Below are 135,123 nucleotides of genomic sequence, written 5' to 3'. Positions count from 1 at the left end.
TGTTGGCTGGATTTTGTTGGTTGGTGGACTATTCTCAGTCCAGCAGTGACACTGAGGTGCACTACTGTGTCTGATCCACTTGTACCAGCACAACACACACTAACATGTCACCACCACATCACTGCAGTGCTGAGAATGATCCACCACTCAAATAATACCTGCTCTGTGGTGGTACTGTGAGGGTCCTGACCATAGAAGAACAGGCAGAAAGGGGGCTAACAAAGTATTGAGAGAAACAGAAGGTCTACAGTCTGTAATTGTAGAACTACAAAGTGCCCCTATATGGTAAGTGGAGCTGATAAAATGGACAATGAGTGTAAATACAAGTGGGTGTACTTAATGAAGTAACCGGTCAGTGTATATAGTATTATGCCAGTTATCATGAAAGGCTCATGTTGGTGTCATGTAGCCTTATGAACGCTTCAGTAAGTGTTATCAGATAATTTCACTTTCAAAGAAAGAAAGAAAGAAAGAAAGAAAGAAAGAAAGAAAGAAAGAGAGGGCATGAACCATAACATGAAAGAGATGGGATGAATATAAAGGGGGATGGTAGAGAAAGTGGGATTATGTGGTTGGTCCATTATAATTATTGTTTTATCCTCATTCGTCATATCTCTCCTTGTGTGTGATAACTCATACCTCCCTCTCTCTCTCCCTCTCTGTCCATTATTCCCTCATTAAAAAGCAATACAGACCACCACTACCTCTCCATCCCCCTCTCTCGGCCTCTATCCCCCCCCTCTCCCTCTCCCCATCCCCCTCTCCATGTCCTCCTCCTTATCTCAGACAGAGAGGTGCTGTTCTTCCCCACAGCATTAAATCTCACCGAGAAGGAGGGAGAGGGAGAGAGAGAGAGAGAGAGAGAGAGAGAGAGAGATAAAGAGTGAGAGAGATTTTAGACTCTAAAATGTGTTTATTTTATTTTATTTTAATATTCTCGAACTTTGTAACCCAAATGTTGGCCTTACAATTGAATCGAATTGAACTGATTTGAGTCCAGTTCATTTAAACTAGTGGGGGATGTGCATGTTTGGATAATTTATGCAGAGTAATTGCCATGTCCATAAATTGCTGGGTAAGAGAACGAGGGAAAAAGAGCGAGAGACCTAGAGAAAGACAGTGAGAAAGAGAGAGAGACGGAGAGAGAGACAAGGAGAGTGACAGGTTGAGTTATGATCTAAAACAGGGTTTCTCAATCACTAAGCCTCAGACCACAAGTGGGCCCTTTTGGTGGTTCATGGGCCAATACTGAGGGGGGTTAAGTGGAACGCAGTGGGCTGGTGATGGCATTTTGTCCTTAAAATCAGGCAAAGAATAATGAACTTAACAATAAAAAGAAATTTGAAATGTTTTAAAATGGCAATCAATCTTAATACAAACTCTGCAACACCGTTTGTTGCCGCTTGCCTCTAGAAACATAATATAACATTTGTCCAGAATTCTGGCTGGTATAAAACAAGCTTGCATTAGCCTAATCTGATATTTTATGTTCACTGATACATGTTGCATATTGCAAGGGTAGCCACCCAAACATAGCTGTGTTGAAATGAATTTTGGAAGCAAAATTTTTGCATTAAAATTTGCAGAAAGTTTCATATTAAAGTTTGTTCCCTGTTGAGGATGTGTTTGCTTATTTTCACTCTGGGAGTGTTTATGCTGCTTTATGCTGCGTTCAGGTGCTCATCGGAAGGTTGTGTATAACTAGTAAATACAACTAAGCTCTGTTTGGGTGCTTGTTCATACACTGCAATCTTGCATCTGTATCTTGTCAAGTAAAATTATCTTAAATCTAGTCGATATATCCAATATTTCTCCTGTTGAGATTGTCATAAGCTTATTTTAAGATTATTCAACTTATTTTCAAACATTTTTTACCAGTTTTCAGTAATTTTATCAAGTAAAATTATCTCACTGTACTGGCAGGTAATTTAGCTTATTTCAAGCACATTTCTTAAAACAAGCAAATATATCTGCCAATATAGTGAGAAAAATTTACTATAGGTTTGGAGAATACCACTTATTCTTTGCTTTGTTAAAAAGTGTTGTGTTATACATCACACCTCATGAACTCATGTATAATCTAGAATCCTGAGTTTGGTTATAAATAGCCTTTGAGCACAACTTATGGGAAAATTTGATATTTCCCTGTTTCCCAGTTTCCAGCACCACTTGAATGTCCCATTAGCAGACTACTGTATGCAGATAAACTGCCAGATCTATAAATTTGTGAGGGAGAGGGAGAGAGAGAGAGACAGAGAGAGAGACATTAGGGAGGAGTATCTGAGACAGCGCTGAGATATGGCATCCGGAGGGCAGTTACGGAACGCTGAGAAACACTCCCGAGGGAAGAGTTAGGAAAAATATTGAGGCCTCGGTGTTATGGCTCGGGACTGCAGACGTTTGGCCGGTTTGTGTGTAAATCAGCGGGGTGCAGAGCTTTTGCTGCTGTTGGCTTTTGGGTTATTCGTTTGCTGAATGTTGACATGACTCTTACTGACCCAGGTGGCAACGGCTGCTGATTTGACACTTGAGCAAGTTCAGCGCAAAAGGGAGTTCTGCGGAATGCTGTGTGTGTGCATACAGACACATGGATGTGGAAAAGTCAGAGACCCTTCATTTAAGAGATCCACTTTTCTGTAAATATTTCTGAGAGGATTAGATATAAGATAACCCACTTGCATAAAGAAGAGGAGGACAAAGGAAACACACACACACAAAGGAAACACACACCTATCCCAGCAGTAGACAAAGAAAAAAAAGTGAAAAAAAGTTTTCAAAACTGAAGTTGGAAGATGTTGAGAAAATGGGACTCATAACAACTGTGCTGGTGGTAGGATCTGAATTTTTTATTACAGGATAACGAGAAATTATAGGACATGCGGTGGAGGATGGAGGAGGAGGAGCTTCGGGCATGGTCCCTCTCCCAGTTATTTCATAACTTCATTTAAAGCTGTCAGCTTAAGAGGAAATCAATCTCCACATCTCGTCTGATTAGGCTTCATTTAGCAGAACACATGGCTAATCTGATACAGATTTCTTTAGTACAGGGGTCCACACACAGTTACAGATCAGATCACTGCAACGTGGCCTTATGGGAAGACAACTAACACGGCCTCTGTTTCTGTCCATCCTTCCACTGTGAGAAGACAACTCAGCGCTGTGAGTCTGAAAGGATGCATACCTGCCAAGAATGTCACTGAGAGAAGAAAATAGAGAAGAATGAAACCTGAAAGTCAAACAAAGAAGCTGCTGGTGTTCTTAAAACAATGATCTGACCACCCTAGAGTCCAGACTTCAACATCATTAAATGTGTTTGGAGTTACTTGGGTTGTGAGAAGCAGGAAATGCAACTTCTAAGACTGAACTTTGGAGGTGTGGAAAAACATCCCTGCAGATTTCTTTGAAAAACTGAAAGTGAGTCTCCTGAAAAGAATAGAAGCTGTGATAAAGGTAAAGAGTGAACAAGCTGTTTAATTGTCATGTGTGTAGTGAGCAAGGAGGCTGGATGTACTTGCGAGCAGACTTTAATGAACAAAACAGACTATTAGAAACATTTAACACAAAATAACAAACTACTAAGCTTAAGAAAGAAACACTTTGAGCAAACCAATCATGAGTCACACAACAACTGCAGCTAATGAAGTGCCAAGTAGGCCTGAACGCAGGGCTGAACACTGAACACACAAACGCTGACTGAAACTAAGAGCTTGATAAAGGCTAGAACGAATGGGGACACCTGGGAGAGGGAGGAGACAGAGACTACAGACAGGTGAGGACCCTAATGGGGAAGGTGAGAAAAGGGGCGGGGCAACGAACCAAAACACAAGCTCGTGGCAGAAAACACATGGCCACAAAACAGAACAAGAAACAGACACAGGAACAAAGGAGAAACCATGACAGTAATTTTCTTTTAATTATGTGTTTTCTGCTTTTTTCTTGACACTGAAAAAAGAACAACTTCTATTTAAAGGCTGTTTTAACTGTAAATTAAATGAATAAAGGGTTGTCTGACTTTTGCACATGCACATGCATGCACACCTACACATATTGCACATTCCACTGAGCTCCCACTGTGTCAAATGCATGTTCATGCATGCATATATGTGTAATTTGTTGCTTTAAAATGCATTGGTTTGGTATTAAGCTTAATTATTGTGCTCTCATGTTTTGTCTGACTGTATGTGTTATTTAATTATTTAGATATTTATTTTTCTGATATATCAAGTGGCTTAATTCTGTGTGATCTCTGCTGCTTTTGGCTAACCTTATAACAGGCTTTATTTTATGAAGTGTTGTCTCTTTATTTGATTTTTTTATTTCTGTGCCGTTTAAATGTGTCAGGGTCATCCATTTCAGAACTGAATCTGTACGCCTGACTGCATCAGGCCTGTGTCATGTCCAACTATGGAAGCTTCTTAAAGGCTGCACAATGCGTTATGAAAACTGTCAAGAGTCGGCCGGCGCCGGCTAACGCTTCAAGGCCGTGACAGTAGCCCTGTAGTGCACACTTTCCCCATTACACATAATAGACCGAGAGTTAGTGCTGCATTCACTTCTATTTTCCCACAGCGCTCACGATGTCTTGGCATTTTGGCATCCTGCTGTGGTCTGTTTTGGCTCTTATTAGTCACCTCCAGACAGCCATGGGGGACGTTTTACAGTCTAGGGAGGACAATAGAAAGACCTAGACCCAGGCACATTGAGAGACACTTCTCTTATGATGGCCTTTACTGCGGTCTCTGAGCGGTCAAAAGTCTCAGACATTTCTGAGAGGTTTTCACAGCTAAATCTCTCACATTGTGGCAGTGGTGTGGCTAAAATAGGGTTCTGCCTATGTGGTAAAAAGTTTCTTTCAGTTTCGGTTGTGACGTGAAAACATGGGACTGCATTTTTTTACGTTTTGAAGCTTCTTATTTAAAAATTGTCATAATAAAAACTACATTTAAAAATCTTTAAAAAAAAATACAGAAAATGTTGAAAGTTGAAATTCAGGGGTTAGAGTTTGGGACAACCACCTTCCATTAGAAAATAAACCCTATAAAGGATGATTTTGTATATTTTTAGTTTACTACTACCTCGAATAATGCATTGAATTAAAATCAGATCATAAGATCATGACATAATCCTTAACAATATCTAAGGCCGGGGTATCAAAGTAAACCACTAAAAGGGTCATATTAAGAAATCTGTGGGCCAGCTGTGTTTTTATTTCATTTTTACCTAACATTTTGCCGTGACCCCAACTGGCCATTGTTTATTCAAAATATGCCAAAACTGCAACAGCAAAACAGGCATTGAAAACTTATTCAAACATAATTCGTAATATAAATAAACTGTTTTTAGTACTGGGACTTTTGGCACTTTTTTGGCCTATTTGCTTGATCTAGACACCAGGCATCTTTTCTTTTTGTGTAACTGCTGGCCCATAGATGGTTGTTGGGGGAAGGGGGTCAGAATGTACACTATGTTGCAGTGCATGCTGGGGACTGTAGTGCATCTCAGGGTGAAGCGGGCTAGTAAGAATAGAAACTTAAAATGATTTTGCGGGCTGAATAGGAGTGTGTCACAGGCCTGACTTGGCCCACAGGCCTAGTGTTTGACACATGGGATCTAAGGTCAGAATACTTCATTGTTTTTTGGGAACTAGTTACAGATTTGATTTCTGGTCCCATCTGGCAGCGCTTGTAGGTTGCCCAATGCTAAATGGTGCAGTATAAGCTTCCATTACCTGTTAGCCTTGTAGCTTTAGTGCAAAACTAAAGAAGCAAAGTTCAGACACCAAACATGTCATGGCATATTACACAGCGAGCGAGTGTGTGCGTGCACTCGCACATTTAATCAACAGTTAAAGATGTATCTTGTCTGATTAGACCTCATTTAGCTGAACACATGGCTAATCTGATATAGATTTCTTCAGTTCAGGGGTTCACACACAGTTACAGATCAGATCACTGCAACGTGGCCTTATGGGCAGACAACCAACACAGCCTCTGACCCCACGACCCTTCCTCCGAGCTCAGGGGTCGAGAGCGCGACGGATGGGCGGCAGCGAGATGGATGAGAAGGAGGGGAAAAGAGGAGGAATGTAAAAGAGCAAGAGAAAGAGAGGAAACCTATGGGCAATTTGTGGCTTCAGTAACCGATTTAGCATAGCCTTTATTAGCTTTGTGTGTCTGCTGGTCCTTTTGTTGTGTGTGTATGGTGCTCTTAGTGACGGGCCGTAAATGCAAACACAGCCACACACACACACACACACACACTTGTTTTTATGCAATGTCAGGACAAAGGACCACACATATGTACCCATTCACTCTTAAAAATACACTAAAAATGATTGTTTTAAATGTGAATTTCACAGATTTTTCTAATTTTAACAGGATCATAAAAACAAGAGAGTGTGTGTGTGTATTTCAATCTGAAGAACCATTTTACCATGTAAAGAACCATTTAAGCATGAAATAGTTCTATATAGAACTCATGGTTCTAAATAGAACCGTTCATTTTACTAAAGAACCCTTGAGGAACCATCGTAGTAAAGACACACAGATTGGGACATAAACTGACCTCTTCCAATCTGCCAGTCACTGAGCAGTTTTCCACATTTTTTGATGTAGTTTGGTCAGAACTTTAACCGAATCTTCTCCACAATCTCCTATTTCTGTTGCAATGTTATTGATTCCTTTGCCTTTCCTGTTTGATCTCACAGCCTTTCTGACTTTGTCTTGTAGCTGTAAAGGTTCTGCAGCTGAAATCAGCTTGACTTCTGACATCCTTTTTGAGAGGCCTTCTTTGTTTTCTTTCCATCTTTGTTTTAATTTTTGCTTGATCTGTTTTGACTTGCCCGTTGACATCTCTTAGCATACCAGCTCGATCTCACGTATCTTCTAGAAAAAAGGTCTTGTTTTCCATTTTCTGTATTTTTACAGATGTTGCTCTGTGGTATCGATCCTTGTCCTTCCTGGCAGCTCAATGGAATTTGCAGATTAGTTGTACCTGTATGTAATTCAAATATTGGAAGCGTAACCTTAAGCTTAACCTCAGTAACTGAAAATATTTTTTTTTCCTTTCAGTTGTAAACTATGGAGCCCTGCTGGTGACATCCTGTATAAATAAAAATAATGTGTGGCCATGACTTAGTAAGGTGTGGGAACAAGATAATTAAGGTATGGCTACGATTTAGTAAGGCATGGGAATGAGATCCTAATGTGTGGCCACAACTTAGTAAGACGTGGGAATGAGATAAGCCTTGACCACAGCTTAATAAGGCATGATCTTGTTCCCACACCTTACTAAGTCATGGCTATGCATTAGGATCTCGTTGCCACGTGTTTTTTTTTTTATTTATATGGGATGTCACCAGCAGGGATCCATAGTAAACAAATATAGCTTATCGCTGCTGTCAGAAGAAAACCTTGTATCTCCATTTTTGAAGTTTTTCTGTTTTTGACGTAATTTGAAAGCACCTTTCACCCTTTACATTGTGTGTAAATTTCATGGCGATTGGAACAAAAGAAACGGCCCAAAATTACTTGGAAAAACATCTGGTTCTGTTGACTTACATGAAAAGTAGAGTTTGTTTTTTCCTTCTCCTGTAAAGTTACCATTTTGGAGATACAAGGTTTTGTTCCAACAACAGCAATATGTAAAAAAAAAACATGCAGCTTTTGTAAAACAAACTTGGGAGCAAGAGATGCACTAAATGTACTTGATTCAAACATGTACATCATTTCCAGATGAGTAAAATCTGATACATCAACACAATTACTGCCAAAGTAAGTAAAGACAAAACTGTGTTGATGTAATAGATTTAATTCATGTGGAAATGGAGTGGAAATGACAGTTGAATCAAATATCTTACATCTACACACTTTTGTAATTCATTTTATTCATGTGCAAATGATGTGGAAATGACATTTGAATCAAGTAAATTCAATGTGTCACATTTTCTCAGTGTAGGTTTTCATTCCATTCATTTCATTCATTCGCTGATGTTAGTTTTTTTCCCCACTTCTCCAAGCCTTCATCTCTGTCTTTGTAACATGAATGACTGCTTTTTCTTGGTAATGACCTGCTCTTTTTATGAGAAGAATCTGAATCTTGTATTCTTCCCACTGTGCCTCATGAAATTAGAAGCAAATTATGAAGCACTGCTCTCATAAGGAGGCCGCTATTAATTTAGGAACTTGTTACTGAAAGCATCAGGTGCTCTTTCATTCCCTCTCTCTCTCTCCCTCTCTCTATCTCTCTCTATTTCCCTCTCTTGCTCTCCCTCCCCTTAAGGGAGGCCTTAATTACATTATTCTGTGTTTTATCTCTTTTAAACACTCATAATTGTATTGCCTGTTATATATATAAAAAAAACAGAAGGGAGGATAATGAGAAGTTGCCCTGCTGAGAGTAGAACAAAGCCATTGAAAGTGATGAGCTGAATGTGCCACACTTTATGGAAATCCAGTGTCATATTAGATAATTCCACAAAGTCCGTTTCTGTTTTCTTTTTTTCCGACTGTCCAAACAGTTAATTAAGGTTAACTGATCAATTGACCTGCTCATGTTCCGCCCACGGATGCATTCTTTCATAGCTGCTGTGCTGAGGGTGGACAAGCTTTAGCGAATATTAGCAAAAACCCCATTCAAATTAATGAGAAGTTGTAGCACAGTGTCTCAGTCTTGGTCAAAATGTGTCAACTGTTCTTGTCAGACAGCTACAATGTTTAAGCAATAGAACACGAGAAGGAGTGTGTTATTGTGAAATAACATCATGGCTGTGATTTGGTCGCAGGCATGAGCCGAAGGCGACCTGGAGTGTTCTATTGCTTTTATACAACGGCTAAATAAATAAAGTAAGAAATTAATAAATTGGGCCGTGAACGTGTCGTTTAATATGTTTTAATTTTAGCAGTTCCTTCCACCAAATTATAGTTCCTTAACAAGCAGCTTGTTGTTACGTCAGAGTATCGAACTCCGCTCACTCGCTGCACTAATTCCTGTCTTACTTTGGCTTGAGCGTCTCCTACAGCTGACAAAGTCATTGCTTAGCAACGGCGTCTCAGTGGAGTGCAAAGTGTTTGTGAAAAAACTGTGCTGTTATGGCGAAATATCAGCACGGTTAGAACGCTTCTCAACCAATCAGCTTGCATGGCCGGAACTAACTGTTGTATAATGGTACACAACACTGGGACTCGTTCACCAATAACTTCCTAAGCTTTTTCTTAAATTTGTTCTTAAGAAAGTTCCTAAGAAAAAGTCTACGTCAGATTCACAAAGTGTTCGTAAACAGCAGAATTGTTCACACCTTAGTGCTCAACTGTGTGTAGATTCTGTTCTTACTTAAGAACAAATTTGAAATAAGAAAACATTGATGAATATCAGAATCTTCGTGAAAACTGCGTAAGTGAGTTTTAAGAAGAACTTTCATTTTAAGAATGGGCCTCATTCACCAACCAATGTTTTTCCTGTACTAAACGCTCTGCTGCTGAGCTGGACTGTGTTAGTTGATCGAAACTAGACAAATTGGAGTTTCACAGTATGATAATGTTAGCTTGTTTACATAATAAAAGAACTACACTCTTAAAAAAAGATGGTTCTTCAAGTGAATAGTTCTATTTAGGACTGTGAGTTCTGCACAGAACCATTTCATGCTTAAATGGTTCTTTGCACGGTGAAAAGGTTCTTCAGACTGATGAAGTATGGAGATGGTGTTGTATGTGGTTTTTAAAAAAAGGTTCTATATAGCACCAAAAACGTTCTGCTATTGTTGCAGTGTCAAACTCCACCCTTTTTGGTGCTAATCAGAAGCATTTTCAAAAAAGGTTCTATATAGAAACATAATACAATAGGACCATGCCCTTTACTAAAGAACACTTGAAGAACCATCTTTTTCATTTATATAGAACCATTTCATGCTTAAACTGTTCTTTGCATGGTCAAAATGTTCTTCTGATGTGCTGTATATGGTTCTATTCAGAAAGTTTTTGAAAACTGTTCTTTATAGAACCATATATAACACATCTGAAGAACCATGCAAAGAACCATTTAAGCAAGAAATAGTTCTATATAGAACTCAACTAGTTCTATATAGAACCTTTGCATGGTGAAAATGTCCTTCAGATGTGCTGTATATGATTCTGTATATGGTTCTATATAGAACCTTTTTGAAAATGGTTCTTTATAGAACCATATACAGCACATCTAAAAAACATTTTCACCATGCAAAGAACCATTTAAGCATGAAATGGTTCTATATAGAACTCATGGCATTCCATTTACTGAAGAACCCTTGAAGAACTGTATTTTTAAGATTGTCCAGACTAGGTGCTGCACGACTAATACGTTTAACTAGTCGACTGGTCATTTTAAAAAGTAGTTGACTAGTCGTCATTACTATATTTTAAAGTGAGAGGGGGGTGTCAAAATTAGTTTGTTAGCAGCTTGCTAAAAGGGGCTGGTTCTAGTGGTAGATGCTGCAGTTTGAGGTGTAAGATGTGCATTTTAAACAAGTTTTTCATCGTATTTCAGTCATTTTCAGCCTCAGGCACTCTGTACAGTAGAACACTGGCTGTCAGATGTAAACTGCACGTTAAAATCACCACAGCTCGCAGAAACTCACCTCTCATGAAGAGTTTAAACTGGTTCTGGCTATATGTGCTTTCATGTACTGGTATTATCAGTCTGATGGGAAGCAAATGATAGTAGCAAGCAGTTGTATCTCTGTAGATAAGCCTTTCAGAGTGAGATAGAGTCACTGAACAATGATATCCTGTTTTAAAAAGTTATTCCTGAGTTTTGAAACTGTAAGTAGTGAGTTTGCTGTGCGTTTGCTGACCATTACTCCACTTTATCCAGCTGCGGTTTGTCTTTTTTCGCATACATCACACTGAATAGTCTATGATTGGTGGTTTTTCAAGGCAGTCATACAACTCTTTCCTTTCAGAGACCTGGCCTGGCTTACAAGCTTGTAATTCAGCACTGTTTTACACAGCTTACTCATGCAGGATTCCACACTAATGAAGTACTTTGGGCTTTGTGTTTGGCAGAAAAACTGATTTGTGTTCTCTCCTCCTGCCTGTTCACTGCAGTTTTATCTTCACTTTATTTGAGGCTCTGTCCTCCACTAGTCGACTGCTGCCCACAGTGTCAACCAGTGGATTTTTTTTAGTCAGTTAGTGAAGTTGTACCATTTGTCTCTGCATTATAGCATTTACATCATCAGTATCATCTCTTAATGAGAATTTTCTCAGTGCACGTTCTGTTTGCTGTAGATTATCTAAACTATTCAGTCAAATGGGAAATGGTACAATAGCACAGTGTTTAAAGTGGTGTCACTGTGTGCGCCTGCATGCATGTGGTGGAGTTGCGGCTCACAGTGATGGTGCTATACTGTGTTTGCCTGTGCGTCTGCGTTCCAAACTGTTGTTTGGGCACGTGGGTAATGTGCTGGAATAAGAAGCTTTGACAAACTGCCATAAATCACCGGCCAATTAGACAAAGCGCCAAGGAATTTGGGCGCGTGAGAGATAAGACAAAAGAAAGGAAGAGAAAAGGGAAAAGGAAGAGAAAGGAACAGATGGCGGAGGCTGGCGGTTTTGTGGCCTTTTGAACTGGTCACTCGCTTCAGAGGTGCTTCTCTGGGTTGAAGACGAAAACGTGTGAAGAAGAGTAATCAAGAGTGTATGTGTGGGTGGGGTTGCGGTGGGGGGGGGGCTCCTGTGTAATTGGGGGTTGTGTGTGAGGAGGGCGGCCTTCACACCTTCAATCTGGTCGCAGTCTGAGCCGACTGATTGCCAGAGAGGTCTGGCGGCTTTACGGTCACACACACGCACACACACACACACACACACACACACACACACACACACACACACACATAAACACACGCAGATGTTTTTCCGCCCCTGGTTAAAACAGCAGAGGTGTAATTTGTTCTGACAGCAGGTATTTTTTATTGTTCTACTCTGCTAAATAAGGCTCTTCTTCTTCCATAAGCTCTCTCTCTCTCTCTCTCTCTCTCTCTCTCTCTCTCTTTTTTTTTGACCATCAGAAAATATTTTTTTCTTTTTTCTACTTTTCTTCTCTTTTGCTCTCCTCCACTCTCTCTCTCTTTCTCTCTCACCTATCTGTCTCTCTCTCACCTATCTGTTGTACTCTGCTAAATAAGGCAGAAGTCCCTTCTTCCACAAGCTCTCTCTCTCTCTCTATCTCTTTCTCTTTCCCAACATCAGAATCTACATTTCTCTAACATTCTCTCTCTCTTTCTCTGCCACCCCTCTCATTCATCACTCCCTCGTTTTCTGTCTTTCTCTCTCTCCATCTCTCTCTCTCCTTTGCTTTCTCTCATCTGTTTCTCTTTCTCCCTGTCTCTCTCTGACTCTCTTTCTCTCATCTGTTTCTCTTTCTCCCTGTCTCTCTCTGACTCTCTTTCTCTCATCTGTTTCTCTTTCTGGCTGTCTCTCTCTGACTCTCTTTCTCTCATCTGTTTCTCTTTCTCCCTGTCTCTCTCTGCCTCTCTTTCTCTCATCTGTTTCTCTTTCTGGCTGTCTCTCTCTGACTCTCTTTCTCTCATCTGTTTCTCTTTCTCTCTGTCTCTCTCTCCCTCTCTTTCTCTCATCTGTTTCTCTTTCTCCCTGTCTCTCTCTGCCTCTCTTTCTCTCATCTGTTTCTCTTTCTGGCTGTCTCTCTCTGACTCTCTTTCTCTCATCTGTTTCTCTTTCTGGCTGTCTCTCTCTGACTCTCTTTCTCTCATCTGTTTCTCTTTCTGGCTGTCTCTCTCTGACTCTCTTTCTCTCATCTGTTTCTCTTTCTCTCTGTCTCTCTCTTTCTCTCTTTCAAGCAGCATCAGAACATACATTGTTCTCTTCCCTTTTCTTATTCTTTATCCCTTTTCTTATCTTTGTCCCCTCTCTCTTTTCTTCTGCTTCTCTCACTTCTCTTTATTTGTTCTTCTCTTGTTCTATTCTCTTTCTCTCTCTTTTTTCTCTCTCTTTTACTCTGACCCTCTCTTCCCTTCCTCTGTTTCTTTCTCTTACTGTTTCTCTAATCTCTTTTTATTTTCCTCACTTTTTCTCTTCTCTCTTTGTCTCTTCCTTTCCCTGTCTTTATTACTTATATCTCTCACGTTCTCTCTCTCTCTCTCTCTCTCTCTCTCTCTCTCTCTCTCTCTCTCCTTTATTACATTTCCGTTCTTAATGTAATAAGCAGTAATGAAAGATGTGTCTGAATCAAATTCCACAAAGAATATCTGTAGTGTGTTTGTATGTGTGTGTGTGCCTGTGCACTTCTGTGTATCTTATTTTAGTGTGTGTATGTCTCTGTGTGTGTGAACCTCTGTATGTCTTATATATGTGTGTGTGTGCGCACTTCTATGTATCTTATGTATGTGTGTGTGTGCACTTCTGCGTGTCTTGTATGTGTGTGTGTGTCTGTGCACTTCTGTGTACCTTTTGTGTGTTTGTGTGTGTGCACTTCTGTGTATCTGATGTGTGTGTGTGTGTGCCCTTTTGTGTATCTGGTGTGTGTGTGTATGTGTGTGTGTGTGTGTGAGAGGTGTTTGCATCTCACTAATATCTCCCTCCTCCTGTCCTGAACAGCCCAGGCGACCGCTGCCATGGCGACCGGCGCCCCCTTCCTCCCGTTGCTCCTAGCCATTCTCCGATTGGCCACCTGCTCGTTTCCAGAGGAACCAGGCCCTTTAATCTCCGCCCCTGCCGAGGGTAAGCCCCTCCCCCTTCCCCTTCCATCCGCCAATTACCTCACACTACAGGGTGGCATTTGGACACAGAAGTCCCTCAGGAGCACAAGTGAAAATCTATCACCTCCCACGGGACCCTCAGAACAAGCTCAGGACATGAATGACTTTTACATTTGGCAGCCAGGAACAAAATTAGTTAACACATGACAGGTTTGGAATTTCAGAACCTAATTAATGGAACAGTGATTAATATTGTAGTACAGCGCTGTGTCCTTGTTATGATGTCCGATGCCGATGGATTTGTTTATTAATTCACTTCATCAGTTCAGCCATTATAACTAGTGTAAAAAGCATACAAATATGGTTTAAATTAGGTCTTGCAGCAAAATTGCTATAAGGATTTTAAGGAATTTTACTATTTTAAGGAATTTTACTATTCACAATGTAAACTGTCAGTACATTTTAAGGGTACATTCCTGCCTTAAACTAGAGTTTATTTGTTATTTGTTGAGATATGCAGTATTCTGTAGTCCTCAGACTCATTGGTTCAGAATTTTATATAATTTTTATGTTTTCATTAAGCCCTTAAATGTGCCCTGCGATGGACTGGTGACCATGGTCCAGGGTGTATCCTGCCTTCCACCCAGTGACTGCTGGGATAGGCTCCAACTCCCTCCATGACCCAGAAGGATAAGCGGCTTAGAAGATGTGTGTGTGTGTGTGTGTGTGTGTGTGTGTGTAAGCCCTTAAAGGGCCAGAATCCACCGGCAGGCCCAAAGTTTTATTACACACTTCTATAATCTAAGAATAGCTTGGCTAGTTTACATGTAAGTCCCTGTAGTTACTGAATAATAAGCCATAGTATGTAACAAGCCTGAGATTTTAAGGGGTTAATAATGTTCTTTCACTACAATATCAAGTGTGCGTCACAGAGATACATTAAACATTCCCTTTGGGAATCCCTGTGGTGTCAACCAATCCTGACTGCTAGCCTAGCCACTCATCTACAGGCTAATACATACAACTAGAGATGCATCTATGATGATTTTTTATTCTAATTCTGCTTTACAGCCAAATTGGCCCAAATTTGGCCAATTTTTAATAGCCTTTTTCAATCCAAAGCTTACATGGCAACGTAGATTGGCCAACATATGTGGTCCCACTTTACTATAAGACTAGATACTGTATATGAATGCTTTCAAATTTGTTTATTAATTATGGTTATTAATTAGGCTATAAAAGCTTTAAAATAATTAATAAGCAGTTTAGCACAAAAATAGTGCAACAGTAACATTTTTTGCTTAAACTTCAGATTTGCTTAATTCATCTTTTCCTATCAGTATTATATCTGTCAGCTTCATCAGATATTCATACTCGCAGATATAACAGGTCACTGTTGCCCTCTTAATTTATGTGTTATAAGTGCTTATTATGCTATTTGATATGCCATTCATAAACCCTTTATGAAGGTGGTTGTGTTCAAAGTTGTCCCAAATGAAATAATAAATTGGCCGATCACTGATTGCATGTTTGGAGAAAAAATCTGCCAATTCCAGTTTTGTCTGAGTCTGATCATACATCCCTAACACAGTTTATTCATAACAAAATCATAAACAATTATTCAGCACAAAATGGAAATGTTTTTCATCTTTTCAGTCAGAGAAAAGAAACCAAACTGAGACAAGATATCTAATATTAGGTAGTCAAGTATCGTTATCCTCCTCATCTGACAAGTAACTTCTAATTTGAGTAATCCATGATCTCCACAGACATGGCAAAGTTATTACAGTTATATAGCTACAATAAGATATTTGGAATCCTAGCAGTAACATTAGTTTTTATGCTTTCCTTCTGAAGTCATCATATAATGAAAAAAAAAAAAACATTTCAAAACATCATCGGAGGGGAGTTTTCCTAGTCTTTAAACCAGAAAATCTCACTCTAGGGAATACTGCAGCACCACTGTAGGATGTGAATAAGCATGTTACAAGCAATGGGTATATATGGAACCATGACAAATCAAAGGGCCATCTGAATGCTTAAACTCTTCTTTGCATAGTTAAATAGTTCTTCTCCAAGATGGAGAATCTGATAAAAAAAAATGTTTTTAAATAACCTTAAAACAAATTGGTGTGTCCTTTTTTGGCAGTACACAGATGCTTTTTTTCATAGAACTTTAGTGCACCCCTGCCCAAACCACATGTTTTTGGAGTGAAAAGAAGCAAACACAACCTCTGCAGCAAACTATTTAAATTTTTTTACTTTTTGCAAATGTTGATGTTAAAACAGTTTTTATATTTGATTAACATGCAAAAAAGATTTTCAAGATAGGAAAAAAATGGCATGTTTCGGGCAGTACTTAGTAACACTCCCTACACAGATTTCACAGCCTGTAAATACATTTTATACCCAGCTAGGAGTCTTTCTATTATTGTTTTAGGGAATTTTCAACCACTCTTCCTTCCAGAACGCTTCTAGTTCTGCAGTATTCTTGGGCATACACAGCATGGTTAAGATCTACCCACAGATTCTCAATGACGTTCAAGTGAGGGCCATTCCAAAATCTTCAGCTTGCATTTCTTGAAGTCTTCGGTTTCTTGACTTGCTGAGTCACATTTACTTCCAGAATTTGCTGACATTTAGTGTAATACATTCTTTTATCTACCCATGCGGTATATGCTGAGCCACTAGCTGCCAAACAACCCCAAAGCATGGAGATCCACCCCCATGCTTAAGAGATGGCAATGTGTTCTTTTCATCATATGCTGCTCCTTTTTTCTCCAAACATACCTTTGGTGACTGTAGCTAAAGTGTTCAGTTTTTACTTCATCGGCTCACAGCACTTGCTTCTAAAATGCCTCTGGCTTGTCAAGATGTTGTTCTGCATATTTTAGATGTTGACTTTTGTGATGAGCTCACAGGTACGATTTCCTTATGATGACTCTTACATGCAGATCATGTTTGTGCAAGCAACAGTACAAAGTAGAATGGTGCACCACCACTCCTGTATCAGCTGAATCTTCCTGCAAGTCCTTTGTTGTCCTATGGTGGTTTTGTTTTGCCTTTCTGGCCAGCATAGGAGCAGTTCTATCTTCCAGATCTTGCCTTGACTTCCATAGTTCCTCTTATCTGCCATTTCTTAATGACAATTCATACAGTAGAAAATTGTGAGCTGGGATTGTTTGATATCTCTTTATAGCCTTCTCCCACTTTATAGGCATCTATTAGCTTCATTTTAGATGCTTAGACAATCCCATTGTTATTGGATGTTGCTAAGTTTTGATTTGAGTCAGAGAATTTATTGCACTCTGGAAGTGTCATCAGCTGACAATTCCTAATGTCTGCCTAGCCTGTCCTAATGACTTAATTACAGCTTAGTTAAGCTAAGTAGGCTCTGAGACTTTACAAGTCCAAACTTTTCCAGATGACACAATTGTATATTGATGTATTATTCTTATTTTTAAAATCAATCAAATTTAAAATAACTGTACAGTAACATTTACAGCACATTATTGTTTTTTTTTTAATACTTTGCTGCAAAGAGTTTTCAAAAATCAACAGAATATCTAATTTGGCTATGGGGCACCCAAACTTTTGCACACAACTGTATACTTCTTGAAACGAAATAACAGTGAACATCTTTAAATGTAGCTACTTGCATTCTTTCAGGCGCAGTCATTTAACATTTTAATAACTGTGTTTAGACTTTATCTGGTGGGACATGTTGGGGAACAAATTCAAATGTGGTTGTCATATATACAGTCATATTTATGAGCTTCATAACTACTGAGGACAGTTTAAAAAATGCCTTCAAATGAAAGTTCTCTGCTGAAATGGCATTAGTGAAGAGAAAATGACAGTTTTATTGAAGGCACAATAACATTTTTATTTCCTATAAATAAATAACAGGATGAATGGATCTTTTCTGCATTCTCACCTGTAGTTTCCCATAAAAAATATACTTTCAAACTTTATGAAAAAAAAATTACACCATAGCTAGCAAAATGTCTATTATAATTTAAGCTTCTGGATGACAAAAGTTATTGTTTTAGTCCTCAGGCTCTCTTGAATGTCAACTTTACCAAGCCAATACTTTATCAATGTTGAATTTACGCTGCTTTAGCACGTCGGCAGATGTGAACACATCCTCCCTCTTCAGTTGGCTGAATGTGGATGTTATGAATGAGTTCCCCACCAAAATCCAACCAAAATATATATTTATGTAAATAATGCTTTTAACAGTTTTGGATAATTAGAAAGTCAATGTAGTTTGCATCATTAAACTTGTGTTTTCTATTCGGTCTTCTATATCTCACACAAACTTTTGATAAGCAAGCAAATGTTTCATGCACTGACCAGCACACACAAATCACGCAAACAACACCTGCCTCCTGATTGGTTAGCTACATTGCATTGGCCAGATTAATTTGCATAATGTTCAGCCCTGCTTGTAGATTGTGCTGTTTGATGTGAGTAAGTGCGTTTCCTCTCCTTTTGTAAATATAAAATCATTATCTAAATGCAAAGTTATTGTTGGTGGTAATCGACCATATTGTAGCGTCAGTGAATAAGACGACGCTGGGAAACACTGCGCTTTAAAGGTGAATGCTCTTTTATTGAACAGACAGTAAGAGATAACCACCACTCAGTGCTAGCTGACATGGCTGGGAAGCAGGCAGGTCACCTCCAGCCATACAGTCTCGATTCAGAGCTGACACTTAACCCCATAAAATCCTAGGTTTATTACATATTAAGGCCTATTATTCAATAAATACATTGACTACAATGCAAACTAGCTGAGTTATTTCTGTGTTAAAGAAGTGTGTAGTAAAACTTTGGACCTGCCACTTGGCCCTGACCTTTTATGGGGTTAACCCACCTGACCAAACCCACAGCCCAGCACAGAATAACGCAAATACCACTGCTGCACTAGTAACGTCCACAACAGCAGTATCAGAGCATTAAAAGTCTCTTCTTACCAGGAGCACGGCACCTCTCAAGAGCCTCTTTGCACAGCCACTCTGCAAGGCCACGCCTCCCGCCAATCCTACGGCAGTGTGGCCAGTGGTAGAACTCCACAATATGTTGTACTAAGTTGTACACTCTTCAATACAGAGGTGCCCCAAATTGTTCTTTGGACCGACACTATAGAAAAAACACTTTTGATTCCCTAAACAACCTGATTTTTTTTAAAGAACCATCCATTGGCAACCAAAAGTGGTTCTTCAATGGCATTTCTCCAAAGAACACTTTGGATACTTTTATTTAAAAGGTGCAGATGCATCAGATAAAGATTAGTTTGGAAAATAGTGGCGTGTTCCTTTAAACTGCAGGCTTATCGTTGGGTTATTACTCACAGGATTTAATATTCAGTTACCGCTGTAAATTATGATATGAGAAGTTGAAGTGTGGGTCCACATGCAAGTCCCTTAGAGTTCATGGGTTCACCTATAATCATATGTTAAGTACAGTTTTGTGGAGATGTATGTTGTAGTTAATCTGTTAGCTGACCGTTCCTCCTGAGGATGTAGTGTTCTGTCCAACCCCCACTCCTACAAGCACTCCGCTAGAGTTGCGTGTCTGTGTGCATACTCGCCGTGGGCAGGAATTAGTGTTATTGCCTGCCGGCTCTAACGTCAATCTCATGATTATGCAGTAGAGCGCAGAGATCAAAGGTCAGACAGAACCGTGTGATTTACATGCTCAGGAAAACAGCACATGGAATGTGTGTGTGTGAGTGTGAAAAACTGTGAGAAAGACAGGTACAGGGAGGGGGGAACGGGTTGAAGATTATTTTCTTGAATACAAAGCTTTTAAGCTCTAACAGCTACTTTACGTCACATCTGAGAAAGGCTGAAATAAGCCTGTTAGCTCGTACCTGCTCTGATCACCATTATATCCTTTAGCTGTATCATTTCATTCCTTTCCGTTCCACTGAAGTGCCCGTATTATAGAATAGCAATTATAGCATCTAAAGCGGGTTTATTCTCATAGTACTATGATACAGATGTAATAGAGCGCGGCAGTAATGATGAGAGATGTTCATCCCCTGTAGGCCAACAGCTGTTTTTTAGCTGAAAAACATGAAAGCGCGCTGTGGGCCAGGAGCAAAACATGTCAGCACAGTTTGTAGACTTAGGCTCTGGTCGAGCTAGATTACTTTTGCCTGGGGAGCTGCTGTGATTTAAAGCGATGGATCATCGAAAAATGAAATTTACATAATTTTACACGAGTGTGGTTGATGAGCCGAGACATGTTAGACATGTGAAGTTGGATTCTTGTGTTTTGCACTGGAGCTACAAGGCTATGGTAGCTAACAAGTAAAGCTAAAATACATCAGTTAGCATTATGCAAACTAAGTGCCTAGCACTCTTAGCTAAAAACAGAAGTAGCAGCCATCCTGAAACCTGTTTTTGGTTCATTTTTATGTCATACAGTGACATAAACCACATAAGTAAGTCTGTTTGAGATTACATAACAATTCTACGCACTTTGAGGCAAGCGTGTAATGATGGCAAGCAGTTTGCACAATGCTAATTGATTTTAATAAGTTTCTATTACTTGTTAGCTACATTAGCTTTTAGCAGTTTTAGCAGCAAACGTTTTAGCTGATTGACTACATTTAGGGTGAGGGGAATGCTGTGCAAATTTCACTTTAACAATACTATGCAAAAGTTTGGGTGCTGTTGGTCAAATCATATGTTCTGTTGAGTTTCCAGGTGAAATGAACCCCTTAAAATCCCAGGCTTATTACATACTAAGGCCTATGATTCAGGAACTACAGGGACTACAGCAAACTGGCTGAGCTATTCTTAGGTTATAGAGGTGTGTAATAAAACTTAGTCAATACTTCTATACATTTTGAATTTAACATATTGAGGAAAAAATAAAGCATAAAATGTGGCCTGTGCAAAACATATGGCATGATTTGTATTTCATATTTTATTTTTTCCAATATGTTAAACTCAAATTAATAAAAATTGTGCACTCAGAAATTTGCATCTTTGTTTTCTGAGACCTGTCCAGGGTGTTTCCTGCCTTCCACCCAATGACCGCTGGGATAGGCTCCAGCTCCCCCCCGCAACCCAGAAGGATAAGTGGCTTAGAAAATGTGTGTGTATGTGTGTGCGTGTGTGTGTGTGTGTGTGTGTTTTCTGTGAAGAATGGTAACTTGTTTTCACTTAGAAAATCAACAAAACATCATTTGATCAGGGATGTTCAAACTTTTGCATGTAAAAGTAACAACAAATCTGTGATTTTAATCGACTGTGAATCTGCATTGTTCATAGTTTTAGCCAGAGAAGTCTGACAAGTTATAATTACAGAATGGATTGCATTTTGTAATCCGTGGAACCCGCAGCTCCCTCAGTAGGAGTATTTCTGTTGAAATCAACCTCACGGTTATGGAATAACAATATCTGGTAATACACTCAACCATGTGCCGCTGTGTTGTTATTGAGCATAATCCCAAAGTACCCCTGCTATAAAAAATAGCATAGACCGTTATAGCTGGTCAACAACAAAAAACATATGTTGTGTTTTTTACACTGGTTTGCTGGTCAGCAGCAATGAAAGCTTCTATGGTGGTTACCAGCAAAACCAACATATAGAATGGTGGTAGGGTGGTCAACCAGCATGGCTATTTTGGGCGGCCAGCCAAACCAGCACCAGGCCAGCATAAACCAGCATAAACCAGTTTAGACAAGCATGAATTCCATGTTTTTTTTTTTTTTTCCCCAGCAGGTACATCCAAGCTATGAAGTTTCAGTCCAGGCTACATATGGAAATTAGGAAAAAATACACAGCTAATTTGTCCCATATGAATCAACCAATCAAGTCCTTTACAAATCACAGTACCAAACCTCCTCTAGTAAAACTAATTCAGCTCAAAAGAAGCTTTACTTTGGAGGATATCTGTGGAATATTCAGACTGCACCTACGTTATTAATAACTGACACTGTGAGGTCAGAGCATGATAAGATCAGACCAAGAGGCTATCTGAGATAACTGCAGTTAGAAAACAAATGAGTTCAAAATAGAGTTCTATTATTATACAATAGTGATAGAACACCGTAACACTGGTGACGACTCTGCGAAATATTAGAACGATAAGATCTCAAAACTTAAAATGAGGTTGTAGTTAACAAACAGAGGAAGAGCTTGAATAGCCTTCTGTGACACTCATAACAGAGTATAACACTGGATCTAACACTGCGAGACCTTAGAATGATAAGATTCTATCTGACAAAAGATAGATGGCAGGGATGATATAATACTGAGATAGAACCAGGAAGAGGAATAGAACGCCTACAGCGACAAGAAAAAAAACCATGAGGTACCACAGGATTCATGCTAACAGTGCTAAACAGAAAGCTAGTTAGCTCACTTAGCCTGCTGCAGATGTGTGGTATTCTCTCTGTTTGTGACAGAAGACAGAAATTGATTTTCATGCTTTATCATAGGAGCTAGGATTTGGAAAAGACTGGTCATTCAGAATACTGTGCCAAAGCAACCTTGCAAAGCATATAAAGCTAATTATTTGGGTGGTGGATCATTCTCAGCACTGCAGTAACACTGACGAGTTTTTAAACAGTGTCCACTCACTGTCCACTCTATTAGACACTCCTACCTTCTCAGTCCACCTTGTAGATGTAAAGTCAGAGACGGTAGCTCATCTGCTGCTGCACAGTTTGTGTTGGTCATCCTCTAGTCCTTCAGCAGTGGTCACAGGATGCTGTTGGAGGGATATTTTTGGTTGGTGGACTATTCTCAGTCCAGCAGTGACACTGAGGTGTTTAAAAACTCCAGCAGCACTGCTGTGTCTGATCCACTCAGACCAGCGCAACACACACTAACACACCACAACCATGTCAGTGTTACTGCAGTGCTGAGAATGATCCACCACCCAAATAGTACCTGCTCTGTGGGGGTCCATGGGGATCCTGACCACTGAAGAACAGGGAAAAAGGGGGCTAACAAAGTATGCAGAGAAACAGATGGACTACAGTCTGTAATTGTAGAACTGTGCACCTATATAGTAAATGGAGCTGATAAAATGGACAATGAGTGTACAACAAAACAAGGAGGTGGTCATAATGTTATGCCTGATCAGTGCATATATATATATATATATATATATATATATATATATATATATATATATATATATATATATATATATATATCTCCTATGTCTTCTCCTTTTCTCTGTCCTTCTTGTTCCATTTCCTAAATGCTTCTTTTTATGTTAGCTCATCTCTCCTCTCCTCTGCATCTCACTGTCTCTTCTCTCTCTGTCACGCTCTCTCTCTCTTTGTTTTTCAGTTCAATAGGCTTTACTGGCATGACTGCTTAACATGCAATATTGCCAAAGCAATTACAAGACGATGGCAGTGCAACAGGCCTAATAATAAAACATCTCTGACAACAATAGCTTAATATAAATAGCAGCTATATTTTTATAAACTGCGCTAAGAATATTTGTGGATCCATACACAACAACAAATAAACAGAGAGAAAAACAATCAAATTGGGATGGAATCAAATCAGAACACATACTGTCCTTCAGCTTCAGGAAGGGAACTGATCATTTGTTGTATGTTTCTCTCTCTCTCCCAGTTGCTAGGCGCTATCCTGTGTTTCTAGGCCGAGCTCATCGTTCCTATATGCGGCAGGAGCCACTGTACATTCAGAGCGTCCTCAAAGTCAACCGCACGCTCTACATCGGAGCAAGGTAACTGCACCTGCACTGACCACTCGCCGGCATTGAACTGTTGCCTGCACTTTCCACTTTTTAACATTTGTGTGGTTTTATGTAACATCATTCTTTTACATGAGCACCAACCTCTCTTTATCCCTTATAATTAAACAGGCTGTTTTTGTTGCTTTTTTAAATATGTAAATGGATTCTGTTCTAATTGGCTGCCCTGAAAAACATTTTCTTGCAGTCAGGAAAAGCACAACAATTAATAACATTTTTCTCTGTCTTCAGCTCCAGCAACTCTACTATAGCCAGGATAATGTACTACTTATCAACTCTTCTAGTTCTATTTCATGTTCCACCTCTTTGATGCAGCTGTAGCCGTCATAATAACCTTGACTAAGAATTCAATTGTCTTTTTGGACATTTTCTAAATCATTTTCTCTAAAACGTCTAATTTGGCTAATTAGCTACCTCACTTGCTAGTTAATTAGCTTGCTAGCTAGTTAAAATTACTGGCTGATATGAAACAATATACTTCACAATTACACATAATTATTTGGATTTTGTTTTCTGACAAGTGTAAAAATATGAGCAAAAACACTCTCACACTGTGGGCGCTAGCATAAATGCTAATCAAGTTAGTGTTAGCTTCCTAACTAGCTAATGTCCTCTTAGCGAACTGTTTACAAAGTAATAGAAAGATAGCAGTCGACACATCAATGTACCAATCTCGTTTACATTCTGGTTCACTTACTGGTGATGTAATATTGCTTGCTAACTTTATCTTCAACTGGATAAATTTGCTAAATTGTCGTAGGCTTTAGCTGTGTTAGCAAAGACAGAGGAGAGCACACTTGAGCACCATTAGACCAGTCCTGAGAAACTGAAACTGAAATCTTTGGTACTGGACAGTTGGCCAGTGGAAAAAAGCACAGTTCCAGCTTTCTGGTACTCTGTGAAATGGAGTCTGTGAAGTGTTTTTCATGGTTGTGACATCACAACCATGATGAATTCAAAATAGGCATTTTTGAAGCTTCATTTTCATATGTGGACTGTATGGTCTGGAGAGTGAACACTATGTTTTGAAACTTGTAACTGCTGGAGCCAATTACACAAACTTTTTTATTTAAAAACAGCAAGCAAAATTTCCTTTCTATGATATGAGCCCTTTAACCCAGAAATTACCTATCACTCACCTAACTTTTATGTGGAAATGACATCTCACATTGACTTCAGCTGCGCACCTCACCTGCACTTCTGAGCATTACTCAGGATGACCAGTAAAGGACTGACACTTTGCCTGACCACAAAGCACTCTATGACTATACCCCAGCTGCTTTAGGAATATCCATTTTAGAACCATTACGGCAAAAGCAATTGGCGAGTATTTTATTTTAGATGAGGATTTTCATTTTAAGTGAATGGCAGGTGTTTCGCTCCCCCCGAAAAACGGAAATGAGAAATTACACAGTGGAACGATTTCATTACGATTTCAAATCTCTGAAAAATGAAAACTTGGGTCATAAGCGCCTGAATCCGAGGAGGTAAGGAGGTATTATCCACTCAAAGTCTTTTTCCCATCTGCTTTTTATTCTTCCCACTGTGTGTGTGTGTGCGAGTGTGTGTGAGTGTGACTCCGTTTCACGGGTGTTATCTTAAGGAGTGTTAAAAAAAAATCCACCACACAGATCATACTTTCTTCAAAGGCAGTGTGAACTGGAATTTTTAAAATCTCTGGAGAGTTCACATGTGCTCCCGCTTAGGCTGAAGCCTGAAGGGAAAAGCTCTTAGAAAGAAAGGGGGTGGCCTTGCCCTTTGCCCTCGCCCCCTGTTCTCCCAGAGACCACTCAAACACTCTTCTCTGTCTTCCCACTGTCAGGGCAGATACACTGTGGCTTGGGTTGCGAGATTAGAAGTGTCAGGGAAACCGGTAGGAACCAGTTCACGCCTTCCAAAAAGTGTTACATCTTTGTGACAGAGATTTGCACGGCAAGAGGCGCACGAGTTTAGAGTCGAACTGTTGTACTGAATCACATATTGCATCTACATTATTTATGAATGACACTGCGAGGCCATAGAGCGATAAGATCCGAGCAAAGGGTTGCTCTGGGATAAAAGCAGTTAGCAAACAGATGAGTTCAGAGCACCTCTGTAATATGATAATCCTGACTTAACACCATATAACCCTGGGAGACATTAGAAGGATAAGATCCAGGGATGAAAATGTTGCTCTAAGCTAACAGTGGTTAGCTCTAAGATAACTGGGATTATCTTACTAATTAGATGGCAGGTTCTGACTTTAGAAAGGATTTTTAATTCGTTAGCCCTAGTTAGCCCTCACGTCATTAGTTTGCAAGGCACAAGGCACGAAAAGCTGCACAAATGTGGGCAAGAAGCTAACTTGTCCAACCAAAATGCATCTTTACACAGCTAATGCTGCAACCCATCACCACAACACCACAGTGGTTGCTGAATGCTGGTAATGGAAATGGATGTTTTTAATGAATATAATCAAATAAAGTAGTTTTCTCTGGAACAATGTTGGCTCTCAGTGTATGAGATGTTGTGATTCTGTGTTAAGCTGCTAGTGAGCAATGAGGAATGAAAGGGGAGGAGTGAGTACTGTGTTATGGCTTCTGGTATAAAACCAGCTCTGCTGATATTTCTGCTGCTGATATTTGACATTCTGTGATACACAGCATGTAGTAGACTAGCCAGAGTTTAGGTAATTCTCATGTAGAGCCTGAGGTGGCAACTAAAGTGGCCAGGGAGGCCAGTGCTACCAATCGAGTATATATTTATTAATCAGCTTTTTGGGTTGTACTTAACAAAGGAAACTATACTATTTCCATCCTCACTCAACTCTAACAACAGATCTAAGAAAATAATAATGTTTAATCAAATGTTACATTGAATAACAGCTCATGCACAAATAGGCCTGTCAATTTCTAGCAACAGTGGGCTAGTTTTGAGGACCCCAGTAATACAGTTTTGGTCAGTGGTGGGCAAAGTACACAAATCTACTGTTCTTGAATGAAAGTAAAGATATCCGCTGTTGAAAATGATTTGAGTAAATGAAGTCCTCCATTTATGTATCTACTTGAGTTAAAGTACAGAAGTATTTTTATTTTGATGGATATTTATTTTGATGAACAATTTCTATTAAGACTTGCATGGCTGGCATTTTTTTAAAACAGGCACACTTTACTTTTTTAAATAAAATAGTCATTAATCATAAACAAGTTACATTTTCAATATTTCAAAATAACTTCTGCTTCTGTTACTCTTGTGGACAAATGTTCAAATTGACCACACAGTAATTTTCTCAGAAACACAAGTCATAACTCACTTAAAAACACAATGGAAAACACAGAGTGTGGGTATAAAGGCTTGCACAGCTTTTTTTAGGCTTCAGAATCTCACTGATATTTTCTGAAAGAGTACTCTAATACCCATTCTCAAAATCATGCTTAAAAACAATATCATTTTAACATTTTTAATTGTCTGTCTGCTACTTTCATTAAAGACAAGAAGGTTTTTTTTTCTTATGTGAAGTTATGTTTTCAATGTACAATGTAAGTTTTGTTCCGACAGCAACTCTATGGTCATTCAGGAGATTGTGATGTGGCAAGTTCTTTTCATGATTTCCAGTGAAATAAAAGTTTCTTGGAGGTGTGCAAAGCAAAAAGGAGAGATGTAGTATCTTGAATTGTGGAGCTATTCAATTCTTACAAATCAAGGGGATGATGGAATGTTATTGTCCAGGAACTGTGACATCTTTGAGGTGATCTCTTCCCAGCAGTGATGGACTGGTGGGTCAGACTGCATGAGTGTAATTGGTAGTATTTTTGAGAGTACAAGGCGTACATTAGTCTGAGTTTGAAAACACCCATGATCATGCATCACGTTAAAGTCTTGCCTGTTTGGTGCTTTTCACAACGTAACGTAGTCTACCTTAGCAGGAAGAGGCTGTTTGAGTGACACGTAAAACAACTAATCACAGCCCACTGTTTTGACATGACATATAGGGCGATTGTGAAACTCCCATGAATATATCATGCTTAGATAAACTCATTTATCATCATGGTGTCCAGAGCAGGCAGCTGTTCGCTATTGCTGACTAGAATTAAGTTTTAAAACTCTGTCCAAATAACAAAAAATGCTTCATGGAAGTGCATAAACTTGGATGTATGGATAGCCATGTGGAATGCATCTGACAAAATCCCAACAGTTAAGACCAGCCTTGTGTGTAAAAGATTTCAAATGCTCCATCTCCGTGTGGACGAGATTATGTGCTCATATCTTTGTCCAGGAGAATGTGCATGTTTGTGACTTTGGTCACGTTAAATGTGGATTTATAACTTTCCTTACATTTTTATGTTTTAATATTATGATCTCTTTCCTATTGGTTAATCAGGCATGATAAGTGGTGTCATCATTGGAGGACAGAATTTTATGTGAACAATGAACAACTATGAAGAAAATATAAGGAAATTGTTTGAAGTATGTTTATGTTATATATATTTGGTGAACATTAAGACCTCTGTGGCTGCAGACATGAAAAAGATTTTTAGAATCATGTGTACTTTACTTAATAAAAACAAATTAATCAGAAACAAGTTACATTTTTAATGTTTACAAATAACTATAATAACCACTACTAAAGTCCTGCATCTGTTGCTCTTGCATACTGGTGAGGACCAATGGTCAACACTGCAAAAAAAATGGTATCTTGGCAAGTGAAATCATCTGAAATATAGCTGAAATCATCTAATATTTGTCATTTTGAGATTGTTGTAGAACTATTATAAGATTATTTAATCTTTTTCTTGACATTTTTACTTGTTTTAAGTGAAATTATCTCACTATATTGGCAGATAATTTTGCTTGTTTAAATAAATATGCTTGAAACAAGCAACATTATGTGTTAATATAGTTGGTCATTTTACTTAATAAAATTACTTAGGTACAAAATCTAGAAAGAAGGTAAATAATCTTATACAACAATCTTAAAATGAGAAATATTATATATACTTTTTAAGATTTAAGACACTTTCACTTGCCAAGATACCTTTTTTGCAGTGAAGCCCACCACACAGTTACTTTTTAGAAACACAAGTCATAACACAATTAAAAACACTCTAAAAAGAGCTCTGGTATACAGGGCCCAAGCAGCATATTACAGGCTTTAAATATGCATTGATATTTCTGAGGGACTACTGTAATATTCGATCTCAAAATCACCCAAACAATAATATTTGAAATGTTTGTAGTCATATGTCTGATGGGGTAGATACGCTTCCATTTTAAACAGTTGTTTTAGGCATTGTCGTTGTTGGAAGATAGACTTTCATTTAGAAAAGGAGATGAAGGAGATTTTGGGAATCTCCATTTTTCTTTTGAATATACAGCAGATATTGGCCATGCTCAGTAGCACATTTCTAGACCACATCATTCTCGGAGAGGTGATGTAAGTATACTATGCCTTTTTCTTCCTATTTTATTCTTTTCTTTGGAGATTTTGAATCTAGAATCAAATCTGGGTTGCTGCGAATGGATGTATGGGCGCTTGGTGCCAGTGTGAACTTCATAATCATTGTCGCAATTGCTGTGTTATTTTTCAATTGAAAGATTAAGAAAAGGCAGGTCTTCAACTCTTCAGTTGATATTTCCTGAGATTCAGTTTGTCCATCCATCTTTTCTGCATCTTCAGTCCCCACCTGCGCTGACCTCTGTGGTTAGCCCTGGGAAGAAAACTGTGGCTTGTTAAAGGCATCTCAGGCTAGTGTAATGTAGTTTTGATAAATGAATGTAGAAATATTTCCCTCTACCTTTAACTATATTACTTCCCTTTATATAATTTTAATGGCAGCAGCTATTTTCACCTGGTCTTCAGGAGTTGGAGTGGTCAGACTGGACTCTTGTATGCTCAGGCATCTTCCCTGCAGTAGAAGGTGTGTCCAACATTGTGGAATCTCTTGGTACTTGTTTAAACTGTAGACAGGATGCAGTCATAAATGGTCATTTCATTTGCTGTGTGTTTCATACAGAGACAGTATTTTGCTTTGGTTATACAACCCTGTTTTCCAAAAAGTTGGGATGCTGTGCAAAATGTAAATAAAAACAGAATATACTTCCAGTGTATATTTCCACTTCAAATTTACACACATAATGGCTTTTGACTGTGTACTTATAAATATGAACAAAAAAGTATATATTCTTAAACAAAAGTAAAGATGTGTTTAAAAACTATAAATAGATAGGGAGAAAAGTATTCAGACACTATATTAAAATATACATATGTTGCAATCTCCATTCCTACACTTTATGTAAAACTAAAAAAGAAGCAGTTAAACAATCCAATGTAATCTGTTCAAACGAAACAAAAATAGAACTTTGGCAATAATTAAGCTCATAATATTTTGGAGAAAGAATGGTTGCATGTATCATCCCAAGAACACCACATTCACAGTGAAGTACGAAGGTGGGAGTATCATGAATATGGAGCTGCTTCTCTGTGAACGGTACTGGCACATTACACATCATCGATGGATGAATGGAGCAATGCACTAGAAGATATTAGAGAATTTAATCTTATTGTCCAAGAAAGAGGAGATCCCACACATACAGCCAAAATGACTAGCATGCTAGCATGACCTAGCCAATATCCTGAACTGAATCCCTTTAAGAATTCATAGAGGATTTGAAAAATATAATAATAAGTCCCTTATTAGCGAAACCCTTATCAAAAGACACTCTGTGTGTAAATTTGAAGTGGATATATACACTGGAAGTATATTACATAACAAAAAGTGTGTAAATACATCTTTCCCCTCACTGTATGTTCCCTTACATGGATTTAAATATTGGCTCCAATGAACCACATAGACCTTAGATCAAAGTACTGTGAAGAGTATTTACTGACATAAATGTCTAAATGTCTACAGAAAGAATAGTTCCTACCTCAACTTGTGTCAAATGCTGTGTCTTCTCCCAGTGAAAGGAAGCTAGACAGTTTCGAAAGGAAAACAGAAATTCAATTGTACATTTGTCAGTTTAATTTGGAAAAATATTTCCAAAGCTATTTTGTCTAAATGGTATATAACCATCTCTTACACATAGTTGCTTTTAGTTACTAAGTTACTACTATGAGGATACATAGCGTATATTCAAGTGTTTCTCTTAGTCTTACATAGCAGTAACGTTATTTGTTTTGTGTAATTTTTAAAAACTGCCCCAACTTTTTGTCTGTATTTGTTTTTGGGGGTTAAAGTCAAACCCAAAACTCCTGTGATTCACATTATGTTTGCAACCCACTCCTCTTAGTACTGGAAAACCAAGCAAGTCTGCTTTGATTAATGATCCTCTAAGAAATAAACATAAAAGTACTATACCTGTAGTGGTGCTAAGCCACATGACACTTGTAAGCACTGCCTCGTTGCCTGAAACAAAATTCATGTGGTTGTACAATTCTTTTTTTTTCAGTGAGAAGACATTTGACATCTTTAACACTATAGTCCAGCTAGCTTCTCTTACAGGTCAGTGAATACTATAGTGGATAAACAGGCTGCTTAGGAGCCAAAATTGAAAAAAAAAACAATCTGGCAGAATTGAGATGTGGAACAGGGAGTCAAAATGTGTTGCTTTCTCATATGTTAGCTCCTACAAAGGCAAGTTGGCATCTAACATAATTAAAGATCAGAACATTGTCTAAAAGGTTAATGATTGAAAACCTATTTCATTCACAATTAGCATGCATTAGAAATAAGAGTCAGCAATACCTGTTGAACTCTTGAGTCGACATGCACCATGTAAGGCAATAACCATGAAAATTAGAAGTGATGCGAACACAGAGCATAGCCAATTTGAGATTGAGTCACCATGCTGGTCCTTGTTTCCTAAGGAGGAAAAAAGATTAGTAAAAATAAACTAATGGCGTAACAATTTCAATAGTAATATTAATACAAAGTTTTCAAATAGAACTGAAAATTTGAAAAATTAATATTTTTAATTTACAATTGTATTTCCGATATGCCCCTCAGTGTCTTTTGAGGGTCTCTCATTCACCATCTTTTGTGGAAACCACTATGACAAACTAGGCATCTGGATGCACCCTATCTATTTTTATGTTATCACAATGTTTGTTTTGAAATACAATTTCATCCAATACAATTTCATTTGAAATACGATGATTTTTCTAAGCAAAATCAGTCTGGGTAGTATAGAATTAGAGCTCTGTAGAATCAAGACAATACATAATACATAAAACATTGAAAATAAATATGGGTGTAATATGTGTTATTGAACCCCTATTAGTATCCTGACAACAGGAGTACAAAAGGAATGTGTTTGTGTTTGTGCATGTGTGCACACCATCATAAGAACAGCCTTCTTCATATACTTTTATCTTCAAAACATCCTCCTTCCAGCTGACTGGGTTGCTATGGTTACAGATGATGGTGCTATCACTGACAGACAGCGAAAGGGTAACACCTCCAGGTGATGTCACTTCCTTCTCTTCACAAGTTTTCTTGTAACAGCTGGAGTTGATAGAGAGGTCATGACCTCTACAGGTGAGAGTGATGTTGCAGGTATTGTTGCTTAGCTGGTGGGTCAGGACTGGAGCCTCCACTGGATCTGGAGCACACACATATATATCATTAGCTAAGCTTCCTTTGGCTTTCTTCACAAACATCAAGTGATAAAATGGAAATGCATTAAAAAACAAACTGATTTTTTCTGCACAACAGCGTCTTTCCATCCAACTAACTTGTGTACATTTGACTTCCCTGACTTCCTCATAACCTACTGATAAGGAATTATCATTATCATTTATTATGTTGTTGTAATATCATTGTTATAATTTCTCTGTCAGAACCATCACACAAGAGAACACATATAGAGCTGTTTGAGCCTTCTATGGATGCCTCACTCTGTAACAATGGCAGCAACTCTCTTCTTTCCTCCTCAGTTCCTCTCTACTTCTTTTTGTGTTTGTTGTAAGAGGCATAAGAAGGATCCATCACATCACTAAATTTAAGCGTTATTTTTCCCATAAAAACATTTCCAACATCAGTTTTCAGAGCATTTCAGGTCTTAACAAACATTTTTCTGCTAAAGCTAAATGGAAAAATGTTTTGCTAGCATACCATAATAAAATATCACCATAAAATATTATTTTCTGTAAGAAATCCATTGTATTGGGACCCAGCCAGTGTAATGCTACTCAACACTCCAAAAGCCAGACAACAATAAACCACTCATAGTTAAAGAGATCATAGTTAACTAACAACTTCTGCATCTAGTCATCACCCAGGACCTGATAAAGTCCTGTAAACTTCTCACTCTGGCTTTTTTTCCACTGTAGAGCTAAATGGTGCCCACAACTTCTCCAACGCAGACTCATGAGACCAGTTACAGTTTCTTTTTCCATCTGCTGTGCTGCTAAATCAGGGCCAGGAAATACCAAAGAAAAACTATGCATGACAGTGGCTCAGTGACAGTTAACAAGTTAACAGCTACACATTGTACAGAACATGTTTTATTCCAGATGTCTCCAACATAGGTCACTTGACTTTGTGCTCTCATATAAGACTTTATCATGTACTGTTTTATTAAATTTAGCAACTTTCTAAGCAAACTGAATTATTTATAAGGTGAAAAATGGTACAAAAGCAATCCTTACATAGAACTAATCAGCTGCATCACCTAAAGCTGCTTTTCCACTGCATGGTGCATCAACTCGACTCAACTCTACTCGCCTTTTTGGTTTTCCATTAGGCAAACATTTGGCATTTGGTACCTTGTACTATTTTTGGTATTACCTCCATCGAGGTTCCAAGTGACCTGAGCCAAAGGTGGCATAGAAAAACTGAAGACTACTGATTGGTTGGAGAGAATCGTCACTATCACCCTAAACATATACGTTTACATTAGCTACCAATGCCCACGTTGGCAATAATCAACAAGGATGGGAAGACATTCTTGGCCATTTTGGTGTGGGTGAAATGAACAACAATGGACTGTTTGTACTTTCATTCGCGACCCTCAATGATCTGGTCGTCGGCAAAAACAGTCGAGGAGTCGTCTACGGTGAATGGTTTGAGCAATGTGTGACTGATTGTATGTTTGTGGACGATAGCGCCTTCCTAACGGACAACGACAATGAACCCTCCAAAATCCTTCAGGAGGACGAAGCTGATAGATTCCGATTGAAGATCAATGGAAAGAAGACTGTGGTCGTGACTTCCGGTGGCTCCCCAGCTACTGTCCAATTGGATGGATCGACTCTAGAACAAGTACATCAGTTCAAGTACCTCGGATCAATCATTGAAGAGAAGGTACTTGCAGCAATGGCTGACATCACCCACAGGATTGGCCTAGCAGCTACCGCCTTTGGATCGCTGAACTGGTGTGTCTGGAAGAAACGCATGATCTCACTCACCACCAAGATGCGAATATACTGATCAATTGTCATACCGATCCTGCTTTGCGGTGCAGAATCTTGGATCATTCATGCGACCTGCGGTCAAAGCGGCACTATGGGACGAAAATGAATGATAAAATGAATTACATTAGCTACCAGGTTAGCATACCCTCTCACCTTTGAGCAACCAGAACTCTGAACTCTGATGTGGTATTTCCCAAACTCTCCTTTCTTTTGTTTTGCTGTCATCAGCCTCTTCTGAACAAAATTTGTCTCCTACCAGGCAGTTTCATGTGGTGTCGCTATGACAACCAGCTACATTGAAGGGGTCCTATATCTGCAGTGGAAAATGAAGTAGCTGGTACCAAAAGTGAGTAGAGTCGAGTTGAGCTGTACCATGCAGTGGAAACGTGCCATAATAGCCACATCATTAAGCCATCCCACCAAAATGCTTCTGCGACGCTGAGCACAGTTAGCTAACCGTGCTAAGGAAGCCATGCTGTGCCAGTGGAAAATAAACCTCTGTTCAGGTAGGGTTGACCTTAAACTGACTGCATAATTACAATCCATAAAATTTCACTGATAATAATTGAATGTCACAACCACTAGTCAATGCTGTCATTTTAACACTTTCTGATATTATGACTCGGTATGACTCTGTCGCTTTCAGAGAGCGAGACCTTTTTATGTATGTATAATTTGGAAACACCACCTACCTTTTACATTGTGTGAAAATTAACATCTGTTCAAGCCTTTTTAAGGTATCATTTTGGTTTTGTTCCCACAGCAATGATATGACATCCTAACAGCAGTGCTGTGTCAGGGCTGAATTTTCCTCCCACTGACTGTCATCCTAAAAGACTTACCTAACACAGAAAGAGTATAATTAGCAACAGGTTTGTCCTCCTCATCAGACGCTTTTGCTTCATACAGTCCACTGTCAGTCTTCTGCAAGTTCTTCAATATCAGACTGTAGGTTGCATTATTGAACTCCACTCTGCCTTCATAAAGGGGATGTTTGTTAACTTTTTCAAAGTCAGCGTAGTATTTGACGATGTTTGTGGTTCTATTATATTTCCAGGAGAAATCAATAATCTTTGTTCCGTGATCCTGTATGTCCAGTTGAACAAAACTGCCAACCAGCCTAAACACATCACTGGACACTAGAAAAAGAACAAAATCATTTGGTTATGTTTGTACCACTTGTTGTTGTCTTTTTTCGTTAACATTTTTTTAAAATACTGAACAGAAAACAAGATGCACAAAGATAACATGGATATCGCTGCTGCTGGAACAAAACTTTGTATCTCTGAAATGGTAACTTTACAGGAGAAGGAAAAAAGAGACATTACTTTTAATGTAAGTCAATGGAACCTGAATTTTTTCCAAGTAATTTTGGCCCATTAACGGAAAACAAAGTTCATTTTTGACAAAAACGACTAGAACCATTTGCTCGGGACATCTATGCTGTACGAGGTAGAACTCTGGTTACTCTGGTTAATTAGCATTCACCCACCATGCTGTGCTGTCAGCTGTTATAGTTAACTAGGCAGTTAAATGCAAGGTCAGCAGTTTTGTGTCGTGAATTTCATTTTCTCTCTCTGAGATTGTGAGAGCTACAGTGAAGTATGCTAATTGGTGGTTGTCAGCCTCACTTTGGTTTAGCTCGGAGACATAATGCTTCCTAGCTGCCCCTATTTGGAAATTCTGGCTACACCAGTGGCACAGCCTTGGCAATTATAGGCAATTGTCTCTAATATATAATTTTGTCTTATAGAACAGTGTTGTTTTCCTGTTTGCATTATTTAAAGACATCTTGTTGAAATAATCACTTGTTGAAGACAAATAATCCAAAAGCAACAAAAAGTAATCAGATTATTTTACTTTAACCCCTTAAATGGCCAAGTTTTATTACACACTTTTATAACCGAAGAATAGCTCAACCAGTTTGCATTGGAGTCCCTGTAGTTACTAAATAATAAGACTTAGTATATAATAAAACTGGGATTTTAAGGGGTTAATATAGTAATCCTTTGGATTAGGTTATATATTTAATTTTTAACATGTAATCAGTAACCTGTACCAGAATGCATTTTTAAAGTAACCTTCCCAACTCTGGCTACTCAAGTGGTGGTTATCTTCCAGTACAGACTGCTCTCTAGGCAAACTGGTGTAAACCTGACATGCAGCCTCAGTGCTGCAGTAAAATGAGACTTTAACACATTCTAACAAGCTTTTTCTAAACTGTCGCCACAATGCACTTTGGTCTTAGGTCTGCATATTGCTGCCATTTCCTATTATTAGAGTAGCAAGAACCCAACAGACAAAGGAAGATGGTCTGTAATTCAAGAATTGCATTTTAGGAGGTTCTGTTCAGCTCTGAAACACAATCTTTACTTTAAACCGCTGAAAATATGTGATCATTGGAGTCAACAGGTTCACAGCCAACACTATAACTAACTGAACTGTTTCTAGGCATGTTGTACATTCATTAGATTGTGTTTAGGTTGTGATTAGACGCCCTTACCTAGAAAAACAGTCAAGTGTTTTCCATAATTATCTAAGATCAATTGAAAATGATCATTTTTACTCGAAAATCTCAAATTACTTCATTCACTTTAGGGCTATCAGATTCCTCTATAGATTACTGTATACAATACTATTGAACATGCGTAACATAATAATACAGGAGTACTGACGTTTAGAAGACTGTTTACCTGGGATTGAGGCCGAAACAGAGAGAACAAAGATCAGCTGCTGCACCATCGCCATCATTCTGCGTATGAGCAACTTCCTCTTTACATACAGGCAAAGTAACTCGGTGTTGCAGGAAACATAGAAAGTGAAATGAACAAGACCCTAATTGTCGTAGAAAAAGATGTAATGTGAGTACAAAGGACAGTCCGTTCAGTGCAGTGCCTATTACAAAGACTAATATAAACTGGTATGTGTACTCTAATCTTACAGTAGGGAATAGATATATCTGCAGTTCAATAAAAATGTGTGGAACTATCCATTTCTGAAATATTATTACTGGTTCTAGATAATACCAAAAAGTGCATTTTAACAATTGCAGAACCTTTTTTGGTGCTATATAGAGCCATTTCTTCAAAATACCATTGTCTTCAACAGGTTTTCCATCAGAACCATTTAACCATGCAGAGATCCTTCTATGTATATCCATTGCCTTTACTAAAGAACCTCTGAAAAAAGGCCTTTTATTTCATTGAGATTTAAGAACTTTTTAAATCATAATAAGTAGTGCATTTGAAATCAGAATACAACATCTGGGAGGATCTTTTTTTCCCAACAGTATACTCAAAGTTACAAAACTATCACTGGGGCAGTACCCCTCTTGTCACTGGGGTTGTACCCTCATCTCAGTACCTTCAGTTAGGGAACATAATTGTACCATAAACATGTACCACACACCCCATCTCATTTCCAGACTTTTATTTTATTGTTCTGTTTAAAAACATTAGATTATGACAAGGTACAAATTAATCTCATTCAAAAATGATTTTTTAATTAAAGCTAAATTCTTGCAAATAAAATGTTCATAAAATAATCATAAAATAATTATAAAATCAAGGCAGGAGTCAAAAATGAAGAAACTCACAACATTACTGCTTTATTGGGGTTACAAACCCATAAAATTCAACAAAAGACAAAAGCGAAAGCAATGCCAAGAAGAAAAATAGTGAGAGTCACATTGCTGGTGTTGTTGCTTTGCTGATTTGGGATCTCCCCTGGATCTGAGGCACACACATAAATAAATATATAAATTATTGCTTTGTTGGTCAACACACATCAAAATCCAGTCAGCAATAAAATATTTACAGTTACAGAGGTCATTACTAAATAGTGATTTTTTTACATTTTCCTTCTCTTGTAAATGCACCATTTTGGAAATAGGTTTTGATTTGATAGTGACAATATGATATCTTAACACCAGTGTTGCGTCAGGACTGAATTTTCCATACATTTATTGCTATTCTATAAGACTTACCTAACACAGAGAGTCTGTACTTAGCAACAATTACGTCCTCTGTGCCGGACACTTTTGCTTCATACAGTCCACTGTCGGTCTTGCGCAAGTTCTTCAGTGTCAGACTGTAGTTTACAGCATTGAACTCTACTCTGCCTTCGTAAAGAGTGAACTGTTTAACATTTTTAAATTCAAGGTAATATTTGACGATGTTTGTGGTTCCATCACGTTTCCAGGATAAGTCATCAAAATTTGGTAGACGATCCTGTATGTCCAGTTGAACAGAGCTGCCGACACGGCCAATCACATCACTGGACACTGTAGAGAAAGAACAAAACCATATGGTTATGTTCACTTTGTGTCATGACAGCATGATAGCAAGAAAACATGCTTTCACGTGTGAATCCATGATTCAGGCCAACTCGTTCTTCTGTATAATATTATCACTATATAATCACTGTATAACCTACAAAGAGGTGATTGTTCACTTTCACAGGCAGACCTATGAAAAAATAATAAAATATCTGAAACCATAATCTGACTGTAGCTAAAGAGGAAACCACAAACAAACAGTAGGAAGGTTTTAGTCATTGTTCCCGGTAGTGAGATACACAGTAACAGGCCAGAAGTCAAAGCAGATGTTATATGCTGTCATGAGTTGTTGTGAAAGGTAATGTTCAGTAGCATAACAGTGTCATATTACCATCACTGTTAATTGGCATGACCAGTGTCATAATGTTTGATGCTATAAGAGCCATCTAGAGTAGTAATAAATTAGCATGTGGCATAAGCTGTCATGACATCAAATATGATTGTATCTATCGTTGACAAAGGTAATGATAACCTGGCGCTGTTATATTACTGAACGTAATGAGTCATGACAGCTCATGACAGTATATGACATCTGCAATGACATGCTAATGGCATGGTTATGTTGATGTTATGTAGCAGAGTTCAAGTAAGTTGTTACCAGATATTATTTAAAGTCAATGTGAACAGGAAATCATAATGCATTTTCCTTCTGTATCATGACGTATTACCAAGTGATCAGTATCAGAGAGGGTCTCTGAGCTGGTTGAGCATTTCCCTCGATGGTAGGTGGTAGTGAGAGGTGAAGCATGATATTATTATTAATATATTAATATTGCTTTTTCCTCCTGCTGGTGCAGAGTGATGTAATCAAAACCCAGAAGGCTTTTTAGAAGCGATTAAAGGGTATTGCATGTTAATAGAAGTAGGGATGCATCAATATGATATCAGGTATCATACTAATACAAATTCACTGATACCAACATTGATACCAGCTGATATCGTGTGACGTAAGCCGAGTGTACCCTGCTGCGCTAAGGAACAAACAACTCTGTTCACTCATATTTTGGAAGTCAGACGCAAAGCTGTCGGTCACTTTAAACATTCTGCCTTGGTATACCCCCACCAGGAGTACATTGTACAATTTTAGCCTGTTTTTCAAAACTTTAGCCTGTTTTTTATCACTTCAGTTTGTGAGAAAATTGTCAGAAGTGGCATATTCAAGTCAATATTAGGCTAAAAAAAATCATGATGTGCAGGCCCAGTGGCAAAAACCACTTAAATAATATTTTCTATTCAAATTAAGTCACCACACTGGATTTGTGTCTAGCTGTAGGCCTTGCTGCTGAAACTTAAACAAAATGTTGTGCTCCACACAAGCCTTTCCCACCCCCAACACTTTAGAAATAAAACTAAATTCGTTTTTTTGTGATTTTCTTATTATCTTCAAGTCCAGACTGCTACTGTCTCTAAAAAAGGTGTAAACCTGATATGCTCTCATTATAGCTGCAGTAAAACAAGACTTTAACACATTCTAACAGCCTTTTTTCTAAACTACACCACAATGCAGATAAGTGGGAGAACTGTTGGGATCTTAGCTCTGTGTGTTGTTGCCATTTCCCACTCCTGGAATAGCACAATACAATCAGATTTATCTATTTTGCATTCATTTACAAATTTGCTTTTGAAGTGCTACAGAAGTACAGTCAGCAGAATCCTCAGTGCAAACTTGAAAGAATAAATTCACACTCATTAACCAGAAAGCTGGGCAGGAAATTCATCACTAGTATAACTAACTGAATTTACTGTTTCTAGGTGTGTCTTACACTTATTTGATTTTGTTTAGGTTGTGTTAAAGTTCAGCAGACATTGTTACCTAGACAAAAAAACAATCAAATGGAAATGCTTTCTGTGATTATGTATGATTTATAAATGAAATTGCATCGAAAATGCTTATTAATTCTTTTTAAGACTGGGTAAAGCTAATTGGATGACTCTATAGATTACTCAATATAACACAGCTGAACATGTAGAATTTTGTTGAAGTTTAAAAGGGTCTTTACCTGTGAATGTGGCCGAAACAGAGAGAACAAAGATCAGCTGCTGCACCATCGCCATCGTGCTGGATTTGAGCAACTTCCTCTTTTCATACAAATAAGGCTGTAAAGCATCAGTAAATCAAACACGGCACCACCTGTTAGATTAAGAAGGTCTAGTTAGAAAAGCTTGTCTGTGGGCAAAACGGGTACCCAGAAAACTTGTATCTATACCAGACAAATGAAATGTGAACTGTTCAATGCAGTACTCACAATTGATTTGAATGGTATGTCCAATGTGGAGATGAATACTGCACTGTGTATTAAATAGAATACAATGGAATACAATAGAATATTCTGTTGTAATCCCATGTCTCGACAGGCTATGCTGTCTGGATGACCAATAATAGTGGATCGATCATCACTTTACAATAAATAGCAATGATTTTACACACATTAATCGCCATGTGAACACTTTATTAACGCAGAATAAAATTCAAATCATATTCTACAGCCTGCTTCATAGTGTAGCTCCACCTCTGTAACTCCACCTCACCTTCCCTCTGAATCTCTTCCCTTTCCACTAAGGCCTAGCCCATATTATAGGATAATCTGGCCAGTCTTGAGGCCATCTCCCTCCTCCTGACCATCGCAAAAGGTGTTCTGATTTCAGGATAGTCTTCAACGCTTATCTTTCCAGATTATCCTATGGTTCAGCCTATGTATAATCCAGTCTTTACCCCTACACCTATCTATTCACCATCCAACTGTGGCTGCCTGATTTAGAATAGTACACTGTTAGAAACAAAGGTTCTGTGTACCGGTACATTTTTTGTTCATCAAGATACAAACAATGTAAATTTCTCTCAAGGGTACAACAGTGGTTTTAGGTCCAATTGTTAATCTTAAATATGTTTTTCCGGGTGAAAAGTATGTATTAGTACCTCTTCATAACCTAATGTTTTAAAACAGAACAATAAATTAAAAAGCCTGAGACGGGGTGTGTGGAGTCAATACAACTTAAAAAATATATAATTTCAATTAATATCAATTAATATAAAAATATTATTCAATTAATTATGGTACAATTAAGTTCCCAGACTAAAGGTACTGAGATGTACCCTTGAATGTACCACTCCAGTGACTAAAAGGAAACTGCCCCAGTGACAGTTTACTACCTTTATTTCTGACAGTGTAAATGTTACACATATTCAGTTTTTATAAGTCAAAACCACATAGTGTAGGCGGAGCACTGATTCAGTTATATAAAATGCAGTGTTGAGGTCACATGTGAAAGACTGTTAACCAATGAGAGCCAAGCTGAACTGAGAGCCCAGATGAATAAAAGGGTATCCTGATGTACAATGTAAAAAAAACAAATATATATTTTCTCTACTTTTATGCTGCTAACTTCGCACATAACTAGCAATCTCTGCATTGCTATCATCTGTCATGTTTGTTTGATCCAAAGTCATGTTTGCCCAAGAGAAATTCTGCAAGATCTCAGGTTCTGAGAGATGAGTCCATTGATTGGGCCGCTGATTCGTGAACACAATCTGAAAGTGAGTGGTGTTTTGTTCTGAGTAAATCTTGTAGTGTGTGCAGGCTTTGATGACTGAACAACAACCAAAGGCAAAAAATCTGTGGACTCTGTGGAATGTTATTATGTGTGGGGTCTCATATTTTCCTCATCTTGTAGTGTTGGCCAGGCAAAAGTGTGTATCCTAGTTTATGATATTAATGTGGTCAGTGTCTCTTAAGTGATATTCATTCTACCAGCTAAGAATGATTGCTATGTTGCTGTAAAGAAACATCCTTCGAACGTGCACCGTCTATATCAGAACTTTCTAAGAGTGTCCATGACATTTTAAAACTCTAGCTTAGGTGTTTAAATGGAAACCTTGCTGCTGACTAAAAACATATCCTTCCTGTATTAGTGTATAGACTCTATAGAGCTCAGAAAATCACATTTTCCCAAGACTAAGAGATGACATCACCTTCCTTCATCACTATCGTCTCACATCACCTCTTCTGCACTGGTGTTATTTTGAAGACAGAAAAAGGAGAAAATGCGATTAACACAATCATTGATACAACTACCAGAAGTAATAAAGGCTGCTCTCTGTGTTGTGGTGTGAATCTCACTGTGAGGTACAAATTTTGAGGCTCTTACATTGCAATACAGCATATAACATTGGGAGACATTAGAATAATAAGATCCAAAGACAACAGTGTGAAACTGTGGTAGGCTATTTGAAAGTAGCCCACAGAGGAAAAGCTTGGACAGAAGTGCTTTAATGAGTATAACGCTGGAGCTAGCGCGGCTCATGATAAGACTCTGTCTGACATGATGTATTACTGAGATACGTGGAAGAGGGTAAGTGCAACAGAATCTTCTATTAACTTGTCCAGGGTCTGTTAGACTGCAGGAAAGAGGAGTGGAAACTTAGTCACCAGGCCAATGTTAACCACACTGCAGAGCTAAACAGGCAGCTAGCTAACTCAGTTAGCTTGCTTGTGTCACACTGAGCAGACCTGCCAATCATTCTCAATCAGCTAGCTCACTTACAGATGTGTGGCATGCAGTCCATCGATATAAATCTGTACTTGACAGAGGTCAAAAATGAGATTTTCACTGGAGTTATGTGCTAGACAAGACTTCACTAACATTGGCCAAAAGTTTAATAGAGCCAATTTAGTGACTCGCCTAGCCCTCCCCATTCATTTCTCAACCAGGCCAAGAGGGAGTGTGGCACATCTAGTCTATTCTGGAGGCTTTATTAGCTCTCAAGGAAATGTATGACAGTGGGACCTGTGGTCCTAAACGCTCTGTGGTAATGGCCTCCCCGAGATAATTGGTCTCACAGTTCCCAAGCTTCACACAGTAGAGACGCTAACCATTCTCCTTTTGATGTTTCTGTGGTCTGTAAATTTAAAATCAGCCATTTACAATAAGATATCACACATGTGGTTGTCTTAAGAGTAGCTGTCCTAAGGCTGTGCGTATGTCAGTGGGGTAAATAGGAGCATATGGACCCCAGTGTACAAAAAATGAACAAGCCCATCATATTGTAGCGTCAGTAAGGACGAGGCAGGACCAGAAAGCATTGAAAAAATGAAAAAAGCTTTTAGTTGGCAACTTATAATTAAAACATAGAGCTAATCTCAGGAAGTGGGAAGTGAAATCTAACCTAGCCGACAGGAAGTAACTAAACCCCACCGGCTCGCAGTATACAGTGAAGTAAACAAACATGCAAAGCCTGCTGGTTACACACAGTAACACATACAACTGTGCAGGGCATGAAGTAATCATTAACAGAGATAAAATATGGTTAGATGGAGCATGTAAACACCATAACTACAGTTCCCAGGAGGCTCATGGAGTAAATGTAAATGAGCTGGAGAACCACACAGGGCTCAAAGTCACCCCTCAGGAAATAAACAGAAATGAGTGTAATTTGCTTCGCAAAAGTCAGAGACCGCCCTTTTTCACTTTCCAATGAAAAACTTTAATTACAAGTTTTTCATTTTTCAGCTGATATATCTGAGGAGATTTTATACGTTTTTATGTCTTAAACCAGGGGCCGGCAACCCAAATGTTTAGAAGAGCCATTTTGTCCCTTTAACAAAAATCAAACCACCTTGAGAGCCACAACATTTTGTGTCCATTTTACCATCTTGGCTGTAACTATGTCTCAATATGTGCCACCAGCATAGGCTAAAAAATATAATATAAACCAAAACACAGACTTACTTTGCTCTGCTTTAAACTTTAGCTTCAGCTATAGCCACTTTTCTCCAGCAGGAAACTTTTCCTCAAAAGTGGAATAGTTTCTTGTAAAATATCTCTCAACATTTGCCTCTTTACGAGACTGAAGTCAGCTTGTCATTCGTCAGCTTCAATTTCCCGTTTCACCTGAAATGGTGCCTAAGGAATGTAACTGCTGCACTGTTGGAAGGTACTGGAAACTTCTAACAAGAAACTAGAGAATGAGAGGATGATTTCAGCCTCACTTTAGTGTTTGACAGTTTCTCGTTGTAGATGAAACATATCAGGAAACCAGCTGGAGTGATTGTAAATGCAAATAAGCCGATTTGTCTCCAAATTATCAATGTTCATCTTAAATCTTTCTCTTTGCTTTTTTGTTAGCTATTAGCTAGGCCAGACTGTTGTCTGCATTGCTATGGTGACCAGCAGTCTGGCTCCATTAACTCCATCGTTTAAGACCATTTATTGTTAATATTGTGTTAGAATGATCAGCAGAACTGTATTTTACTGCAAAGAAGAATTGTTTTATTTTGACCTAAAAATCAGCCAAAAAAGAAGAACATTTGCAAATCAAATCTGGTGCTCTCAGAACAATGGACTGACCAAGCCAGAGTCCAGACCTCAACATCACTGAATGTGTTTGGGATTACTTGTCCCTTCAGATTTCTTTAAAAAACTGAAAGCAAGTCTCTAATAAAGGCAAAGAGTGGACACACTAAATACAGAAAAAATGGGATAGCATATGTAATTGTTGAGTCTTCTTCTGTGTAATTTTCTGTAAAATATACGTTTTCTGTTTTTTTCCAGATGTTGAAAAAATAGATAAGTTGTACTCAATGGCCGTTTTGCCCCGCAAGCGTTACTGGTAGTTACACCAACGCTGTGACCTCATATCAACTGATCTCAACTGTCTCGGCTGATAAATGAAAATGTGAATGTAGGTTAAAGCGTAAAGAGTTCCCTGAATTTTTCTCAATAAATCCTGCTTCATATGTGAGAACGTGTGAGGGTGTGTATGTGCTCCCTTTTCATTCATACTCTAGCTAGATTTCCACTGCTCTCAGATAATTCACACATTTACAGCTCTCTCTGTCTCTCTGTTTCTCTCTCTTGCTCGCTCTCTCCCTTACACTTTGTCTGAGCCTGAACTGGGAATTTGAAAAAGTTTTGATCCATTTCTTCAATTTTTTTCCTTTCAGTTATGAGCTGCTTTTCACCTTAGTTCTGTGAAATGGCAAGGGCTGTAGGTGCACTTTGTTCTGTTTCGCAGCTGATGAATGTTGCATGTGTGTGTTTCAGAGATGACCTTTATCGCGTGGAGCTGGACCATGTATCAGGAGATGAGATGTTCTACAGCAAAGTGAGTCTTGTTTCTTCAAACACACACTTTGTGACTCAATAAGATGTGTGTGTGAATGTATGCAGTCTGAATGCAAAAGTTTGAGCACTCCTGTTCATATTACATGTGTGGTTGAATTTCTAATTTTTTTTTTATCTGCACATTTTAGTGCACAATTTTGAATTTTTGTTGAGTTTAACATATTGGGAAAAAATGAGACATAGAATATTAAACGTGCCATAACTTAAACAGTAATTGTGCATTAAAATGTGCAGACGTGTGCTCTGTGTAGAGGATGTGTTCACTTATTTTCACTTAGAAAATCAACAAAATGTGTAATTTGACCAGGGTGCCCAGACTTTTGCACACAACTGTAAATGTGAACTAGCTACGGCAGAAAACACTTTGGGTCATTACCGATAATGCTGACAATAAAAATTTGTTAACAGATATTTCTATTGATTATCTTTTGTTTACATTTGTTTCACCTACAGTATTGTGTCTATATGAGCAGATAGTGAAAGAAAAAGAACAATTGTGGCTGAAAGTTAAAAAAGAAGTGAAGTCTGGGAGTATTTTCCTAAAATGAAGGATAAAGTAAACACATACAACATATCACTGCTGTCAGAACAAAACCTCGTATCTCCAAAATGATAACTTGGCAGGAGAAGGAAAAAACATACTTTACTTTCAATGTAAGTCAATGGAACCACACTTTTTTTTCCAAGTCATTTGGAGCCATTTCTTGTGGTCCACGATGTAAAGGACTACAGACATTTTTAAATTATGCCAAAAACTTATAAATGACAAAAATCGAGATGCGAGGTTGTGCTCCGACAGCAGCGATATGCAAGTCTGGCTTTGCATGGAAGCACAACGTTACCTGCAAACACCAAAATCAAACATTCTGCTGATGATTCTGAAGCAGCAGAACAGTCAGTAAATGGTAGCTTTCCTTCCATGCTGGTGTCCTGACAAACTGAACTGCTCCTTGAGGACACACAGTCAGTGATTTGTCAGAATGAGCTAACGTTACTCTTACAAACATCACTAAAGCTCCTTCTATTACATTACTTAGGTTATTCACTAAAATATTCTAAGATGCATCAGTTTTCATTAATAAGAACATCAGAAAATGTCATCAGCTTGTCCTGGAAAGCTGTTACAGACAGCTCATCTAGTGAACTAGCACAAACATTTTTAATCTATTTTTAAGCTATTACTTACTGTAATGTAGCTTAGAATTATTTGCAGGCTTATACAAAGCACCATGTTTTTTCCGTGGTAGTAGTTTAGCTCTTGGTGAACAGTACCTCAGCTTGCCAAATTTTATTGTTACAGCTCTTCACATTTACAGATCACATTCAAACCAGTTAAACAATTATTAGTCGATTAATTCACACAAATAATTGAATGTCTAACTATTCATCTTTGCAGCACTCGAACTAACTCTGCTCTCATTCTCTCACTGCAGAAGAGAACGTGGGAATCCAATAAGAATGACATCCGAATCTGCCGGATGAAGGGCAAACATGAGGTGAGTGTTCAGTATTGTTAAACGTTTCAGGACGTGGCTGTTCAACAGTGCTAAATGCGTCAGAATGGTTCTCAGTGGATATTTCACACGGCTGAATGCCTCAGAACGGTTCTCAGTGCATGTTCAACACTGCTTAATAGCACACGGTGCTGCTAAATTCATCAGATTTGACACAGAGGGCCCACTGTACTAAGCCTTTTGCACCAGTTTTAGGCGCAAATCAGACGCGTGCTGCCTGCATGTTGTATATGAAACTGCTGCGCAAGCAGTTAATGGGCCGTGTGCATGGAAAAATGCAAATTCTGGCTTCTCTCCCTCATGCTTATGCTTTTGAGCAGGGTTCTTTCAAAACATGGGAGGAAAATGGGTTGAGATATTGGGAGTGCAACTGATTACATATTCCACTTGATTTAGTAAAGTTTGAGAAACTTGAGGCTGCTTACTCCATCTTTTCAAGCAAGGCATAAATTTGCAGTAGTGCCTCAGAAAGAAGGCTTTTTTCTTATATATATCTTTTTTTCCTTGAGGTCCACTTTTGACAGCCTTATAATAAAACAGGCTGTTTTATTACTGTGCTTTTAAGACATATATGTAAATGACATTTGTTCTGATAGGCTGTTCTGTATTGTGCCTCATTCAAAAAGCAGTGTGGGCTGAAACACTCCTTATAACTTCAGTGTGAATGAGTGAGACTAAACTGCTGTAGGCTGAATTCACAATATTCGATTACATCATTAAGAAGACCACATACCCATTTTGGTAGGCAAGCTATGACTCTGACTGTGCTCTGATAGAGCTTGTCTCATCATTGTTACTACAGATAAGGCCCTGCAGGTGGATTAAAACCAAGCAAAATAGACCAGAGTGACCACTAAAAAGATTTTAGGACATGTGGATGCTTTAGATGCATCTCCAGAAAATGCCACGAGAAGAATTAGCTCAGACCATTCCCGTGTGTGATATTTTATAAAAACAAATAAAAGTGGCTACCAAAGCTGCCAAAGCTCTTAAATAATAAACTCCTACGCATATATAAAGCTGAAGTCAGCTTTTTATTTGCCAGCTTCTCATTTAAATTTACCGTTCCACCTTAAATGGTGCTACAGTTACAATAAGGTGCCTTAAACATAGAACTAATTTCAAAAATTGGCAAATACAAAGCTAATGTCGGCTTACCTCAATAAATGCATCAATTTACTTCAATAAATGGAGATGTTACTGGTCAGCTAATGTGCACCACAGTGAAGCTAATCAGCCATCGGAGCTGCGGAACTCGTCTTACTGGCTGATCTACGCTGTGTCCCAAGCCACACACTTCTGTACTACTTTTCTACTACACTAATGAGTGCACTTTTAATAGTATATTTGTGCTTTTTTGCATGTTATCTAGTGAGCTGGTATGCAGTTTGGAACACAGAAATAGTAACACAGAAAACACGGAAATCTCAGCCGTTTAGATTAGCTTTTGTTTGTAATCACTACAACCACAAATCAAATGAAATCAAGTCAGAACCCTCAAATTCACTGGTTAATGTGCTTTAAAAAACATTTTAAAGGTTTAAAAATGTGTTTTACTGCCTTTGCTGGATTGGTTATGGCTTTGTGATCTCATTACAAACAGCCACAGCACTGCTGAATGAACTTGAAGGTGCCATCCAAAATGGTGGCAATGAGGTTGTGACAACATTGGAATACTATCAATAGGCAGATTGTTGGTTTTCATATCACAAAATAGTGAATTCAAAATAGATTGTTTTTGCAGCTTAATTTCCATATATGGACTGTATAGACTGAGGACTGAATGATAGATTTTGAAACTTTAACAATTTTACATACTGTATCCAACTCTTAATTTAAAAAAGCAAGGATAATTTGGGTTTCTCATGATATGGGCTTTTTAACAATGGCAGTAGATATGGCGGCTAAATGGACTCAAGCAAGCCTAGAACAAGTGCTTAGAATAAAATCCTGTTCCATTAACATAAATTCAAGTTAATAACCTTTTCTTCCTTGTCCTATAAAGTTACCATTTTAGATATATCGTTTTGATATGAGAGCATGTATTAATTAATATATTCTGATGTGGAAAATAGTAAAACAAGATGTCTGTAAGGGCGTGTCCAAACTTGTGACTGGTACTGTACCTCAGAAATAGAGGTTTTTGCCTTTAAACCTTGTGTAGAGATTATCCTCATTTTCTGATGGTAACCCCCCCGACTGTAAAAGGTCGTGTCTCAGCGGCTGCGTCTGATTACAGCAGGATGTCGGCGTATGGCCGCCAGGCACACACGCGCTGGCCTGTTTCGCTTTGATCTTCGCCTGACAAATCGGTGCTTCTTGTGAAGTTCAGGGGCTAATTACAGTAGACTGGCCGCTTCCCCACTTCCACACAGCCGTGCTTCAAGGGGATTGGTGTCAAACCCGGGCGTGTATTATTGTTCAACAAGAGCTAGCTTACAAATGAGACTTGTCTGTTGCCCACACCGATACTTCCCCAGTTCCTCACACACACACATTAAAGACCTACACACACACACACACACTGTGATTTATCCGTGCAGTTTATTCAGTGCCAATTTATTTTATTCAAACATGTTTATAATTGATGACATCTTGCACACCAAACTCAGACGGTAAAAATGCAACATAGTTTTGTTCACCATATGTTCAGTTTTCTTCGTTCAACTTTCGCCAAAGCTGGTATATAACGTAAACCAAGATAGTGCACATCAATTCAAGTCAATGGGACAAAAAGTGATACAATTTCCCCCGGTTAAGATTGTGTCCCATTTCGTTCACCAGATCCGCAGGGCTGCCAGCTCTCACACGTTGGCCGTGAGACACGCTCAGTTACGTCTAATTTCACGGTCTTGCGTCTCCCCTTAAAGCCATCGACCAATGAATGTGAATGCCCAGAAAGTTTCCTCCTACTACTACAGCTCCAGCTTTCACTGATTAAAAAGACTCTATACCAGCAATGGTGATTTACTTGAATGCAAGCTAGCTAGCTTGTCACTACTGTATGTGTTTTAGATTAATGGAGCTGGCCAGTATCGATAGCAGCAGGAAACCAATAAGGGACATTTAAAATGTATTCAAAAAAAGAAATCAAATGTTGTCGACCCAAATGGCTCAAAAATTAAATTAAAATGTTTCAGTATTAAAGATTTCTATGTAATGGGATTCAATGATATGGAAACATAAATAGGAAAGAAATTGTATTTTCTTCTTAACAGTATTTTGTTGTTGTAATCCAGTAATACTAAGTAATACTAAGAAATACTGCCAAAAAGTAACCCCACAAAAACCTGCCTAACCCCCTGACCCCAGCCCACCCACTGTGTTGTATTTAGCCATAAAGTCATTTTTACCGTGTCATACTCATCATTACCTCAACATTTTCATTTTGTTTACACTGAGACCCAGATACAGCCTTGTGTCAGTCACACATAGCAATACTTATAATGCAGTTTATCCTTTCTTTATTGTTTTAACACCACTAGCATAATGCTAATTTCCATTAGGATTGCTATAGGCTTGCCCAGTATATGTTAGCATCAAGCTAATGGTTCACCTAAGCAATTCATAGAATCTGTAGCTAGTCAATTAATGACTGAATAGACAATCAGTGAACAATTCAGCAACATTTCATCCGACACTTTTCAGTAAAGACTGAATATTTCTGAAGGAGCTTAGTTAGCCTATTAGCTATTAGCCATTTTGCAGGTCAGCCTACTTAAATGTCATTTTATTCCTGAAATTGATAAATAAAGGGCATTACTTGTATATTATAGCATTATTTTGTAGGTAGTAGGTAGCTATTGTCAAACATTCATCATCAAAGCATAAAATGAAGATAATTCAGAGAGTAGCTAAGCAGCTAACAGGTTGCTATGAACATGTCAACTAGTAGAAAACTGATCATGTTAAATGTCTTGCAAGAGCAAAACCCTTGTTAGGAGGTGTTTTTAGTACACAAGTGAAAATAACACATAGCAGATGGCTTTATATAACCAGAAGGATATGATATTTGAAAAATATCTGTTATCTACTCGCTAACTCGACTTTGATTATTTTTGAACTGCTTAGAGTGACTCACATATTGCAAACTGCACGTATTCACCTCTGCGACTTGTTTGAGCACTTTCTTCTGTCATTCTTTCTGCTGTTCACTCACTCTGTTTCTCCAGCTTCTGCTTCACTCCTTGTACTCCTTTCTGTCATTCATTCCTCTCTCTCTCTCTCTCTCTCTCACTCTCTCCTCTCTCTCTCAGTCTCTCATTCTCTCAGGGTCTCCCTTGGTGACAGTAATGTCTATGATTACTGTTTTCTTCATAAGTCATCAGCCTCCTTTTCACCCCGTTCATCATGTATAGAAAGATCAGAAAGGAGAGAATTAGAGAGAGAGACAGAGAGAGAGAGAGAAGCACACAGACACACATCTGTCTCCATTAAATCCCTCAGCTGCTTTGGTGACTGTCTAACATTACATGTGAGGTTGAACATGCCACACTTTAAGCACAGAGAGGTGTCTGCGAGTCGGTAAAGAGAGCCTGATGAGAAACATAGACGCAGCGAGAAAATCAAAGCCCATAACAGGCTGTCAGCTGTGTTGTGTGTGAGTGTGATACATCAGAGAAATCCGAGATGCTGTTTACAGCTATTAGCCTCATTACAGTAAACGTCTATTAGAGACACTGGAGGAGAGAAATAGTAAAGAGATTACCATCAGCTACACACACAAACACACAAACACATAAATTTGTAAGTATACAGTGAGGGGAAACATGTTCAGACACTTGTTTTTGTATGGAATACACTTCCAGAGCACATCCACATTGATCTTATACACGTAATGTCTTTGGTAACACTTTACTTGGAGGGTATCTACATAACACATTCATAACACCTTACATAAACAATTCATAACATGTTAATTAATGTTTGAATCATCATTTATAAAGTATATGTTTTACATTATATTTATATGGACTACTATGTCATTTGACTGATACATTTTTTCAAACATAAAAGTCCTAATTAAAATTTTTTTTTAGTAAAATGCTTCATTTCTGGACAGCCAAAATAAAAATGACCTCACTTTATCCCTTTGGTCATTAAGTGCTTTAACACCCTGACAATGTTTCACCTATACTTTCTACTTCTTTTTAGTTATAAATTTTTTCTTAAGCATTTGTTGCTTTGCATGTCACTTTACTATATGTAAAGTAAATTACTCATGCAACATTTAGCCTCAAAGAGTGTCAGTTAACCAATGCACAATATACTTGTGCCTTCTCCAATATCATAAACGAGGAAGAACATCACTAAAAATAAAATAAAACCTCTAAAGTATTGGCATTACAGGTCTAGTATCTAACCACAAGAGAGTTAAACTAAGGATAAATAATGTTTTCCTCAACAATGTATAGATTGTTGAATTGTTTGGCACATTTTATAGATGACAGAGTATGACGGAGTAAGAATAACAAAGTGCAAAATACAAATGCTTAAGAAGAAACAAATACTTAAAAAGAAGTTGAAATTGTCAAAGTGCTTAATGATGAAAAGGGTAAAGCAAAGTCATTTTTATTTTGGCTGCCCAGGTGTAAGACGTTTCACTGAAAGTAATATAGTTTTTCAAAATAATAAATGAGGACCTTTATTTTGAAAAATGTCTCTCAGTAAAATTACATAGTAGTCCATATTAATGTAATGTAAAACAAAAAAAACAAAAATGTAAAAAAGTAATGTATAAATATTAATTTAAACATTCATAAACATGTTATGAAGAGTTCATATTAGATGTTACAAATGTGTTACGTAGACACATGCATGTAGTGTTACCATGTCTTTTGACTTTTTACTTATAACAATGAATAAAACGTATGTATTCATAAGCATAAACAAAGATATTTTTAAAAAAGCAAACTTGATATGTTAAAATAGACATTTATGTAAAGGTTAAAAATAAAAAATCATAATCTACTTATTAATGCTGTAAAAATAAAAAATAAAATGTTCAGATTTCACATTGTGTCATTATAAAAGTCATTGGCATTGGTTGAGAAGATTTCACTCAACAAGTAGCATTTGTGGTGGAGGTGAAGGAGCTTCTTAAAGTTCTCAGAGGCAATATTATTAACCTTTCTAACTGTCGCCTCATTTTTGCATACTCAAAGTGAAAGGAGCACTGTTCCTACGTACTTTGGGCTACAGTTATTGTCTTGGACTCATTTGAAAAATAAAACTCAAGTTTTTTCCCATCCATCATAATAGTTGTATGAGTAACTGACACAGAGTAACAGAGGCTACAAAGGAAGACTTTATTTCCACCTGACTCATAGATCTCTAAACTGATCTCTGACTCTTGCCAAGACCACATGTTCAGGATTATGATGTCTCTGAGGGTAGTGGCAAGGCTTTGAAGATAAGGACCCACAAGTTTGCTGGTACTTTGCTCATTCAATGCTTATGTTGCACATGAGACAGTGATGAGTTGGTGCTGGGATGGTGTTGGGATGGTGTTGAGATGGTGGTGAGTTGGTGATTTCAATATTCATGTGAACACTTTAGGATGCAAGCTCTTAAATGGCTTTCTCTTACTTCTTGACTGTTTCCATTTCATATATTTAGATTTTCCCACCCATGATAAAGGTCATACTCTTGACTTAGCCTGGTCTTCTTCCTAACCTGTTCTGAATCTCCATCCTCTGCTGTTTCCACTCTCTAATCATAAGCTCATGTTGTTCTCAGTCCATCTAGCTGTACATCATCATTCCACTAAAAGACTTGCTTCCTTCTGTAAGATTGAATCTGTTGACCCTTTCACTCATACCTAGTCTTTCTCCACTGCCTTTTTTCTTGATTCTGCTCCCTCTTTTCCTGAAGAACACGCTGTAAAGCTCAACACTATTCTACTTTGAGTGCCTTGGTACAACAGTTTCTATGTGAAAACTAAAGCTGTCTCCTATATCTCTTCCTCCCTTTGTTAAACCTCTGACTTACACAACTTGAAGTAGACAAGTCGTCAGCTTGAAAGACTCTATATGAAATCAAAACTCTCCATTCATGCTGAGGCTTATAAGCAGCATACATCTGCCTGTAGAGATGCCTTATGTGCCGCTAAGTCAGACTTCTTTCCAGTCTCTTCAACAGTGCTCCTATGAATTCCTGGCATATTTTACAACAGTCACCAAGCTTTTTAAACCCCTTGAAAGTACAGTAGCTGCTTCCCTGAACTTTGTAACTCATTCTTACATTTCTTTGAATGTAAAATCTCTAAAATCCATAACTCTGTAGCTGTGTCTACCACTAGAAATACCCCCTCCTTTACTGTAGGTTGCAACTTACTCTCCTCTCATCTTTCTGCCCTTAATTCTGTTGATTCATCTTTTATTGCTGATATCATCACTACTTCTAAAGCTACCACCTGCTCTGTTGATCCCCTCTCTACAACCTTATCTAAAGCTTACCCAGCTTCCCTTGTGCTTCATCTCGCAACTCTTGTAAATCAATCACTGTTTTCCGACCAGGTTTCTTCCATCTATAAGATCACTGCAGGTATGCCTATACTGAAAAAACCTGGCCTAGACCCATCGAAGTTTAATAATCACTCACCAATTTCTAACTTTCCATTTCTGTCAAAAATTCTCGAACAAGCCGTTGCCAACCAACTCCAAGTTTACTTAGAAACTAATAAACTCTTCAAATCTTTCCACTGAGGATGCCATCGCACTGAAACTGCTTTGATTAGGGTCATCAGTGATCTTGTATCTGCAGATGCTTGTGCTCTTAGCATCCTTATATTGTTGGACCTAAGCACATTCAATACTCCTGATTGGTTAACATCCTACTTAACTGGTACAAAGCAGTTCATTACTCTTTCTGGACATACTTCTACCACGTCTGCTATCACTCAAGGAGTTCCACAAGGTTCAGTCCTTAGATCTTTCTTGGTTATTATTTATATACTCCCGCTTGGTAATATCATGTCCTTTCAAACTGGATTTTCACTGTTACATGGAAGACACCCAGATTTATCTTAGGACTAAATCCACTACAAATCCACCCCTTAGGCACTTGGAAAGCTGCCTATCTGCAATCAAAAACTGGATGAAACACAACTTCCTCACGCAGTCAGTGATAAGACTGAAGTCATCCTCATTGGATCTAAATCAACCCTCAGTAAAACACTCTCCTCATTGACTATGTAACTGTGTTCTTTTCCGCTCTTGTTTGAAATCTGGGTGTCATCCTCAACTTGACCCTTTCATTCGGTCCCAATGTTAGATCTGTTTTTAAAACTTCTTTCTTACACCTGCATAATATCACCAATCAGACCATGCCTCTCTCAGTCTGCTGATGAAACTCTTATCCATGCGTTCATCTCCAGCCGCCTGGACTACTGCAAATATCTTCTCGTCGCCATTAGCTCCTCTTTTCTTCACAAGCTCCAGATGGTCCAGAACTCTGCTGCCTGTCTTCTTTCTCATACCCGGTCACATCATCACATCATCACATGATACCTGTTCTTCAAAATCTCCTCTGGCTTCCCATAAAGTACTGTATTCATTTCAAAATCTTGCTCCTCGCTTACAAAGCTCTTAACAACCTCACTCCCTTCTTATCTGTCTCCTTTTATCTTCTCCTTCCCTACAAACCTACTTATACTCTGAGTTCCTCCTCAGCTGGGCTACTCAGTATTCCTTCATCAAATTTCCATAACTTCAGTAATCAAGCATTCTCAAGATTTGCTCCTCATCTCTGGAACTCTCTCCCTCCACAAATCTGGCAGTCTAAGGGCATTTTCACACTAAAAGTCCACACCAAGGTCAGAACCTTTTTGTTACATTGTATACATTTAATCTGGTTAGTTTTGGTCTCCCGAAACTTAACATTGATTGGTTTGTAGAGGAGAGTGTATCTGACATCGCCATGTTGTCAGTTCAGCTGGTAACCTTTTCTGTTTGAATGGAGAAAAAATAATATACCCTCTCTCTCACATCCTCTCAGAAAATAAGCTATATGTTTCTGCATTTTCATCCATTTTTTCAATGGATAAAAATGGGTCAATGGGTCATTTCTACTTTACTCCTGGTTCTTTTTTTTCTTCTGTTGTTGACCAGAGGAGGATGGGTTCCCCTCTTGAGTGTTGGTTCCTCTCAAGGTTTCTTCCTCCTGCTCTTAGGGAGTTTTTCCTTGCCACTGTCACCATTGGTGGCGCTCATGCGGGGCTTGGACCCAGATTTTTCTGTAAAGCTGCTTTGTGACAACCCCTGTTGTAAAAAGTGCTGTATAAATAAACCTTGACTTGACTTGAACAGGTGACGATAGCCTGCTTTAACTTCCTGTAATTGGTCTAAAAGACTGAACCATCCAAAAAAGTGTTTTCACACTGCAGACATACCTAACCATGATTCAGTTTGATCCAAACATCTCTTTTAGTTGGACCATATTTAGTTTTTTGCCGTTTTGGTTCAGACCAAACTGAAAAGTCCAAAGGTTTGGATTGAACTCTCCCCACATTCAAATCTAACCTTAAAACATACCTCTCTCTCCTACAACCTTCCCCACAACATTTCCAACATGATGGCTAAGTCTGTAGAGATTTCCCAAGTGTACATTTTTCAGTTTCACACAAAATGTAGACAGAACACACAAATCCACCAATAACACATGGTTAGAGGAAGGTGACGTGTGTCTCAACCCCTCTTTATAGCCTCATAACTCTGGATTTGAGTCACATACAATCATGTGATAAGACGGAATGGAAAGGGTAGAAATGTTTGAACCATATTTCTGCTCTGTATTATCCTCAAGATAGAGAAACATATATAGAAACATCAAATTTGATGTGTGGGTGAGTTTGTCAACCCCAGAGGGCTAATCAATTCCTAATTAAATTAAGTCAGGTGTGCTGCTGGTGGATTTGAATGAGGAGACGTCTGGAACCAAACCTTTATTCTTCCAACTAGCTCACAAGATATCAACTATATCTTTGAAAATAATAAACTACTGTTGCTTTTTATTGTATTAATGTTTATTTGTTTGTTTATCCGAAAGTTATAAGCAAAAACGCAACTATTTCTCAGATAAATGGTTTTAAGCAATTTGCTTAGGTACCTAAAACTTTCGCACAGTTCTTATATACATATACATATGCGCCCACACAGAAGTATATGCACCCACATACCCCTGTAAGCGTGTGAGCGCACAGACAGGTCAGTGTGTGGTGTGAGGTATGTGCTCTTTCAGTAATTGTGGGGTAATTAAATACTTCTAGCTGCTTGATCCTAGAGGACATGTTCTCATAAAGCCGACGGAAATTCAATATCCTTATTCAGCCCCGACACACACATGCAAACTTTTTACTGCCAGCTTCTGCTTCAGCAGAATGCAAATGAGCTCCGAGCCTGCAGATACAGAGATCTTTACACACACACACGCACAGCAGCGGCACAGGCTGTACCTCTGTTAAACTAGTTTGAAGGGGTTTGAGGTTAAAGAGTCATCACATACAGACCGATAGGCTGGAAAGCACTCAGTTGGTGTGCACTCTGTGCTGCAAAATGGATCTGAAATCAGAATAAAAGCAGTAAATGAAGAGATCAGAGTGATGTTTAACTCCGAGTTCATTAAGGGCGTGTGTGGGTGGAGAGATGAACACTTTCACTCAGTGTGATGTTAAGAATAGTCAGTAATATTGAAGATAACAAGAGCTGCAGCAGCTGGGTGCGTGTGTGTGTGTGTGAGAGCTGAAGGGCTTTAAATACATCATAACACTTCAGTGTTGATTCTTCTCATTAATAGAACACCTTTCCATTCTCGCTAGACTTCTCCTTCTTTCTCCTTCTTCCTTACAGTCTCACTAGACTTCTCCTTTATCTTCTCTCCATTCTCCTTCTTCTCTCTTTCTATTCTCACTAGACTTCTCCTCCTTCTTCTCTATTCTCGCTAGACTTCTCCTTCTTCTTCTCTGTTCTGGCTAGACTTCTCGTTCCTCTCTCTCCCTTCTCTATAGACTTCTCCTTTTTCTTCTCCATTCTCTCTAGACTTCTCCTTCTTCTTCTCTCTCTACTCTCCAGACTTCTCCTCTTTCTTCTCTCAATTCTCCCTTTTTTCACTGTTTTCCTTACTAAGAGAGAGAGAGAGACATAGAGAGACTGAAAGAGAGACACGGCACTGAGAGAGATATAGAAGAAAGAGAAGCAGACAAAAAGGAAACAAATAACAGAGGTATAGAGACAGAGACTGAGGGAGACAGAGGCAGACAAAAAGGGCAGAAATAGGGAGAGAGAGAGAGAAAGGTTGAGAGAGATAGAAGCAGACAAAAAGGGGAGAAATCGGGAGGCTGGAGAGAGAGAGGGAGGGAGACAGGAGAAAAGGAAGAAAATAAGAAAGAAAGAGCAAGAAAAAGGAGGCAGTATGAATTTATAAGTAGCAACAGACATGGAGAGAAAGATTGAGAAGGGGAGAGAAAGAAACAGCAAAATAGAGAAGCAGCAGATGCAGCTAAAAAGATAGAGAGAGAAAACATGAAGGTTTTATATTTAGTTATAATTCCATTAGAGATTTGCAGCAGTAGTCAGTTTGTTATCCGTGTCTTTTGAGAATTGTCCTATCAGGAACATAATACAGTATTTTTAATTAGATGATGTTTTTAAAAACCTATAATAGGCTAACGCTGGAGCACAAAGAACAGTTTTGAAAGAGAGAGAGATAGAGGCAGATAGAGAGACAGAGCAAGAGAGAGTGGGAGAGAGAGAGAGAGCAGTAGCTGTTGGGAGAGAGGGATTTGACCCATTGCCAAATAGCACAGGTGGCGCTTTGTCAGTGATGTGTCAGGAGGGACAGAGCAAATGAGAGAAATGGGGAAGGGTGGGGTTAGAGGGAGAGAAAGAGAGAGAGAGAGAGAGAGAGAGAGTATGCAGAAAGAGAAACAGTCTAGAGAAATAAGAAGCATGAATGACAGAAGAGATGCTGCATGTGGGGGTTTATGGGAGCATTCACAACAATGCTTGCCTGATCCAGTTTGAACTGACTTATTCAAGCTCCGCCCCAAAAAAACACTTTTACATATTACCAGTATATATATAATGTTTCTGTATTATTATAAGCCAGTTGTGGTTTATTAAAGACATTTATTATCACAGTTTTAAAACCTAAAATGTTGTGCAACAGTCAAGGTATTTAAAGTAGGTTTAATCATGTATGTGTACAGGGGTCGGTAACAAGCAGCTCTTTTCTGTTGCGGCTCCACATTAGATTTGTAGGTAAACAAATAATCATCCTTTGCAGTAAAATAAAGCTCTGCTGATCATTCTAACATTTATAGTTACAGTTTTAACCGTAAATGGTCTTAAATATTGGAGTTAATGTATAACTAATTCACCCTTTAGCCATGAAGGTTGGCATGCAGACTGCTGGTCACCATAGCGATGCAGACAACATTCTCGCCTAGCTAGTGGCTAATGAAACAGCAAAGAGAAAGATTTAAGACAAACCAATACTTTGGAGACTTATTTGCATTTATAAGCACTAAAACTGTCAAACGCTAAATCGTCACAAGGCTGAAGTTAGCTTCTCACTCGCCTGCTTCTTATTCAAATTTTTCCATTCCACCTTAAATGGTGCCTGAGGCACCAGTATGTAACTGATGTACTATTTAAGGTGGAACAGGAAAACACGAACAAGAATCTGGCGAATGAGAAGCTGATTTCTGCCTCGTAAAAAGTTGAATGTTGCAAGACATTTTCTAAGAAACTATTCTACATTTGTGGAAAGGTTTCCTGCCAGAGATGCGAGAAAAGCAGCTATAGCTGAGCTAAGTTAAAGCCTAAAGCAGAGCAAATTAAATGTGTTTTTGTTATATTTTGTTTGTATTTTTTTAGCCTATACTGAGACACATTTACAGCCAAGATGGTAGAATGGACATACAATGTTGTGGCTCCCAAGGTGGTTTGACTTTTGTTGAAAGGATTAAATAGCTGTTCTTAACATTTGGGTTGCCAACCCCTGGTATAGAGGAACCAGAATTAATCTACAAGAATTAGGAAGGAGGGGGTTGAAACTCAGAATAAAAGTCGATGTGGAAGAATATAGAGAGCAGACTGAGTCATAGAGGAAACCTCAGCTGTGGTTCCTTACCAGAGCATGGGACGTGCTTAAGTCCACGCTTCAATGGAAGTTATTTTTATATTCTCATTCAGCTCATGATTGTTATTCATTCAGCCAGATGTGATTAAATGTATTGCTGCTCTATACAGTTCTTTGCTGTACTGCCATTAGGCTGTAAATGCAAATGCATTTCCTATAAGCCTAAAGCAGTGTCCCCTTTCACACATACACTGTTCTATTTCACCTGAAATACAGCTGAAGTGAAAAACAGTGCCTGTATTCCAGGGTCTATAATGTCTAAATAAAAAACTCTATTAACAACTTTCAGGGTTCTGGCGTGAGACTTACGATTTTGAGACTTCTTGGACTCTCACACTATACAAAGAAACCAGCCAGTAAATAGCCACCTACAGTGCTGGGAAAAAGTATTTGCCCCCTACTCATTTCCTCTATTTTACATATTTGTCAGACTAAAGTGTTTCAGATGCTCATCAAGTAGTATATGAGAAAACAAAGTTTTTTAAATTATCTTTTCATTTTTTTGAAGGAAAAAAACTTTTGCAACACCTATATCACCCATGTGAAAAAGTAATTGCCCACTAACTAAGTAACAGGTTGTGCCATCTTTAGCAGCAAAAACTGCAACCAAATGCTTAATTTAACTGGAGATCGGTCTTTCACATCACCGCGGAGGAATTCTGGCCCATAGTTCTTTGCAGAATTGTTTTAATTCAGCCACTTTGGAGGGCTTTTAAGCAAGAACTGACCATTCAAGGTCCTGCCACAGTATCACAATGGGTTTCAAGTCAGGAGTTTGACTAGGCCACTTCCGAACCTTCTTTTTGAATTTATTTGCAGCTCTGGTGTCTGAGATTGCTCTTCAGATTGCTGTCTTGATGCATAACCGAATTGCACTTGAGCTTCATATCACAGACTGAATATTCTCCTGCAGGATTTTCTGGTAGAGAGCAGAATTCACGTTTCCATCTATTATGGCAAGCTGCCCAGGCCCTGAAGCAGCTCCACACCACCACACTACCACCGCCATGTTTGACTGTTGGTATGATGTTGTCATTGTGCCGTGTTGCATTAGCTTTATGCTATATGTAACACAACACCTGTTCTCTCATCAGTCCATAGAACATTATTCCAAAAGTCTTGGAGGTCATCAAGGTGTTTTTTGGCAAATGTGAGCTGAGCCTTTATGTTTTTCTTGGTTCGCAGTGTTTTTCGCCTTGCAACTCTCCCATGGGTACCCATTTGCCCAGTCTCTTTCTAATGGTGGAATCATGAATGCTGGCCTTATCTGAGTCGAGCGAGGCCTGCAGTTTCTTAGATGTTGGTCTGGCTTCTTTTGTGACTTCCTGGATGAGTCGTTGCTGTGCTCTTGGAGGAATTTTGGCAAGCCGGCCACTTCTGGGAAAGTCTGCCACTGTTTCAAGTTTTCCCCATTTGGAGATAAAGCAAGCCTCTCACTGTGGTGCCAGAGCTTTAGAAATGGCTTTATATCTCTTTTTAGACTGATATATTTCACAATTTTTTTCTAATCTCTTACAGAGTTAAATGCAAGATAATATGCGGCTGCTTGTTGAGCCCTTTTAGCCTACATAGCATTGCTAGAAAGGTTCCACTTAAGTGATGATTGATTCAAAAGGGCTGGCAGTAATCAAGCCTGGGTGTGTCTTCTTTAATTGATTCCAACTTTCAACTAGATTTGGTTAATCGCTTGATTGAGTAACGCAAGGAGCACTGCAGCTTCATTCTGATGACTAATGATTGTTTTAAGCAGTGTAATAATGAATGCATGCAAAATTAAAAATATTACTCCAGTCTCACTCCAGTCAAGTTCGCAAACCGGTGTATATATTCAATAGGGTTTTAAAACAACTCACAAAACACCATGAGCATGTAGGGAGGTTTTTCAGAGCTTCATTCAAGTAAATTTTTCATGAAATGTAAGGATTTTGTGAGAAAACTGGCAACAAGTAACAGTGAGAAATTATATAAAATTCATTACGGAGTAATGTTTTTTTTCTCACGTGCCTTAATAAGGTATATTCTTTTTGTACTCTAAATGTTTTCTGAATATATTACTTTGTTTATGTGTTACTGAACACATTTAGGACAATGTATTTAGTATTCAGCCATAGTCCAGCCTAGATTTGTTTTTGACAGTCACTCACATTGATTTCGAGTAGATTTATAAAACACAGTGCAGACTTTCACTGCCTTGATTGTAATTATAGGTTCACTGTTCTTTGTTGTTCTCTATTTATCACTTGTAATATGTAAAATATAACAGAAGCTTTGTGCAACAGCCAAACTTTATATTAACCACTCTCTGTGTGCAATGTATGAGCTCCTAGTTCTGACTGAGCTTTAGTTACTTTGGCTTATTATCAGTCAGTAATAATGGCTAGATCACAGCACTGACTTCACCTGAATATGTTCAGAAGAACTGAACGCAGAATAAGAGGAGAATTTCAGGGTAAAGCATTTGGGTAGCGCTTCGCTGAACCCTGTTACATAATGTTACTATGCTATAAACATGTCATGACAGATTTTGTTTAGTAATATAACAGTGTTATATGACTACACTGCTCTTAAAAATGATTTCTTTAGTAATAGAACCATGAACAGTCAGAGAACCGTTTGCATGCTTAAATGATTCTTTGCATGATGAAATTGTTCCTTAGATTGATGGAGAATGATTTGTATGTGGTTCTTTATAGCACCGAAAAGGGTACTTCTATTGTTATGATGTCAAGCAACACATTTTCCACCAATCTGAAGAACCATTTCACCATGCCAAGAACCATTTAAGCATGAAATTGTCCTATATTTATGTTTCTAAACAGAACCCCTGCCTTATTTGCATATACACACATTCTAAACTTGATCCCTGCAACATGTGCAAAAAAGTTGAGACAGGAGCTTGTTTGTCACTGTATTACATCACCTTTCTGTTTATCAACGTTCAGTAATCATTTGGAATCAAGCAGGAATGTCCCTGAAAAAGACATAGTCTAGATGGCAGCATATGTTGCTTCAAAATGTGTATGTACCCCTCAGCATCAATGATGCCTCCACAGATGTGCCACTTACCCTTGTCATTGGTACTAACACACCCCCACACCATGACTGATGCTGGACTTTGCATTGGTAACAATTGGGATCTTTTTCCTCTTTGGCCCAGAGAACACGGTGTCCATTATATCCAAAACAATTTGAAACATGGACAGACCATGGCACATATTTCCACATTTTGCAGTCACTGCGTTTGTGGGTGTTATTGACGTATGGCTTTGCGTGGTACAGTCTTAATTTGCATTTGTAGATGCAGCGATGAATGTTTTCTGACAAGGGTTTTCTCAAGTATACGTTCGTTACAGAAGCATGTCGATTTTTTGATGGTGGAGTGTCATCTAAAGAATCAAAGGTAACGGGCATTCCATATAGATTTTCAGCCTCGCCCTTTCACAAGGAGATTTCTCTGGATTCTCTGAAACTTTTATTAGTGTTATGGACTGTAGTTGGTGATATCCCTAAATTCCTTGCAGAAATGTTCTTAAACTGTTGGACTGTTCACTCACATAGTTTTTTGCAAATTGGCATCTGAGCCTTTCATGAATGCTAATTTTATACCCAATCATGATACCTATGGACCTGTTTACATGTAAGTTTTCCAAAGAGGTGTTTTTGATCATTCCACAAACTTCCCAGTCTTACATTGCCCCTGTCCCAACATTTTTGGTATTTTTTTGCAATGTGGAATTAGTGCATATTTACAAAACTCAGGAAAGTTGATAAGGTGAAATATTAAATATCTTTTTGTGCTGCTATATTTGTTTAAATATCTGTAAAATATATTCAATCAAATATAATAAATCATGGCTTTCTGTTTTTATTTGTATTTTACCCACTGTCGCAACTTTTTGGGATATGGATTTGCACAAGATGTCTAAACTCTAAAATGTATAACTGGCTAATGAATGAATTGTTGATTATTGGATGCTTGTTTCAGGTTCTAGTTACAGTTTAAATTACAGATAACCATCTCAGCATTCTGGATCCAGAGGCTCTGAGTCACAACACAGTATTTCTTGCTGACCCAGCTGAATTTAAGCTTAGTTCGATCTCTGGCGACCGTGGCAGTGGCAAGAGCACTACTTTTTGACCTCTATAAATGCTTCACTTTCTACATATTTAGGTAGCATGACTTCATTTTATAATGTGTTATCTCTTATGAGGATAAACTTTCCATGCACATCTTTTATTTTATTTGATAATGGCAGCTGCCCCCTTACATTGTGCGAACATTTCTATAAAGGAGATGGATGGAAAGAGATGGAAAGAGAAATTACTTGGAATAAAATCTTTAATGTACATTAAAGATACAATTGTTTTGTCTTTTACCTATAAAGTTAGGCAACAGATGTTTAGTCAAACACACACACACAGACACGACCCAAGCATCTGTAACACCACATCAGCTCTCAACACTCCAGCTAATCACTTCAGAGAACTACCCTCAGTGTCAACCCCCTCTGAGTTCAGCTGCACCAGGAGGCCCAGTCAAACTCAATACACAAAGAAAAAAGTGGTCCCCAGGACGCAGCTGCGCAGTGGTGTCTTTATGCAGCAGTTTCAAGAAATACACATAACTTCTTCAAAGGCTTTCATGGGTGTCCATCAATGAACCAAAGCAGCCCTCACTCTTGAATGTACAGCCTTGTTTATTTAGTAGCTTGCTGGGTTGCTCTGATGGGAGGTCCATGTTTAGATAAGAGTTAAAATAAGCAATTATCTCCATTACCATCAAAGACAGATATGCACCATAAAAGTAGTAGCATGTTGTCTGGGTGACCCTTGTTCCAGAATGTCTGGGAAATGGTTCCATTATGAACTGACACGGTATGATCCCTGTGGTGGAGCTGCGCAGTGGGGCCCACTTTATGGCCCGCTATGCAGTTAGCAAATGACTGGTTAAAAGAGCAATTTCAGAAAATTAAAAGTTATCTGATTCTCAGTTTTGCTTTTTCTGCACTTGAGCTACAAGACTAATTTATGTGAAGGATTTGGACTTAGTTTGCATGATGCTAACAAGGTATACACTTCCTTTGCATGTTAGCTACATTAGCATGGTAGATCCAGCGCAAAACTAAAGAAGCAAACTGATTGATACATTTGAGGAATTTTTAGCCGAGCCATTGTTTAATATCTTTCTCTTCCTCTTTCTCTACCCCTCTCCCCTCTTTTTCCTCAGGAGGAGTGCCGTAACTATATGAAGGTTCTGCTGAGTCAGCATGGTGGTCTTTTTGTGTGCGGCACCAACGCCTTCAACCCACTGTGTGCCAATTACACTGTGAGTGACCCCACCCTGGTGCCCACGGGCTGCGGAATCTCCAGAAAATAATCTGCACTGGCATCTTACTGAGTAAACATGTGGCAAAGCTCAGAAGCCAGAGTGCATAGTTAGAACCACACAATGTACCGCAGTAGTTTCAGTGATTTATGATTGGTTGTAGCGACTGTTATTGGAAACATTTGTCTTGACATTCTGGAGGTTTACACTGTTATCACTGGCTGTGCCCTGCTAATAGCCACTGTTAGCTACTATAGAGTAGGGCTGCACAATATGGGCACAATACTGGAATATTACATATAAGCCTGTTATTACATAATCGCCTGATTACAGTTATTTAAGCAGACTGCAGTTATTTTCCACAGCTGTTAGCTTTCACAATCCTATGTTTATGTCGTAGAAAATACAGAATGTGAATTTCATCAGCTGGGTTGAGGCACATATGTGTCAATTAAAGAAAGCAGAAAACCCAACAACAAACATTCAAACTTTTGGCTTGGTGTTATATCAACTTTAGAGGGCAGCGGTGAGTAATGTTTGTTTATTTGAGCTTGGATTATGTCTGTCAACAGGTGGGAAGCAAGATATCTAATCAGCCAATCTGGCCACTTTTTAGACTTGTACTTTAATAGTTGCATACGATGAACAAAATTTGTTCTTTGACAAAACTGACCATAAATAAAAACAGTTTGCTTAAATAAACTTCTTACAGTATGTAGGCTACAGTATGCACTATTAAATCCAGTGTCCTCAACAACAGAGAGCGGGTTGGTCATCCAAGGCAATGAATTTCATTATTTTTTGGTATTATATTTTTTGCACTTTGTATCTGTTGTTTGTGATCATTTTTTTGCCATTTCAAAAGCCTGAGGTTAAAGAGACTTTTCTGCTTCTGTTGTTTCACTGTATTCTGTTGTTTCACTGTATTTCAATGAATCAAAATATTCGTCTAATCCATTAAAAGTGCATTATGTTGGTGGAAATAATGCAGGTCAAACATTAACCATGTTACATTATTGATTCCTGAAGCATTTCAAATATTGCAAAGTGTATTGCAATTGCAATATGTAGTTAGACCAGTCACAATAACATCATAAAATTTTTGGGGATGCAAAAAAATGTAGGCCGCCGAAACATTATAAAAATGGCACTTTCGGTTTTCGAAAAAGAAAACAGCCTGAGTCTTTTACAAAAGATTAAATCTAAGACTTTACAAATACTTTAGGACATGAAAATGAGAAACTGTGATTAAAATGCTGCTTTTTTGCATTACTACACAGACATGTTCAAACAGCAATTTATAATCTGTACTCATCTTGAGTGCACAGGTTTGATACTAACTAAAAACACAACATCCCGCTCAATAGGCAGAATACAGTGAAACAACAGAAGCAGAAAAGTCTCTTTAACCTTTTGGCTTTTGAAAAGTTAGTATCAAACCTGTGCACTCAAGATGAGTACAGATTATAAATTGCTGTTTAATGTTCCTCACAGAAACTATGAAATAGCTCCACACGGCCAACTTTTTGTTCACTGTTGATCTGCTGCTGCTCAAACTGTTTGAACATGTCTGTGCAGTAATGCAAAAAAGCAGCATTTTAATCACAGTTTCTCATTTTCATGTCCTAAAGTATTTGTAAAGTCTTAGATTTAATCTTTTGTAAAAGTCTAAGGCTGTTTTGAAAGTGCCATTTTTATAATGTTTCGGTAGCCTAAATTTTTTTGCATCCCCAAAAATGTAATGATGTTATTGTGACTGGTCTAACTACATATTGCAATTGCAATACACTTTGCAATATGTTAAATGCTTTGGGGAATCAATAATGTAACATGGTTAATGTTTGACCTGCATTATTTCCACGAACATAATGCACTTTTAATGGATTAGACAATATTTTGATTCATTGAAACACCAACAGAAACTCTACAACTTTAAATCAGGATACTCACAGCACATGTTAAAAACACTATGATTGGTAAATGCTTGGTTTAAGTCCAATCTCTTGCTAATGATTAATAAATAATATATACAATGCAGTCCTATTATACAGTAATGTTGCTGTTTGCTGCGGAACACTTTGTGTTCGAGGTTTAAGCTTCTTTTTTCTCTCACCAACAGATTTTCAGCTCATTTGTGTGAGAGAGTGTGTCAGTATATGTGAGAGAAAGTCAATTTTATATCATTTTTTAATAGTGTTTCACACTGCTTGATCTGTAGGCTTATGTGAAACTCTGAACCAACACTAAAGCTTATTGATTTAATCTCTTGTATTAGATAAAAAAAGACTAAATGCAGTTGCCTCTTTTGTCTATATATTGACAGAGAGGGAAAGAACAGGAGATGAAGTAGGTTGACTGTTTTTCAGTCTAGTGCTGGGTGAAATATCACAGAGCAATACTGGCTTTTAGTTTTAGTACTGATTCATAAAAACTTAGTTAACTTTAATGTACGTCATTTGCTGAGTGTTTAGTATTGTTTAAAAAAAACAAAAAAACAGTTCAAATAAATGGTAAGTTTCCTTCCTTTCAGTAGTCATTAATGCTAACTCACCACGCCATGTAAAATGTTTCCTCAGTAGGCCATGACATCAGCCAGTTGGATGTCATCATGCAGAAAGAACACAAATAGTCACCTGCAAGTTTGTTCTGAGCACATACATTGCTGTGAAAAAGTATTTGCCCTTCCTGATTTCTTCTGTGTTTTCATACTTGTCAAGCTTAATTGCTTCAGATCTTCAAACAAGATTGAACACAATACAGAGACAACCTGTAAACAAAACTAAACAAATAAAATACAGTTTTTAATGATGATTCCTTTACTTATCCATTACAGAACTTATCCAACACCAACTGGACCTGTGTGAAAAAGTAATTGCCAGCTTAGTTATTCACTCAAAAATGTAACCAAATGTAGTTGATAATTGGGATCAGCTAACCTAGACACACCCACACTTGATTACTGCCAGCCCTGTTGAATCTAAACATCGCTTAAATAGAACCTTTCCAGCAATGTTTGTAGGCTAAAAGGTCTGAACATGCAGCACACTCTTTTGCAATCAAAAAACTCTCTGGCAGAGATGAAAAAGAAAGATACTGAAATTTATCAGTCTGGAAAGAGCTACAAAGTTATTTCTAAGGCTGTGGGACTCCAGTGAAATTGGAACAGTGATGAGTCTTCCCAAAAGTGTCCAGCCTACCAAAAGTATTCCTCCAAGAGCACAGCGACCACTCATCCAGGAAGTCACAAAAGAGCCCAGACATGTTTGTCTAAGGAACTGCAATCCCCGTTCACCTCAGACAAGGTCAGCGTTCATAATTCCACCTTTAGAAAGAGACTGGGCAACCATGAAGAACATAAAGGGTCATCTCACACTTGCCAAAAAACACCTTAATGACCCCAGAGTCTTTTGGAATAGTGTTCTGTGGACTGACCGAAAGCATTCCACAACAAGAACATCACATCAACAGTCAACTGGTTGTCAGTTTGGTTGCAGTCGTTGCTGCTAAATGTGGCACAATCCATTATTTAGTTTGGTGGGCAATTACTTTTTCTCATGGGTGATAGAGATGTAGCAAAACATTTTCTGTTTCCTCATGCTACACCTTTCTTAATTTTATATGAGGATCTAATACCATTTATTGCAACAACTATGCAAAAATAGAGGAAATTGGGGGCAAATACTTTTTCACAGCACTCTAAAAATCATCCAAAGCCATGATATGTTTGGAAAATATATGACAATGAATTGGAACAATGTCACCCTGCATTATCTCATTCAGTGTGTCAGTAGTTGGATCTCAGTGCGAGCTGAATGATGTCAGATACAGATTTATTTTTAGAACTTTTTTCCAGCTCCATCTCAATTCCCAGTTGGTCACAGCTCGGGGCTACAATGGCTGGTTGGGGAAATGGGATTTGATGCATGTGCAGTTTGTTGCCACCAGTCAGTAAGTGCTATATATGTGTCTGTGTGTGTGTATGTTCAGAGAGACACTCTGGAAATGGTTGGAGAGCCCATCAGCGGGATGGCCAGATGTCCGTATGACCCCAAACATGCCAACGTAGCTCTGTTTGCAGGTAAACATGCACAACCTCCAGCCTGTCCTACAACATTTACAAATTAATGCTTGCTAAAGCATTTTTGTGGTAATGTAAAAACATCATAACTAAGGTTTGTTTACATCATTTACATTATGTGCACATTTCATAATGAATGGGCTTTTAGAAATGCTCCAGAATTACTTGGAATAAAATTAAAGGGAATGTTAATGGGGAATTCCACTGATTTTTCCATATGTCTGCATAATTAAATGGTCAATATTTAAACAAAGTCATTCTGAGTAGTTTGTTGTGAAATGCTCCATTCTAGTGAGTCAGAATCATGGACAGAATTACTGTTCACAATGGTGGTCATAGTAACCAGACATCTGAAGAGTTCAATGCCTCTAAGAGCTCCCTCAAAGAAAGTTTTTGCATGAAAATGGTTATTAATAGCCTGCATAATGCCTTAGACGTTGTTTTAGGATAGTTTTGAGAAAAGCTATTGGGCAAAATGTAATTTTTTGGCATAGAGATACATGCAGGGCTGTGTAAGGCAAAATAGTACAAAAAGAAAACTTATATTTTCAGATTTATCATAATTCTTCCATTATCAAAATTACATATCAAACCTCATACAACATGTGTAGGATCACTGGTGGTTTGAAAGTGAAAAAAATATATTTGCATGGTGGTCACTGCAACCCCTGGTTCCTATCACCACCACTGTAATGCTTCAATAAGCTTCTCTACAAAAAGCCATTTCACATTAAACTGCTCTGTATGACTTTACACCTCACTAGTTGAATTATGCAGAAAATTTGAAATAGCGGTGGAATTCCCCTTTAACACAAATCAACCAGCCACTTCAGTAAGTACACCTCCTTATATCTACACTCTCTGTCCATTTTATCAGCATACAAGTGCACTTTGTAGCTCTAAAAATACAGACCGTGGTCCATCTATTTATCTTCATACTTTGTTAGCTTTCTTTTATCCTCTAGTCAGGAGCCTCACAAGACCACAGAGCAGGTATTATTTGGGTGATGGATCATTCTCAGCACTGCAGTGACACTGACGTGGTGGTGGTGTGTTAGTGTGTGTTGTGCTGGTACGAGTGGATCAGACATGGCAGTGCTGCTGGAGTTTTTAAACACTGTGTCCACTCACTGTCCACTCTATTACACACTCCTACATTGTTGTTCCACCTTGTAGATGTAAAGTCAGAGACAGTAGCTCATCTGTTGCTGCACAGTTTGTGTCACAGGACGCTGTTGCCTGGGTATGTTTGGTTAGTGGACTATTCTCCGTCCAGCAGTGACACTGAGGTGTGTAAAAACTCCAAAAGCACTGCTGCGACTGATCCACTCAGACCAGCACAATAACACACTAACACACCACCACCACAGCAGGAGTGCTGAGAATGATCCATCTGCACTGTGGTGGTCTAGTGGTTCCTGACCGTTAAAGAACAGGGTAAAAGGGGGCTAACAAAGCACAAAGAGATGGTCAACAGTCTGTAATTGTAGAGCTACAAAGTGTATCTATATGGCAAGTGGAGCTGATAAAATGGACAAAGAGTGTAGATACAAGGAGATGTGCATGATGAAGCAGCCGCTCGATATACATTATACTTAATAACATTTTTTCTTCCCCTGCAAAGTCACAATTTCAGAGATATAATGCTTTCTTTAAAGAGTGATGATTTGAAAATGCACAAAGCCAGTGTAATAAAGTTACATTTCTTTTTTTATTAGATACACACAAATGAAATTTTCATTACAGAATTGTTTTTAACTGTACAGTTATGCCTCTTAATAAGCTAAGTATTGCGATTACACATTTGTTGGCACTTTTTATTGTGTAAAGCCAGGTTTTGAAGGGTATGTCACATTTCTGTAGCACTTATTGGTGTCAGTTTTTATTGATACATTACACTGTGTCATAGTATCGATCCTTTCCTCTGGTAACTGACCTCTGTTCTTTGACCTTTGGCCCAGAGGGCAGCCTGTTCACGGGTACAGTGACAGATTTCCTGGCCATCGATGCTGTAATCTACCGCAGCCTGGGAGAAGGCCCAGCCCTCCGCACCATCAAACACGACTCCAAATGGTTCAGAGGTGAGTCATTCTCACTGGGGAATTTTGTGTGCCACAACTGTGCTGTGCTGTGCTGTATCTGTGTGTCAGTCGGCCTGGACATTGATTAGCAATAAGTCATATAAGGACAAAGCAAAAATGAATTTCACACAGGCACCTCACTAAGATTATAACACAAGAATTACATTGCTTTTGTCCTTTTAAAGTAATAGTTGAGAATCATTTGTCATATTAATCATTTTTGTCATTTTATATACAACTCCAATTCCAAAAAAGCTGGGATGCTGTGTAAAATGTAAATAAGTAAGTGTAAATGAAAACAGAATGCAATGATTTGCAAATCTCATAGACTCATATTTTATTTACAATAGAACATAGAACACATATCAGATGTTGAAAGTGAGACATTTTACCATTTCATGAAAAACATTAACTCATTTAGAACTTGATGGCAGCAACGCATCTCAAAAAAGTTGGGACGGGGCAACAAAAGGCTGGAAAAGTAAGTGGTACTAATAAAAAAACAGCCGGAGGAGCAATTTGCAACCAACTCACATGACTGGGTATAAAAAGAGCATTTTAGAGAGACAGAGTCTCTCAGTAGCAAAGTTGGGTGGAAGTTCACCAATCTGAGCAAAACTGTGTCTAAAAATTTGGAACAATTTCAGAAAAATGTTCCTTAACGTAAAATTGCGAAGACTTTGAATATCCCACCAATTACAGTGCATAAAATCATCAAAAGATTCAGAGAATCTGGAGAATTCCCTGTACGCAACGGGACAAGGCCAACAATCAATATTGGATGCTTGTGATCTTCGGGCTTTCATGCGGCACTACATTAAAAACAAGCATGATTCTGGGCTGGAAATCACTGAATGGGCTCAGGAACACTTTCAGAAATCATTGTCTGTGAACACAGTTTGTCATGCAATCCACAAATGCAAGTTAAAGCTGTATCATGCAAAGAAGAAGCCATATGTCAACACGGTCCAGAAACGCCACCATCTTCTCTGGGCCAAAGCTTATTCAAGATGGACTGGGGCAAAATCAAAAAGTGTCCTGTGGTCAGATGAATCAAAATTTGAAATTCTTTTTATTTACTATCCAAACCAACAGTGAACCTACAGGTGTCCTCTGAGTTTTTCCATGGAATGATGATCATGGTTTACTTCCCTGCACATATCCCCACCACGGATAGACTAAAGCTTTATCTCAACCTTCTTGTAAAATAATATATCAGGCGTTAGGCAGCATATTCAAAACCATTTAATGAAACAACTTTGTGTGATGTAGCTTTTAGAGGCATTAAACTCTTCTGATGTCTGGTTCCTATCAACACTGTGCACAAATCGGACTGGGTTTCTCTAGAACAAAGCATTTCACACCAAACCACTCTGAATGGCTTTGTTCACATCTCAACCATTTAATTATGCCGACATTATAAAACCTTAGATCTTTTCATCTACACTTGGTATTGGTTTTGGTATTCTAACCGTGATGATTTTGTGTTTTACTTAATTTGTTTATCCTGTAATATTATATTTAGTAGATGTTTCGTTGTCTTTCTAGTCTTAATGACTGATAGAAGTGCATGTAACTGCTGTTATGTGATCTTGAGTTCATGGTGTGGTAGTTAAACAGTACTACACTTGTTGGGACTGTAGGAAAAATGAACATAAAAACAGACAGCAATGATTTGACCCCTATTCAATTATAAACAATACACAAACAAAATATTTAATGTTTCAACTAATTAACTTTACTAATGTATATATTAACTTATATATTTAATTTGATGCCTGTAAATCATTGCCGGCTGTTTTTATGTACATTTTTCTTATGTTATGTACAAATGTAATAAAGCTCCTTTACAGAGTGAAAAGAGAGTAATAATCACAAAAGGTCGAACCTGCACTTATATACATTCAACCGACTGACTTCTTAGTGACAAAGATCTATTTGGAGTCTTTGTAGCTGTTCTGTATTGAGAAAACAGCTACAGTCACTGTATTAGATCATATGTTCCACTGGGTTAGAGAGAGAGACCACAGAGCGCTGCCTGAACGTTCCCTCCGTGACTGCTGATCTGTTATGCTATGCACATACACTGTAGTGGTTTTATCTGTGGCTCTCTCTCTCTCTCTCTCTCTCTCTCTCTCTGTTGTGGTTACTGATTCTGTTGCTACAAATGGAATAGTTGTAGCTCAATTCTATCAATTCTAGATGATAGTCTTTATTTATTTGGACTTTTATTTATTTGGACTTCATAGCCACCCCGGATTAAAACGCCCACCCTCATTTCTTTGTGTGTGTTTGTGTAACAGAGCCCTACTTTGTGAGTGCTGTGGAATGGGGACCTCATATCTACTTCTTCTTCAGAGAGATGGCTATGGAGTTCAACTACCTAGAAAAGGTAATTCATCACTAAACATAAATCTTCCTGCTTAAAGTAACAAAAATGAGAACATCCTGCTGAAAATGCTGTACGTTCATGTACTTGGCAGCTCTGTGCTTATAAACTACCATTTTCATTGGAATATTTTATCACACTAACATTTTTGTTACTGTATGTACAATAATAACTTCTTATAAATTAGACACAACAGTACTTAATTGTTGTTTTTTGGATCAAGAAGTTATTAACTCTCCATTTCACGATGTTGCCGCAGGGCAACAAATCCATTTTTCTCACTTTACAATAATGAGATACATATTTAACAATAATAAATGGGTTAATAATGAAGGGAGGAGTTTGAATAAACCAATGAAAAGGTTGTACTTGGTCACACCATCTCCTGGTAAGCATTTTCTGTCACAGTGCTGCTTGTGGAACATTGCAAGTGAAGGGCCATTTATGTAGCCATTTGAGAGAACACTACAGTTATTGTTTTTTTTTATGTACATTTTTTAATTAAATTTTTTTTTAAGGAAACTAACTTATTTAGTATTTAATGTCTTGCAGCATTAGTGGCAAGAAGTACATTCCAGTCAATTCTGTCAGGAAGCAGTGAGCAAGCTGTATGTTTAACCAGTGTCATTGGCTTTGTTAACATTTTTAGTATTTAAAGATCAGTTTCATTCCAAATATTTAGATGAATAAAATCTTGTTTTTCATTTGACACTCTGTACCATTTCCTTACATTGTCATACAAGGTTGCCTCAAGGCAACATACATAAATGTCCCCTACACACAATATTTTTAATAAAACTTTTTTGGTCGGTTTTACACAAGAAAACTGAATCTTAACTGAAAAGTGAATTTTAGAATCACTTTTAGATCCATTCATTACTTTGGACACATGTAAAATGTCTTTTTTAATTAACTATTTAATATCTGTGAAGTTGTACAGGACTAGCATGTTACAATCAATTGTACAGTTATCGGCAAGAACCTTTTTATATTACTGAAAACATTTACTCCAAACTTTTTAATGTTAGTGAACAATCCCTTCACTGCATTATGTATGTGTGTTTCAGGTGATGGTGTCCCGCGTGGCGCGTGTTTGTAAAGGTGACTTGGGAGGTTCTCAGCGTGTGCTGGAGAAGCAGTGGACATCGTTCCTGAAGGCCAGGCTTAACTGCTCCATTCCAGGAGACTCCCACTTTTACTTCAACCTCCTGCAGTCTACCAGCCCCATCATACGCATGCACGGCAGAGACATCATACTCGGGGTCTTCTCGACACCCCCTAACAGGTACACAAGAAGTTATAACCAACGTTTTTGGTAGATTTCTATTGTACATGATAGATTTATAATGTACTTTTGCTTCCAGATTATTTTAGGCTTCCTGTGTTGTTCAGATTAGTTTCAATAAGGGCTATCTATCTAAATTAAAGCATTAATAACATGTTAATGCGGTACATTATTAACGCTACAATTCTTTTTTTATGTTGTGACAGATGTTTTAGTGTGCCCTTCAAACCATCCCTAGCAAGGCAGGCTGAAGCCCAGCTGCTTGCACTCTTTATGTTGCTACGATAGAGTTCTTGTTCAAATACAATTTTTAAATGGATTTTAAAGTGATACCTTCAGTATGTTTGGCAGACTAGAGCAAACTAACAAACTGGAGCAGCGAAGTGGAACACTCCAGTTCCTCTTAAGAGCCTCCTCTGAATCCATGAGCTGTATGAATCAGAGTGAGAGGCTATAGTCACAGAGGAGTTGGACTGTATACATGATATATATGATATATACACTTATTGGCTGGAACATGCAGCCACTGTTGCTCTCACTGGATGTCAGCGATGAAAATGGGAAATTGTGTTCACTCTATGGAAATTGCATGATTTTCAGGTTTAGGGTTGTGTGAACTCTGCAGTCCAATCATATGCAGTTGTATGAAAAGCTAGAACACATCCTCTACAGGTAGGAAACTAAATTTGGCACTTTGCTGCACAGTTTCTATTTATTTGCTGAGTTTAACATATTGGAAAAAAATATAAAATGTGTCATAACTTTTACAGGTCACATTTTATATGTTACTTTATGTTTAATTCAGCAAATAAACAGCAATAGTGCATTAAAATGTGCAGACGTCTGTTCCCTATAGAGGATGTTTTAACTTATTTTCACTTAGTAAACCAAAAGAAATGTGAAATCTGACCAGGAGTGCCCAAACATTTGCATACAACTGTAGCTATAGCAAAATGCATTGCTTTTTAAATGGAAAAAAAAAGATTTTATTGGAGTGAAGTTTGAGAAAATAAAACGAATGCCATTAGTTACAGTTTGCGATGCAAAATAGTGCAATACATTGCAATTCATTATTTTAATCATTTGGCACTATTTTGTCCCATTTTTTATTTCTAGATACTTTAGTGTTAAGTGTCATAATAATATAATATACAGTTTAGTAGCCACTGATATACACAATATGCTGTGTGTTGACATTTTATGGACTAGATTTCATTTCTCATCTAGAAAATGCAACCATTTTCAGACTTTCAGAAAAAAATCCCCTTTCTTGTACTATTTAATTTAGTTCTAATTGCAATAAATTACTTTGTATAAATAAATAATAATTGTGTTAATCATTTTCAGTTTAGTCCATTATCATTGTTATTTTTATTTTTAGTTCAGTATGTGAAAACAATTTAATGGTAACAGTTTTTGCTTTTTTAGTTTTGTTTTAGTTTTTGCATTGTTATTATTGTTGTTTAAATAATAAACAATATCAGTAGCTTCATTTTAGTGTACCACAACAACAATAATAACCACAGTAACACGTACACAGAAGCACACAAACACACAAGCACGACACTGAAGCACACCCCCAGAATACATATAAGCAGAGGATGCAACGTTACCCTGGAACAAATTATACAGAGATGTTTTGAAAAGGGCATTTATGGCAAATGCCAGCGATAATAACATTCATAACAGAGGTAGAACGAGCGAGAGAGGGACATAGGAAGGACATAAGCACATAAACTCAGCGATAACCCTCATCTGCGGCATCTGGTCCTGAGCTGGACGAGAGGGCAGTAGATCAGACACTCTGAGGCATGTGGAACGGACACAAAACGTCTTACAAATATACGCAGCCCTTCATCGTGAAAGTGCAGCTTTTATATTGACGTCCAACGTCTCCTTGGCAACTGGCAGCCCTTAGTGCGAGGTTTCTACCTTACAAAGGCCCAAAATGGCTGCCGCCTGAAAGTGCCACGAGTGATCGGCACTTTTGCACCGCGAATCAAATGTCTCCTTGGAAACTGAGAACAGTGTTCTATTCTGGCACAGTCGCACCTGAAAACCCCCCTCAGAGGAATAAACGTATTAAAATGAGCATGAAATCAAGCCGGAGCATGTGTGTTCGGCCCGGCTGACACAAACGGCAGCAGTAAAAGTATAATGTACTTTCCGTAAGTGTGACACGTCTCACAATAGCGCTAAAGCCCATGAATGTTGAACATAAAGCCCTGTTGGAAGAGATACACCTGCTAAGTGGAAGGATAGAGAAGAGCATGGAGCTTTGCTGTTACAGAGACATGAAGTGTGGGTAATAAGCTGTAGTCGGGGGGTTATAAAAACAGATGAGTCATTCTGGCAGTTTGATTCAGAAGTGGAGATTCACTCAAGTACCTAATAAATGTCAAATCACAGGCTTTCTTCTTCCGCTGCTTCCTCTTTCTCTTCCTCTTCTTCTGTACAACTAAGCGGCGTAGGTTCCAATTCAACTTTGCACTGTAAAGAATTTCTGTAATTTCTACAGTTAGGTATAATGTTCAAGCAAAAATTATACTTTAAATGCCCTTTACAGTTCTATACAGCATCCTGTGTTAGGCTGATAATACTGTATTGTACTGTACACTCTTAAAAATATGTTTTTTCAAGAGTTCTTTAGTACAGAAAATTGTTTCTATATAGAACCATGAACACTTATAGAACAATTTGCATGATTAAAAAGTACTTTGCTTTGCAAAAGTGTTCTTCAGATTGATGCACAATGTGCTATAGATGGTTCTATATAGAACCTTTTGAAAATTACAAATTACACATTATAATGTGTTATGAATGTGTTCATAAGTTCTTATAGACATGGTTTTCATAGAAAGTGTTACCAGTATCTTTGTATGCTGTAGCATTAACCTTACCCTTCCCTGTAACTAAGGGGCCCAAACACTGAAAAACACCAACCCATTATCCCTCCTCCACCAAACTTAACTGTAGGCACTATGCATTCCAGTAGGTGGTCTTCTTCTGGCATCTGCCAAACTCAGATTTGTCCATCAGTCTGCCAGATGGTAAAGCATGATTCATCACTCCAGAGAACACTCTAGCTGACGCTTGGTATTGTACATAGTGATCTTAGGCTTGTGTGCAGCTGCTCAGCCGTGGAGATCCATTTCATGAAGATTACAACACACAGTTCTTGTGTTTATGTGGCTTTCAGAGGCAGTTAGGATTTCTATAATGAGTGATGCAACACAGGGTAGGCAAATGTTACACGCTACACACTTAAGTACTCAGCTGCTCTGCTCTGTGCATTTTCATGGTCTAATAATATAACAACCAAAAGTGATTACAACACACTGTTTCAAAGTCTGGATATGAGAACAAATTATTGGACATTTGTAACTTAAAATTTCAAGGCAGCCCAGTAACTAGTTAAATAAATAAAGTTTGTTTTTTTTTTTGCAGTGGTGCTTTTTTGCTTGTGGTAATCTCCACAAATTAGCAGTTAAAGCTGCACTATGTAATTTTTGGGGATTTGAGGACCTCTCTGGTGGAAATGTGTAACTGAACACAATGAGTGAAAGATTTTTTAGCATTGATGGACATTGTTGGATGTTTATGAGCACATTGAAAGAGTATTCAAAGAGAACTCAGTCTAAACTTGATGAAGGTTATGTATTCTAAGGATGTTAATGAATGAAACTATTGTCATCATATCTTCATCTTTATAATGTTGAAAGGTTGTAGCTACAGGCTATGAACTACAAAAGCACATTAGCTCGTGTGCATTGATCTCAGCTGAAAATGCGGTTTTGACAGGAAACACGGACGTATTGCTGGCGTAATAGTTTGTATTAAAAATAAGTTTTAGGCCAAAACTTTATAACAAAACTATCACAAAACAATGTCTCAGGTATCAAGCAACACATCTATAACCATTTTGTGTAATAACTTAATGGGACATAGCTTTTAGAGCCATTAAATGCTTTGCACGTCTGGTTCCTAGCACTGTAATGTTGAACAGTTCTGACCTGGTAAATTTCTCTGGAAAGGCACATTTCATACCAAACCACTCTGAATGATTTTGTTTACATCTAAACCACTGAATGATTAAGTAAAAATCGGTGGAGCTCTCCTTTAAGATCAACAGACAAAAAGTTATTCACATGCATCATTTCTTTTCTAATGCTTTATTTGCTGACAGCTTCACTCTGGTCAGGTAAATATTACCCCAGTCTCTTGAGATAGTTGCTGTCCACAGCCCACTCTTCCATGAACTGGGTTCGCATTTCACTTCAAAGCTTTTTTTTTAGTTGAGTTAACTCAACTTTAGGGCATTGCTGAACTCCCATTCCCTCAAGTTCAGTCAGAAACGCTGTGAAGCGTGTTATTTTTACCCTTGTGTTATGTTTGGGTCAAAATGACCTGTTCGTTAGACATTTAAACCGAATCAAAAGCGAAGTACATCCAGTACTAAAAACCAAACAAAACACAAGCATTAAAATGTAAAGTTTAAAGTTGCTTTTTTTTCACAGTGTATGTGAGGAATGCAATTATTCTTGTTTACACTCTCCACACTTTATTAGAAACACCTACCTTGTACATAAAGCTCACCACTTTATGAGCTCCACCTACCTTATAGGTCCACTGTGTAGGCATACAATTATGGACTGTACATTGGTTGTTATGTTTGTAATCTGCCCTTTACTCCATCCATCACTGGTCAGTTTCTGACCAGGACTACCGTCGACCAGATATTATTTGGGTGGTGAATCATTCTCAGCACAGCAGTAACACTAACCTGGTGTGTGTGGTGATGGTATGAGTGTGTCAGACACAGTGGTGTTGTTGGAGTTTTTATACATGTCAGTGTCACTGCTGGGTTGAGAGTGGACCATACACCACCCATAAATACCCAGCCAAGAGTGGCTGTGTGGTCAGAAACTGTTGAGAACGGCTAACACAAACCGTGCATCAACAGATGGGCTGCAGTCTATGTACACCTACAGTCTCTGTATATCAGCAAGGTGGAGCTACAAGGTAAGAGTTTCTAATACACTCTCAGAAAAAAGGTAGTAAACTGTCACTGGGGTAGTTCCCCTCTTGTCACTGGGGTGGTACCCTCAAGGGTACATCTCAGTACCTTTAGTCAGGGAACATAATTGTACCAAAATCCATCGAAATTATATTTTCTAAGTTGTATTGACTCCACACACCCCGTCTCGCCTCCAGGCTTTTCATTTTCTATTGCTCTGTTGCAAAACATTACGGTATAAATAGGTACTAATACGTACTTTTCACCTTGGAAAACTTATTTAAGGTACACACTTGGGCCTTAAAACCACTGTTGTACCTTTGAGGGCACATTTACACTGTTTGTACCTTGATGAACGAAAAATGTACCTGCACAGACCCTTTATTTCTAACAGTGTAAAGTGTCTGCAAATCTTTATTACAGTCTGTTAAACTTGTTTCGTTTGAATCATTTTTTTCTACACTGAATGAAATATAGCAGTGGTATCTCTGGGCGGTTTGCCTACAAAAAAAAAACATCCATTAAATCCAAATTAAATATCACTTTGCCAATCAAGCCTGGCAGCAGAAATACAGGAATATGACAACGTTTTGAGCTGATCCCATATGAGCTGCGGAATATTTTCCATTGGTCTCACATTAGAAGTAATATTCTGTTTTATACTCTCTCCCTGGAACATGTCAGCAGAATATAGTGGAAAATGACTGAAATGATTGAAATGTTTAACCCTTTACGCTGCAGGCATTTTATAAATCATTAACTACCACGAAGCTAACATATGCTTATGCGACTAGGCCCACATACAGGCCCTTACCGGTTAGGAGGTTTAATGAGATACTTGAAAGATCAGGTTTAGAGATGTGCTACTCTCCTGTGAGCTTTATTCAGAGGCAATTTGGTCTGCCTGAATCCTTTCAGCTGAGTGAATGGAGGAATGTGAACAGCAGACAGCCGTGTTTTGCCGTGACTCTCCAGAGCGGTGCAGCCTGCTGCTTCTGCACAGTAAAAGATACTTTGATGAGAAAGATGTTTGATGGCCCAGTGTTGGCAAGGTGTTGCCATGGCGATGGCACAGAGTTGGCAAGACGATGGGCTGATGTTGGCACGGTGATATCACTGTGTTGGCATGGAAATGCCATGGTATTGGCAGAGCAATAGAACGATGTTGCCACGGCGATGTCATGGTGTTGGCACAGTGATGGCATGGTGTTGGCTAGGCTGGCCTATGCCCACTGTGCTGGACACTGACACAGGCATAGTGCCAGGAGGTCATTTGTGTAGCGGACAGCAGGTGACCAGGACCGAGGGCCAAATAGAGACAAAAGAGAAAACAGACTGACTGATTAAGATTATGGTTCATAGTTTTTGATGGTTTGTAGCTAAAAATGGAGACATTTAGATACACAGAGAGAGAGAGGGAGAGAGAGCGGGAGAGAGAGAGAGAGAGAGAGAGAGAGAGAGAGAGAGAGAAGAAAGAGGAAGATAAAGTAAGAGAGATTTAGAGAGAGGGATACTGAGAGAAAAAGAGAAGACAGAGAGAGATAAAGTAAGAGAGCGATAGGAGAGGACTTGAGAGAGAAGGAGAGGGAGGAGAAAAAATAGAGGAAGAGAGAGGAGGGAAACTGGGAGAGGGAGAGAGAGAGAGAGAGAGAGAGAGAGAGAGAGAGAGAGCGAAGGAGACAGATACTGACTGAAAGAGTAAAAAACAGGGGAGATAAAGAGAGAAAAAGAGAAAGAGAATGAAAGGAGAGACATTGAGAGTTACTGAGAGAAAAAGGGAAGAAACAGGGAGATGCAAAGAGAAAGAAGTGGAAAAAGAGTTAGAGACAGAGAGAAAGATTGAGAGAGAGATACTGAGAAGACACAAAAAAGAGAAGACACAGACAGAGATAAAGTGAGAGAGAGGAGAGGAATTGAGAGATAGAGAGGAAAAAAAATATAAGAAAGGGAGAGGAGGGAAACTGAGAGATACTGAAAGAGTAGAAACTGAGGGAGATAAAGTGTGACAGAGAGAGAGAGAGAGAGAGAGAGAGAGAGAGAGAGAGAGAATGGTGAGGTTGTAGCTCAGGGAATCTTGACAGTTCATTGGCTGGATTGGAGATGAAGCTGATGAGTTCCAGCAGCTTATTGGCTGAGTGAGTTGTACAAAGGACTCCCACTTGTTCAGCATGTCTCTCCTCTTATAACTCATTTATAATATCCTGCAGGAGCAGCAGCAGCTAACACATACACCCTAAACACAACCTGCTTTTTGTCATTCTTGGATGGCCTACATTTTGTTCACAGTGCAATGGAGTCAATAAAACAAGTCTGAGGACATCGCTGTACATAGCAGAGCTTCAGTATTTCTTATTCTATTGCCTTATTAAGTTGTTCTTACATTTTACTTCCCTTACTGGTGTATTGAATGTGTCCTGAAATATGTCCTACACTACAAGCAGTAAATGTGCTATTTGAAGGTAGAAGAAGAAAACAGCTTAAAACTGTTGGCTGTAAAAAAAATTCACTGTAAAATTGCAGTAAATTACTTTCTACCAGTTGCATTACTTTCACAGTAGTTAATGGTGCCATATAAACAGTAAATAACGGTAAAATAATAACTGTATACTGGGATTTAACACTCACCTTGACTGCACAATTACTGTATTAGTAATGCAACTTAGTAGCCAGTATTTAACTGTAAACTATATATGAAAAATAGATGTTTTACCAGATGTTCCAAAAAAAAAATTTAAAAGATAAACTATGATAAAAAACAATATCAATGAAGATATTTATTCACCAGGTTTTGCACTGTACATGAATTCCTCAATCAAATATGCATTTTAACTAGATACATTTTAATTTACATTTTGCAACTTGCGGGCCAAAACGGTAGGTCAGTTCTAGCCTTCTTAACTTCAGAACGGTTTAAGCTACACACATACATATCAGGACATTCAGCAGACCCGGCCCTAACTAGCTAGCATGACGTCATTGAGCTGTGATGTGAGCAGCAGTGAGTAATTTGGCTTGGAAAGTCACCCAAAATCCTGATATTATTGCTCTGTTTTTTGCCTTCCTTATTCCAACAAAGGGTTAAAACAGTGACATGATTCATACAACAGATCACTCATCAGACTCTGCCCTCACAATCCAGAGTGACCATATGACCATCCATCAGCCAGAAATTCAGCTCCAAAATCACCCAAAACCCCCTCGCTACTGTTACACTACATTTCTGCTTTTAGCCTTCAAATTATAAACAAAGGGTTAAAAACAGTGACATGATTTACACACCAGAACACTCAGAGGAACCTGCCCTCACTAGCCAGAGTGAGAGAGACCAGCTCTAACACCCCACAACCCAAAAATACAGCTCAAACACAGCCAGATCAGTGCTATTAGCTCTCTGCTTTAGCCTTCATATGGCAACAGAAGAGTTAAAAGTAATTTGCTGTGTTATTAGAGAAACCTTCAGCTAAGTTACTTTCACACTAACATGATGAATGCATTTCACAAAAATAGCATTTAATATTGTGAAATCCTGACAACAGTTAACAGTGTAGCATGTAGTTTGAATAGCAAGTATGCTAGCTAGCACGATAGCTAATTAGCTGAAGTTGTTTGCTAATCCAGCTGATGTTTCAATAAGTTTTAAATCATGTTTCTTCAAACACTTCAGTTGGGTTAAGCCGGGGTTACACTACACAACTTTTACCCCATTTTAAGCCCTGATTCTCAGTCTGGCCGAGTCTGTGCTAGTTGGCTCTAGTCTGCAGATTTTTGGGTCAGTCGACAGTTGGAGAGAGAGTTGAGTAGTGTGAGGGGGCACATCAACATGTTTGATTTTTTCACCCGACTCTGAGCGTGATCTAGTTGTGTAAACTGGTCAACAACTCAACTGAATGGACTCCTGCCCAGCCAATGAAAATTGATAGCACAAAAGAAGAAACTACAGCAAGTAAACAAAGAAAAATGGCGAAAAGTCACTCATGTGTGGAGCGAAGCTTTTTAATGAGCTGAGTTTAAGGCATGGGCACAATCGAGTTTATGTACATTTAAAACTCTAAAAATTACCACACTGATCACATTTTAAATCCATGATAATCAAACATGTCTACCTGCTGGTTCTTTGTACTGTGTCAGTACAAACGGCAGAGAAAACAGCAGCAGCTCCACGTTTGTTTATTTGGTTTTCCCAGTAACGGGAGAACGCAAGAGTTAACGAGAATTCACGTGAGTTTGTGCAAGTTCAGTGAGTTCTTTTCGGCTCAGCAACAGCTTAAAAGATGTGTCGTGTGATCCTCAATATTTCAGTCACTCAAAAAAATCTGCAATAAAGAGTCGAATAGTGTGAGATGCCCAGTCTTTATAATCTGTTGAGACTTTAAAAGTTGTGTAGTGCACTCAAGGCTTTAGTTACAATAGCTAGCTAGCATTCTTGCTATACAAACAACCAACTAACCAAGTTGTTTTGCCTCTTTCCTTTAAACACTGCATTTACTGCATGTAGCACTTCAGTTCTGTCCTTCAGACTGAAGGTTTTTCTAAAATGAAAGGCTCATTATCTGGAGCCGTGTGGAAACTGACAGGTTTTTAATAGGGGTTTACTTTTCTACAATGCAGTCCCTGCAGCTAATAACAAGACCAAAACTAAAATTCCTCACTAAAAACTCACATGGAGCGATCTGTGAGCACATAACTATTACAGCCTAGTTTTGGAGATAGTTTGAAACATATCCAAACATGTCTTGGCTGAATAACTAACAGAATCTTGAAGCTTCTGCAGGATTGGAGAATCCACCTAATTGCAGCTGTCTTTCACAGTGCTTTTTGACTTTGCCCTTTGCTGATATTCCCAGAGATGTTCAGTGGGGCCCAGTCAGTTCTGTCAAAAAAGGATTTCTCAAACAGCTGAAAAACGCTGATTTGTCTCTGTTTTAACTGAAGTCTGAAGTTTTACAGTTTGCTATCGATAGTGTTTGACTCAGATACTGTTGACATACCTCCGGTTAACGTGGTGTTGACCGCAATGACAGCGGTGCTCGTGGAGCCACTGTTTGGCTGTAGTAACAACAGCAACAAAATACAAAGTGATGTAAGCTTTTATTGCATGCCGACTAACCGATGCCATGAGGGGAAAGAGGCTGAAGAGCTGAGCTTGTGAAGGAAAAATGTTTAACAGGAAAAACATTCAGGCCAAAGTTTGCTCTTATCACTCTGTCACAGGTAGACAGAAGCAAGAAATCTTTAGTTTTGCCCTTGATTATTTTCAGCTTTTGAGAACGGTTCACGATTGGCATTCTTGATATAAAAAGATTGCAAAAGTCAATTATAAATGAATGCCAATGAATCTAACCCTGACCCTAACGCTAATCTCTTTGCCGGAAAATCAATGCAGTTAACATCAGAACATAAGCAGGGCTCACATTAGCTTAAGCTAATGTCAAGCCTACCCTGATTAATCCAAGCAAACATAGATACATAGCAATTACTCACTTTTGCAATCATTTGATGGTGCAGGTAGAATCACTGACCCTTCTACAGATTAAATAAATACATGATTTTAACGGTTTGTATGCTTTTATCTCCTGTGTAAGCTGATGCAGTATTTACAAGGTAATTATAAATGTCTGGATAAGCTATCATGGGTAATAACCCATAATCAACACTAAAAATAGCTTATTGATTTGGTATAGATCAACATCTTCAATCGAGCTGACTTTTTCTTGATATTTTGATTTGGAAGCTGTTGACTGTTCATACACATTATGCTGACGGAATATCAACAATATGACATGCTTTTTCTGGATTTTGCGAACACTCTCTATACTATTTAAATGTAATTTAATAAATAATGAATTGTGTCATTAGTTATGTAATTAGTACAACTAATGATACTAACCATTTAGTGATCACTTCAACTTCTAAATGTTAAATGTTATGTTTTTTAAATAATAAGTAAGGTTATGCGCCTTTAGCACTCTACTCTATGCGTTTGTGTGTGTCACTGGTAGAGTGGCCAATGAAATCTTTGGCACTGCTCATCTCCATAAGGGCAACAGGCTGCAGTCTTTGGAATTGTTCCAAATAAGAGCATGACCACTCCTCTGTCCTGTTCCCTTACCCTACACTGCCTTGTTCCTGTACACTACACCCTGCCCTGCTCTGTCTATAAATTTTTCTACACTCTTTAAAGAGTTTTCGATTGGCTGTCCTCAGTGACAGTCCCTTAAAATCCGTCAATTATTATTTGGCCTGTGCTGTGTTTCAATTCTGTCCCTTCTCCTGTCCACTTTTGGCTCACTGATGTGGACCAAATAAGGGGAAAAACAGCATGAAGAGGCAGCTAAGCAAAGCAGAGCACAATGAGGGGATTCCGTAATGTCATGCGGACTTTGACATTTATTGGTTCAATCCGTGCAGCCACTGAATGGAATCTAATAGGGAGCAGCGAACCGGTCACTGTGACTGATTCGAGACACGACCATTGGTCTGCCTGTGGGCAGTGCCGTTTGGCAGATGACTTTCTTGGCCATAGTTCTGGCCCAATGGCGGCATCCCAGCAGGCCCAGTGTCAGGTGACAGGCGCCAAGAAGCCACCATCTCCCCAGCCCCCAAGCTCCAGCTGGGGTTTGACTCAGTACAGGCCCTAATTACAGCCTCGTCCCAATCATCCGTCGCCTCAGAGCACAGCTTCTGACAGTGGAGAGACTTAAAGGAATAGTTTGGGTGAAAAATCTAATTTAAGCTGCCGTCCCACTGGACTGTTGCCTTGCTATTTTCTTCGCTGGGGTGGTGGGCATGTGGAGGTCCTAATGCCATGTGGTTTTGGAGGAAATGTACTGGCTAGCTAACAAGTTTTTTTCAGAGTGAGAAGCAACATTATGTTGAATGAGAAGCAGTACGTCCATCTCGCAGGTTTAGATTCTGCTGGGAATAAAGTGAAATTAACAGCAACCAGAAGCGAATTGTGTTTTTGCATCCATGCCTTCTTTCCCATTCAAGTAAAAGGGCTTTTTTGCCAGGCTAATTTTACTCACAGAAGGTGTGACCAGAGCTTTGCAGTTTCGCCTCAGATAAGACATGTTTGTTATCCATACCCAGGCAATTAGCATTGTGCAAACTGAAAGCCTAAATCATCACTCGCTTGCCTCAACCACTTGGAGTAATCTGAAAAAACCTTGCTTATGTGCTTTTTGACGGGAGTGGAGCAGGGAGTGGAGCAGTGTGATTTTGCCCAGGGCACAGAGCAGCTTTTTAGAAAGTTGGGGTGTTGGTGCTCTCTTTCACTCCAATATCACTGTAACATCTTTCCACCTCATGAGCCACATGGCCCTTTTTTTCCACACTGATTACCTCTTAGTGATGTGGCAGCGAGACTGCTATAGCTTGCACACTACAGCCATTCATACGCAGTATTTGCGCTGCTGTTCGGCAAATCTATACTGGAAATTCCTCACCAACTGTAAGTTTTACAGATTATACAGACAATTGTCTTTGCTGCAAAGAGGATAAAGAAGATTGAAAACGTGCATTTGTTTACCCTGACCAGTTTTCTGGCCTTTGATTGGGCCAGTGTTTCAAGCCCATACCAACCTCTATAGGGCAGAATGTTTAATTAGTTTCTCACTTAATAACGGTGATAAATTATAAAAATCATAAAATTAAGAGTGTGGTGTCTTGTCCCTACACTTAAGACAAAAACTATCAAAAGAATGAATCCTAAGGAGCGGACATGGAGTGGGTTTTCTCTGATGTGTGAGCGAGGAACGTGTGAGGAGCAGAAAAATAGAAAACCTGGAGCGGAGTTGGAGTGGAGTGATTACAGAACACTTTAAGTGAGGAGTGGAAATGTCTGCTGCTCCACTCGCATACTCTATTTCTGACACTTAATGACATACTGTTACTCTAGAAATGGACAAAGATATACTGTATAGCTAAAAGCAGGAGTAAAAGCCTTTAATGTTGAGTCCAAGTCAAGACTGAGACCTGAACACGAGTGAAGACCAAGACTTTGTAGTAGTTTTGCTTATGTGCTTTTTGACACTGCGTGACATACTGTTATCAACAATATGGACAAAATTCCAGGTTCAGTATGGCTGCTGCCACTGCTTTTAGCTATGCAATGTATTTTTATCCATTTTTGGTCACTCTTTTTGAGATTACTTTACAAATTGACATGATTTGAGGCAAGTGTGAGAGAATTTAGACATGCAGTTTACATCATTGGTGAAGTATAAGCTTCCATTACTTGTTAAATACATTAGCCTTGTAGATTGTGTGCAAAAAAAGACTAGCTTTAGTCTGCCACCCTCCTTTTTCTTCACTTTTCTCTTTTTTTCTGTCTGGTCTGACATGTTCTCCTGTCTGTTACATGCTTTATGTCTGTGTTCTCATTCCTCTGTGTCTCTTCTCTCCCTCTCTGGGACTGATATGTGTCTAGTATTGGTAGAAGAGTGACTGGGCTTGCTGGTGGCAGGTAGAAAATCAGAGCTTTTGTTGACAGCATCATAGAAAGTGACGTTACAGTGACTACAGCATGCTCCAAGCCTGATACGAAAACATTTCACTCACAGTTGTCCTTAGTGCCCTACAACCCTTAGAAGTATTACTTTTATTGTTGTGCTATATATTCCATTTTTTGACACATTTGAGCACTAGGGTTAAGATCTGGTTACTTTTCTGTAAAAAAAGAACGTTTAAACAGCTGAAATGTTATGAAGTCTAGCGTTATTACTGTCATTGTGCCATATTATTTAACTGTAACTACATAATTAATTACATATTTATGTAATAACGTAGTTAGTGGGCTGCCTTAAAATTGATTTCATTTACCTTCAAGTAGTGAGTTACAGAATTAGAATCTGTGTCTGTGACTCCATGCCCTTTAATTTCAGTTTAAGGCGGCCTGCTATGGTTTTTACATTGTGGAGATTTTAAGGGTTAACTCCATACCCTCCAGTTCAGTCTCAGTAAGATAGAATGATAAACAGTACATGTATATTAACTGCCTGATTTGGATTCAGCTCAGTCTATGAGCTTTGAGGTGGTCTGAAATGAAATGGGAGAGGAGTTGCAAATTAGGTCGAGAATTCCCCGGGGCAGTCTCTGGCCCTGCTGGAGCTGTGTGTTGGCGTGTAGTTGACAGAGCTCTGCTGGGGGTGGTCTGGTCTGGTCTGGTCCACATGGTGAACACCTGGACCCTGGATCAAGCCCCTAGGCCCTACCACATACAGCTCCCCAAACTATTATCTCCCAAGATCTGTCCTTACAATAATGTAGTCATTTGATCAATTCAGAAAGCTTCTCAAAGTTAATTGTCAGTTTTGTATATCAGTATATCAAATGTAAGAGACTTTTTCAGCCAAACAAAAAGCCAAAAATGCAAGTTTTCCAGCATCAAGAATAAAATAAAATAATACTCTTATTTACTGAAAAATGGCACAGAAGCCTCAAAAACTGACTATAATATAAATGTTTCAGTATTTATTTTGTATACACTTTGCCTTTATTACAGCTTCCATTCTTCAGAAATCTGCAGGGAGATTTTTCCACATCTCCAAAGTTCAGTCTTAGAAGTTAGTTGCATTTCCTGCTTCTCACAATCCAAGTAATCCCAAATATATTGAGGTGTGTTCCATTTACAGTGATAGTTTGGCAGATAACAGTACATCATGCAATTTCAGAAACATTCAGTTTAAGTCAGGAGCTGAATTATTTCAGCGTGCAGTCTGCACACTGTGCAGTATTACTTAACTACATTAGCCTTGTAGCTCCAGTGCAAAACTAAACAAGCTATCTTCAGACACCAAACATGTCATGGCTGGTCAACTATATTTGAGCTCAGAGGAACGTTGTATAAATTTGATTTAACCATCAGTAAATTGTAGTTTATATGTATACACAACAGTTACTGGCTTTATGTCATTGTGAATAACACTTGACAATACTGGATATTATACTGGTGCCAAATGCTTCCCAGCCCAAAGTTTCACTCACCTAACATGACACAACCTAACATTTGCACTACAACGCAGAATAATGAGTTTTGCCTGAGGCCTAATCGTTGACTCGTCTGTCAGCCAGAGAAAAAAAGTCTGCAGAAGCCTGCTGGGATGTTTTTTTTCCTGCAGCTGTTGTGACGGCGCGTTACGGCAGTGTGTGTAAGGTGTCGATCAGATGGCTTGACCACAGCTGTTGTTGTTGTTTGCTGTTTCACAGCATCCCCGGCTCAGCGGTGTGTGCCTTCGACATGCAGCAGCTGGCACGTGTGTTCGAGGGCAGGTTCAAGGAACAGAAGTCTCCGGAATCCATCTGGACCCCTGTGCCTGACGAACTGGTACCTAAGCCCAGGTAAACCAGCTCAGACATTTTCATACAACTTTGTTTTTAGAAAATAGTGTGTTTACAGCAGTTTGTGTAAAGGTAGTATTAAGAACAGGCCCGGTGTCAGGAGGTCTTTTAGACACCAACCAATCATCATGCCCCACTAAACTAATTTTTATGCATGCTTTTATATGATGGCAGGCAGCATAAAAAACTTTTCACATACTGCTGCTTGATATAAAAGGCTGTCAACTAACATAGGAAGGTTTGTACTGGCTGTATTTTAGGGATGTGCTGTATGCTGTGGGAACATAAATTATCAGATTTCCTGCTGTAAATATGTCTCTCCTGAGTCTTTCTGGAATGTGGAGCTCTGATATGTAGTTATCAGCTGCCCTACAACCCCCCAGCCCTCTCACCCCAACTAGGGGTTGCACAGACTAGTCCACTACTTGACTTGTTGACCTTACTTTTTTGTCAACAAAAGTCATTACATTATTATAGGAAAACAAGAATTTTGTATTTTAAAAGGTATGATGTTCTAATTTGTGCTTGATATGTTTGGGGACATGAACTAATAACGTAAAAAAATGATTTTGGCTTGACCTTAGGAGTATTTTCTCTTTTGGATTCATCTAATTTTTACCTGATGACAATGGTCTTTTGTGGGCATGGTAATAGGACCATTTCAGTTTTCATATGCAGCTTCAGAGCAGTGAGTATGGAGCAAGGCCACATTTTGCACTTTTAAACTTGCACAAAGAAGCTGTTTTGTAATATTCCTGCCCTTGGTCCAGCACTTGGGAGTGCTAAAACATAATTAATACAAGGTGACTTGCTTTTCATCACACCGTAGAATCAGTGCCTGAATAAAATATCAGGTTTAAGGAATTTCATTTTATTTAATGAATAATGATTATTGCTGTGCTCTATAAAATCATCTTCCTGTATTATAGTCATACTGAACTGTGAATGTGGCAGTGATTTTTCCTGTGTGTATGCAGGCCTGGTGGTTGTGCTGGTCAGGGCTCCAGGTTCAGCTCCTCCACTGCTTTCCCTGATGAGGTGTTAAACTTCATAAAGACGCATCCTCTCATGGACGAGGCTGTTCCTTTGCTGGGACACCGACCCTGGATAGTCAAAACGATGGTCAGGTAGGCAAGTGCAGTGCTAATAAAATGAAAACAAGCTCTACTTTTCAGCATTTTGTCTCTATGTTAACTCTTATGGTTGGAGTTGCCATCAGTACATGGCTTACTACTCTAAACTATGTCACAACTATATCACTGTCAATTCAATCACTCAGTTAAATAAATTATCAGTTCAAATTTACCTTCTCAATGAATTGAGGTAGACTGGTAAGTTCACCGGGCGGCACAGTGGCGCAGTGGGTAGTCGCCTCACAGCAAGAATGGCCTGGGTTCGATTCCCGGCTGGGTGACCAGGGTCATTTCTGTGTTCTCCCCGTGTCTGCGTGGGTTTCCTCCCACAGTCCAAAAACAAGCAGTCAGGCTGATTGGACATGCTGAATTGCCCCTAGGTGTGAGTGAGTGTGTGAATGTGTATGTCTGTCTGTCTGCCCTGCGATGGACTGGCGACCTGTCCAGGGTGTATCCTGCCTTCCGCCCAATGACAGCTGGGATAGGCTCCAGCACCCCACCGCGACCCAGAAGGATAAGGGGTTTAGATGATGGATGGATGGATGGATGGATGGATGGTAAGCTCACCAATTTACAGTCTTATGCAAAAATTTGTGCCCCTGGTCCAATGAAATGTTTTGTTGATTTTTGAAGTGAAAATATGTTAACACATTTATTTGTTAACTTTTTTTCACTTAGAAGATCAACAAAACATTTAATTGGACCAGGGATGTTCAAACTTTTGCATACTTCTTTGCATTTTTTAGTTTTAATGAAGTTTTTTAAAGGCTTATCTTTTTTTTTTGTAACTCCACTTTAGTATTTTTGATCTTTGAAAGGTTATGCGTGGTTAGTTTCTTTCCAGTTAAGTCATTTTTATTGGCTGACCTTTAAAAAAACATTTGATAATCATCAGATGTAGTCGCTAATGACAGCCCTATTCCAAACACTTCTTAAATGTGGTTCTTTGTTGAGTGGAACAAGCATTGGAGCTCCATTCATCTTACTGAATCTCTTTCAGCCTTCCAGTTGTTTCCATAAACATTTGATCCCACAGTCGTACGGTTTCTCATTGCTTTGTTCTTTATTGTGCAACATTAACACTGTGTTTACATTACGGTGGGAAATGGCAAAACAGATATTCCATTATTTTCAATAGAGCAGCAACGGAAAATTCTGCCACTGCCAGCGGCAACATATTATTTGAGCAGTGGTCAGTGGTGCACTTTGTCAAGAGTTCAATTTTCCGAACTTTTGCTGTCAAGCATGGTGGTGAAATAAATTGAATGCTGATATTTTTTGGGAGACATGGAAGCCAAATGTCTCACTGTCGAAGTCCAGGCGCACCCAGCATTATACAACAAAGATTAAACATTAAACTCACTTTTTCTACCTTAAATAAAAAAGTCAGCACTGGTAAACTCTCCTCTGATGATCATATAACACTGTCACCATGGCAATGTTCCCATCACTGCATGGTGGCATAATGCTATGAGGCACAGAACTGCGTTTTGTCTATCAATGCCATCAGCATGCTGCACTGTGCAATATAAGGACACACTTACTCATTTTATGCTGTTGAATTGTGTTTTGCACCATATCTATCTGCTCTTAAAGTACCTTCTTTAAAGTAGCTTGTTATCCTGCATTGGAGGTTCCTCTTATACCCCCTACAACTGTCTTGCACTATTGCTGAAGTGGAAACATAGTCATAAATTGAAGTCATAGCTATGTGCTTGGATGGTGCATGCCCTATCTGTAAGTCACTTTTGATAAAAGCATCTGCCAAATGAATAAATGTACATAGAAAATGTAAATGTCATATTTGTGCATAAAGTTTAAAATGTTATGAAGTATAAGATGCTTCAGGGCCCAGTTGAGTCTTGTCTTGTTAATGCAAGCATGATGAAGCCTTTCATCCATCTAGCCTGACTAACAATGTAAGTGCCCAGAAGAAATTATTAATCAAAGCTGTAAAAGTGCTGCCTAGAGCAATTTTGACAGCTATTTACCTGCAGCCTTTGAGCCTGGCGGAAAGTAGCGGCGAAAGTTTTTCTCAAATGGAAAAAATGCTTATGAAGCCAAGTCAACTGAATTTCGATTGAAACACTTTTAGAGCAGAAATTTGGAAAATATAATGTAAGAAAATAAGATGCTTGACAGCGCTTCCAATGAATGTCAATGTAATGCCTTTATAAGGCACTCTAATGCTCGATTTAGATGTTTATAAATTGTGAGTTCAATCTTAAAGGGGCATTCCAGCCTAAAACTACTATTTATTGTGTTATTGGTCATGTTATCCATTATACTGCAGGGCAACATTAAATCCCACATCCTCAACAGTTTTCACAATTTTATAACATTTTCATGTTTCTGTCCTTCAATGTCCACTCACTACAATCTCTGTCATGTCAACCAATCCTGACTGCTAGCAGAGCCAATGATCTGTAGGCTAATAAGTACAAGCATGCAAGCAATAGTGTGTAGCTCTAATTCTAGCGCAATCCAAAGCCCAAACTCATCAGCATAAGCCTGGAGGAATAATTCATGATTAAAATAATTCATAATTAAAAAGTAATTGTATTAAAATTCCTTTGTGAATGTAGCTATAGGGCTACTTTAGTAGTGACTTGCTATTCCCTGTATTAACTGTATGAAGTTGTATGATGCACTTCGATGTTAAATCATGCATTATTGTACTCATTGGAAGTACTGTAAGTAATATTGTTAGCATTAGTGCTATTCAACCCAGTTGTCATGAATAAAATAAATCATATTTACTAGAATCATTAACAGAGAGCTTTTCAAACTGCAGCTAGTGTTCCTCACAGCTGAGTTTGTTTACAGGGTGTTTTAATAAGATTGGTCACGATCATGATCCTATTTTATCGATATATTTTAGTACATTATAGTAGCCTGTATACTGTAGATATTTTGGAAAACATTGATGCTCTCCCATCTGCCATGTTTACAGTGCACTTCTGTAAAAACATGCTTTTTTTTGTATCATCACAATCTTTCATCTCCGTTTTTACATTTTCATTTCCTGACACTGTAACTTAGATAAATGCAAGCTTGCAATGCCCTTTATTTCTCCCTGTGAGTTTTCCAGCCCTGCATAAAAGCTCAGTAATTAGCTTTATGTAATGCCATAATGTACAGGTCAGTCCACTAGTTCATCTGTGTTATAGCCTATATCATTTTTTCTTCTTTGAAAATGTGCTGTTTTGCAGTTTTCTGACTTTCATATCATTGCTAAGATGTTAAATGACCCATATTCTGCTTTTTTCCTGTATTTCATTGTATGACATATAAACGTATTACGTTTGTCAAAATTTAGCGTTTTACCATTTTTACCATTTTACGATTAAACAGGCTGATTTTGTTACTATACCTTTAGGATTGTTATATGTAAATGTCCTCAATTCTGATTGGCTGTCTTCCATTGTATCATATTAAAAAAAGATGCTGGGCTTCAGCGTTAATAGGCAGAGCTAAACTGCTGCAGGCTGGGTAGGTGGATCTACATACATGCTATGCAAAAATATGTTGGGTAGGTATATAGTTAACCATGAGACATCTAGAGTTATTACTCTCATTTTACTGTGCTATACTAGTCACAATATAGTAAAATAACCATTAACCATAATACATTTTTAATACAGCAAAAATAAGCAGTGCCTGAATCTGTGCCTGTGTTAATAAACTAGATGGCCAAAAGTATGTGAACATCTGACCATCACACCTCTATGAGCTTGCTGGACATCCCATTTCAAAACCATGGGTCTTTAATATAAAGTTGCCCATCCTCCCCTTTTGGGCTATAACAGCCACCACTCTACTTTCCATAAGATTTTAGTGTGTCTGTGGGAATTTGTATCCATTCATTCAAAACAGCCTTTGTGAGATTCAAATGCTCTTCATCACTGTGAGTTTGCTTGATCTATTACCTCTTGGCTGTTGTTCTTCTTTTTCACATTAATAGCACTTACAATTTACCAGAGCAAATCTAGCAGGGCAGAAAATTATGAAAAATGATATGTATGGTCCATAAATACATTTATGTGCATAAGTATTTGTGTCAAAAGTACTGAATATGATTTTAATAAGATTTAAAACAATGGAATACAAGTAAGAGGATATAATAGTAATAGTAATAATAATAATAATAATAATAATAATAATTAGTGATGCACCAAATGAAAATTCACCAACTCAACTGAAGGAAAGGATTTGGTTAAATACACGGTTACATTAATTTATGTTTTATTTATTTTGTCCTCCTTCCAGATACCAGCTGAACACCATGGTGGTGGACACAGAGGCAGGACCACACAGAAACCGGACCGTAGTGTTTCTCGGGTCCACTCGGGGGACCGTTCTTAAATTCCTCATCATTCCTGGCAGAGATAGCCCTTACTCCAACACCAACATCTTCCTGGAGGAACTGGAGGGCTACAATCCTGAGAGGTGGGAGCAGTTTGCATCAAAGATTTGCTTGTGGGCTGTTATTCATCACAAGCACACGTTTTGGTGATTGGACCTGTTGGGCATTTTGCTGTTACGCTGACTTTTCTCACAAGGCCACAGTTCAAGTCTGTGAAACAGCCTTGCATGGGCAGTCAAAGTGTTAATAGTTTCCTTGTGTGGGAATGGCCTTTGGTTTAATTGTGCATTTGGTCATGGTCATGGTGCACATACTCTTAAAAATGATGGCACCACAAAGGTTTTGATGGATGATTCTTTAAAGAAATACTCTAGAGTTTTTCAGCTTGACCTCTATCTGTTACATATGTAGTGTACAGTTACTGTATACAATAAATGCCATTTTCCTCTGTGCTTAGAACAGAAGCCTTGTTTGCCCGGTGCTGTAACTGCCCATTGGCTCCTGTTCTAAGTGTGTTTTGAGTGAGTGAGTTTTCTATATGGGAAAAAAATCTTAAAACTACTGGCTGTGGTAAGTGACCATACACTACAGGTGTGGCAGATTAGCGGCGTATTCCTTGGGAAATGCAGGAATATTCCCAGTTGAAAGGTTCTTTACAGCTGTTTTGCAACCCTCGTCATGGAGGTCACTGCTTTGCACATTTTAGTGTTTTCCCTGCTCCAAACACACCTGATCCAACTAACCACCTCATTAGGTTGGAAAGTACTAAAGTGTGCATGGCAGTCAGCCTCCAGGACCAGGGATGGGAAGCACTGCTGTAGAGAACCAAAAGTGGTTTTCCTATGGCTTGCTCCAAAGATAATTGCAGTTTTCATGATGTTACAACATACTGGAGCCATAGTCAGCTGTATGATAAAAAGCAGCATATAAGAAGACTCTTTCTACAGGCCCTGTAGTGCCCATTACAGCAGGAGAATGGAAATTAAGACTGATGATTGCTATATAAATGATTGTCATGTGGTTGGTATAGTGTAGTAGGTAACATTTCTGCCTTCTATGCTGTAGAGTGGGGTTCAATCCCCTGCCTGGGCAAAGACCTTAAACTATACCAATAAGAGTCCTTGGGCAAGACTCCTGACACTACCTTCGCCAACCTGTGTAAAATGATCGAGTTGTAAGTTGTCTGCCAAATGCCATTACTGTAAATATACAACAATCATCAGTCTATACATATATATATATATATATATATATATATATATATATATATATTCGGATAAAATATTTTTCCCATAACTCAGACGAATGACAATACTGTATACAATACTTCCTGCTGTGAAAACATTCACACTTAAAACTGACAGCATAACTGCAGCTACAACTGTGTAAAAATAACATTTTAGGACAATAAAAATACTTTTATAAATGTTATCTAAAATCTAAAGTTTGCTTCCAGGACCCCCTCCAAAACAGGTAGAAATCGCATTGTATGATTTTTTTATATGTTCTGTGAAAAGACATTGTTATTTTATATACCAATAGTATCATACTGAATTTATATGACACCCAATTCCAGGGTGTCCATGCATATTGTGTTGAACGTATCAAACACTTCAGGATTCAGGGTTTGGGTCTATATTAAAACAATTTAGATTTGGAATTTATATTTTCTGTTTGTTTGTTTATTTGTTTGCTTGCTTAATGCTTTTATACTTCCTAAATTTCAGCATTCATCGTAGCACAACTATGGATAAGCCACAGACATTAAGTAGTAGATTTAAAAAAGAGTTTCAAAGGCTCCCTGAAGTCCTTGATTCCTACTATAAATAAAGGGCATACCAAATAAAAATGTCAGCAAAAACAATAACGGGTAAACAAAGTCAAACAGTTCCCTGATTATTCTGTGTGTGTGTGTGTGTGTGTGTGTGTGTGTGTGTGTGTGTGTCATGGGGGTGGGAGATAAAAATATGGCTGCAGTTTTGAAGATGAAAGGCTGTACCTGTCTGATGAGAGAGTGGTGGGGTTCAGAGAGGTGCATACTGGGATAGGAAAACAGGACATGTGACAGTTCAGATAAGACTCTCAGCGGGACACAAAGCAGTGTGAGAAACAAACACACACACGAACACAAACACACTGCCAGTGTTTAAAATCCCAGAACACCTGGTGTATCCTCCAGCTGATTCCCAAAGTCTTCATCTCTTCTGTTAATGCAACTTCTGCACTTGTCCAACTTTGTTACATAGTTGGATGCTTCAGGAACACTTCCAATGAACCCTGTATACATAATGCATCATAAATACTTGTCAAGCTTGGTAAAGCAGGCATAGAAGAGTGTGTAAAACAAAAGGTGACATGATATTTTTTAGCTATATCCATATGTTCTCAAACGAAATCCATTATGACTATAACTTCTGTCTTCTATCTTGCACGTTTACATGCGACATTTATGTTTATCACAAATTATCTTCAGTAAAAGCCTTTAAAGGAATAGTTTGTCTAAAGTCTAACCCAATTGTCCACTTACCCCAGATGTAGTCAATCAGCCAAGACATGTTCTTGCTTCTTTAGTTTAGAACTGGAGCAACAAGGCTAGCATTATTAACAAACATTACAACTCAGTGGTCACCCAAATAGCTTAATTCGTTTGTGTAAAAATTTATCACCAAATCAACTCGATTAAACCACATCCAGGTCCTCATTGTGGTCACGCAGACTTGTGAATGTGGTTTAGAGTGCAGTATGACTTACTGTGAGCTATAAAACTAAAAAAAATCACCGCTACAGGCAGCCATTTCAGACATCACCAGGACTGATATTCACTAAGCAGGACAGATCTTGGATCCTCTGTATTTATGACAGTCATTGTCACAAATATTGACTCCAGATCTCTAGATCCTACTCTTCAGGTGGTTTGTGAATACAGAGCCTGCTGTCTAAAGTGGCTGCCCGACAGTTTTCTTCATTTTTATAGCTCACAGTAATTCATACTGTGCTGTTAACAACACTGGAAAGTCTGTACGGCCTAAGTGAAGACTTGGATGTGCTTTGAGCTGGTTGCAAGAAATTTTAAAGATGTATTTTTACAGAAATTATTTGGGCTATTTGGGTGATTGAGTTCTAGTGTTTCTTAGCAATGTTAGCCTCATAGTTCTAGTTCTACATGTACGAAGCAAAATTTGGACTCCAAACATGTCTCGGCCAATTGACTACACCTGGGAAAGTTGGCAAAGATTTTTCACGAAACCATGCTTTTAAAGACTCCATTTAAAGATTCAACCCTATTTTATAACTTATCAGAATTTTAAGCCTCTCATAATCGGTGTAGTCCGCAAACACTTCACATTCACTTAATATGTAACATATCACTGCTGTCGGAAGAAAACCTTGTACCTTCATTTTTGTCATTTTTTGGTTTTTGGCATATTTTGAAAATGCCTGTTGGCCTTGACATTGTGTGTAAATTTCATGAAGAACGGACCAAATGAAAAGGCCCAAAATGACTTGGCAAAAAGTCTGGTTCCATTGACTGACATTAAAAGTAAAGTATGTTTTTTCCTTCTCCTGTAAAGTTATCATTTTGGGGATACGAGGTTTTCTTCCGACAACAGTGATATGGACGTTTAAACGTGTTAACAACTGTGTGTCTTGCTGAACAATCATAAGTGCTAATAGATGTGTGATTTATGTTTAATGAGTGTTTTGGACAGGCAGTTTGTTTTTATTACCATTTTGCTATACATTGAATTACATAATTGTTTACTTGAAGTGCATAATTAATTACAAAGTTACATAACGAGTTACATTTACGTTCAATTTACAATGTGTATCAAGAGGTTCAAATCTGCACTCCCAACTTTTGTTGTGTGTTTTGATGTAAAAATGTGAAAACTGTAAAGTTATTCCTCCCACAAAGCCGTTCCTCATCTCCTTTTCTATGAACTCAACTGCCTCATTGGTTGAAAGTTTACAATGCACACTTTGACTGAATGTCTCTGAGCTACGGCTGAGAAATAACAAAACGAGTGCCGTGGGGAATTAGGAGTGTTAATAAGTGTTTGGTGTGTGCAGGTGCGGGGACGACTCTGTACAGGCCCGCCAGCCGCTGTCTCTCACTCTGGACAGACCCAGCCACACACTCCTGCTGGCCTTTCATTCCTGTGTGGTCAGGCTGCCTGTAGCGCGCTGCCAACTGCACTCCCGCTGCATGAAGTGAGTACATACACATGCAAACAATGCAGAAGTTAGGAAATGCTTGTCTTGTTAAAAGCCCATAACATGCAAAATCTAACTTTTCACACTAAATACATTGTTTTTTGTGGTCACAAAAACATTGTATTTACATACATCCACCAATTCAGACCACAACAGGTTAGCTTCACACATTCACCCATAATACTCTCTGCGTCATACATTTTCTCAGTTATTTTAGATAGGCCTGTGTCCGAGTTACTGCAGTAACAGCCCCCAGTGATGGCAAAAAATTCACAAACATTGTTCATCTATTGATTTATTTCATGCAAAACATAGCAAGACACTAGTATTTCCACACGTGAACATAACTGAACTTTTAAACATGTTGAGTGATGTGATATCCTACCTGTGTGGCAGGCAGATGACATGCCTAAAAAAGCTATGCATGTTCCGATGTACGTATGATCTGATTCACAACTCCACTCGGACTTGCACCTAACAGTTTCGTGATTTGATTGAGACTCATGCTAAACTGATTCGTGATTTGACTCGGGCTTTTGCTAAACTAATTCGGGATTTGACTCAAACTCATACTAAACTTATTAGCGTCTTGACTCAAGCACATGCTAAACTGATTCGCAACTTGACTCTGACTTATGCTAAATTGATTCGCAACTTGACTCAGACTCATGCTAAAGTGATTTGTGACTTAAGTTTCAGCCAGAGACGAAAAAAGTACAAACAAACTTATTTGAATTAGAACTGCCTTTTTAATGTGGTACACAAATGAAACCCTTTGTTTCCAATCTTACGTGCATGGTGTAGTTTTGCAGTTTGATGGCACTGCATTATGGATATTGCAGTGAAAGTATGTTATTACCTTGGCATCTGTACTCACTGCCACGATGCAAAATGCTCTCTTTTTTCTCTTTCTTATTGGCACTCTTGTTTATTCTGCAATAAATACCAAGTACTTCACCAACAAACCCGTCCAACTTATTCTTCTGCAAAAGGAAAAGTGGCAAAACATCATTTTTACTGGAGCTAGTTATGGGAAAAACTTTCCTGAGTCGCTGCGACCACAGCCTGGAGGCTTGTAGCAGCATCAGCTTCCATAGGACTTCAAATAACAAGCCTTCAGTCTTAAAGACAGAAGGAAAATGCTGTGTTTTAAAGAAGGATGAACCCCCCCCCGACGACCCCCCCCCCCGACAGAAACCAGTTTAAATGTTTACTGCAGTTATTTCCCACATAGTTATCTGAATAAGAGGTTTCTGTTCACAGGCACGTAGAATCATCTAAATTTTCACACAGCTTCCTACAAGTTATCTGAATGATATGTGCTTTATTTTTGTTTTTAGACCTGCAGTCTACAGTTTCACTGCTACTGAATTAGCTTTTGCTTTATTAGTGTCTGAAATTCATCTTCATGATGCAATCCTTAATACAGCGCACACATACACACTACCCTCACACTTCCTCTGGCGTGTCCCTGCATGCTATCCTTGGCACAGGCTTGAACTAGTGTAATTGAATGTTGAACCTCCTCATTAATAAGATCCATGCTGATTAATCTCAGTTCAACTTCTGTCTTAATGAAGGGAGTGGTCCTCCTGCACAGCATGCTGGGAGCTTCCTCAGTGCATGCCTCCTTGCAGTCAGAGATCTCCTTGCTGCAGTGTTCTGCATGCACACACACACACACACACACACACACACACACACACACATATATATATATATATGTAGTGCTATCTTTAGATCAGGCTAGACTTCACCTTGCGGTGTGGCAGTGACCTGCGGCAAGAGCATAAGCTGAAAGTGTGATTGCGCCTAAATCACAGAGGCAGCACATGAACGCCTGCTGTGTGTGTTACTCCCAAGTCACTGCTGCCACATATCCCCAATAACGTTTGTGTCAGTCGCCAGTTGATGTGCAGGGGGTTGTTAGACAGCAGGGCGCCACAGTATGGACCATATGGTACCTTAGAGCACAGACGACAAAAATAATAGCTAAGTCCTCTAGGTTCTAGGTATTAATCGGGGGCAGGCAGATATCATGCCTAAAAGTTATATGTTCCGATTTATGTTTCGAGTTGCGAACAGATCCGCAACTCAACTCTGATTCTTGCTTAACTAATTCACTACTCCACTCGGACTCGTGCTTAACAGATTCACAAATCAACTCAGGCTCGTGCTTAACTGATGTAACTTGCAACTTGACTCAGAATCATGCTAAACTGATTGGTGATTTAACTCAGACTCGTGCAAAACTGATTTGTGACGACTCAAACTCATGCTAAACTGAGTCATGACTTGACTCAGACTCATGCTAACCTGATTCGTGACTTGACTCAAAGTCATGCTAAACTGACCCGTGACTTGACTCGAACTCATGCTAACTTATTCGTGACTTGACTGTGAGGTACAAACACCACAGTAGGGGAGACCGAGGCACAATCTAATGTGGGGTGCAATGTAGCATTGTTTAAAAAACAAGTTTAAGTAGAAGTAGCTTTTGGTCATTTTCACATATTCTCATAACAACGTCTTCTGCAAATTGTAACAGCAATCAGACAGGTACATCTCAAGATTCACCCTAATGACTATTTTTATACCATAAAAGTAATTTTTTTATCATAAAGATGTTCAATATCTGAGTTGCATGTAAGTCACAGAATTCACACCTATATTATTTTAATCATCCTCTTCATGGCTGTAATGCAGCACCATTTTAAAGCATATAAATAATTCATAGGAAGAGCTAGACAGCCTAAAATGCAGCCTCCACATGGCAGCGTTCATTTTAATGCAGCGTTACAATTAAAAGCCCCAAATATATGTTAAGAGAAGTAAATAACTCCACATATAAATTTAAAACAGTTCCTTTTTTTGGAAGTTGTTATGCACAGATTAATCAATAACATACTTCAGATGTCACGCACACACACATTATCTAAGCCGCTTGTCCTTCTGGGTCACAGGGGGTGCTCATGCTGATTTGCTCCTCTACTACACTTTTTTCACTAATCATATTTGGTTTGATGCATATATATTTTTGTATGTGAATTGGAAGGCTTGCCTGATTCAAACACCATATAATTATATTAAATTAACTGTGTTTGCATCATTTGCACTCAATCCACCTTCATCTGAATTTCTCATAAACTATGGGTGATGGAAAGTTTACATTTTCATTTGTAGCAGAGATGTGGAGGTTGCTTGTATAAAACATTTTAATCTTGCTCAAATACTTGTAAAATTATTCATCAAAAAACAAAACGTGTTAGCTTGTGCCCACTCGCCCTTGCTAGGTAATTTTGGGTAATGGGGTGGTCAGTTGTAAGACAGCCTAACGAAATTACACTGAAATGCCAAACAGGTTCTGGCGATTGAGCTGAAAAGGGACATAATAAAATATCTTATAAATAGAAAATTATGTGAAGTAACAAGGTAGTAAGTACAAACAAACTCACCTGAAATGTAACTGTAATGCCACACATTTAAGCAGCAAAATAAATCAAAAAAGGTCTAAGTGAGGGATAAGGATCCAGCAAAATCAGAGCAAGAATCACTGTTTTCTTTTACAGCCCAGATTCAGTTTCATTGACAGGCAATAGACAGGTAGATAAAGTATTGTGCAAAACTCTTTAAAAATGTCTCTAATTATGGTAATACGTGTGTTTAGGCTTGTAGGTTGGAAAGATTGTCTGCTTCAAAAACCATAAAATTTAATCTAATCTATTATCATCAAATGTCATCTGAATGCAAATAAACATAAATAAAGTAAAAAGTAATACAAATGTTGGGAAGTAGTTCGAAGAACAAAAGTTGGTTCCCATTTCTCCTTGACACGTCAAGGACACCAAGTTTCATCACCAGCACACTTGATTTAACATAATAACATACTGACTCGCCAATTAAAATGTTGGATGATAACTATAAATAATACTGGGCTTCCACAATGAAAGATTAGGAAACTGTTAAACAAACAATTACATTGTATTCATATTAGTTCTATTTGCCCCATATAACTACCTGTTGCTTGAACGTTTTTCAAATTTTCTTTCCTGTTTTAACACATTTCAATGTAAAAACAAATTTGTTTGTACTTTTGTTTTTTGTTTGTACATTATCAATTTATGAGATTTTTTTGTCCTCTATCAGCTGAATACATACAGCATTTTACGCATTTCAGTGCAATGTAGTTTGAGTACTGAAGATGCTAATATTATGGTAATGACACATTGGACAGCTCTGTAATACAGTAGTCTTGTGTTTTTTGTTGAAAACAAAAGTGTTTGTACTGATAGTAGTTGTGTATTGAAACCGTGTGCTTGTGTGCAGAAACTGCATCTCCTCTAGAGATCCGTACTGCGGCTGGACCAGAGGAAGCACCTGTTCTCTCCTCAGACCTGGAACCAGGTGAGACTTATATTCAGCACATACTGCAACACTTTATCATACTGCATCGCTTTATCAGCTGTTGAAAAAATGTATCTCTGAAGTAGAAACTTTATAGGAAAAGAAAAATCATGTTATTAACTTCAATGTACATTAATGTAACAAGATCAATAAATAAATTTTTGCAAAATTATATACATACATATCGTTGTTCAGTTTTGGTCTGCCGGACTCATTTTCTCTTTTTCCCCTTGTTATCCAGGCTTCCCTTTGTGCAGGATGTCGAGTATGGCAACATCACACATCTTGGAGACTGTGATGGTAAGGTATTTCAACATTGCACAGGGCTGATATATTTCACACACATATTTATAACAATACAAAATCCCTGCTGTATTCTGCATACTATAATATAAGCACTCGAACAGCATTTGATGAAAAGAACACCTTGCCAGCTCCTACGCATGGGTGGTTCTATCATGCTTTGGGGCTGCCAGGAGCACAGGAAACACTGCACAGGCAAATGGATGCCACTAAATATTGGCATAATTCTGGGAGTAAATGTGAAAATAGTCAAAAACTGAAGTTAGAAAGAGGCTTTTTTCTACAACAGAAGTACTTCAAGAAATGTATGCTGAAGCTTTTGGAATGGCCATCACAGTCACAGTTGCATACAACTTATACAAAAGCTTGGGTTCTGGTCAAATGACAGGCTTTGTTGATTTGTCGAAAGTGAAAATAAGTCAGCACATCCTCTACAGAGAACACATTTAATACACAATTACTGTATCTGTATATTTGCTGGATTTAACATATTAATAGAAAAAACCCGGAAGTGTGGCCTGTGGAAACGTTATGGCACATTTTATATAAAATTTTGTTTTTTCCAATATTTATTTCCAACATAATATTTAAGTTCATGCTCTGTAGAGGATGTCTTAACTTATTTTCACTTAAATCCACAACTGGGTTGATCAAACACAACCTGAACCTTAACCTCCATAACCAAAAAGAAATGTGTCCTCTAGGTTTAAAAAAGTCAAACATGGGGCTTTTATATATACAAAACAACAAACAAACAAAACACTTTACAAGTGGGCATTCTGTTGGTGCTGATGTTGTAGGTTATCTTTGTTTTTGTCTGGCTTTCCTATAAAGTCTGGACATGTTTATCCAGAAAATGTACATAAACACACACACACTCACACACACACACACACACACACACACGCAGAGGCTCTGACTCTGTCACTTTGCCTCTGTTCACCTTGTAAGCCCTTTGCTGTATAAGGCTGCACCGCACAGGCTTTTAACACTCCACTACTGGCAACAGCCAACAGCAAGATGGATCAGCCAGTCTCACACAGAGAGAGAGAGAGAGAGAGAGAGAGAGAGAGAGAGAGAGCGAGAGAGAGACAGACACAGATGGAGACAGTGACAGAGAAAAAGAGAGAGACAAAGACAGAATATTAAGCAGTTGAGAGAAAGTTTAGCAACAAAGTTAGGAGAAACTAAGAGAAAGGCACAGAGAGGGCATGAGGCCGGAATAACATCTGCAGTAGCATGTTATTGCTGTGCAGGTTTACTGTGAGTGAACAAATTTCACCATGATTTCATTTCTTTTTGGTACCATTTACAATTACTTTTAAAATACACTGGATGCACAGTTATGGCTGGAGAGAATATTTACACAGTAGTTGAATATAGTAAAAACATATACCAAACTATAAGACACAGGAAGAGCTAGCATGTGACATAAGCTGTCAGCAAATGTTGACATTGTTATATTACTGAACAAAATCTGTCATGGCAACTCATGAGAGTGTATTACCTGCATATTATCTGCCATGACATGGTTAAAGCATGGTAATGTCAAGGATATTTCGCAGAGTTAAAGGGTTACTGCTTTATCTTTGGCCAAAAATGAGCATCTATTTTACTGAATATCAGGAAACATCCAGCTTACTTTGGATAGTCTACTGAAGATGCTTTGCAGATTCCTACCTTGTCATAAACCTATATGCAACATAAACTTACATACAACTAAATATTAGAGATGCATCGATATGCTGATATCTGATGTTTTTCATGTACATATCTACTGATGCTGATACATAAATATTTATAAACCGTGTAAATTAGTACGAAATCCACTTGGATCAGCCTTATAGAGAAATATAGCATATATTTTTAGAGGGTTACAATAGCATATATTTTAGCACAGTAGCACAGCATCACCTAACATTCTGCACTAACGGAGTACAAATGAATACATCATCAGATACTAGTTTGAAATATTGGTCAAATCTAAACATCCGTCCAATGCAATTTATAAGCAATTATCTGCTGATACTGATATAATCATCAACTTAATTCAACCTAACATTTAGGAAATTGGGAGAGGCTCTTATCCAGAGTGACTTACTCATGTTACAGATGGCAAATGCAGCGTTAGTCTTGCTAGGTGACAGTAGTGGTGTCCCAAGTGGTTGCTATGGTATTTCATGTGGTTGCTAGGTTGTTGCTGGGTGGTTGCTATGGTATCTTTGGTGTTGCTAGGTAGTTGCTATCATCTTCAGAATGGTTGCTAACATGTTACTAGGGCATTGCTATTGTATCCCAGGTGGCTGCTATGGTACCCTTGGTAGTTGCTAGGATGTTACTATGGTATTCCACATGGTTGCTAGGATGTTGTTAGTGTATTTGTAATATCATAATGTAAGTAGAGTGCACAAGCACTTGTCTGCCATTTATTCTTAAGGGAAAAAATTGTCACTGACAATTATTGTATGAAAATCATACATACAATCAAAAAGCAGTATACAAGCACACTATTTCTGATCAAATCGGACATTCTGACGTCGGAACGGTGTTGACATCTTGAAAACTGTGCAATGAGTTAGCGTCAAAAATCTGAAGGAGAAGAAAAAAAAAATACTGTCAGATATCAATATCACTAATAATTAAAGTCTATAAGATCTAATCTAAATAAAATGGGATCAAGTACTACTATAATAATTTATTACAAGGATTCTTGTATTCTAAATGCATCTGACTGCTGTATTTTACACCCTCCGTGGTAAAGTTAAACACTGTCATCAATAGAAAGAACATAATAGAATAAAGATGAGCATCCAGTGTCTGTAATTGTTAATCTATGTGTCCCGTTGCCACTGCCATTCAGCTCAGAAACGAGTGAAAATTTAGAACAAAGCAGAGACGATTTCCTCTCAAAGCCGTTTAAAGCCCAAATTCCCATTAATTTCAAAATGTGCTTTCAAAAGCTGCACAAAGCCTGCGTCCTGGCACTGTAGAATTGAGTTTCTCTCCGTCGCGCTTTGTCCTCCTTCCAAACACACGGATCACAAATCTGTCTCGGCGTCCCAATTTGTCGCAGCGTTCTTTTAGAGGAGTTGTAGAAGTGGAGCGGCAGCAGGGTTCCATAGCCCGAGCTCTGAGAGCACTTGAGCAGAAGAGCAGAACGGGTTAGCATGCTGGCCCCGGCCGAGGTGATTATAGAGCGGAGGAAATCTTCACAGCGGTGGGGACAGCTCCCGGGCTCAGACAGAGAGAGAGAACTTTCTCACTTTACGCTTGGCGAAGTACAATGTAGGCACTTAAAAATCTCAGGGAGAATTTGTATTACTCGACAGATTTATAAGCAGGCATATAAACATCAACCACTGTGTTAAACTGCAATTATTGTGAAGTAATGAACAAAGAGAACGTCCAAAATTAGCTTAAATTACTACCGTGATTTGATTTTATAATGATAAGTTATAGGCCTAAAGTAGCGCTCAGGGACTCGAGAAAGTGTTTTAAGTTGAGGATGCCAAAATTTTTGAGATTTTGCCATAAGAGTTTTTACTGCTGTTACTCAGCCTACACCACAACATGTTGCTTGCTTTAGTTAAGTTTCTTCTACTGCTTCATGTTAGATGTTGCTTACAAAAAGCACATCTTTGCTGTGCTCAAAATATTTTAAAGTTCTGAAATCTGGGGGTGCTGTAGCCCCCTCAGCACCCCCACTTCTAGCATGCCTGGTCCAGATCAATATGTTTTTTTTTTCTATTGACTTGGACAGTATTTGTACTCGGATCTGTCTTGGTCTCAGCAATTGATGTCAAATTTGCTCTCTAGTCTCAACCACAACCAACTAAATACATACATGATATTTATTTGTACTTTCCTTCACCAACACACACTGACTCATGCTCAAGCAACTCAAGACCGATTATAAACTGTCTGTTTGTGTTTGATTTAGCCAGTTAGCGCTGGCATTAATTGGGTTCATTCAGAGCGCTGAATGCCAAGAAACCCAGGGTGCTGATGAACAGTGTTCTTCTGAAAAACTGAGAAAACTTCCCCATATCTGACTAAATTTGGAGCCATATTTTAAACTTTCAACCCATACCACATTTGTGTTAGTGAGCAGAAAAGGAATGACTTTATTATGATTTTAAATTAATGAAGAGTTGCTGCTGTACATACAGAATATAAAATGAATGCAAATGAAGGTTATTACATAACTATGTAATGTATTATGTAACTCTACTTCATTTAAACATTATTGCAAAATTCAAATAATAACTCTAGGTGTCAGTTAGATTAAGCCTAAGCTTAAAAATGAGGTTTTTTAACTGTGAGACACAAAGGTCATTGTGATTTAAGACTAGGCAATGTTCATGAAACTGGCTCTTTAAGTAAAAATAAAATTAAATCATTGTCCCAAGTCAGGGGTCAGCAATCCAAATGTTAAGAAGAGCCATTTTGTCCTTTAGCAAAAATCATACTACCTTGGGAGCCACAATATTTTATGTCCATTTTACCATCTTGGCTGTAAATATGTCTCAGTATGTGCTGATGTCCTAGTATAGGCTAAAAATGTAATATAAACAAAAACTCAGACTTTGCTCTTCTTTAAGCTTTAGCTCAGCTATAGCCACTTTTCATGCATCTCTGGCAGGAAACTTTTCCAAAAAAGTGCAATAGTTTCTTGTAAAATGACTTTCAACATTTGATTTTTTTTATGAGGTTGAGGTCAGCTTTTCATTCGGCAGCTTCTTGTGTTTTACAGTTTCTTGTTGTAGATTAAACATATCGGGAAACCAGCTGGAGAGATTATAAATGCAAGTAAGCTTATTTGTCTCCAAATTATTGATGTTAGTCTTAAATCTTTCTCTTTCCCATTTTGTTAGCTACTAGCTAGGTAAGACTGTTGTTTGTGTTGCTACAGTGACCAGCAGTCTACGTGCCAACCTTCAGGGTTAAAGGGTGAATTAGCAGTTTTACGTTAACTCCAGCATTTAAGACCATTTATTGTTGACACTTTTTTGTTTTGTTCCATTGTGTTTGAACGATCAGCAGAGCTTTATTTTACTGCAAACTGATTATTTTATATTACCTAAAAATCTAATTCTGCTGTGGAGCCACAACAGGGCAGTAAAAGAGCCACACGTGGCTCCGGAACTGCATGTTGCCGACCCCTGTCCTAAGTGAATCGATGACTACCAGAGAATTTGAAAAGACCAAGAATTTAAGGCTGTTGACTGTTAAACACTAGTTAAGCCATGGTCTTGATGAGAACTCTTGATTTGGTCTTGCTCTCATTTGGTGGGCTTGAATACAGCCCTCGCCTAAAGTCTCGTACTGGAATACAATTCATTTATATTGTTTTTGCAGTTCTTGCTTTTAAAGCCAGTGCAAATCAGAATCAAATCATAACACATTTCCATACCATAATGTTTTTCCGAGTGATATCTCTATGCTAGTTTTTGGCCAATGATAAGTGCTGTGAGGGGCAGGTGAAACATGACATTAGTTAATACTATTCTTCCCACCTAATGGCGCACAGTGAGGCCACCAAAAGTCACTCACATTTCCATGGGAGATTATGGGAAAACAAGAATTTTGTTTTTTTAAATTATAATAGGAAAGATATAATATGACTGAAGAAATGAACTGAAAAGGCTAAAAAGGTCCATTTTTGATTTCAAATTCACCTGTAACTCTGATAAGCTGGCTCATATATGTAGATTCTTGATAACTGTGGCTAATTCTGGCTATATCCGGCTGAAAGACTTAAAACATTTATTTTTATTACCATAATTATGCTTGATGAGGAAACTTTTTCTCACCCCTAACAGTACAATCTCTTGGACCTCATGTTGTCATGTCATTTGAGGTGGGAGTTGACTCAGGAGTGCTGCAACTTGAAGAGTTATTAACATATAAGTTTCAGTTTCTAAGACATAACATGTCCTTGTAATGTAGTTTAGTGTTTCCCCTGCTGTAACTCCAAAGAGGGGTGGTAACTAGTTACTTTTACTCAGGTACATATACTTCAAGCTGTATGCCAACGAAGCACAACTAACATTGCAAAATGTTCTTCTGCACTTTGAATGCAATTACACATTTCCTCCAAATCCCCAAAACATATAAAGTGTAACTTTTTGCTCAGTTACAATTTAGCGACATTTAGTTTTTTTTTTGTGTTTAAATTCATTTTGTTTAGTTGGTTCAGATTCTGGACTGATTGGCTTCTCACATGTCTCACTTTGCAGTTTTTGTATGTTATTTTAGACCAAAAGTATCCCAAAAAGAAAGGAGTAACACCTAATAAATTTCAGCTCCTATACAGATAATTCATGTACAAAGAAGTGGAGTTTTTAAGGGAACTCCACTTCTTTGTACTGTTCTTGTGTGTTTTAAACTGCTTAAGTAGTTTATTTGGTCTGATTCTTTCTACTCAAGTTGTTTTGCTAGGCAACTTTTACTTCTACTTGAGTGATTATTTGCTTGTAGTTGAGTATGAGTTTAGACTGTTCTACTCAACTTATAGCACTTAATTCAGCTCATAAATTACCACAGACCTGTTAATCAACCAGTAAAGATAATCAGATATGTTACAACACTGGAAAAGCACTGAACTACACGGTGCAGTAAACTCCAGGACTGGGATTCAGAAGCACTGGTCTAGTAGAGTAAGCTTTTCTACACAGCCAAGCCACAGGCCCCCCTAAGGCCATCCCACAGCTCTGATGCCTGCCTGTCATATAACAGGGCAGAATGTTTTAATCCACTATCTGCATTATCTGCTTGCTGTAGCTTACTTCAGCTGAGGCAGCCAGGAACTCTACTTGTTTGTCTTGCCTTGCATATATTTAAGCTTCTTCACTTTGTCAGATAGCTGGACCTCAGCTCCACTGCTTAGACAGAAACTGAAATAATCGACAAATATTACACTGAAACAACATTAAGCCTAATGGTCCACCATTACCATAAACCGGAGGAGCTGAGAATGAAAAGCCTTTACTTTTAGAATGTAATAGGCTTTTTTGGTCTCCAGAAGTAATTTTCTTTTAACATGTCGAAAATATAATTGGCCAACATATGTCATTACTTCGAGGGGCTGCTGTCAAGACCCAAGGCAATCATGTCTGCCTAATGGTAAGAGCGCATCTGTTAAAACTGAGAAGAACCCTGTACTGCACAATAAATCTTCACACTGACGGGCGAATTGAAGTTAACCCGAAAGTTCCTTTTGAATGGGTCTTATGCAAAATGAGGGCAAGCACACAGGGAACGAAAGCAAGAGAGCAGTGTGGGAGAGAATTTAGTGGAAGGATTAATACTGTTTTCTCATTTGTCAGGCAAAAAATAAAGAAATATATATACAATGAAATATATATAGCGAAATATATACATATACGCAGTCAAATAACTGACATCTTCACTTAATTAGGAACAATAAACATTCCAATCAGTTCCCCTTCATACATAAAAGGCCAAAAGTAGAAGTGAAGTGCAGTCACCTTGGAGGGATTTCTTTACATCCTGACAATATCTGACATACAGTTGTATGCAAGTTTGAACACCCACAGTCAATGTGTTGCGTCCTCTACAGAAAACAAACCTAAAAATGGCATTTTCTGGACATTTTATTACATAAATTTATTTGCTTGAGTTTAACATATTGGAAAAAAAATAAAACATCAAATATTTTTATCCAATATGTTAAATTCAGCAAATAAACAGTAATTGTGCATTAAAATGTGCAGGAGTTTGTCCTCTGTAGAGGATGTTATGGCTTGGTAAGGGGTTAACTTCATTTAGAAGACCAAAAATATGTAAGTTCACAGGGTGAACCTAAACAATTGCATACAACTGTAAAATTTATTTCTAAAAACACAAAATAACTGACATGAAAATAAACATTGCCATTAAAGCTTATTCACACTGTCAGTCTTATTTTTACAGATTGAAAAAAGCGTCAAGTTTTAAAACTCAAGACAGACGTATTAATGCCAGTGCCATTAACTGTCCTAAACTGATGGATTGTGTTGCTGCGTACATTTTTATTCTGTGTTGTATGGATGTGTTAAAAATCAGGGCTGCCAATCAGAGCTCTGTTGTCATGGTTGCAGTCCAAACAAATGTGCATCACATGGAGGCAGAACAGTTTATTTTTGCTTGTGGCAGAGTACAAAAGTTAATATGGTGGCGAGTACCTCAGCACAACATAGCGGCTGTTTATACTATTTATTTGTACATCTTGACGCATCCAAGTCTGTTAATGCCATTTTCTTAAGAATGTTTGTTATACAGTGCAGTGCTTAGAAATGAATTCCACCAATTTTTCAAATTTTCTGAATAATTCAATGATTGACTAAACAAAGTTATCCAGTGGTTTGATGTTAAATGGTTCAGATCTTAGATATTTACAAGAATTATGTTATGAGCAATTTAAACCCAAGATATTAATTGAGATAGTAATAAGCTCAGTATATAATGACCATTTCTTGGGATGCTTTCTATTGGGAGGTGTCTGTCCCAAACCCAAAACCCTAAATTTCATCTTGTGAAAATAACACTTACATTTTTTTATTTTTTTCAATTTTTGAAGATCTTTTGGATTTCTTTCCAAGTGCATTTGAAAGATTTAGATTTATCATGAGTTTAATTTTTAAATGAAAAAGCTGTATTAAAAAAATGCTGCCACATGTTTTCATGTCACTACTGAAACACAATTTTAGTCCATGGGTGGAGCCTAATATTAGCCACACCCCTGCATTTTAGTGCAGGAACTGAGACTACACCCTGGTGAGCAGTTAGATCCTATTGTTTTGAAGTAAATGTAAAAATCAGAAAATCAGTGTGTAACCTTAAGAACTGTCACTACCAAAACACATATTTTGTGCCATTAAGTAAACTTTTTTGTGTTGTAATGAAAAGATTATGATTTTCTGTGTGTACAACTGTTCAAAGCTGTGTTTGCTAGTCATGTACTGGCATTTTGAGTTCTGCTCAAAGTTAGCTAAAACTATAACTACTGAAACAGTCACTACTGAAACATTTGGTAAAGTTTTAGTAGTGTTATAATTGTATTACAAATGTATGACAAAATGTGCAATTGTTTATTTTAGTAAAATAACCTTAATCAAAGTATAGGGTCATATTAGTTCAAAGTCAGTTAAAAATGCGAAATTTGTTTTGAAGCATGTAGAATCATCTATTAACACTCAGAAGACACACGTTTCACTACAGTGAACCGTTTCACATCAGACCACTCTGAATAACTCTCTTAACATCTCAACGATTGAATTAAACAGAAATGTTTAAACACTGATGGAAGGGTATGGCCTTATTTTATAATCTAGCCTAACAAAGAGGATACAAGCATCTAATGTTAATTGCACTGCATTATGGGAGATAATGTTACCTACACGTATTTATATAGTTATATATTCATGAAGCTTTAGCATCATATAATGTTATATAGCTAGCTAAATAGCATTTAGTATTGTATAGCTAGATAGCAATCATTATATAGCTATATTCTGTATTCTATAGCTAAATAAATAGCAATAAGTATCATTTAACTAGCTAAATAACAATTAGCATCATACGGCCAGCTAAATAGCAAGTTTTTAATTAAGGTTACTTGATAGATGATTGAAATACTCAATATATTTCCCAGTGATTCACTTTGAGTGCCAGTTCACTTACAGTAGTATTCATTTAATACATACTGCAAATAATGTTACATACAACTTCTTAAAGACATGTTTGTGACAGTACACCTATCTGTAATAGCATGAAGGTACAAATACTATACATTATCTATTATCTTTTGTCTCCAGTAACAGCAGAAGCTGGAGGCAATTTGTCTACTTCTTTGCTCTGCTGAAAAACACAGACCCAGCCCCACTCCCACTTCAAGTATTCCACACAGCAACACAGCACCCTAAAATGGCTGTCTCTCTGCCGGGCTAGTCAGATTTATGGTGGGAGTGTGGAGCCTGCTCTGCCATTAAAGCATCATCATGATGAACCTGAGGCCACAGTACAGTACTGCCTGAGCCTGTCTGTCCTTCTGCCCCCTTCACATCAAAGAGCGGCCTCACTTCAAAGAGCTTCTCTCCTCCAAAGCCAGACACTACGGCTGTGATGTTGTTAACATTGACCTCCGTTGTGGGCTAAAAAGTTGCATATTTGAGGGTTAAAGAAAGGAAACTATTTGCAGGGTGTTGCTGGATTTGATTGTTAAAGCAGTAGTTCATCATCATCTTTAACCACTTAATCCAGATAGGGTCGTAGGAGCAGTTGGGAGAGTAGGGAATCGCAGATGACCCTGTCCACCGCAAATTCCTTCAGCTCATTCCGGGGGACCCCGAGCTGCTCGGGGCTTGTCCCAATAGGCCGTGCAAACGTCCCAGATGGCTGTGCAAATCTCCACTGGGAGGCGGCCAGGGGGCATCCTGATCAGATGCCCAAACCACCTCGACTGGCTCCTCTCAATGTGTATAGGCGGTGGGAGATGGCAGGGAAGTCCTAGGTCCTAAATAAATAAATAAAATCTATGGTAAATTTCTTAACAACTCAGTACAGGTTAAGGCACAATTTTGCACAATGCTAATCGCAATGCTAACAATGCACTGTATGGGAATGTGCCTGTTCCAAGGGCCCTATGTTTTCAGGGCACTATGTTCCTACAGCCCTGTGTGCAGCTCTTTAGCCTATGTGATACATCATACCTCCAGGATGATACATTAAAGGAACCATGAAAATGTTCCCAAGGTCATGGTTAACATCATAGGGTCCTCAGAGGTCATTCAGGGAACAGCGAGAAGCAGATTTTTCAATAGGAACACACTTTGTGTCAGTTAAGCTAGCCGCAGAGAGCTAAGCTAGCTAAGCAAACTGTGTAAGCCAGAGTGTAGAATACATCAACTTTTTGAATAATTGCTTTGTCTGGTTTAAGCGGCATGTATTGCCTTTCTTTTGTGTTATTGCTAGTTAAGTAGCCTTTGGCTTTGCCCTCTAGCAAGTTAGCAGGATAAAGTAACTAACTTGAGATGGTATGAGGGGAAATGGTAAGGTCAAGTTGGCAGGAATCAACTGGAGAATATATGTGATTGAAGATGAGCTCAAAGATTCCCTTGTTAACGCGAATGCCAACTTTGTTGATGTTTTTCAGTGTAGTTAATATTGTGAAACTCAAATAAAATTATGACTACAATGTTAACAGCAACATTTCCTGCTGAAAAAAGGCCATTAGAACCATCTAAGCCATTAGAATCTTTACACTGTGATATCAACCCATCAGGAAAACAGAGAATACAATTACTGACTATTGGACACAATCAGAAACCAAAAGAAACGTTTAATGGTCTCTATGATTTTTTTAGGAGGTTTGGAACGTAGGGCTATTTCCCATGAAAATTTCAGTGAGGGAACACAGGACGCTGGGAATATAGGATCCTGGGAATACAGGGCTGCTTCCAAAATGACAAGAAGTAAACACATGACCTGAGTAACATTGGGCCCTGGAAACATAGAACCCCTTAAAACATAGCGATGACCCTCTCTCCATCACTTCTTAGCTATATTAGCTCCTATACAAAATGAAAGAAGCAAACTTCTTCAGACACCAAACATTTCTTGGCTAATCAGCTATATTTGGAACAAGGGGAAAATTTCAGTGTAAATTGGTTTGAGTTTTTGCTGACCTTTTGCTTTAAAAGCAGATATCACAAGGGTCAGTGACTCATATGAAAACAGACAAGGTGTCAGTTACTGCATCTAACGACGGCAGAAGACTAAACTGTCTAAAACTGCGCTATCATAAGCCAAGTTGTCATCATAGCTTCTAAAACTATTCTTCTTTGCTCATTTGGGGAAAGACTGTTCTTTGAGGGCTTTAGAAACACATTTCTTTTCATTCTGACTTTTCATCCTTTGTGGTGCTGCGATGTTCTCTTTTAGCCTTTTGTCAGAAAGCAACTTAGTATCAAGAAAAGGAATGAATGAAGAACAAAGTGAGTGAGGGGGAGATGGGTAGGAATATAGAATGGGAGAGAGACAGAGAGAGAGAGAGAGAGAGAGAGAGAGAGAGAGAGAGAGATTGTGTAATACTCTGTTGACTCTTATTGTGTTCCAGCTGCTCCATAAAGAGTTAGAAATTGTGAAGTGGCATCTCCAACAGAGGCTGAGAGGAAAGTGATGACGGTAGAAGATACTTCAGAGAGAAAGAGAGAGAGAGAGAGAGAGAGAGAGAAAGAGAGAAGCTTGCAAAGATATGATATAGATCCTCATTGTTTCATTAATTCATAAGACACTCATTTATACCCTGCTTTTCTTTATCTTTTTTCAGTTTTCTTTCTGACTTACCACCCCTAGGTGTCAACCCATAAGATTTACCTGTATAAAATGTGGTTGTGCCATGAATTTGGAGGTAGACAGTCTTTTTCATTTAGCCTCTCATTCATTTCTATGGACAGGCGGAGGTCTGCATGTGGGATTGTGGGAGCAGCAGCAGTGGAAAGCTCATAGAGAAGGCGATACAAAGTTGAGCTTTTCTCAACTTTATGCAAATGAGAAGTGAGTTTCACCAAGCAACAATTAAGTTGTCTAGTAGTACCGCAGTGCGTTACATCATGTGTCACATCCCTGTTCAAACCGCACAAAATCAGTGTTGATGGACGATAGAGGAGGAAGCAGAAGATCTTCACATTAGTTCACATTTTTAAAAAAAGTGTTAAACCTTTTCTCACCTGCGTTTCATCAGAACACAGAACTAGCCCAGAAGTCTATTGGAAAGATAAACCTGCTTGCATTTTAGCGACACACCCACAGAGCAGCCAACAGGTGGCAAGTAAAGCGTTTTGGTTTGTTGTAATGTAAATGCAGCGTAGTGGTCTGTGTCCACTGGTCACATGTTTGGCATCTGAAAATTCACCACCATTCATTTCCAAAGGGGAGTAGCACAAGGGATGCATGAGGGATTATGGGATAGCAAGTGGCATGAACATGACGCAAGAAAAGTTGAGCTGGCTTAAACTTTATGCAAACTACACGCAGCAGCTACACAAACAGGCTAAAGCAACTGTCCGTGCACAACAAGGACATGCCTACATAGATGCATACATTGCATCTGGAAAAAAAATGTAATAACTGCTATGTCTGGATTCTGTACAGTCCAAAACTTTATAAATGCAAAGAAAAACCACACAGTGTGGCCAGATTAGAACGTTTAGCTTCTGTATTTATAGCCAAGAATAGTGTTTTTTAATATATACTTTATGGGAATATGTTTCATTGGATGCCATTGTAAACAGACAAAAAATAAATGATTAATATTCCGCACTGCAAATTCCGCATCGCATGTACTGGACATGTAAGACAGGTGCCTTTTAAACTCTGGCCAATAATTTTGTCTCACTCAGATGTGTTTTGCACTTTAGATTTTCTAAGCTAAAAGCCGCCTGATCAGACTGAGAGAAGGTGGGGTAGGCATACAAACAGGCAAAACAGATGTCGCCTTACAAGAGAAAGGAGCTAAAACAGCAGAGCATCACACAGAACATTTAAGGTACCATGTCTGGAGTGGAATTTACTTGAATATACATTTGCTCCTCGATCTCACCTCGCAGATGACGCTGCATCATTAGTGACTGTGTTGGTTCATCACAGAACACAACCTCTCTCTCTCTGACTGACTTCTTCTGATTGTGTTTGTATGTGTATTTAACTGGGAGGTTCTGTAGCTGTTGTTGTTCAAAGAAAGTAAAAATACATTTCCGATTGTGTATGAAGTAATCAGTATGATTACCAAAGGAAGATATCACTGTAAAGAAAATCTGGAAATTTGCTGTTGTTGCTAATGATTTTAATGGTAGAAATGTTCTACACAGGCATCCGTGAATTCATACAGTTTGGAGGCTGTGAATGTGAGTTACTGTCTCTACAGGTTGACATCTATATATCACCCATGTTATGTGTGTTTGTGAGTTTGAGGCCTGTACCATCATGAAATGGAAGCCCCGAACTCAACCCATGCCTGCAGCTTTGAAACTTGACCCAACCAGGCCTGACTGTTTCTGATAAATTACGAACCTATTGGATTATTAGAGAAACATTTTTACAGAGCTTTGCTTTGTTACTAAGCGCTTGAGTTGATTGACAGCAAATGCTCAGATAAATTTGTATACTTTATTTTATACATCTGGAATACACAGTATTTATTATCTGTATATGATAATATTGTGGTATTGCTGGTTGTACTTGGCAGAGAACTGCATCCACCCTCCTCTGATCAGCTGCTAGCCCCACTGTGCTAAACTTCCTCTTGCTACTGCTGCTACTGTAGAAAGGCTTAATACACTTCTAGGGAGCTTAGCAAGCAAGAGGAAAGATCCACTGTGACCTTTTCACCAACTCAGCAACTCCCTCTTATCATCCAGGACAAGATTTTGACTGATGTACTGTTGAACCTCAGTTCATATTTTGCTTAGGGTAACACTGACCCAGAGGAAAATTTGATTGCTGAATTGTTGCTCTTTGACAGCTCAAGAGACGTAATTGTGATTCTCCTAAAATTTCTTTTGGAGAAATAGCAAAAACTTCAGTAGACTCTTAGAAAAGATGGTTCTTCTTTTTGGAAATGGTTCTGTATAGCACCAAAAACGGATCTTCTATTGTTACAAGTTACAATAGAGGAGCCCTTTCTGGTGCTACATAGAACTATTTTCAAAGATATTCTATATAGAACTATATAAAACACATTCTGCATCAATCTGAACATCAATTTCACCATGCAAAGAACTATTTAAGCATGCAAATGGTTCAGTGAGTGTTCATGGCTCTATATAGAACTATTGTCTTTACTAAAGAAGCCTTGAAGAACCATATTTTAAGAGTGCACAAATAAACAGTTGAAGATAAACCTGAGCATTATTATCTTGTCAAATCTGAGCTCAGTGTGCATCATTGAGATCTCAACTAAAACTCTAGACACGCATGAGCTAGCTGGGCTCTTTTGATCAAGAGAAACATCTGAGCAGTAGGAGAAACTTAAGCTTAAGTCTCCTTTGTCTTTCTATCTGATCTCTACAGAAAGTACAGAGATATCAAGGAGCTCTCTTTTTTGATTTTTCTTTTCCTGTGGGCACCCAGTCCCTAAACTCCAGAGCTACTTCAAACGCTGATATAGACTTTAACGTTATGAGAGAGAGAGTGAGTGAGAGAGAGAGAGAGAGAGAGAGAGAGAGAGAGAAAGGGGCCAAGAGAGAAAATGTGTCTAGAACTCAAATATAGTCATTTATCTAACTATCCAAAACTAACAGTGAAGTGTTTATATGTAATGTTAGTAAATCTGAAAAAATAAGCATGTAGGTAAATAAACGTTTATGAACGGCTTTAAAAATATGTTTCAGGCCAAAACTTTAAACTATTGTAATTGAATGTCTCAGATATATCAGGCAGTGTATTCATAACCATTTCAAGTGAAAAAAAAAAATTCTGTAAAGGAACTTTCAGACATCTGGTTCCTATCACCACCACTGTGAACAATTCTGACTTGTTAAGTTTCTCTAGAATGGAGCATTTCACATCAAAGCTCCCTAAATGGCATTTTAACCATTTAATTATGCAGAAATGTAAAAAAATAATCAGTGGAGTTCCCCTTTAATATGTAAAGATTTGGCCTGTTTTGAATGTTGATTTGTCTATTTCACTGCTCTGTTTTGCTTGTTGTCTTGCGGAGGAATAATTTGTGGTGAAAAGTTGTAAATGGCAGTTTATAATATGTCATATTGCAGTACTTCGCATATCTCAGTAGAATCATATCGTGATGTCCTATTGTGGGGCCTGCAGCGATTCACACTCTAATTGGTATGTGTGTTTGTGTACTGCGGTAACTGCTCACTCATTTCTTTCCTCATATCTAGACTGTATTTCATGTATTCCTCACAAAATATCATTTCTTCAGGACTTGTTGTTAATATGTTTTTTTTTTTTCTGAATCAATATCAGGTGCATGCTGCAGCAGGGCAGAAGTTAAGCCATCTCCAGGCAGGCTGGTTGATAATGGAATTCTGAATAGAGACTCAGCCGTAGCATATAGCTTCTCATTCCTGAGGCCCCACAGCCCACACACACACACACACATAGGAGAGGAACGACAGAGTGAAGAGAGGAGAGGAGAGGAGAGGAGAGGAGAGGAGAGGAGAGGAGAGATAGAGGGATTGAGAAAATGGTGGTGAAAATCAAGGACATCCCACAGGGACAGCAGAGAGGAGAGATTACAGGAAATGCCATCAGCAGAGAGAGAGAGAGAGAGAAAGAGAGAGAGAGAGAGCGAGGAAGAGAGAGAGGGAAGGGGGGAATTGATACAGCTTCTGCAAGGGTATAGATTAGGAACATATTTATATACACCCACACTTTCAAATCCACAGTATTACACTTCTGTGTATTACTACAGTAATGGATCATTGGGTTGTGCAGTTTGTGTGGGCGGACTGCCACAGTTCAGTACCAACTATAAATTATGGAAATGGCAAAAACTCAGAATGACTAAGCACTATTTTGGACTAGGAATGGGCACTAGTTATCTACTTACTGAGTACTCACACTGTAACCACCTAGTCTGCTAGTCAAATACTACTCAAAATTAGCAATTTGAAGTTGTGTTGACTGACCAAACAGAAATAACTATGATCCCTTTGTGTTACTTGAATCTCAGGGTCAGAATAGAATTAGAATAGAGGGTACGAAAGTATTTCTGCTGTACCTATGGTCAGCGTCTATGAGATTCCATCACTCAGCCTGGCCTACTTTGACAGGAAGAGGCTGTTTGACTGACACATGAGACAGTCTGCGTCGCTAAACTGCTACACAACTTCTTCAGCCACCCATACCAGTCACATACTTCTACTTCCACTACAGCACAGCCACTCTCTTTAGCTTATAATGATCACTGGTGTGGGGATTTTATGGAAAAATCTTTCTGAAATATACATCAGAATAGGTCTCTCTACGTTTTTGACAACCATCTCGTGAGCTGTGAAGGTAAAAATCACTGGTCTGCTTTTGGGGTCTCTTGATCATTTATGCTGAGTGCCCCCTGGTGGATTTAGGAGATATAACATTGACTTCCCTCCAGTTATACATCTCTTTACTTATTTTTTTCTGCGAAAAAATATCAAATTTAAATTCTTTTTAAATTCCATTTGACAGCCCTACAGAGCAGGAATATATCACTGCTGTCAGAACAAAACCTTGTATCTCCAAAATAATAACTTTACAGGAGAAGAAAAAGAACATACTTTGGTTTTACTGTAAGTCAATGGAACCAGATGTTCTGGGCCATTTCTGTTGGTACATTCATCATGAAATTTACACACAATGTAAAGGTTACTGGCATTTTCAGATTATGTCAAAAACTGAAAAACAACCAAAACTACAGCAGCGATATGCTTTCTACTTCTGAGTAGCTAGTATTTAGCTATAGTACTTGACAAACAAAAGTTAACTGCTGTCTATGTGTGCTACTGTTTGTTTTTTGTTAAGCTAATTTGGCATGTAACAAAGAAAAAGAAGCCCAGGTATTTAGGTTAAAGTAGTTAAGTTTATTTATTTTTTCATTTTATTTTTTATTTTTTGTTTCATTTGTATAGCACCTTGCTCTCACCCAAGGTTACATTGAAAAGTACATGTGTGAAAGTATATGTATAGATTTGAGTATAGTGTAGTATTGAATATATTTCTATATGTCTGAGTGCTTGACCACAAAAGCACTCAAAATGCTCCAGTGTTGACTGCTTGATCATTGAGAGTGATTCTGATCAACGTCTTCTCTACCCATTTTTGTTTCTTATTTGTTGTGCTCTGTATTTATTTATATGTTCCCCTTTGCTTTGTGAGCTTTTTACAAGCTGCAAACTTCTATTTTAGATTGACAGGGTGTGACAAGGTTTCTAGTCTCTTTCCTGTAGAGGATGATGTGTCCCAGTATGAGAAGCTTTGATTTTCTTTTCTAGCAGTTCTATTGGCAAGGCTCCAAACTGCAGGTTGGCAAGGCTTACCAGCTGTGAAGCGTGCCTCTGCTATTGTGTTCATTTCTTTTTATGAGCGCAGTGACATGTGCCTACATGGTTTTGCAGGGACTGATCATCTGAATAGAAAACCGCTCAATGGATCAATTTTGCGTTGCTTGCTGTCTTAATAAAGCAGTTGGAGTGTTAAGTCAATTGTCCTCATGGTAGATTTGTTTTTAATTGGTAATTCTCAAAAGCTTAATTAAGTCAATATTTGCTGAAGTTCCAATAATGCTGGTGTGCTCGTAGACCTCGACCTCATAAAGTATGTGGTCGCCTGTGGTCACCTCTCTCTAATTTCCTTTATTATGAACTTGGAATATATTCGGTGTGGTTGGAATTGCTTTGTCCAGTGTTATGGGTATGTAACGTGTCAATACAGTTCATTAAATAGTGCATGGTGAATGCATGCTTTGTTTGTAAACAGCTTGAGAAGTTCGAGGATCTATAAAAATGGAAGAAAAAAGTAAATTCAGTTTTCAAGGTGGCATAGTTCTGTCTATGTTTATAGATATCAGAATGTCATATGGTGTCAATAAACACATAAGCATGTGTATTTGAGATTACTTAATGACATGAAGCAAGTGTCTGTTGATTTAGGTATGTATTTTGCATATCATGCTGTCAGAACAAAACCTTGTATCTCCAAAATGATAACTTTACAGGAGAAGGAAAAAACATACTTTACTTTTAATGTAAGTCAATGGAACCAGACGTTTTTCCAAGTAGTTGTGGGCCGTTTCTTTTGTTCCATACATCATAAAATTTACACACAATGTATAGGACAACCAGCATTTTCAAAAACTGAAAAATGGATTTTGTTCCGACAGCAGCAATATGCTACTTGGTAGGGTGTATGTTTTTATTACTTCTTAGCTACATTAGCCTAGTAACTTCAGTGAAAATCAAAGAAGAAAACTTTGGACGTTAAATTGACCATATTTGGTGAAAAACAAAGTTCTTATAGGAAAGTCTGTCCACTCAATGGCCATCTTGGCCATTCCCCCGGGCAGTTATTTCCAGTCACACAAGACCAGACTCTTGTCTCTTTTGAATGGGGAGTGATATATAAACCCCAAACTACAAGCTTCATTAACATTTCAAAACATATTTGAAATTATTGGTAAAATTAAACAAAAATGCATATATAGTGTGTAGTGTTTGGCTCAAATAATGCACAAACCAAGTTATTTCAGCTTGTTCTGGCTACTGCATGTGCACATATATCAACAAGGGGGAGGTTTTATTGTTTGCAGCTCAACCAGCAAGTTGGTTGCCCCTTTTTATTGAAGGGCAGGACCTTCTCTGTAAACAAACACCATATTGAGTGTTACAAGCTTTCTCATTCATTTTCCAACCACTGACCTGTATCCTCCTTTATATCATCTCTGGGAAAACTGTAAATTACATTTTCCACTTATCTGTTGCTTTAATGCATCTGTCTCTCTACAGGTCTGCTGCACGAGAGCTTCATGGATGAGCCAGAGAGTCTGGTGACCCTAAACCTGCTGGTTGTGGCTGCTGTTTCAGCCTTCTCCACTGGGGCGGCGCTCTCAGGCCTGGCTGTGTGCTGGATCATGGGCCAGAAGCATCGGCACCGTTCCCGCAGCAACACGTCCTCCTCCTCCTCTGGTGGCAACCAGCGGAAGAGCGAGAAGGAGCGGAGCATGCTGGGACCGAGCGGGAGTGGCTCGGTGATGAGCGTGTCGAGGCACAGTGTGGCGGAGAGGTCGCGGCCGCAAGGCGAGACACTCTTTGTCATGCCAAACGGCTGGGTGAAGGCAGGCGACCTCGACCCAGGGCTGCTGCCTACACCCGAGCAGACGCCATTGCAGCAGAAGCGTCCACCTCCGGGTCTCCTCCGCCTGTCCGACTCAGGCTCAGGCTGGGACCAGAGCCAGACCTATCTGAACTCGGTGGGCACCCAGTGCCCACCCCCACCACCCTCTGCCATTTTCCTCAGCTCCAAACTACTCCAGGGTGCCGGTGACAGACGCCACGAGGACACCGTGGACCGCCAGCGCTACGTGTCCCTTTCCAGGTACCGCGAGCAAGCTGGTCGTCCAGGGACTCTGCTGCGCAAGTCGGCAGGTGACTACGATTACCCAGTAACCCCACAGGATTCGCCCGACCGCAGGAGGGTGGTATCGGCACCCAGCACACAGATGGAGTACGGTGGAGAGACCCTGCGCTGGACCCACGAGGGTTACATTTTCAGCCATGCCGCACCGCCCTCTGGTCACCACTACGGCCCAGCCGGGCCACACCTCACCCGCTCCGTCCTGCATGGCTCCCGTGGCCTCATGGACCTGGCAGAGTTCAGCCACCTGCTGGGCAAGGGAGGTGTTGAGCGGGCCCCATCAGGCCAGTGAAGGAGAGGGCAAGCGAAAGAAAAAGGGTGCTGTGAAAAAGAAGAAAGTCATAAAGAAGAAAATGTGAAGGAGGCAATGCCTCAGACCTCTTGCAGAGCCAGCAGGATCTGGCCAATAACATCTCTCTCTGTCTTGCTCTCTCTCTCTCTTTCTGTCTCTCCCTCGTCTGCAACCTCTGTTTTTGATCTCCTCTTGCTCTCTGTATCATGCTGTGATCAGTCACTGGAAACGCCCCACAGCTTTTGACCTTACAGCTCATGTTGTTGCAGTGCAGAGAAATAACTACGGCTATATTCTCATTGCAGGGTTGCTACGAATCACATTTTTTGCCTAAATGGGACACAGATGGGAGATGAGCTGCTCTAGTTTTGTTCACACAGCAGGACAAATGGTTTGATTTGTTTCATGAATAATATTAGTGTTCACACTGCGCGTGTCCATATCTGATTTGTATGGCTGGACTGCAGTCGCATATGATCACATATCGCCATTAGTAATGGTGCAGTAAGGTGCATAAGCTGATGATAAAAATCATAAATCCTATCTGAATTGTCAAACCGAGTCACATCTCTAGAAATCTGGATTTGAAAGCACATACATGTGTGGCTTGAATCCAATTGTAAAACGTCAAATTCCAGTTGACATTCAGACCACAGGAAGTCTTTCCTGCTCAAACCTGAAACTCTGAAAAATTAGATTTCAGCTGGCTAAACAAAGACTTTCTCACGTGGTCCTAGACTGGACATCCAATATGTGACAATGTACTGAGAATCTAAATCTGAATTCACGTTTTTCTTTTTGTAAATTACACAAATAAACATATCACTGTCGTCATTGTCCAGCGTCACATGTGGATCATGCATGTGATGGTATTGATTTCATTATTGACTGATGACAGATATGGGTCATTTACAAGCATGTGAAGCATCAAGGCCGAAAGATTGGATTTGAGCAATAAAGTTTGGAACATAAACGTGGCCCAACACATATATGCTGCCTCCCATAGTTTGTCCTCACACTGTCTGGCTCTCTGGCTGTCTGTCTGGCTAGTGACCGACTGTGTGGCCGACCGCTCACTGCAGATCCTTCAGCAGGAGGGAGGCGGCTAACAAACTGCAGCATATGCGGATGCAGCCCAGTTAATGATGTCCATATCTATTCCCAGTGGCAGACACTGTGCTGGCTGATGAAAGTAATGTCTCTCCCTCGCTCACAAACACACACACATACACACACTCTCTCTCGTCGATTACAGAATGTGCTGGCGTGTTCTCATTCACAGGGGATTTCCGAGCCACTGGATGTAATAAAACAGTCCGAAGGCATCAATTCCCTCTGCAGCATGGGGACGGTGTGCCTTGTCCCATCTACAGAATGGACCCATAACTCATTCAAGTAGCCCCACCACTCCTGACCGACAATGTAAAGCCAGATATAAGACTGTATTCATAAATTCATGCTGAAATATAAAATAGCCTAGTCCCAAAAGGGATCATGACCTAAGTGATATGAAAGTTTTGTCACTAACTATGTTTACATGCACACCAATGGTTCACTGTTAGTCTGAATAAGATTGTTTTATTGAAATTGAAAGAATTAGCCTCACCGCATCAGGAAAAAAATCTAAAAATGTTGTGAGTCGCCCTGTAAAGCCTGAAATAACAATTTAAAAGTCAGAGCAGTCAGGTTGAATTTTGTTTTTCCAACCACATATTATGATCACACCCACAGCCTAAAAAGAAAGTCCGGCTCAAGGTTTAGGTCTCAAATACAAAAGCAACATTATACTGATGACAATATGATGACAATAGCATATAATTGAATTACTTCCTCAGAAGACACTTCCTTTCACCAAGTTTTGGCGCTCGCAATCAGATTCATCTACTCTGGGAAGGGGTCTGAAGCATGACCGATATTACAAAGCGTTCTTCTGCATGCTGCATGCAGTTACACATTTCCACCAGAGAGGTCTCCAAATCCCTAAAACGTACATAGTGTAGCTCTAAGATGGGCTTAGTTTACATGGAGGGGTGGGATAATGTAAATTTATCATAGGATGTCTGTAATGATTGATGACTGTTTCACATGGGATGAGAAATCACAGTATACAAGAGTGGCTAATTGATTTGTGCATTGCCACCATACCGTAACAGTTCCATACGCAATACATTTAGCTGTTCACAAATAGGAAAAAAAAATGTTTACCCTAACCATCATACTAGCAGTCTTAAGGGAATGTCGTTAGCAATATCATTAGTTTGGGAATTTACAGCCAATATCTCTGTATAAACCTAGTGATTTTTGCCACGGACAGCGTAAGTGAACATGAAAATGCCTTTTCCATAGGACAAGGTAAAATATTCACTGATGTTCCATTAACATAACTTTAAAAATTGGTTATTTCCATGGTTTGTTTTATAGTATATTAAAGGCACTGGAATCTTTACCGGCACAAGCATTTGCAGTCCCTAACAATTAATGACAAGGTGGATTCAGATGAGACTAAAATCCCTGATGTAAATGGGATAATTACATTAACCCACCCTAAACTAATCCTGTCCAAAGACCGCTAGTCTAAGTAAGATATGGTCATGTTAACAGCACAGGTTAATTGTTCAGTTAGTTTAATTGGTCTTATTCAACCTAATCTTAGTGTAGATGTTTAGATCTCTCCACAGTGTCTGGGTATTTCTGCAGTTTCACTTGTGACAACTTTCTGACACCAAAAACAAACATGAGTCGTACAAAATGACTTCACTTTTGTGGAGAGGAAGAGCTGTCGCTCATGTTGTCAGAAATAGACATCATTAGAAATTTAAATGGAAGGAGAAAAAGGAATGCAGATATTTTTAAACGGCAGGAAATGGCTACATGGATAACTGGAGTCATGGTTCATGCTGTAAAGTCAGACTCGGCTGGTGGGCATGTAAACGGAACTATAAATGGTCTAGTCTTTTTTAAAGCTCTTGTAAACATTGGGTTCAGGGTCAGTTTCTTAGACTAACTGAGGACTTAATCTGGCTATTGTGTGCATGTAAACACAGCTGCTGATACCAGTTTTAAGAAGCGAACAATTCTAATTTTGGGCAACATCAGTTTCTATAATCATGAATTAAACTGAAAACAGTTTTACGTAAGCAGAGCTTTACTTTGTGATATGCTTGTCAGTTGTCAGATATGGTTTACGATGGGATTTCCACCAGTGCCAATAAATTCATGGAATCGTCACATCATCTGATTTCATCAGTCCAGCGACATCAGCCGGGTCCGAGCGTAACTGTGTGTGGTTGTGCGCCTGCCAACTTTTCTCAGCCAAGAGGAAAAATTGCAGGACAGAGTGAGTTAAGCCCTGGGAAAGCATTAACGATCCGCTCGCACAGACCTTCCAGCCAAACACATTGATGATATAGAGAAAGAAAGAGAGAGAGAGAGAGAGAGAGAGAGAGAACCGAGAGACGGGGGCATAAGATAAAGAGTTTTAAAGTCTCAACAAGACTCAACTTCAAGCAATTCTCTTCAAGCGGAGAGAGAAAACCCTGTGAAAGCAAGCGCTGAGGCGTTTGATCCCTCAAAGTTGGACATTTCTGATTTTGTTTTACTTTGTTGTGATTCCTTCCTCTTTGTACAGTGTACAGTGAATTTTCCTAGCCGCTGTGAAATGGACTGTGGTCTCGAGGTATGCTGGACCTAGAGAGGGACTGTACAAGGGAGGACACAGTGTTGACCTACCTCTTGAGGGCCTTCTAGTGAACTTTTGTATGGAAACTTTACGGAGACTGTATGTTTCTATCTACAGTAAAATGCTGTGGAGTGCAAAATTCCTCTGTTCATTACAGACAACGGACTGAGAGAGAGATAAAAATGTGCTTTTCAGAGGAAAAGAGGGACAAAGAAGCAGTGGAGATGAGAAACGTTGTGCCAAATGAGGACCGTTCATTTGGATGTCATTGATGTCACTGACTTTTAAGTGTGAAGACTGATCATTCAGACTGTACTGTATTATATCCGTTTTTGTTTCGTGTTTGTTTTCTTTCCACAATCTGGAGCTCCTACCGCCTTTGAATTTTTAATGCACCGTAAGAAGAAGCCTGTACTGCAGTCTAGAGGAAACTGCCCCAAAACTGTAAAATTGCCAATTCAGTTATGAAAATTGTCCAGAGAAAAGGAGTGTAATGTGTATTTCGAATACTTCACCAAGTTCATCAACATGGGAACAAGAAGGAGGCATTTTATGCATTATATATTATACAAGCGCTGAACTTGACTTCTTATCATGTATTAAACCTTCCCTTGCTGGAGAACACATGCACACACAGCGGTGAGGGATTTCTGACCATATGGGTTGATTAGGGTCTCATAAGGACATGTAATCCATATGTCTTCATTTAAAGGTACGGAAACTAGGGGCTCCTGAGTGGAGCAGCTGGCCAAAAGGGTTTCAACCTATTGCTGGGACCCAAGGTCAAATCCTGATGATGCTGCTGCCAGCCTTCCATGTACTGAACGATTCCTGGGTCGAAAGAAAATTAGTTCTTGTCTGGTCCACCTACAGCAGCACTAGCCAATCCTGGACATTTGTCAGCTCACATACTACAAATTGGGAAGTAAGTGCTGCCCTTCAAATGTGTTGAACTGCCTTAAGATTTTGCATGTGCAGTGGTTTGAAAAGACGCAGTGGTGGTTTTATAGGACTCTTACTTGGAGCTGATCTGTCCATGCTCCTCCCACAAATTCTTAGCTGTTACAAGCTTTACAGAACTTAGGCAAATATCCCATTCAACTTAATGAGAACTTGTAATGCAAAACTTTTTGTTGTAGCTACATTCAATTAGCTACAACGTCATAGTCCAGCTCGGTATCGTAGCATTTTACACTGGAAACTCAACGTTATGTTGCGAATCTAAACACCGACCTAAATTCATAGGATTGAATGGGATTTTTTGCCCACATTCTGTAAGCCTTGTATCGCAAGAGTTGCAATGAGAAGAATGCATTTGTGTGTAGAACCTGGATAGGTCACTGCAGACGTGATGCAAGCAACTATCCGTCCAATCCACACTGCTTCAGACTCCACAAGCATTCCTTAAGCCCAGCATTGTACTCGGGAGACACTAATTTCTCTTTGAATACTCTTTCAACATGCTCACAATCATCAGATTCATCCGCTTGGGAAAGGGGTCCAGAACACAACCATTACAAAATGTTCCTCCGTACATTGTGCACAACTGCACATTTCCACCACAGAGGTCTCCAAATCCCCAAAACGTACATAGTGTAGCTTTAAAGAGTTGATTTAAAATGTGACAGCACAGTATAAAACCTGTTTATTGCTATTTCTGTTAGTATCTGGAAAAAAGCCCTCGTTATCATCATGACAGAACATTTACCATTAGTACAGTGCAGTAGTTGCTCTATCCCAAGATCAAACCACTGTAGTAGATAGTAAGTTTAAATACAGTTCACAACACTATAGAACTATTGGCTAAAAATTATCCTCTGTGTGTTTGCCCTATTGTCGAGGGAACACGATCTCCAGTGATACCCCAGGCAATGGCTGAGAGTTTAAGACAGCATAACTCATTCTCTTTAGGTGGGTAGAATCCCCTTAGCACTTAGTATTTCCCTCCAGGCATGTTGAGCTGTTGAATGACGATGCGTTATCAGCAGTTGTGGTGGTGCTTCATGCATCTGAGATGAAGCATGAGCTAGCTCTGACCCCCCAGCTTGGTAGCATCATGTATGAGGTGAAGGGACATACAGCTAGTGGTGGAATTGGTCATAAATTGGGGAGAAAATTGGGTAAAAATCAGAAACATAAAAACTTGACGCAGCAGGATGGAAGGGGATGGGTTTTGACGCACGCCTTCAGAAACGCTTTCAGCAAGAAGTGGCCTTTAGCCTTCACAGATTTGCTCAAAAAAACACACATAGAAAACATGCAGCATTTCTCTGCATGACAGAAGATTCATTCTAGTTCACTCACAATTAGTTCTGCCCTTTAGGAGCTAATGCTCTGAAGATGTGAGAGATTGAAACCATATGGCCAAGGCTGAAAGCAAAACATTCCCAGATACAGGAATATGAACCCAAAGAGAACTGTCATGGGGGACACATGCACCTGCGTTTATATGCTTGCTCACTCACAAATCAAATTCTGTAGTTTGTTTCAAGCTCATGTCAATCAAGAGGCCACCTCAGATCCATGGCATGCACACGCAGATACACATGCAGCGTGACAGAGGCTGATTAGGAAGGGAGTGTATCGTAAATTCAATTGGAACAGGTTTCATGCCTGATTACATGGTGTGTCTGTTTGGGGGGGTGAGGAAGGACTCTGAGCATACGTGTGTGTGTGTGTGTGTGTGTGTGTGATTGCTCTTGGCCTCCAAGACAAAGCCCTCCAGGAAATCAGTTCTAAAATACAGGAAATAGGATCCACCAATCAGGAAATGCAGGGTCACTGCCCTTCACTTCTAGGTCAAAAGCACCTGAACCTGTAATTCCATTCAGATGTGGCATTTGTATTTATACAATAGGCCTCAAACCAGCTGGAGAAAAAAAGGGGATGGACTGAAATACCAAATGAAATGTTGCAAAATGGTGTGCAACAGGCTTTGAGGTCCCTTTTCTCTTGTTTGATGGGTGTGTCAGAGGCGTTACCCAATCAGTAGCAATGTGTATATAAACCATGCCATATTAAAAAGCCAGTGCATTCAATGGATTCTAATAAAGGCCTCTACAAATGTGGCCGCTGCAGCTTGGTGTACCCAGGCCCCAAAAATTATTCGAAAAGAACGCCAAGAATGGCCTTTTTAGCAGCCATAGTTGCAATGCTTGCGTAACACCAGTGTTCAATGCTCAACCATTTCCATTTAAATAAATGTTTTGCTACATTTTGTTACGCTGAATACAGCCCTGGCTGGCTAGTGTTTTATTTTTTGGGTTTTTTGGCAGTCATCTGACTCCAATGACACCACGTGACTATTCTGTGGTGACTGAATTTAACCGGTCAATGGTTTGCATCATTTCTAGCTCCACTCATTCTTTCTGGCACGGCACACTACTCTACAAGAAGGGCAGCCAAATTCAGCATGAGTATTCAGGTACGGTACGACTTACTTGGCAGTGAAAATGACAGCAATGTGCGTGATCACAGATTTGTAACCATACCACAATGTACCGTAACTGCCCAGTGAAAAAAAACACCATTACTAGCCACTTCATTAAGTACACCTACCTTGTATCTACCCTCACTGTCCATTTTACCAGGTCCACTTACCGTAAATGCTTTTACAGATTGTGATCCATCTGTTTCTCTGTTAGCCTTTACTTTGTTCATCAATGGTTGATTTTTTAAACACTGTGTACACTTACTGTCCATGCTATTAGTCACAGCAGCTTTGTCAGAGACAGAAGTTTGTGTTAGTCATCCTCTAGTCCTGCATCAGAGGTCAGTTTCTGACCATAGGATTCTGCTGGTTGGATATTTCTGGTTGGTGAACTATTCTCAGTCCAGCAGTGACACTGAGGTGTTTAAAACTCCAGTAGCCCACGCATGCCACCATGTTACTACCACCTCAGTGTTATTGCAGTGCTGAGAATGATCCACCACCCAAATAGTACTTGCTCTGTGGTAGTCCTTACCACTGATAATGGGGCAAAGGGGGCTAACAAAGTATGCAGAGAAAAAGATGGACTACAGTCTGTAATTGTAGAACTACAAAGTGCTCATACATGGTAAGTGGAGCTGATAAAACAGACAATTAGTAGATAGCCCGCCTGTTGCTGCACAATTTATCAGCCATCCTCTGTTTGTGCTAGAGGATGGCAAACACTAATTGCATAATAACAGGGCTACATTCTCTGAGGTGGACCTATATTACCATTCAAAAAAGTTTGGAATCACTTGTGTTCTTTTATATAGAACAATAACTTACAATGTGGATTGAAATATTAGAAAATATTCAGAAAAAATTGATTTTTTATGTTTTATTTAATATTTTGAACATTACTTAAACTTAATTCTTGATGTTTTACAGCATTCTCAGTCAATTTATTATCATCTACAGTTCTTTTCATCATTCTGGACACATAGTATCTTTTAAAGCTGCACTATGTAAGATTTTTTGTTAAAAACAAAAGAAGTAGTATTACTAAATTACTAAAATATTGTGCGCTGGTGCGAGTCGCCCTATAAAGCCTAAAGTAGTATTGTAAAAGTCAGAGGCGTCGGGTCAGATTTCATGGGCCACATCATACATCTTTACATACTAACATCACACACATAGAAGAAGGTCTGGCTCAATGTTTAGTTCTCAAATGCAAGAATCAACATTACACAGATGAAGGTATGGTGACAATAGTAGATAACTAGTAATAATATAGATATCCTCACAAGATGCATCCTTCACCAAGTTTTGATTGAGTTCTCTTTGAATTCTCTTCCAACACGCTCGCAATCATCAGATTCATCCGCTCGGGGAAGGGGTCTGAAGCACAGCTCACTTTACAAATTGTTCTTCCACATATTGCATGCAATTACACATTTCCACCAGAGAGGTCTCCAAATCCCCAAGATTTACAAAGCTTCCTAATTTTTTAACCTGTGGATTTGCACAGGACTAACACAGAACCAAGCAAATTGGTTTTGTATTATTAAAAACATTGATTCCAAACTCAGTGTACATGGAGAGTTTAAAGCTGTTTAGTTGCAAAACCCCACAAAACTGTACACACTTAAAAAAACGATGGTTCTTGAAGGTTTTTTTTAGTAAAGACAATGGTTCTGTTTAGAACCATGGGTTCTATATGGAACCATTTCATGCTTGTTTCTTTGCATGGTGAAGATTGATGGAGAATGTGTTGTATATGGCTCTATATTACACCAAAAGGGGTCCTTCTATTGTTACAAGCTTGATATTGTAACAATAGCAGAACTTTTTGGTGCTATATAGAACCATTTTCAAAAAGGTCCTAAATAGAACCATACACAACACATTCTCCATCAATCTGAAGAACCATTTCACCATGCAAAGAATCATAAAACACATTGTTATAAATAGAACCATTGCTTTTACTGAAGAACTCTTAAAGATACCATCTTTTCTAAGTGTGTACATGCAGTGGACGGAAGAAAACATTACTGGAGAAGCGTAAACTGTTCTGCTGTGAGATGGAAAAAGTTTTTAGCGTGAGTTCTACAACATATAAGTGCCAAATTTTAACCTTGTATTCCACAGGATGTTCTTACTTCTGTTAACCCTTCTCAATGTTTTCTTTTATTTCCAGCCTCTCAGTGTGTTTGGCAGTGTATTTCCATTATGTTGCCTGGGTTTACTTTTAGGAGAAAGTGTTCTACGGTTTTACTCAACCGGTCTTGACCACAACTGCCATATCTTTACCTCTTCACCACTGAACTTCACTATCAGAGCCGATTCTGAACACTGTTTGATCATAAACCAACAACACACTACAGTTCATAAGCACAAGAGCTTTTTATTTTAGTGAATTTGAAGCGATGGCCAGTTTAGTGGACTGTGTGTGGGTTTTATTTTATTTTCTTGTGTCCCTAAGTACAATCCTACGTTAATTAGAACTGAGAGGAATCCAAATGGAACAGGACATTGAACGGCATTTTTCAGAAAAAAATGTAGTCAACAAGGACATGGATTTGTCTTGTTTGAAGCTTCTTTTGTAAGGATGACTCAGTGTTTTGCTGATTTCTGATCAAAGGACCTAGAAGGTTCCTGTCTATGACTCAGCAAACTGTACATAGTCTAAACAGTGAGTTGGAGCTCAAGACTTGAAGATT

General features: G+C 38.7%; 1 protein-coding gene across 1 annotated transcript; it reads left to right on the top strand.

Moving 5' to 3' along the window:
• Positions 1–13,603: 13,603 nt before the first annotated feature.
• On the top strand, positions 13,604–126,115 carry sema6ba (sema domain, transmembrane domain (TM), and cytoplasmic domain, (semaphorin) 6Ba). The gene is made up of 16 exons (XM_036556668.1): positions 13,604–13,709; positions 23,306–23,420; positions 45,218–45,278; positions 46,732–46,794; positions 65,180–65,278; positions 69,266–69,356; positions 71,318–71,437; positions 73,741–73,829; positions 74,894–75,111; positions 90,335–90,466; positions 91,444–91,593; positions 95,869–96,048; positions 100,037–100,177; positions 104,507–104,584; positions 104,826–104,884; positions 124,393–126,115. The coding sequence occupies exons 1-16, from the start codon at positions 13,604–13,606 to the stop codon at positions 125,310–125,312; spliced, it is 2,622 nt and encodes an 873-aa protein (XP_036412561.1). The 3' UTR covers positions 125,313–126,115.
• The last annotated feature ends 9,008 nt before the right edge of the window (positions 126,116–135,123 follow it).

The sequence above is a fragment of the Colossoma macropomum genome, unplaced genomic scaffold (genome assembly GCF_904425465.1).
Source record: "Colossoma macropomum unplaced genomic scaffold, Colossoma_macropomum, whole genome shotgun sequence".
NCBI lineage: Eukaryota > Metazoa > Chordata > Actinopteri > Characiformes > Serrasalmidae > Colossoma > Colossoma macropomum.
This window is presented reverse-complemented; position numbering and strand designations above follow the sequence as displayed.

Bases quoted from the DNA above. Each gene is read 5' to 3' on its own strand.
- sema6ba (XM_036556668.1), top strand. From the start codon at position 13,604: ATGGCGACCGGCGCCCCCTTCCTCCCGTTGCTCCTAGCCATTCTCCGA. The intron at 23,421-45,217 runs GTAACTGCACCT...TGTGTGTTTCAG, and splicing joins ACGCTCTACATCGGAGCAAG to AGATGACCTTTATCGCGTGG. The intron at 71,438-73,740 runs GTGAGTCATTCT...TTTGTGTAACAG, and splicing joins CGACTCCAAATGGTTCAGAG to AGCCCTACTTTGTGAGTGCT.